Source organism: Heloderma suspectum, chromosome 5 (genome assembly GCF_057233095.1).
Source record: "Heloderma suspectum isolate Gila_16-S chromosome 5, 16-S_ref, whole genome shotgun sequence".
Classification (NCBI taxonomy): domain Eukaryota; kingdom Metazoa; phylum Chordata; class Lepidosauria; order Squamata; family Helodermatidae; genus Heloderma; species Heloderma suspectum.
The window spans coordinates 61,572,247-61,716,425 of record NC_139462.1 but is presented as its reverse complement, the minus strand read 5'-3'; the positions used below and the strand labels follow the sequence as shown (position 1 = coordinate 61,716,425).

General features: G+C 42.0%; 1 protein-coding gene across 2 annotated transcripts; it reads right to left on the bottom strand.

Annotated features, from left to right (window-relative positions):
• Positions 1 to 24,465: 24,465 nt before the first annotated feature.
• Positions 24,466 to 135,151, bottom strand: HHIP (hedgehog interacting protein). Of its 2 annotated transcripts, XM_084856173.1 has the most exons (14): positions 134,308 to 135,151; positions 117,810 to 118,002; positions 105,270 to 105,426; positions 104,072 to 104,273; positions 53,150 to 53,301; positions 51,353 to 51,526; positions 50,494 to 50,637; positions 49,256 to 49,377; positions 45,208 to 45,331; positions 43,855 to 43,985; positions 41,696 to 41,777; positions 27,433 to 27,581; positions 25,995 to 26,119; positions 24,466 to 25,010 (listed from the first exon to the last, which is right to left on the bottom strand). In XM_084856173.1, exons 1-14 carry the CDS (start codon positions 134,578 to 134,580, stop codon positions 24,996 to 24,998), a joined length of 2,043 nt encoding a protein of 680 aa, XP_084712299.1. In that variant the 5' UTR covers positions 134,581 to 135,151; the 3' UTR covers positions 24,466 to 24,995. The 2 variants fall into 2 exon arrangements, with proteins under 2 accessions (XP_084712299.1, XP_084712298.1); XM_084856172.1 differs by lacking the exon at positions 24,466 to 25,010 and having other exon boundaries at positions 25,122 to 26,119.
• Between the last annotated feature and the right edge of the window lie 9,028 nt (positions 135,152 to 144,179).

The window sequence follows — 144,179 nt, the reverse complement described above, 5'->3', positions numbered from 1 at the left end:
AGAAGCGTGGAGGGAACGACCCCCTCTGTGCTTCTCCAGCCCTGCATTGGATAGGTGGTCACTTCTGAGTTCATAGGTGGCCGCCTATCCCCATGGAAATCCCTGAAGATAAGCCTTGGATCAGAGTGTTAGAATCCTAATGTTAGAATTACTATTTTGCATTTTTCTATTTTTCTTAATTTTTATGGGCAGCTTGTTTTTTATTATTATTATTCGACCGTTAGTGTTCCACTTGTTTGGCTTGCTTATGTATTGCTGTTTATCTCTGGGCCAATTCATAGCTATTTGGAGCTTTGGAGGTAGATGAATTAAAAGAGGTTACAACTTGACACTAGGATGCTATGGCCTGGAGAACTGTTGCAGACAGTAGGACTAAGGACTTGGGAAATGTCCCCTATACAAGCAGATTCCTGGCGATTATGTTTAAAAACACATTTCTATTTGTTATAGTGAGTTATCATATCAATCATATCATATCATATCATATCAGAAGCTCTCTGTCATCATGGTGAGCCCCTCCAAGACATGAACTGATTATGTTTTATCAGACTGGGATGTAGCTGCCACTGACCTAGTTCACACAAATACGACAACCTACACTCAAACCATACTCAAGGTTGAGTATGGGTTCAGTGTGGATTGTCACTGAAGTGTGGGTTGTTGTGTTGTGTGAACCTAGCCGTGCTAACAAACCATGGTTTATTAACCAGCCACCAATGGAGAGAACCCATGGTTCCTTGTTGGGTGGGTTGTTCATGGTTAACAGACCATGGTTTGTTAGCACATCTGAGGTCACACAACACAACAACCCATGTTTCAGCAACAACTCATGCTTCAACAACAACCTACACTCAACCCATACTCTACCTTGTTGTGCTGTGTGAACCCAGCTGTGTTTGTTGTTTATTTGGAATGTTTGCTGTGTTTACTACCTCATTGGTCTTTATTGTATGAATTTTATTGTTGTATGCTGTCTTGGAAGGGTTTCTGTCATGGTGTTGGACTTGATGGTCTTATAGGCCCTTTCCAATCCTACTATTCTATGATTCTGTGAAAGATGGCCTAGAAATAAATAACAAATAAAAACTGCTTGAGCCTCTCATAAGAGCCACTCTCCTTGACCACTCTCTGTATAGCTACAGCCTTTTTGCTTCAGCCTTGAATGTGACTCTAAGCACATGGGGCATGTGTCACCTTCATCCAACTAGGACTGGCATAACACTGCTTGAGTCACACTAAGAAGATTTGCGCTGGCATGCCAAGTCACATTCTCATGCTTACAGTGGTGTAGTAGAGGTTGATTTAATTTCCTTTTCTCTCCCTCTCTCCCTCTCTCCCTCTCTCCCTCCCTCCCTCTTTATATCATCATATTTTAGCTATTATAGATCATATCACTTATTGCTGACTTTCTCATGAAGACTGTGTATGTTTGCATAACAGACAAAAGTGGGTCAGTGATGTAAAATGGGAGGAGGGGAATGGGGACAGTGGGTTGTAACCAATGTTAGTCCTGCTTAGAATAGACCCATTGAAATGAATGGGACAAGTCAGACTAACATTGGAAACAATCGATATCAAGCTTCTTGAGTACTTGTATTATAGATCTATTCTACACTGAAAGAAAAATATGCCACTCGCAAATCTATCCTGGTATTTAAATTAGTTATTGCTAAACCAATTAATGTTTTAAGACAGGGAGGGTGTCAGGGCTCAGTCACAGGCAGCTGTCAGAGATCAGACAGGAGCCAAGAGGTGAGTCATGGAATCAGAGCCAAGGAGCAAACCAGACATTAGAGCCAAGGAACTCACACCAGAGCCAGGAAGACCTTGGTCAGGCAAAGTCACAACCCAAATAGGAAGCACTTTATAGACCCCTGTCTGGGTGTTCCAGTCTCCGACCTGGATGGGCAGGCATGGGGGCAATCCTGAGCTCATTTCACTGCCCAGAAAGATGTTCCTAACTGCAGTTCACCACCTGGGGCAGCTGCATACAGAGCTAGGGGGAGGAGAGAGAGAGAGAAATATGGCCCATCACAGAGTAGTTGCATGAAAACTCCATAAGACAAAGCACGGCTCTCCTGACAATGCCCACTCTTATCCTCAGTCTGGAGGGCTGAAAATAAGATAAAAGGAAAATAGAAGAAATTGAGCTGAGACGGGGAAACTGTGCCCCCCACCCAAATATAGTAGGACTCCAGCTCCTATCAGACCTAGCCAGCAAGGCTAATGGTCAGGGATGCTGGGAGTTGTAACCCTAAAACATTTTCCTGCTCTATACAATGCTGAGACACACAGTTTTCTGTACTGCACTGATAGGCTGGCCTTCATATTCACGAAAAGATGTTGGGGAGGAGTTTGGTCTCCCTTGCAGAAGCCCATGCTTTCCTAAGGAAACCCACCTCACACTCTTCAAGACTATTGATACGTCAAGGCCGGCCATTGCCTTTCAAACCCCTCTGCTGCTAATATGTGTGGTACAGAGCGCAGAGGCTTTGCATCAGGAAATGAAAGGAATAGTGTTCTACAGTAAATAGTGTCACTAATGACCAAATACAGTGGCACTTCATCAATGGGACCACTAGGCGGCATGATTCTGAAGTAATGCTGAAGGTAAATCAAAGTTTTTATTGTTACTTCTGTTATTAAAAATAGCACAACTATGTTTTTGTTTTCTTTGGGGATGGTTCAATATCGCTGTAGCAGCATTATAAAGGAACTGTCAGGTAAAGATGCAGGAGCTGAAGGGGTAGTCGTGGGGAAATCCAAAATGCGGTATTATTCTAACCGAAATCTTTTGAGATGGAACACCTGTTACTCCAAATCATGAGAAGCATCATAGAATTTGGAAGACCATGAAATTGTTACAATGACTCCTGCAAACCTTCATCCTAATCCAGAACAAAGTGCCACATAGGCATTTCTGTGGTTCACTGTATCATAGCATGCTGCATATTTTAATTTTCAGTGACTTGAACATTTCCTGCTCTGTGCAGTGATCCTGCAATGGTCTGAAATATTTCAGATTAAAAACTCTCAAAGGGTGTGGTCAGTTAATTTCAGACTCTTTCATAGGTTAATAGTAACCCATTTTGTAGCTCCCTCCATTGCTTTTCAAATGATAAAGAAATAAGAATGGTTAAAGTTAGCACTGAAAATAATCAGTTAATATTCTTATTTTCATATGTTAGACCAGTGCAATATCACTTCCTCTAATAGTGAACTAAGGTAGTTGAGTGCCAGCAGGACTGCAGGACTGGAGCCAAAACTTGGCCACTGAGAAACAAAAGGGAGGTATCGGTGTGCTTGGATGAACCTCAGGTTATGCAGAAATATAAAACATTTAAAGGTGGGGAGGGAAAATCCACTCAAAAACGCCCTACTGAGGACTGAACATGCTCGATGGTTTCAGAAGGTTGAGTCAAATGGAAAAGAACAACAGAAAAGCCAGGTGCCAGGAGGAGAGTGAATTAGCCTGATTGAGCCCCTTACAACTCAGGGCCTTTCTACATGAGGCATTTATCATATGCTTGTCATTCCCTACTCATGGTTGTTTATGGGTTCTTTAGACAACATCATGACCCTCCAGTTTCACTGGAAGTTATATAGCAGAAAAGCAGGAAAGTAAAAGCTCCCTGTGTATTGCTTGGATCTCAGTTCTGTGATGAAACCAAAAGTCGATACAACAGATTAACAGCCTTGTGTAGAAGACTTCTCATAGTATCCTGGAGGAGGGAATCACTGACTGGCTGAGGTGAGGATACGCTGCCCCATTTGGTTTGCAGGTCCCACTTGCAATTCTTTATGCATGGGGCTTTCTGCCTGCATTATTGCTACAGGGGAGGGGTAGAGGAGCATGTGCTACTGCAATGTTTCCCAGACGACACTGATGTTCTGGATCTTTTCCAGTCTGGTTCCTGACCATGCTTTGGGACTGTAATGGCCATTGTTGCCCTGGGCATGACCTACACCAGGAATGAGTTGGTTCTGCTAGACTGCTTAGTGGCATTTGGTGCCATTGACCATGGTAACCTTCTGGAGCACCTGGCAGGAATTGTTCTATGAGATGTGGCATTATGGTGGCACTGATTATTCCTGGAGGATAGATCCCAGAAGATGGTGGACTGCTGCTCTTCCCCATGACCATGAGCTTATTGTGCGGGGGTTTATCTTGTCCCCCATGATGTATAACATCTACATGAAACCAGTGGAAGACGTCATCAGGGCATTTGGAATGCGATGTCCTGCTACCCAACTCTGTCTTTCCATCTGAGTCCAGAGAGGACTCAGTGGATGTCCTGAGCTGTTCTCTGGGATCAGTGAAGGGCTAGATGTGAGCAATCAAGCTGGAACTTCATCCAGACAAAAAAGAGGTTCTGTTGGTTGGACATAATGGCTAATCCAGCTAGAGGTGTCCTAGATGGGGAAGCACTCCTTCTTAAAGATCAGGTTCATCTTTTGGGCGTGCTCCTGGATCTGGTTTTTCTCCCAAATAAACAGGTGGCACTTGTGAACAGGAGCACTCTTGCACAACTTTAATTCTGTTGCCAATGGCAGCTTTTCCCAGTGAAGATGGATCTTGCCACACTTATGCATGTCCCAGCCATTACTTTGAGGATAGACTATTGGACATGCTCTCCATGGAGCTGCCTTTGCTTCAGTTGATGCACAATGCGGCTGACGGAAGATGCTTTTTGTGATTATGTAACATATCTCTGCTTTGTTAGCTCTTGATTTTATTCCCAGCTAGGCCCAATTCAGCATTACTGGTCTTTAGCCTTCAAAGCCCTAAGTGGCTTGGGACTTGGACTGTATCTGGGCCATGTGAAACTGTCCTCATACTTCCGTCTTCAGATGAGCCTCTTCTACACATCCTGCCACTTCTGCATGTCCGGCCACAATCTGAGGTGTGGTCTGTGGGCATGAGGGACAGGACTTTGTGCTGGATTGATAGGATTTTAGGATTCACTGAAATCAACAGGACTTCAGTTAGTGATTACTGCATTATGTCCCATGAATATCAATGGGTCTACTCTATAATGGCAAGCCCCCCATTATGGAATATCTTACCACAGAGGTAGGCAACTTGTGGCCCTCCAGATGTTTTTTCCTACAACTCCCTTGATCCCTCACCATTCGTTATGCTGATAGGAGTTGCAGATGGGAGGCTGATGGGAGTTGCAGGCCAAAATATCTGGAGTGTTGGAAATTGCCCACCCCCTGCCTTACCAGGAGATATTTGGTTATTCCCCCGCCTCTGCCCCCATACAAGTTTAGGCACTAACTAAACCCCTTTTTACTCAGATGCACTTTTTAATGAATGTATTGATGATCTTACATGACCAGGAGCTCACTGTGTGAACTATCATTACTTTTGATTGCTGCCTCTGACTCCTTTTGTTATATTTCTGCTTTTAGAAGGTGTGTGTGTAGAATATCTAGGGGCAAAATGCAACATAAGGCCTACTTAGAATAGATTCATTGAAATCATTGGGACTTATGTTAGTCATAACTGAAGTCCCATTCATTTCAATGGATCTACTCTAAGTAGGACTTGGGTTGGATTTCACCCTATATCTATAGTTTTATAGTTCTGTGGACATTCTTAGTTATCTAGGGGTTCATTAAGAGGTGGGAAAGAGATACAAATATTTTAGTAATAAATAAATAAAATCATGTAGGACGGCAGAGTTGTGACTTTGTTGTTGTAACTACATAACTTGGCTTCTACGGAACTAGGTCTTTAGAGAGCAATGCTATGGTCCCTAGACAGCGTCGGGGTGGGGGGAGGGATGGGATAATTCAGGTTCCTGGATCTGAGGTCAGAGACAGCGCTCCGACCTCGGAACACAGGAGCCCAAGCTCCCGTCCCCCTCGCAGCTGGTGCTGAAAGAACTGCGCCGGCTGCCTCTCCGAGGCTGGAAAAGCGACCTTGGAGAAGAGGAAAAGGGGGTGGTTCTGTGGGCAGGGAGGGGACTGGGGAAGCTATCCTCATCCCACCCCAGCCTGTTTCTCTCCCCCTCCACAGAGCCCTTGCTAGATGGCCAAAAACGCCCATCTAGCAAAAATGCGGAGCAGGAGAAGCGTGGAGGCAAAGATTAAAAAAAGCATGGAGGCAAAGACTGAAAATTCCTCCCACTCTTCATAGATGCCTGTCAGCCTCTAAAATTGGAGACTGTCAGGCGTCCAGATGGGATTGCACCCTTGTTACTGCATTTTTTCTCTCAAAACACCCAGCAAGAGGTAGGGTTAGGCTGAGACAATGAGCTGCCTAAAATCATCCAGTGAGCTTTTGTGGGCCATACATCATGGCTGAGTGGAGTACTGAAAGTCATCTCCCTACATTCAGATTTTAGCCCCTGCGTCATGCTGTCTTTTTAGATATTTGTAATAATGTTTAGAAGCACGAAGATGAAGATGTCTATACAGAAAGTAACTTCCTAAAGAGATTTTCAGCTTTAAGTATAATGCTATTGAGTGCTGTCCAAATGCTCGAGGAACGTATTTGTTTAATGTGCACACCGTGGACTTCAGATAATGGCTTTGAAATGCTAGAATATTTAGCAGTCAGATGCAAAGATCCAACAGATGGAAAAATGCGAACCAATGAAATGTGCTATCAATCTACTTGGGAAGTTAGACATGTCTGTAGATGTAGATGTTGATGAGAGATCTTGGGATTAAGTTACCTTAAAGAAGTGAATGGGTGGTCTTAACAAAAATTAATATTTGAGATAAAAATCAAAGCATAGGGCTACAGAGAGAGGGATATATTGTTAACCTCTCTATTTAGACGGGGATTCAGTTTCAGTAGAAACTAATTTTTCAAAAACATGACAGCTTTTGGCTTTCTTAGGAGGGAAATAGTTTGTGGGCAGAGGTATGACAAACGTCCACAGCTGCTCAGAAACAGTGTTTGGTTCACCTGGGGTTTTGCCTTGGAGTTGATGCAAAACGGTAAAGAACTGAGGTGTGCAGCATCACGGGGTAAATAACTTTCAAAAAATGAAAAGCAACAACTAAAGCATACTTGGCTGTGTTCTGAGGAACCCACTGAAATACTATGAAGACAGCTTGGGCAATTGAGTGTGTGTGTCTCTCTGTGTGTTATTTAAACTTCAGAACACCACTCCTCCTCCCACCTTGCCACCTTTCATTCCGCATTAGCGTAGTGGACAGAGGGTTGGATTTAGAAGCAAGAGACCCAAATCTCTCCTCAGCCACAATGCTCATTGGGTGGCTTTTGGCAAGTTGCTATTTCTCAGCCTAATTTACTCCATGGGAGGGTTGGAAGTATAAGCAAACAAACAGGAGTAATGTTGGCTCTGGGATTTTTTTTTTTGCACAAGGCACCTTCAGCCCCCCCCCCCCCGAGGGGGTTGACATGCTCTTCGTCCCTCCTCATTCACTGGCACTATTTCTTTGGGCCCAGTCTGCACAGTGGCCCAGAGGGAGAGGCAAACCGAGATTGCTCTGGGCTGGCCCCATCCTGCTGAACAAAATGGCAAAGCCCTTGATTTGAAAGCAGATGGATTACACCAAAAGAAGGATATATGTCGTACTGTACTCAGCCCTTTTTTCTCCCAGGATGAGCAAAAAAATCTAAACACATTAGACTCTGAGAAGTACTGGATTGTAACAGATGGAGGGATGCCCAAAAAAGTATTATTGAAACAGAACAATGGTTTAGTATTTTACTGTCTTGTGCAGTATTTCTGGTATATTTTATTGGATTTTATTAGTTTTAGTATTCCATGTAATTGTTACTTTTTTCATATAACATTTTTATAATCATCCTTTTTGTGATGCTTTGCCTAACATTGACGTGGTTCACCCGTCACACAAAGCCACAGTGGGTTGTTATGTTTTCAAAAGTTGTTGATGTTCTATAAATATTTCTACTTCTAAACAATTCTAAGAAACAAGCTCTGATTTGCAATTAGTGAAAGAAGGGAGTTACTGATCCTCAAATTCTAGGTTGGAACCAGATTTAGTCATACTGAAGAGTATAACCATTCAAATCAATGGAACTTAAGTTAGTCATGACTGAGTCTGGATCCAACCATCTGTTGTAAGTCCCTTTGAGGGCCCTTCTGTATGGCAGAGAGTAGATATTTTAAATAATAATTTCCTAAAGGATCCAATAGATCATGCCTGGTGGGCCTCACTTTGGAAGAAGTACTATAAGGAAGGTGTGACCACAGAGAGCCCTTCTTCTAGTCACTAGAAAGCCTCCCCCCTCCCTCCCCCCATGATCTTGAGCAGGATCTCTGGAATGGGGGTGAGGTTAAAGCCTCCTCCCAACATCCCAGTGAGTGGGAGCCTGATCACACTGGAGAAGAGAGTGTGCAGAGATGACACTCATCACATATCTTCCTCAGCACAATGAGCCTTTCTACATGAGGCATTCATTGTGCACTTGTGATTCCTCATTTGCAGGTGCTTTACATGATGTCGTCATCCTCCAGGGCCTCTTCTGTTCTTTGCAACTATTATAGCATTGTTGCTTTTTCTAATAAGGAAAAATACCTAATGAGGTACTTTTGAGAATGACAGCATGAAACCCTGGTGTATTTGTGCAATTCTGCTACACCACAGTGCCACCTAGTGATTATGTAATGGAACACATAGAAAGGCAGAGAAAGAAAACCCCCAGGAAAAAAAGACGTGTAAAGGAGTTGACCTTAATTCCGCAAAGAATCCAGAAGCAGAAGCATTGGTAAAGTGGCAGGTTAAAAGCCTCATGTAGAAAACTTCAATCTGACTCAGCCTGACTGTCCTGGGAAAGAGGGAACACAGGGAGAATCATCTCCATGCACCTTCTTTGCTAGCAGAATCGAGCTGTCAGAAGCCTGATAGTGCTGGAAAAGAGGGCACATGAGGAGAGTCACTCCTGCGTGCCCTCTTTCCCAGCACAATTGTTTGGCAGGCTATCGGGAGCCTGATAGTGTTGGGGAAGAGGGCAGTGGGGAGAGTAATCCCTGCTTACCCTCATCCCAAGCACAATTGTGGCATCTGAATCTTTCTTCAACACTGGCAAGGGGACAGCATCCTCCACCACACCTGAAGGCAGACAACTAGCTTAGGGGACACAGGGCAGGCCACATGGCCTAGAGTTCTGTCCTCCAACACCTTGCTGCCGCCTCCCAGCCTCTGCTGTCTGAGGCAACTGCCTCACTCCGCCGAATGGTAGGGCCAGCCCTGCCCATATGTGAATCCAACTTGCTCTCTGATAGTAAAGGAATTCAAAGCAGAGCCTCTCCTGATGATGACATGGGGGAGTTCTACAAGAGACGGCATTCTCTGAGACACCTCTCTGTACTTATAGCTGATCAGCAGTTCTGAAAATGGACTGAAACTGAACCAGGAACTTCCAATTATTGTTCTAAAATATATAGAAGTCAAAGGTAGCCATGTTGGTCCATTAGAACAAAATCCAAACGCCACAGTTGGGTAATGCCTTTATTAGGGCCAACTAAAATGTCACAAAGTAATAGGCAACCGTTTGGGTTCTTTAGAGCTCTACTTCAGGCTGCATTTTAAGGGTGTCAAAAATAGGGCATGATATTAGACTTCCAGTTGGGACCAATGTCACTCTGGTAGCTTCCCACGGGTTCTCCGTGGGAGCTTTCTCAAAGAGCTTTTTAAAAGGTTGAAAAGCCTTTTCATCTCCCCCCTGGAATTAAAGGGGGGGGCAAGGCAAGCAGTTCTGGATAACATCTTGGAGAAAAGTATCCCTCCTGAGATAGTGGGAGGAGGGGCTGGATTCCAGGATTATCTCCCTTTACCACCGCAAAAAGCTGTACTGAGACTCCTATTTCATAGGAGAAAACAAGGCTGATGTGTTCCATAATAATATATGCTTTAAGAAATGTCAGCAACATCTGAGGGATGATTTAAGAAATGTTAACAATATTTGAGAACATCTGAGGACCTGTAAGATCTGTTTGAGAGAAACATGTCTGCGCCAAGGAGAAAAAAGGAGCTGGCATCAACCCCCCCCCGCACCTCCTGTGTCAAAAGTTTTGAGAACAGACGATTTAGGGGAATTATTTACTCTGATAAAGTCTTTATCTTCGCAATTTACGGAGCAAGTCAAAAGGTTGGATTTAATCCAGAATTCCCTCACAGCCTTGCAAGGAGCTGTAGATTCAATTTAACTGCAAAAAATGGAGATGAAAATTAATGAGCTTGAAGACCAAACGGCAGGAAATGAAACTATGACACAAATTTGTTTTAAAAATACCTCTGATAGAATTTCTCAACTGGAGGCTTTCATGAAAAGATCCAATGTACGTATTATTGGGATTAAAAATTTGTCTAATGATGTAAAATTGCCTATTTTTGTGGATAAACTTTTGCATGAGATACTCCCTATCCCATCTGATTATTTACTTGATATTGAGCAGGCATTTTGTGTGCCAAATGCTAAAGGGACTGATTACATGATCATAGCTCAATTTGCAAAAGTCTCCACAAAGAATTATATCCTGCGTTTGGCAAGAGAGGGTGGAAGCCTTTCCTGGAAACAAGATAAAGTTATGTTATTTCCAGACTACATCAAAGAGGTGGCGAATAAAAGAAGGCAATTTATCAAAGCAAAAAATATGGCAAAACAAATGAACTTACAATATTACTTAAAATGTCCTGCTACACTTGGTATTGTGTCTGAAGGTCAGATGAAGAAGTTTCTAAATCATAAAATGGCAGAGGCATGGCTGAACGTAAAAATACGTGAGAACTCTGTTACAACCCCATGAACTGGAATCTTTAAGCAAGCTTTGTTAACTGTGTTTAGTCTACATGATCCATGCTAGCTCAGAAGACAAATGATTATATATATATTTGTTTACTTTCTTTCTTCTATTTTTTCTTGCTTTTCTTTATATTTTTTATTTCAAAATAGATAATATATCTAGTATAAAATATATTACTCACTATTGAAGGTTTATATTAAGTTTTATTATTATATCATAGAATAGTCATAGAATAGTAGGGTTGGAAGGGGCCTACAAGGCCATCGAGTCCAACCCCCAATATAATACTACATATTATTATTATTATTGTTATTACTAATAATATAGGTTTTTGGGAATGAACTGTAGACCTGTTTCTTTGATATAAGATTGATGATATGATATAGAAATGTAAGGTTGTTTACCAAACTCTAAGATTGTTAAGGTTATAGATATAGTTTTTAAAATAGAATGGCATCGGAGGCCGGGGGGGTATTGAGTTTAAACTCAGTTCTTTAAGGGGGAGGGGGAGGAGGAGGGGAGGGGAAATAATTTTCTTCTTTTTTCTTCACTTCCTTTCCTCCTCCCTTTTCCTTTTTTCTTCTTTTTCTCTTTTTCCTTCTCTCTTTGTCATTGTGGTGTCCTCATCAGAATATTGTATTGTTGGGAAATTGAAGTATTGATCAGGTTGTTGGTAATTTTGGTATTGTTTATTTCATTTATAAAGATAACATATATAAAATATATTTATATATATATATATATATATATATATATATACTGAATAAATATACTGAACTTAAAAAAAGGGCATGATGTTAAAGCCCCAGTGTCCACAGTTTGTAAGTCTTCAGACAGAGTACAGTAGATGTTAAGCTGACTTAATTAGATCAGTGTCTAGTCCCCTTCATACATTACTCATGTTAGGTGTGGTTGGTTGCAGGGAGAAAGCTGTAGGCTTTTCCTCTGCAGACATCCACTCCAACTATGTGTACATTTCCACTACATAACCTCTAGGTAGTACTGTGGTATAGTGGAATAATGCAAATACAAAAGTAAAAAAAGTGTTTCCTTTTGCTTTCACAAATAATACCACATTTTCCCTGCTCTAAAAAAAAATTGCTGAAAGTTCTGTTTAAAAACAGAAGTGCAACTGGAGGGTTACAATGTCATTTAAAGAATCTGTAAATAACTGTGCGTAGGGAATTATGAGTGCACATTAAATCCCTCTTGTAGAAAAGCTCCCTACTCACGGTTGTTTACAGGTTTTTAGACAACACTGTGACCCTCCAGTTTCACTTCTGTGTCTAACAAACACTTTTGGCAAGATTTTTTTAGAGCAAGGAAAATGCAGCATTTAATTGTGAAAGTGAAAGAAACAGCTTTTTTCACTTGTGTATTTGTACTATTCTGCTGCACGACAGTGCTAGAGATTATATAGCAGAAAAGCAGGAAAGGAAACGCTTTTCATGCACTGCTTGAATCTCAATTCTGCAATGAAACCAAAAGTAGATACAATGGATTAACAGTCAACTAACAGCCACATGTAGAAAAGCTCTTTATTACATTTATTATCCCACCTTTTCCTCCAAGGAGCTTAAGGCAACATCTACATTCATTATGGCAAATGTCTGCATGGACTGGAGTCCACTCCATCAGTCCCATAATGTGATCTTTTCTTTGTCAGGCCTGGGCCAAAACTCTTATACCAGTTCTCTTAAGTATTGTGTATCACTGTTTTTTCCCCATTTTTATGGATGAGGAACTGGGGCAGAGGAATTTGTTAAGGAATCACAAAGCAGGTCTAAGGCAACCCCCCTGTCAACTGGACCATACTAGTCTAACTGGAAATGAAAAGAGAAGGAATTGAAAGGGTTGCAAGACCCTTGGCAAAAGGAGAGATTATTCTTCCCTCCAACTAAATTTTTCTGAAGTGACGTACCATCCCCAGTCCCCACCCAGGCAGCATTGGATGAGGTAAGGGAACTCTCCCTGTAGCTGAGCCAGTGGGTGCTGTGTTAAGCGTTCCCTGCTTGGAAGTCTCTCAAAACTGCCTCACACCTGGCTATATTTCAAAGATTAATGAACAGCATCTTGTCAGGTTTAATATATCACTCTGGTTAAGTTTACTTTGACGATGTAATCATAAATTCCCTGACTTGGGGACTATACCTTAAGGATTTGCATGAAAGTTCTAAGAAGAAAGAAAGACCCAGAAAGGACCATAAAACAGAATAAATACGAGTTTGGAGAAAAAGAAATTATTATTATTATTATTATTATTATTATTTAACATGAGGTGGCTTTTTTTTTCAAGGGTTACATGCAGAGTAAACAGAGCTGAAGCCTTAAAAATGTAAAGACACCAGAAAACATAACAAGAATAAGATCCTTTTTAGGTATGTCACAGTACTAAAGGAAATGTATACCCAATTATGCCACCCAAGCAGAGCTGTTAATTAACCTAATGAGAAAATATGTTCCATTTCCACGCTCCAGAAGTAGCTGAGATTTCTAAAAGCAGCATCTATTCACTTTGCCAGAAAACCATCCCCAAAATGGTGTTAAGAAGCAGGTTGGCTAAATAGAGGGGAGAAATATTTTTTCTCTCTTAATGGTATGTGTAAAGCACTACCAGGTAAGAGTGGTCTCCTAGCTGCTATGGATACCTTAATTCAACTCACAGCATAGAACTGGTAAAGACTGAAAAATGTTTTTGGGATTTATCCCTGTGAAAAGTGATGGCATAAGCTCAACATGACTTCTCCCCATTGGACCATGTGCTGTGTAGTTCATAGAGCTCCTAAACAAACAGTTGCATTGATCTCTTCCACATTCCATCCAAACCACATTATTATTGATGTAATTTGATGCCAGCAGCACTAAACTTTCAGATCTTTCTTCCTTAAGACCACGAAGGGCAGCCTTCACATCACTGGATGAAATGACTGTGTGGGACATCTTGTACAGAGATCAGGGCCAGTCGGCCCTGAGACAGTCCCCTCAGGTGACAGTGCAAGGGGAGAGGTGTGGGAGGGTGTTGGCGCACAGAGTTGCCTGTGCACCACACAGCCTGCCCCGCACCCCCTAAGGCAGCCTGCTGCCCTCAAGTGTGGTAGAGGCAGCCAGTGCTGATGTGAGATCCAACTGTTAGCCTGGTTGGTTTTGGTACATGGAATGGGGTGCATCACTTTGTCCTTTGCCTCAGACAGCGAAACACTGGGCTGGCTCTGACAGGGGTGTGATGAGCACAGTGCACTGATGAATCTGAGAGGAAAGTACGTGGCTAGTGGCCCTGTAAAGCTCACATGCAAGCATAACAGTTCAGGAGCTAATAAGAACAAAATCTTAGTTTACAATGCTATGCTGGATCTGGCCTTATGCCATCACAACCTGGCAAGCTTCACCTCATTAAAAGAACGTTCCAGTGCAGCCTTCCCCAACCTGGTGCCCTCCAGACGTGTTGGCTGGGAATGCTGGGAGATGTAATCTAACACATCTGGAGGGCACCAGGTTGAGGAAGGCTGCTCTAGTCAATGCTGAGCTTGACACTATGTGATCTGAGGCACTTTCTGCTGCAGTAGCAGGTGGAAGGGATCTTCTCCACCCAGGACCACCTTGGTGCATGTGCTTCTTCAGGCCACAGGGAATATGGAAGTGAGGCAGGTGAAAGCCACACAGCTAGAGAGCATGCAGCTACTGTACTTCCTGCCCGTCTCCTCCTCTTGTCAATGCTGGGACGGCCCAAGACGTTTTGTTGCCTCAGGCAAAGGACAAAATGGTGCCCGACCCCTTTCCCCAAAGAGAAGCCAATTGGACAGCGCTAAATCTTACTTCAACTCTGCTGACAGGACAGCATCCTCCATGGCACCAGAGGGCAGCAGGCTACCTTAGGGGGCGCAGGGCAAGCTGCGTGGTACACACCATTCTGTCCTCCAGCACCTTGTCACTGCTCTCCATACTCCACCATTTGCTGCCTGAGGTGCCTGCCTCACTCTGCCTAATGGTAGGGCCAGCCCTTGCCTACCCAGAATTGGCACCTACGCCTTTAAACAGTCCACTTTTAAATGGGAGGCTGTGCTTCCCCCTATATCCCTCCACTCCAGCCTCTTTTGCTGCAAATGGAAAGGGCATGGTCTGAAGGCACTTGAGACAGCCACTTTGCTGAACCTAAGCAGGTTTGGGTCTGGTCAGTGCTTGGAGGGGAGACCGCCTGGGAACCACATGTCACCACCTTGAGTTCCATGATAAAAGAAAGGTGGGGTATAAATGCAGCAGCAGCAGTTGTTGTTGTTGTTATTGTTATTATTATTATTAATGGCAATTCAGGGAGAAGGGGTGGGGATGTGTCGTGGCTGCAGCTTGCTTGCAGGGCCAGCCCAAGGTTTGAGGGAGCGTGGGCAAAGTGCCCTCTGGAGAGCCCCCTTGTCTTTCAGCAGGCACTGGCAGGTTTAGCTAACTGTGACTGTGGGCAGCAACACAGGCAGCTGTGTTTAGCCACCAGTTAAATTTCCCACAATTTCCCTGATGTAGCCATTGCTCCAAGGCATTGTGAGAAATTTAAGTAGTTGCTAGAGCCAGCCAGCCAGCCAGCGTTGCTTGAAGTGCTGGACCAGAAACATTTTACAAGGGGGGAGTTGGGGGCCCAGCAGCTGCCCAAGGATGCCAGATACTGATGTGGACCCTGCTTGTGCAGCCTCTCATCATATTTAAACCTGTAGCCACTAGTTTGGGGCAAGCACCTGGAATCTTAAAGTAATTGATGTGAAACCCAAATAGTGTGTAACTATGATGATATCAGGCCTGGCCCAAGACTTTTTGCTGCCTGAAGCAGACAAGAAGGTGTCCCCTGTATTCTGTGAAGCTAACAGGACTGGTAGTTGAATCTCATTCCAACACCGGTGATGGGACTGCATCCTCCACTGCACCAGGGGGCCGCAGATTAGCTTAGAGAGTGCAGGGCAGGCCACTTGGCACCCAGCGCTCTGTCACCCAACACCTCAATACCACACCCTGTTCCCCAGTATCTGCCATCTCAGGCCTCACTCTGCCTAATGGTGGGGCCAGTCTTCAGCCACCACCACCACCACCATTCATCCAGCTCTATCAATATACATGATACTTTACAGTTCCATAAGCAAAAACAGAAATATTAGTTTTCAGTTTAAGGTAGCAAGTTTTAAAGCCAAAGGAACAGGAAGAGTGGGAGCAGCGCGCCGATTCTTGATCCTTTAAGTTGGAGAAGCTAACAGCAGGGTATCTAACTTGGTAGCTGCCATAACAATACAATTGATGGGACGCATGTTAGTGCTAGCCTGAGCTGATGGCCTATGCCCAGATATCGTTACAGTCATCTTGGCCTTCCTCTCTGCAGTCCTAAATGTACTTGTGCTGCTGGAGTCCCCATACTTCCATGACATTTTACTGGCACGAGTACATTTGTGGTCACAGCCGGGAAAAGCAATACAAAGTGCACGGACAGCCTTCTGAACATCAGAGTAATCCACCAGCGTTCGAGGGATGTGTGAAGTCTCACCATGCTGAGCTAGATTTTTGTCACGTACACATTTCAGACTTTATTAAGGATATATGTAACATGCTAAACAAAAGTCTACTTATGCATTTCAATCTTTATTTTTACCCCCCCCCCCCAACTCTGGATCTCCTCCTTAGAAATGGAAACATCCGTGCCTTTGATGGCCATCACCAGACGCAGCTGCAGCCACAATATTATCTTTTCTAGCAGGGGTGCTCCCCACCCATTAGTTTGCAGCATGGCGAGGAGGCAGGTCCCCCATGCAAATGCTCTGATTCCTAGCTGGTCAAGTGTCCCCGCCCTTCCTCCCAGTTGGCTCTAAGAGCCTCAACAGCAGAGGCAAAACATGTCCACCTTTAATACCATTCCACAGAGAAAGAGAAAGAAAGGGAGCCAGATGTTGCTCAGAGCCGCTGATGGAATGGGAGCCTTGTTAGTCCAAATGGGCCCCATCCTGAAATCACATACCAGCACACTTCTCCTTTCAGTGAGACTACTTTCAAGCCAGTGGTTTGCAGGATGGAGGCCAGCTGAGCCTTCCCAGGGCTTGAGGTAAAGCCCCTGTGTAAACGGTCTTCTAAACAAGAATGAAAGGGTCAGGTGCATATTAATTACAAGGCATATAAATATGTCAGCAGCTTTTTGTAACTTCTTAATAAATCACCAAAGCACATTAAGCCAGCTCATGATGGCAGGACCATATGCCCAGTAATTAGAGGCCGTGCCTCACCACGCTCTTTTCTGTGCAACAGATGCTACTGAATGTAAGTCCTTTTGTCCTGCCTTGAAAGCCAATGATATAATAATAACCAGAGGCAAGGTAGAGCCCATTTTAGAGGGTAGAAGAATTTTGTTGTTGCTTGAGGCCTGCCTTTCTTTTTTGATGGAGGCAAAGGTGCAGCTTTCTCCATCACAGTGCTGGGAAAAGTTGCCCCTGTTTACTTTTCTGGTGGCTCTAGGCCAGGGATAGAGAAGCTATTTCAGTTCAAGGGATTAATTGGCTCTGGGAAAGCACAACAGGGGCCATCACACTGCTGGCATGCAGCCCCAACTTGATTTCCTGGACCCCATTCACTCTCACTCAAATCACACACCACCCCTCCCCCACTACAGCCAGGCTTTTAAAAAGCCTCCATTGGTGCCAATGGAGGCTTTTAAAAAGCCTGGTTGCACTGGGGAAGGGGTTGTTTTCTGAGGGAAGGTTATAGCATTGGGGAGGGGAGGGCTAGCCCTGCCGCTGCAGCAGTGACCCCCTGAAAATGCCCATCCCTGAGCTGCAATTAAGGTTTAAAAGCTTTCATCATCATCAGTGGAGACTTTTAAAAAGTCTCGTTGCAGTGTGGGAGGGAAGAAGGGAAATCTCTTATCTCTGACCAGCAGGGAAGCTGCTGGGCTGGATGGGGACCCCCTGTAGGCCATATCCAGCCAGAGGGCTGGAGGTTCTCCCTCCCTGTTTTAGGTTCAGAGCCTTTGTCAGAAAAAAGACAAGTGGCAACAGGGAATGGGCACTGAATATAAGCACCTGCCTTATACCAGGTCAGACTATGTCTCCATCTAAACTAGTATTGAAGGTCACTGGCTGGCCAGCCACCATCTCCTAGCCTGACCCACCTCGCCGGCTTGTTCTGAAGATAAAATGGGGTGCAGGGAGAACCCATGTATGCCACTTTGTGCTCCTTGGAAGATGATGGGTGATAAATGTAATAAAGAAATCTTATCTGCTCTCCCTGGGAGCTGCCCTGCAGGTTGTCAGGCTGAGTCCTTCATATCACCTCCTACCTGGTCCTTTTAATGGAGACTCCAGGGATGGAATCTGTGACCTTCTGTCTGCAGTGCACATGCTCTGCCACTGAGCTGCAGCACAGCACAGCAAACGCTGGTTGCAATGAATTTTCATGGACTCCATGGCACTTAGGACAACTATGTTAAGCAATCCTCCACACACTTACCTAGGACAAACAGTTGAATTCAATGGGATTTACTGCTGAGCAGACATGCCTAGGCTTGTTCTGAAAGCCACATTCTGTCGCTTTTAATAATGGGACTTGTAATCCTAGTTATAGGCCCATGCTGGCAGGGGATGATGGGAGTTGCAATCTAACACATCTGGAGGGCACCTGGGATGGGAAGGCTGTCCTAAAACATTATCAGGATAACCTCAGGCAATGGATGACAGAATCCCTGTATCATTAACAGCTGTGTACAAGAGGAAGTCTCAGCAGGTTCAGCTTTACTCACCTCTGCTGCATAGTGCCATGAAAAGCCTGCACAGCCCCCCAATTCCCACTGTTATGCAATGATTCAAAGTACAGGAAGCCTGTCTTTTGTAGCATCTGGTTACCCTAACAGGTAGTGTTCTGAGCAGGTACCATCAGCCAGGGCTGGCCCTACCATTAGGTTGAGCAAAGTGGTTGCCTTAGGTGGCAGCTGTATTGGAAGATGGAGCTCTGGCCCATGTGGCTCCCCTGCTCCCCCTAAGCTAGCCTGCTGCTTTCAGGTGTGGTGGAGGATGCTGTCCACTGCCAGTTTTGAAGAAAGATTCAACTGCCGGTCCAGCTGGCTTTTTGTATATGGAATGGGAGGAGGTGCCATTTGCCTCAGTGAGCAAAATGTCTCAGGCCAGCCCTGCCATCAGCTACATGGACCACCAGGGACTTGGTGCACCCAGCAGGTCTAGGTTTGGAGGCAAAGTACAAGTTATGGTTAGTGTAATTTTGTTTTTAGGAAAGCCATTAGGAAGCTCAGATTATGATTGGGCCTGCGAGGAGGGAGGGTTCCTCCTTTCCCTTCCCACCATGGTCCTGATAGAAATTCCTCTCCTGCGGCTGTTTGCTACAGGAAACAATGCTAGCAAATAAAAGCAGGTAGAAGAGGGATTTTCCTCAGGATTGTGACTGCAGAGGAAAGGGTTAACCTTCCCTCCTTGGATACCATGATGGCTGTTCTGCTTGGAGTTCCCTGCATCTGCTATGTTTTAATAAAAACAACAAAAAAAAAATAAAAACAGTAACACTCACAGCTATGTTAATGTGATCACGCATTAATGACATGTGTAGTTTGGCCCCGAGTGGTATGGAAGCTGGAAGAGCACATGACACTACAGTTCTATGCGGGTGTTTGCCTGCAATCTGGGCACAGCTGAAGTGAGGGTGGATTGTGTGCGAGGGTGATCAGGGTTCCCAATTACTCTGTTAGCATGTTCAACACTGAGTGGACTATAACTAGGGTGGCCACTTGGGAATCCCCCCCCCCCCCGCAAAGATGCAAAACCCCTCGAGGGATAAAAGAGGGCACATATTTGCATAAAATATTCATATGCTAATTATCTGTATAGATGAAACTGTAGAAATAATTATTATAATTTAAACAGAAATACATCTCACCATAGTCTGGAAGACTGTGCCCAGGTGACCTGTGTGCCTTGCTCAGTCTGCTGTCCAGGTGTGCTTGATGGGCAGCTTCAAGGCCCAGCTCTTCCTTTGGATGGTTCTTTATCTTTATACTGGACTTGTACTGGACAGCCCTTCAAATATAGGATACCTTCAAAACAGAGGACAGCCCTTCAAATAGAGCACCGTCCTCTGTAAAGGAGGACACATGGCCACCCTAAGCTCACAAATGTTAAAGGAGGTCCTGATCCTACACTATCACTCCCCATGCATATTAGTGCAACTATACTCATTGCATGGCATGTCCCAGCTGGGAAGCCTAGGGTCTTTAAGGATGGCCAAAGTTTTGAACTTGCTGCATTGGTTTATACCGGAGCGGGTGGAGGAAAGGAACTTGAATTTATGGGGTTCTGTATAAAAAGCATGGGGCAGAATCCATTTGTATGCCAGTCTCCTCACTCATCCTGAACACCGTTGAAGCCTACTTCATTCTTCTCCTTCAAGTCAGGTCTTCTAGAAACAAACAACTTCTAAATGCATTTATTGGATGGGGAAGGAGATAGCAGACCCTTAGAAGGATTAAAAAGTAGATACTTAGAAGGCTTAAAAGTAGATTTTTTATTGTCGGTATATAAGCAAGTAGACAATGCATGAAAAGTTGCAGGAGAGATACAAATATGTAATATGTTAAGCTACATTAATTAACAATATGTAGATTTTATTGTGTAGCATCAAAAAACAAGATTTTGGACATGGCACTTTCTTCTTGGTTCAAACAAATTTCTCCTATGTTTTAGCTTATAATATTATGGAACCTAAATACAGTAGTAGTGTAATGACAACATGCTAGATATAGAATGAGGATTTCTGTAAACATGTGTGATCTGAAATGAATGCTAGAGCTATATGTATCTAAAAAAGGTAAGCATTTAATGAGAAAAATGTCATTAAACCAATCCTTTACTCCTTGTAAATACAATCCTGCAAGCTACCAGGTTACATGGGAGTTTTGCTGAGTAAGGATTGCACACTTGGTACCAGAATGAGTGTATGTCACTGCTTGTTACTCCATTGAGAAGTGGCAATGAATACCTTCTTCATTTGTTCAGACCACCCCTATCTAAACTAATCCATCATTTATGTCATATAGTAATATGTATCCTCTTTAGAATTCCTTGCATAATCTGTAAAGGGGAGCAGAGAATAACTATTACCCCTTTAAAAACACAATAAAGGAGTAGGTTATTCTCTGCTGCCCTTTACAGATTATGCACGGGGCCTGTTTTAGTGTGATTGAGAGAACACCAACCTTAATGCCTTTTTTCCATTAAAATTCCCCATGCATGTGACTCTATTGGCTATTTTCTTAGCACATGAGAAGGAAGAAGCGGCCATTTTCCAAATGATGAAGAAACAGAAAATACTAGCATTTTCTAGCTCATGATGAGGTGCAGAACAACTGAACTCTGTATACCATTGTAGCAGGGATGGGGCGATGGTCCCTTTCCCTTAGGAGTAATCTGTTGGGGTGCTGCATGGCAGCAGTGGGTGGGGCCAGAGGCAAAAGTGGGTGGGGCCACCCATTTCTCTTTCTTTTTGCCTTCTCCTCCCCCCCCAAAGCAAGGTGCCAGAGGAGGGTCGATTGCTCTTGCCCAAGTTCGGAACTGAGATCCACATGAAATTAGGTTGAGGGCTGCAGGCTGTCTACCTCTGGAATATAGATACCAGTTGTGGGTCGGACAGGAAAGGATTCTGGTCTGCATATGTCTGCATGATCACTTCACTGCGAGGCCTGGTCAGAGGGGTGGAGTATGTCCCAGCATATAATCCAACATAGGAATAGCCTATGGAGCTTTACAATGTGATCCACAATCCCACTATTATGAAATTATCTGACTCCATCCCATCCAGGACCAGCAGAGGTAGCTGAGCCCTGAAACCTTGGCACCCTTAGGATCTGCATTCGGTGTGATCCATCCTGCATGGTCCAGTAAGTCCCAACTACAGATACTGCTGTTGATCAGCTTGAGCAGTCAGAAAGAAATGAAATAAATGGAAGTAGGGATGCAGATGTTGCAAGGACTTCAGTCTTTAATTTTTGAAGTCATTACAGCCTGGGTCTCTCTACTTCCACTGATTCCTCTTACCTTTGATCGCTTCGACTGATCACTGCAACTTCAATGGTATGACCAATCCTTAAGACTGCAGTCTCATCCATACTTACCTAAGAGTAAGCCCCAATGAACGCAGTGGGACTTAATTCTCAGAAAAGATGAGCTTGTAAGTGAGTGATATGGATTCTGTGTTTTGTAATTTGAATATGGGGAAAGCATTAATCTATGAAGATTTAGGGGCAGGATTTGTCATCTGTTCCATGCAGTTCTCTTAACATGGACTGTGTTGAAGCTCAGAGGCCTAATATTGCTGGCCAGTTATAACTAATAGCTTAATGATGGCACCTGAATTCCACAACAACTGCAGTGTTTCCATCAAATATCCAGGCTCTCAGAATCATGTCATTGCAGGCCAGTGGATGCACACAAATACCAGATCGTCACAAAGATCAGTTAATGGTCTCTAGGGTTATTTAATTTATGTAATTTCTTTTGTAAGAGAGGGAAAATGAAAGTGTTTTCCTTATTTGTAATGCTCAAACAAGGTGTATACATTATTACAATTCATCGAACTAAGGTAGATATAAGGAAGACACGAGTATTCAGAGTTTTTTGTACTTGAGAGCAAAGAAACCTGAAGGCTGTCCTTCACATTCCATCCCCAAATATGCATTACTGTAGAATTAAAGACAAAATTTCATAATAACCATAGAATTGCAGCCCAGGAAAGGCAGATGAAAGAAAAACTTGAACCCAAGTACAAAAGCCATACTCTCTTTTTGAGCTTATTAACGGATTGCTCCACCGACCTCCGTTTTTACTGGGGGAAATTGTTCATTGTAAACTTTACTTTTAGGAACTTGTCAGCTGAGCTTAATTAGCAAAGACATTCTCACAGAATTAATTTTAAAAATACTTTGCATGTAATTACTATATACCATTAACACTGCAATCCTACACATGCCTACAGAGTCAGGAATAAGTCTCATTGAATTCAGTGGGGCTTATTCCTAGCTAAGTGGACATAGGATTGAAATCTAAAGCTCTTCTTATATTTAGGCTTAATGGGCAGATAAAAAAAAGAGAGAATTATTCTTCAACCTTTTCAATAATTGGTATGATATTCATAAATATGTAGCAGAGATTTTCAGTGACTTTACTGAGAATAATTCATTTCCATTGAGGAATTCTCATGCTAAACTATGCGCTCATAGGAGCCTGGTGGAGAAGACTGTTTCCACAGGATGGAATACATCTTTAGTAATTCAGAGTTTTCCATATTACCCAATTCAATATTTTAATTGCTTAGGCTGGGCTATATTGACTGCCACTCCAGTTCACTATCACAAAACAGACATTGTCTGTTAGACTAGCAGTGCAACTAAATATTGTTTAAGGCACCAGTTTTTAGCGCAATCAATAACAAAATGATCTGATGATTTCCGTTATTATATATTCCTGTGGTCATGATGAATCAACATGTGTGGTGCTGGATATATTTACTCTCTTCAAGGCTGTAATCTTGTAACAGAACGATGCCTGGGGCTCTCATTACTGCATTAAACCTTGCATTGTTGAAATTGCTTGAAAAATTAAGGTCTGAAATATTTGCCTGAAACAGATGAAGTTATGTTAACTAACTTGGAGATAACTCCCCACCCCCCGCTTCCCAGAACTGCAGGGAAATACTAGCTATTTGAAACATCTAAATGTGAGCTTCTTGTAAATGTTGCTGTAACTTTATTCTTATTCTGGCAGAGCTATGAACAGTGTAATGTGTAATAAAATGCCACTATTTGATAGATTTAGACAGCTGCCTCATTCTCTAGAAGTTCACATTTTGTTAATGTCACCCCCACATTGAATAAGAGAAGATTAGATGGTAAGGTCAATGTACAAAAATGGTTGCCAGGACATTTTTTTTAATTGTAAAACTTTTTGTGATGTGATTCAGTAAAAAGACTATGGGGAGAAAGCAATGGAGACAAAGAGCTGCTATTAACCTACAGATGCAGGCTATTGCAGGGTTCATTGCGAGATTTGTCACACTGCTTAGCCAATGATGTGCCAGTATGACTGGAAGAGACCACCCTTTTCTGGGGTAAGAGGGTAATTTGGTCTCCATGCTCATTTAATCCTGAACTTTCTCTGAATAGAGTGTCAGTTGGATCTACATTGTGCAAAATTATGCATGCACTTTTTAATGCAGACTATTGTTCACTAAGCACTCGACCAAGATTTCTCAACCCATTTCCATTTGTCAGGAGGTCACTTGAAACCCAAGAGTAACCATACGTGGATGGCAAGTGTGGACCCTGTTTCCTTCTGCTGTCTCTTAAACAGAGATGCTTGGACAAGCACAGGCTATCTCTTGCATTTTGCTCACAAATTACAGCTGTACTAGACTTTATGAAATTGCTTGATTTCATTTAGTGATGGAAGAATTCGCTTTATAGGCATTCCCTCGACTTCAGAGACCATGTTCGAGTAGTCTGGGAATGTTTGGTTAAAGTGTCAGGCTACATTGCTTAAAACATTGCACACTGCTGGTATAGGAACAGGTGTTTGATGAACTGTGGAACGAAGGGCACACTTGCTCTTCCCTTCTCTCTGTGTGGGAAGACTTCTCTGTAAAAACAATAGCACAAAGAGAAATTGATATATACTGCAAATATGAACACACAGACCAGGTCACAAGTATTGCAGGAATAAGCATTTTAAATTCTGAGGATGATCCTATAAGTTCAGATATTAATTCATACTTTAACAATTCTGAATACAGCATGTACACCAAATTTATTGATACATTTACAAAAAGGAAACAGTATTCTGTTAACTCTCCAAGAAACATTTACATTTTAAACCATATTTGGCAATAGTCATAATTTTAATGATTTGTACAAGTATCCTGTTACACAGGCAAGACTTTAGCTAAACTGAGCTCCCATCCAGTGATGTTCCATTCAGTGTGTTCTGTAATAGATTCTAATAGCATATAAATGGGCCAGTCCTGATATAGTGGAAAGAACTCTATCAACATTTACAGTGACTGGTTGGTTGGTGCTGCCTCTCCGTTGATTTTGAACAAAGGTCGACACAAGGATACATTTCTACATTAGGTCCACAACACATTAGAGAGTGTGTTTGCTCTTTCACTCCCGTCATTCCAATTAAGTTGGAGAAAAATGTAACTTTAGTATTTTACAGGACATGGCAAAGCTGTTCATCTAGGTGATGTCTATATTATAAAAAAATAAAATAAAATAATATAAATATGTAACACAAACCCAGTGCCCATTGTTAAATAAGATATTCAATAAAAAGCAGACCTTCTAGAATGACTGGTTTTAAAATATGCAGATATAATTTAATTATTAAGAACTTGAAACAGTCAAGAAATTGAGCTGTGACAGCCAGATTTTTGCATCTATTTCAGGTAACGTAGTTAAGTGCATAACATTCTGTTACATTGATAGGTGTAGATTACAATCTTACAATGAATTGCCTATATAAGAATGCATTAAGGAGTTCTGAAATATTGTCTTATGGGGGAAGGTGGATTCACATGGCCATGTTTCTCATATGGTAGCTTCCATTTTGATATGACAATTCAGTGATTTTAAGATTCCAGTGGGTGATAGATCTTACCACAATAGCCTTTTCATCCCATTCAGAGAATAGCTTTTAATGGGAGAAAAAATGACAGTATGCTTATTATACATGAACTGGGTGGCAACTGATCATCTGAATCCACTTGCCATTCCTTGCACCTTAACCATACTTAAAATTAAGTTTGAATAATGTCCGTTTCAAAACTCCTTTCTGATTGCTATAGTTAAATAGTTATAGACATAAAATTGGTGGGACATCAAAGAATTCATAGTGACCATTGAAAAATTCTTTGTAGCAAACAGTGGAATTTCTGTGTAAACTACTTCACATGAGGAAATAAAACTTTAATATTCCACTAGTTATGCAACCAGATGTTTGTGCGTGAATTGTACATTTCTGCTTCTCTGAAAATGTAAAAGACAAATCTACAGACCCAATAGAACCACTGGAATTTCAAAGCAGGATAACAGTCTTTTTTAAAAAAGAGAAGATTCAAAAATAAATGCCCATTGAAAATGTAGTCTCCAAAGAGTCCCAGAAACTATACAATGTAGCTGGTTAGATCCAGCAAATAGGATGTCATGTCTATGATCTGATCAAGAATACCTGCCCTTGTCACTCTTCGGATGCTTCTATCCACTTGTTCACATTGAAGACCAAGATATCCTTTTTTACACAAGCATTTATTTGGTCGTATGCAGACACCCCCATGTCGACAGGCTGGATCACATTTTGCTTTAAAAATAAAAATTCTAATTAAAAGATGTTCCTGAGGATTAAAAGCAGAGTCACTTGTAGAAAATGGAAACTACCTCTCTATCATAACATTTTTTGAAAATTATTTTTAAAGCAGCCATTCGCTTTTTTATATTTTTTTCAGAATGGAAAGTAGCCCTTAAGAAGTTTTGGAATGGATTATTCGGTAGATAAAAATATTACAGAAATATATTGTAGTTTGTCACTCTAAAATAGGGGGGCAGTGTTTTTGGTATTCTCCTTATTAAATGTCATGCTGCATATGCTCTGCAATTGTCTTTTTCCTTGTGGAGAAAGCTTTCTTGAGCTGCAAGGAATTCCAACCATCCTCATCAGTTCTTTCTTAAAACGAGGCTTAAAAAAATCTGGCAATGAAACTTATAAACAAATCTAAAAATTATACAGTTTATTTCGTCCCTAGGGGGACTTTAACCCATTTAGATATGGCATTGTGAGGGCCTACAGATAATTTTGGAATAGGTACTTCTCAGAGAGGCTAACTCCCTAAGATCCAGTCCTGGAGTGAGTTGCCCCTAGTGGGGTTGGGCAGTCCAGATATCTCCTTCAAATACAATGAAGGGTGCTTTTTCTTGGTTTCTGGGTTTCATCATACTACAGTGAGGAAGATATTTTCCAAGGATGCTACAGCTGTATGCTTCAGGGCATTTCTTCCCTCACCCGTTCTCTACATATCACCTGTATCCCTTTCCCAGTTCTTCCCGCCAAAATTTTCTGGTAACCAGCAGTTTTAGTTTTGCAGCCTAACACCTCTTGCATGCACAGAGTTATTGACTGAATGGTTTTGCTTGGAAAAGCATCTAAGTCAGGGGAAGGCAGATGGTAGATCTTCAAATGTTTGGGACTGCAACTCCCAGAAGTCCTTGCCAGTGTGGCCAAATGTCAGGAATGCTGGAGTAGAAGTCCAAAACATTGGGAGATCTACTTTCTGCTCACCCCTGATCTAAATGATAGCAAACGTATGGTGATGGTGGTGGTCCGCCGGTGTGTCTCACTCCCATGGTCCCATACAGACTGCATATAAGCAACATCCAGAATTCTTTCGACATTGTTTATCAAATGAAAACACGGCAAAACTAAAGCAAATTCTGAATTCATAAACCAGGGTTGTCCTAGTCTGTTCCTCTATAGTCTTTCCCCTTTCACCAATTCATTATTTGCTTCTAAAAGCTTCAGTAAATGAGGCATTTAAAATATATAGGAATTTAAAAACAATTGTCAGAAGTTGCTAGAGGCTTGCCATTTTCACAGATTCCTGTGAACTGAGTACTAACCAGTTCTGCAGAACTCGCCTTCCCAGCCTTGATTACAGCAACATTTTCCGGTGGGAGTGCAGTGCCCATTTCGACAATGCCTTGAGCATTCAGATGTCAATATCTGGGCAGGAAGAGCTGTTCTTTTGCATTCTTCTGGGACTAAGGGCCTGTAGAAAAATATACAGCCAACATACATATTTAAAAGTCAGGGTCAAAGAGAAATTGTTTACACATAGGCTGAATTCATTTTTTCCTCCAGAAGAAAGCTGTTTAAAAAAAATGGCCCCTGCAGCAGAAAGAGTTTTCATGAAATGCGAGAAATGGTAGCTTACAGAAATTGTAAGAGTTTTCATGATGTTGAAATCCACTGTTTTAGAACAGTATTTAGAACAATTTCCTGTTCGGGAAACATAGCCATAGCCAGCAACAATGTTTTCAAGGAAGGCCTAAGATCTACTCTTGTCAGTACAACTGTCACACTGTTCAATATTTAGAGAAATCTTATGCCAACTTAAACATTTTCCTCTCATAGTAAGAATGGGCCTTCTGGACTGCAATCCTATGCACACTTAACTAGGAGTAAGTTCCATTGAATTGAATGGGGCTTACTTCTGAATCACTGACTCTCAGCCTAACCTACCTCACAGGGTTGTTGTGAGAATAAAATCGAGAGGAGAAGGACCATATAAGCCACCTTGGTTTCCTTGCAAGAAGAAAGAAGGCAAGATATAAATGCAATGCATGAACGTAAAGGATTGCACTGTTAGCATGCTAAAGAATGAAGCTGTTAACCTTCTTTATATGTCAGCCCAAACACTTCAGCATCAGCCATTATAGCTGATAATAGTCCTACCAATATCTTACAGGAGTGTTCCTAACATTTTTAGCAGAGATGTAAGTTATCAATCCATCTGTCCCAGAAAGCCAATATTGATAAGGATCATTATAAACACATGTATTCAGAATTTATATTAGCAGTCATATATACCAATAATACACATATTCTCTTGGAAGTAGGTATATTTAGGATGTACCACAAAGAACATGATGACGACAGGTTCCTACCCCAAGAATTGTTGGAGGGCAGGGTGGTGTTTTTTGCACCTAGCCCCTTGGAGAGATGAGACTGGGCTGGGGGTATGGGTACAATCTGTTCTCGTGACTATTATTTATTTTATTATTTTTATTTATTTAAGTTCTATACTGCCCAATAGCTGAAGCTCTCTGGGCAGTTCACAAAAATTATGTAATGCATTAAACAGACCTTCTGGTCTTACCATAGTATAACACAATCTATGAATAATGAACTGTCAGGTTCTGAATTATCTGCAATTTTCTATTACTATATTAGTCCATGAGCTCCCGAAATACACTTTTAGATATTTTGGGTCGAGCTAGGCCACTTTGGGCCACTGTCTTCATAATAAGTGAATGTGGAATCATAAGCAAGCTAGGTAAACAAACCACTTTTGTGTGCCCCAGAGGCATGCCCTACCAAATAATTATTTTTCAGCAACTAAGTTTGAAATATAATCTCCAAACATAGGGCACAAACTGATGTGATGGTGAGACCCCTGTATTAGGAGCATAGGAAGCTGCCTTAGACCTTTGGTCCCTCTAACCAAGTACTGCTGTGAGACTGACTGGCAGCAGCTCCCCAGGGTTTCAGGCAGGAGTTTTTCCTGCCCTACCTGGAGATGCCGGGGATCGAACCTGGGACCTTCTGCAGGCAAAGCAGGGGCTCTGCCACTGAGCTACAGCTCCACAGTTTTGGACACTGTGAACGGTATGCACAGCCCTGTGCAGCTGTACATCTGCATGTGGTTTTGGTGTTGAACTCTTCCTCTGCTTGCACTTTTCTCCCTGAAAACCCCCTTCTCCTGTTACTTTTCACTGGGCTGAGTTCCAAGCCCAGAAGTAAGACTCACTGGGGAGAAATGTAGCTAGTGGGGAAGGTGGTGGTGGTGGTGTGGGATGGGAAAAAAGAAACTAGGACCCTCCTCTAGCTTGCCCCTTCTCAATATGAAACTGACTCCCATCCCTCCGCCCACCTCTAGTTAGACCCTTTTTTATTCTCAAAAACATCCCTCTCCTCCCCAGATACTAAGACAGGCACACAAACGTGGCCTCTGTGGCTTTCACCACAAGGAGCTTTTATCCTGCTATTGAGATGGCTCCTTCACGGAAGTTTGCGGGCTGTTTAGATGACTCCGTGAACCTCCAAGGCATCTCTTCCACGAAATGCCCTTTGTTCCATTTTTAAATAGATCACAGATAATGAGCTATCAAATTACGCGGTTGTGTTCCGCTTGAGTTCCCTCCGTGAAAAGAGTAAAAGCGGCAAGAAAGGGGTGAGGTCAATGAAAGATAATGGAAGACTTGGATACGGGGAGAAGGAGGGGGAAAGGAAGCGCGTGAAAAATGGAGTCGTCGTGATCCTGCATTCAAAACGGAAGCAGAAAATCCCGATTTAAATGCAGGATTTTACGCTGGTGTAGAGATGCTCTATATCATCCTGTACTACTTGAAGTGCAAGATATAATTCCCTGCTCACCCATGAGCCAAATAGGATTGCTGTGTAAACCAGTCTCTATTTCTGGGACTACTCGCATGTTATACACTAACACATATAACAATATTCTGGTGCCCTTTAAGAAAAGAAGCAAACAAAAGGCTTCTTGCTTTGGGAGAGAATCTAGTGAAGAGAAGCCATGGGGGAGGGAGTGTTTCAATGTTTCCTTGGTCACCATTTCTCCATGCCAGCTTGCTCCCTAAGTGGCTTTGTAGAATGCAAACTGTGTGTGTGTGTGTGTGTGTGTATGTGAATAGAGCAGGGGGTGGCCAACTTGTGGGCCTCCAGGTGTTGTTGGACTACAGCTCCCATCAGCCCTAGCTAGCATAGCCAGTGGTGAGGCATGAAGGAAGTTGCAATTCAACAACATCTGGAGGGCCACAAGTTGCCCACCCCTGCAATAGAGAAATAGCAGGTAGAGAAATGGTTAAGTACCCCCTCCCTCACTACTACTCTCTAAATTAATCTCTCCAGAAGCTTTGCTTAGAAAAAAAAAGATTCAGAGTGCTGTTACATGTGTTAGCATGTGAAATGGAAATAGTCCCTAAATAATGACCTGGGCCATGTTCCTTTATCTATTTACAGCAAAATATATTAATTCTGCTCTGAAAGTGAGACAAGGGGCTTTGAATTCAACCCCCCCCCCCAATTTTGTTTAGTTCAGTGTAAGACAAGACGGTCTGGCCTTAGGTTTTAAATATTAAATTTTAAGGGTTGTTGTTTTTCTGGATGGAAGCAGTGGCTGTATTTTAGTCAGATATGTTTTAGCTTTATGGACTAGTTCACTGTTTTGCAGATGACTGGTTGTCAGTGCAATAAGATTGAACCAAACTATATTTACTCCTGTATCTCTTTCCTTGTTGTCAATACTGGGGATGGAATCTGGCTCAACTTTTACAAGTGTACAAGGTGCCTGCCCCCCAGTTTAACTAAATTTTACAGGCTGTTATGTAACCCATACTTGGCTTGGAATAGTGTGTGAAAGGTATCTAAATCAATAAACAGGATCTGCTTAGAGACATACTCCTGCATCCTCATTACTACACAGATACATGTAGTAGAGGAGGAGCTTATCTCTGATGTTGTATCCTCAAGGACTAAGAAGGAGTCACATGCTGGTCAAGGAAGTCTCAAGCTGGCATGGAGTTGACTTTCCCTTCCAAAAGCCTCCAAGGAAATTCTTCCCTTTTTCATTAAGTGTATTATGATACCCATCCTGGCAGAAGTGAAGAAATGTAGCTATTGTATTTGGATCACAATGTATGGCTATATCGTGGGAAAAAAACAGTGAGCACTAAGAAACTCCCCGTTGCTAAAATTGGTATCAATGGTGCCCATCTCTGCCATTCAAATAGTAGTGGTGTAAAAAGCTAGCTGCCTATTATATAAAGCTCCCTGCCTATTATATAAAGCTGAAATTGGTTGTGAAATGCATTACTATCTTCTGTGCTGACCACGGAGCGGTCATCATGCACGGCCATCTTGAAGGATATATGATGCATAACATACATCCATGGTAAATAGTATAGGTAATGTAACATATAGTCTCAGTCTCCCCATCACATAAATTAGGTATGGGTTGCTCCAGTCATTGTATTTTGCAACTAGTATTCTAAGAAATGATCCCACAGCAATGTGGGTTGTCCATCCCCAGCTCCAGAATTCTCTTGTTTTCCTTTGTGAATAGAAGCTAACTTGAATATTGTGCCCTTAGTTGTCTGCCTGAATATATGGATGGGAGCTGGATTTAGCCATTATTGGGAATCTTCTTTTGTTTCACCATAATAGCCCAGTTCATCATCCCATGGCCTGCATTCCATACCCTCGGGCTCCCACATCTCTTTCCTTGCTAGCATAGAAGATGCTTTATTTGTGATAAGTGTCCAATGGAGACACCCCATTCTGAGGCTCTTTCCTGCATTTCAGTGGTTTTAGGATGATGGTGTAGTGTCTTGAAAGAGGTGTGCATGCACAATTCTTTTGTTAAGTGTGCTGCCTGCTTAGGAGATACTACCAATAATTGCACTCCACTTTGCAAGTTGTTCACCCTCCTGCTACTGTTAAATTTTGGGCAACAACTTGGGTCACATGGGGTTTCTTTGGTGTGGATCATGCCAGGAAAGGCTGAGAAGCTGGAGTAATATTTAGCCATGCTTTGCTCTCTTTCTTTGCTTTTAGGGTGGAACTACAGGTTATCTTGGCAAACACGTACTCTGCAACAGTAATGCACGAGTTGAGGGCAATTTATTTTGGGAGGGGGAAAGATCAATTGGGGGAGGCAGGTGCATATCTGCCCAGAGAGCTTCAGCTATTGGGTGGTATAGAAATGAAATGAAATGAAATGAATGAATGAATGAATAAATAAATAAATAAATAAATATTTCTGTATCTGCTGATTATCCTCCACAACCTGTATTTCCATTTTTGGAGTGAACTAGGGAAAAGAGGGACAAAACATCTAAGGGCCTAACTACATGTTACTTTAGATGTGTTGCTTAAAACCCCCCCAGATAGTTTTAAAAAAATTAAGACCAAGTGTGGGGCCTTCTGACATAGATTGGAACTACAGAGTACAGAGGCAGGAGATTTAACCTCTCCTTCCCCAACCATGATCCTGACACACACACCTCGGGGGGGGGGGGGCAAATAGCAATAGTAAAACAGCTCTCAGTGGGTGCTCCAAGACAAGATTTTCACTGTGCAATTGTACTGCCTCATTCATGGAATTCTATGGGGGTGGAAGATAACATTGTCTTCCACTTATAATCCCCCTTTATTTTCCCACCACTTTTTCCATCCTTTTTCTTACCAGGAAGTCTATTAAAGAGAAAAAGACAGAATAGCTGCACAGTGGCTTTTGATGGTTAGCGATAGGCGCCCTTCATCTGGAAGCACCCACTGGCCCCAGTGGGACTTTTTAATATTGCTTTCTGTCATGTAGGGGACCACAATATATTTTAGGATCATGTCAGGGGAGGGATGGGTTAAACCTCCCCTCTCTGAATGCTATTGTCCCAATCCAGATCACACACACCCCATCCCGTGCTTGATTTTAATTTTTAAGAAAACCTGATGTCGTTTCAAACAACACTTTTAAAGTGACGTTTTCCTAAAACGAAGGGTAGTGGAGGGAAATCAGCAGGCAGCGGAAGGGTTAAACACCCCCATTCCATTTGCCAATTCTTCTCTGCAAATGGCACCCTGCCCTTGCACTTGGCTGGGGGAGCCCATCAAAAGGGTCTATGATTGTCTGTCTCCTAAAGAATTAATTTTCATGATGATGAAATGTGCTCTTGTATTTTAAAAGAGATGACTATGTTTGTATCTTTTTTGTGTTAGAATTAGGGATGTCTGTTGCTGGGTAATCCAGTTCTCTTTTGGCTTGACGGAGTTTTTCAGCATGTACGACTTGCTTTGTTTCTGTGTGCTGAGCTGCAGGATATTCCCCAAACTCCAGGAACATTTTCCCACAATGGGGAGGGGGATTCTGCAATTTGCACAAATTTCTGAGCAATGTATGCAAATTACAGCCAAACTTGCACAAATAGTAGACACCCCCCCCCCCAACTGCACAAAATACCCAGAAAATCCATGAACTGGCCCAAGTCACTGCATATGGAGTCTGGTGCCGCAGCAGGAATTGAAATGAAGTCCAAGGGGCTGAGCCTAGGAAAACTTGGCAAACTCCACCCCCCAAACAGATTTCTCTGACGTCCCAAGTTAGAATGTTAGTTGAATCCTGTGAAACCAGCAACTACCAAGGTGAAAATGTTTTTTTTAATTGAGTTTTACACACCCACACACTCAAAGGCTCACTTTGAAAAATACACAATCCTAGATGAGAGGGGATCTTATAAAACATCGTCTCATTCCTCTGACAGCAGCGGGAATCCCACTCAAATTTATCTTTATCCAGATGAGGTGTGGCAGTAGAGGGCTGGAAATACAGGGTAAAAAAACCCTTCCCACTCTCAAACCATAGTAATGCAAACATTTTCCAGTTCATTTCTCCTTTGACCAAATCACTGACTGAATATATAATATATCATGATAAGTGACTACTTTTCTTGGAATAAATGCAGCACCCTTTCAGGTATGATTTTTCAATACATTTGCTTTAGCACTGGGAGGCACGCCAAGTGCTCATTGCTTGATTTACTGCAAGGGGAATGATGTGGGGAGGAAGAAAAAGAACCTTCCCTGCTTTCAGATTTTTTAAACTCAGCAGCATATCAAATTTATTCTTATATGGTATACTTGTTCATGACCTCTAGTCTTTAAGAAATTCTGTCATATTTGAAAACTAGTCCCCAGTGGAGCCTGTATCAGTGTTAATAGCTGTGAGGTCAATGCAACTGCTAAACAGTTTGTATTACTGTCAGGGTGGTCATGAAAACAGCACCTGCTCCGTGAGGCCTTGGCAGCTGGGTCAACAGGCACTGTGGGAATTTATCAATTTAGGGGGCCACTTGCATAGCACTTTGACGGATGAATCGGGAAAGAACTGGCTTACGGGGCTAAAGCTGCTCAATTATGTATTACATTCTTTACGACAGCGGAGAAGTCGGCCTCTTGCACGCACTAGAAAACAGAGAGCAAAATATAAACGGAATGGGTATTTTTGCCTTATAAAGTGAAGTACACAGAGAGATCCTTAATTGCCAATGTTAGAAAGAGAGCAGGAAAGGAGGGGAATGGAATGGAAATGTACTGTGTATGGATTAAGAGATGATTTAAAAAAAAATAAAATCCCCTCCTCCATAATTGTTATAAGCTCTTTGGGCTTATGAATTCAAAGAGTTTTAATGTGGAAAAGCTCACTGCATATGGACAGGCAAATGAGCTCATCAGTTATCATTTTAAAAGCTAAACGATATATGTTGAAGCATTCATTCTGGGCTTCTACAACTGCAAATGACTTGGAGGATTAGGTACATTTTGAATTCAAGAGGATCACATGGTCCACTTGGGTGGGTTCCCCAGTCAACTGCTGTTTGCTGGCAGCTTTTTATTACATAGCTCCCCAGTATTATTTAAAGGGAACCAGGCATCTGAAAATAATTGTGGAGAAGAGGTTTTATACTGCATATTTCATTGAATCATAGGGGACAGAAATCATCTTGGGGAACCACTACCCTCCAGCAGCTTTTACTGAGGGAGATAAAAGGGGAAAGTGGGGCTTTTCCACCAGCCCTGCTGAAAGACTTAATTTTCCCCCTCTTCCCTCCCCATTCCTTTTTCCTTTTGTGTCATGTCTTTTTAGATTGTAAGTCTGTGGGCAGGGACCGTCATGTTTTACTGATTATATGTAAGCCCCTCTGGGAGCCTTTTTGGCTGAGGAGTGAGAGGAAAAGACTATAAATACCCTAAAGCAGGATCCCCCATACACCAAGCAATGTTGACTGCACTTTTGACATTATTCCCCATTAATTCATGGCTTGTAAGGTATCTTGCACAAGAAAAGAGGAGTGAAAGATGTTCTTTATGCCGTAAGTGCCTGTACAATACTATGTAAAACCATTCAGAATGCTTAAGAAAAGCAAGCCAAATGACATTAATGATACTTATTTGTATGGGACAGGGTAAACTACTCTGCAGTTCTTATCTTATTCCTCAAAACATTTTGTCAGGTTTGGCTGGAAGATGGTTATTTGCCCAAGGCTAGACACGGGAGATATCTGTATACTAGCAGCACTAGTCACATTTCTTTTTATTTTGCTAATCACTGTCCCTCTGCTAGTGCTTATATTTTTCACCTATGTGCATGCTCCTGACTCTTGGTTTTGTATACTTGGAGGTTTTTGTGGTCTTCTTTTTGCTAGTTTTAATAACCCCCTGTACTTACAATTGCATGTGTACTAATGCAACATACAAATATAAATTCCATTCAAAAGGGAAGAAGAAACCTTGAAATATCTTTAAGGCATTGTGAAATAGACAAGGTTGTACTCTCCCTGGAAGATTTTAGCAGATGAAACTGAGAAAGAAAGTTGCAAATGTTGCTTTAAAATCATTATGAAACAGAAAAGTTGCTCTCACAGCAAAATAAGAAGGGAATGGACAGATAAAAGCAAATTAAACTAATTGAAAAAGAGGCAAAATAATGATGGAGTGGGGTTATAGTTTCATGGCACCGCTTTTTAAATCTTTCAAAGCCTCTCTGTATCCTTGAACAAATTTTTATTTATTATTACATTTATATCCAGCCTTTTTTCCTCTTGCAAGGAACTCAAGGTAGCTTACATGGTCCTTCTCTTCTCCATTTTATCCTCACATCAGTCCTACAAGGTAGGTTAGGCTGAGGGTCAGTGACTGGCCCAAAGTCACCCAGCGAGCTTCATGGCTGAGTGGGGACTAGAACCCCGATCTCCAGAGTTCCAGTCCAACACTCTAACCACTATACCACACTGGTTCTCTTTATTTGGATGGAATTTGTAACTTTGAAGGCTGCAATCCTATACACACTTTCCTGGGAGTAAGCCCCATTGAACTCAGTGGAAATCAGTGCAGCCGATTTCAGCAGACACTCCTGGTGGCCACTATTTTGTTTTCCCGAAATGTCCCAGGATAAAAACACCCACAGTGGCCATGAGTGGATGCCACAATATTTTTTTTGGGCAGCCACCATTCACACACCTCCGGAATGTCCTGGAACAATGCAACACCTGGGTCATTCTGAAAAAATAACATGGTAGTTGCTGGGAGGAAGCCACTAAGTTAAAAGAAACATCTAAAAAGTAAGAACAATAACAAAATTACAATGACTGTGAGTAACAAAACAAACATGGATGTAAAAAAAAAAAAAAGAATAATGAAATGAATGTGACGTTAATGAATGAACAATGAAATGAAAGAATGTTTGTTTTTTAAATCCTTGCACACCCCCAGTAGCTCCAATACTTTATAGGAGAGTACATATTCAACCCACTGCTTCATCTACATCCCTCCCATTTTTGATACCTACTGCTTCTATTTAATTCTAGAAGAATCAATGTCTGTTCTTTATTATCAACTTAGCAGGAAATGAGGGCCAAACTAGACCCGACAGAGATCTGTGAATAGATCTCTTGCATTAAAAAAGAGAGAATAGCAGCTATAGGGGGCCTGATTCACACTGGAATTGTGGTACCCAAGGAGGATTTTTTTTTAACCCTTTCCCTTTGTGCTATTATTCCAATTAAAATCACTCCCCTGAATGTCCAGGTTGGGGAGAGCAATTTAGAGTGGGAAAATGGCATGCGGAGAAAGGTTTAAATCTTCTTATCCAGTCCCGTATACTGTGGTTGGTTTTACCTTTGAAAAAAGTGCCAGAGATCCATCCAGTCACAGGTCTACTAACATCATGTGTAGTTTTGCCTTGAGATATCTCTAAACCTGCCCTTCACTTGCAGTACAGTCCTATACATGTCTGCTCAAAGGTAATTCCCACTGAATTCAGTGTGGCTCACTCAAAGATAAGGAGCCTTAGCCCCTTTCAGAACTTTCAGGGGGTAACTGAACATGATGGCATCATGAACCATGTATCAGTATGTGGGCTGTGCAAAATTTCTGTCAAGCAGAGGGTGGGTAAGCGATTTAAAGCACCGGAGCTGCTGGTGGGAGATGCAGCATCTTTCCCCTGCCTGTGCTTATTCCACCAAAACAGCTTTCTTCAGACTCCTTTCTCTCAGGGTAGGAAAGTTGGAATTCCTTTAGGAGGAAAATGAGCAGGGAAAGGGATCAGCATCCCTTCCCACCCACCCCCATCTATGCTTCAATGTCTCCTTCTACATCTGTTTTATTCAGGAGCAACTATTAACGTTTCTAATAGAACACATAATTAATTGATGGAATTCACTGCCACAGGATGTACTGCCAATAGCTTAATTGAATTTGTTAATACGGTTATGCTTTATATGTACTTTATTTTTGTAAATCACCATGGAAGCTATGCTGAAGGGTGGTATAATTAAGGCTTAATTCCCTTTAAAAGAGGACTAGCCATGTTCATGGGAATGGATCTATCAACAGAGGCGATATGTAATCTCTGGATTTAGAAGCCCCCTTCAGAAGCAATGGCCACCTGTTTAATCAACATGTGAGCGATGACTAGCCCCACCCTCAACATCACACACATCATTTTGTCCTGCCTCTGGTGTCCATGTATATGTTTGTAGCAGGGAAGACTGTACATATGACGGCTTTGTTGCTGCAGATCGGGGGGTGCAGAGCTTCTGGCCTGCAGATCTAATTTGGCCTGCGGGGCACCCCAATCCAGCTTGTGCCACCTCTTGGGGTTCCTTCGCAGGGCAGAGGCTTAGGTCCCAAGCCCTGCCCCCTGGAGGAAATCCCTTGGAGGGCATTCCCACTGCTACCTCTGATTTGATTGACTCACAAGTAATGAAGAACACAAGCAATGATAGAATCCTGTGCAGAATGGCAGGGCATTGGTATATCTCCACACATGTAAAGAGTTGAAAGAACAGTACTAAAGTGATGCTGTGCAGACAGCTACGTGGCCCTGGTTGTGTCGCTTTCTTTTTTGATGCATGCTTTTAATTGAGCCTAATCACTTGAAAACTGGATGAAGGGTGCAATCCTATGCATAGTTAGAGAGGAAAAAGTCCTACAATTCCCAGCATTCTCCAGCCAGCCAGCCATGCTTGAGTGGTGAGACTTTTTTTCTGTTTAAACATGCACAGGATTGTGCCCTAAATGTGTTAAGAATGCGTTCAGTGTAATCTTGTACATATGTCAAAACATCAGAAATAGGAACTTTATGAAATCCTGCAGTATTGTTTAATCACTATCTTACAAAATCTTTCCTGCCTTTCTATTTTTATCAGTCTAATTTCAAATTTATTCCACAGTACACGCTCTCATTAGCACAGTGTATTCACCCCCTCCCCATCTTATTCCAGCTAGATATATTGCCCTCTGCCACACATTAAATAGCTAACTAGGAACTCTGCATTGGGAGGTCTGGCCTTTCAGGTATGTCATTTGGAGACCACCCTAATCGCCGAGGCAACAGGAGCACAAAGCCAAGGTCAAACAAAGCAACCCCCTTGTAATTAGATACTAATAGTGGATTAAAGGTGTAAAATTCACCTAAATCCACACACCAACAGACTAAACAATCCAAAGAAGTTAGCAATATTTGTTTTGTAAAAGTGCTTTCCCCTAGAAATCATAAATAAAACAAATATAATACACATGATTGACTGCAATAACATCTGCTTCCTAATTAATAACATTGCATTTCAATGGCAGATCCATGACAAAACATTCAAGCTTTCCTGGAACATATAACATTCCTCATAATTTATTGAAAGGTTCTTCAAAATTCTGAAATATGTATGCCCCTCCTCTGTCAAAAATAAATCCTCTGATATCAGCATCCCTATACCTCTGTCAGTTCTTGAACATCTGAATAGTTTATATTTCCAAGTATTCATCGCCTATCCGAACTGCTCGATTGCTACAATATCCTCTCCCCTTCCAATAAAAAAGGCTGCCTGATGAATGACAGCCGGAAAAGGTATTCAGCATTTGAACCAGTGGAAGCTGGTGGCTTCGATTTTGGTGGGGCAAAAGTCAGAACAAGCCAGAATGCTAAACGAGCTATGCAAGGTGCTGAACCCACTTTGGGGCCAGGATTCAGCACCTTGGATAGTTCCTTTAGAGGTCTGGCTGGTTCTGAGTAAAACCTGGATTTTGACTCCCACCAAAATTGGAGCCACCAGCCTCCACTGATCAGAACTAAAGCCTGTGGATATGATTGTGGTGGGAGAAGAAGCCAGCACTGGAAATAATTAAGGCCTTGATAAAGAATTCTAGAAAATTTTGACCTCACATGATCATTTTGGTTTTAGCCATTACAGTGCTATGATCCTCTGGAGTTGAGGCACAGTGTGGACCATTCGTGCTTTCATGGTTTTTCAGTAGGCATGACAGCCTTGTTCAGGTGCTATGCCTGAATAGGGTATGTAAACACATGTAAGGAGCACGAGGCTGCACACATTGGTCTCGCCCCCAAGGTCGCCAGCCCTGCCCTCCCTGTTACTGACTTTGCCAGTTTGAGCAGCAATGGGCTTCTTCACACGGAGCTTTAATCCTGCTACTGAGATGCCAGTAGTTTGCAAGCCCTTTAGATGACGTTGTGAACCTCCAGGGCGCCTCCTGCACTAAATAACCTTTATTTTTAAATAGATCGGAGATAATGAGGTATCAAATTACCCTGCTTGAGTTACTTCCATGAAAAAGGAAAAGCTGCAAGAAGGGGAGCGAGATCAGTGAAACCCCTGGAAGACTTAGATGAGGGGGAGAAGGAGGGGGAAAAGGAAGCATGTGTAAAGGGAATCCGTTGTGATCCTGCATTTAAAATGATAGTAGAAAGTATAAATGTGGGATTTTAGGCTGGTGTAGGGATGCTCAATGACTGAAGTGAGGATTGACTTGTGTTCACTTGAACATGAATAGAACTCTCCACGCAGTTGGAGACTGCTTTATTAGGGTCCCTAGTAGTACGGTGGGTTCTACTTGCATTCAAGCGAATATGAACAGAAGCCCCTTCCAGACCTCCCTGCTCAGTGTGGGTAGATTGGGGACTAAGGGGAGGAGCTGCATGTGCAGGGATGCTGGGGGTGGTGCCAAAGCATACAGCCCCTGCCCTTTACATGTGTTTACATACCCTGTTCAGGTGTAACACCTTAAGAGTCCTGTGATTTCCTCTCATTTTACTTTCAAGATTGGATTCTCAGCTTTCCTCTATCATTATAGTCTGTACTTCCAAAAAGGAAAAAGGAAAAAATGACCCAGATTGTACCTTTAGAAGGCAGTAGTCTAGGCTGCCTCCATGTTGGTTTCCAATCAGGAAGGAGTCCCACCGATAGCCAATTCAATGGCTGTACGATCCTTGGAGGAGGGTGGGAAATCCTGTGAGCTACTCAAGGTTTTTGGGCATGGATAATATTATCATCATTGGATATCTCTACCACTGATATATTCCTTGGCAGTGTCCAGTCCCAATCCTTCTACATTTATATACTAACTGAGGTTGCAATCCTATAGACACTTATTTGGGAGTAAGACTCATTGAACTCAGTGGGGCTTACTTCTGAGTTGACATTTATAGGATTATACTGTAAGACACTATCTAACAAAGCCCATAAGCCAATGCACCAAGAAGTAAGGGCCAGAACAGAGATTACTTTAAATCTGTATCTAGCATCTACATCTTTTTTCAAGGTTACTCTAATGTAGACACAGGTAGCCCAATCCAGATCTTAAATGCTGGGACCCTAGCCACCTGCACCTACTCTAGAGTAAAAATGAAAACAAAAGGCATAGCTGTTAGATACAGATTTAAAGTAATGTAATACGCTGAGGCATAAAGTGGAACTTTTAAAACATCCTACAAATCTGCACATCTTTTTTACATTTACTTATAAATTTAAAAGATCCATACTCATGCTCCATACTCAAGTTATTATAGATACAAATCCAGAATTTGATTCTCTGATGGTCAAAAGAAACCAGATTTACATCCTAGCACACTGGTCCTAAACACATTTACTTAGAAAAACGTCCCACTGATTCCAATAAAACATGTTTTCAAATAAGGGACCATGGATCAGAGCCTAGATTACCCTCTCTTCTGATGTATCTGGGATCAAAAATGCTACCCCCATTAAAGGCTGTGCTTTATTTCTGGAAAGCATTTCTTACCTTTTGGGGTCAACAATTTTATAGAGTTTTCCATTATGAGACTGCGTCATGCTTTTACTGCTTGCTAAGATGTAAACCTCACCTGTTAAGGAAACACATGCAATAATATTGGGATTCTCAGTCTAAAATACTGAAAGGTTTCTGTCTCATTAGTGAAATGTATCATTTTTGTGGCCCTTTTCTTGCAAGGATATTGCAAGGATTATCTAATTCATCCTTACAACCACACTGGTTAGTATTCCCATTTTAAAAATAGCAAACGGAAGCTGAGAAAGAACAACAGCCAACGAAGTCCAGAACATTCATGGCTGAGCAGGGATTTGAACCAGGAGTCTCTGGTCAAAATCTTAAGATCACTTCTGAAGATACGTTTTGTTCTGGAGTCTTTTGGCAAAACTACATGTTAACATATGTAGCATCCAGCTGATCCTTACTCTTTACATTGTGGGCCAATGGAGTTTCTTTTTTCTAGCCCCCACATGTGTGCGTGGGGGAAATTTAAAGAAAAAAGCAGCTGGGTCGAAAGGTTTACATTTCCCCAATCCCTGCATAGTGGTCCCAATCCAGATTGGGGTCCCGCACACTTACACAGAAGTAAATAAAAGACTGAGGATCAGCTACACACAACGTATTTAATATAGCATGTAGTTTAGCCTTTAGACTCATCAGTTGTACACGTATGTGAATCTGTTTCCCCTAAAATATCTAGCACAGAATAGGTGTGCATTATACAGTACGATTGCCTATCTCTTTACCTTTCTACCACAGCGTATTAGAAAGTGTGAACAGGGACTAAATGTATGCAGGGTGATACTTGTGGATAGTTTTCAGAGAAGAACAATAGTTCTGCAGATATGCTACAACTGATATACCCAGTACACTGCTGCATTCCTGAGATAGCCTGGCCATGGCTATCCATGCTATGTCTGGTAGTTTCCCATTTAGTAGGCACATTTTATATGTGAGGTTGTTTTTGAAGACTGCTTGGAAACTACAGCTGGTACAAAATACAGCTGCTTGGATACTAAGTGGGACTGATCTTTGGGAACATACCTTGCCTGTGCTCATGTAGCTCCACTAGCTATTGCTCTATTGTTGAGGACAATTCAAAGTGTTGGTGTTTACCTTTAAAGCTCTACACAGATTAGGACCTGGATACCTGAAGGAAACTAGCCCTATTCAGGCATTCGGAACCTGACTAGGGCAAATGTATAAGGAGTGCTCCACCCACGCCCCTCTCCCTTGTCATGTTCTGGTTCATGTGGAGAGCCTCCATAGATACAGGAGGCTCACCAAACTGTCACCATCCATGAGTTGGGGGTGACAAATGTGACAATGGAGAGGGGTGGGCTGGAGTGCTCCTTCTCCTCATGTGTTTGCCCTATTCAGGTTCAGAGTCCCTGAATAGGTCTAGTTTCCTTCAGTTATCCAGGTCCTAATCTGTGTAGGGCTACTCTTATTCCACATTTTGAAGGCCCTTCTTGAGTGCCCCTGCCATCTAAACAGAGGCAGGTAGAGTGCTCCCAGATGAGGCTTTAATTGTGCAATCAACCTGCCTCATTCACAGAATTTTATGGGGTCTAGACATAATCATCTTCCACTTGTGACCTTCCTGTGTTTTTCCACTCCTTCTTCCATATTTTTCTTTATCACAGAAAATCTGTTAAGGTACAAAAGATGGAATAGCTGAATAGCTGCACAATGCCTTCTGAGTGGTACTGCTAGGAGTCCTCTGACTGCCAGTACTCAGAGTAGTAAGGGAAGGGGCCTTCTTGGTTGTACTTCCTGTTTGTGGAATTCTCTCTATATTAAGTCTTTCCTGGTGCTTACCGTAATGTTTTTTCTGGTTCCAGGCAATAATTTTGTTCATTTCCCCAGATTTTTAATGTCTGATGAGATTTTAATGTTTGGCTGTTTTATTCCTGCTATTTTCCTCTGCTATTGTAAGGTTAGTTTTCATTTTATTGTATATTTATTAATTTTTCTGTTTTTCTGTTGTGAACCACCCTGATAATAATTTATTGAAGAGCAGTATACACATCGATCAAATAAATAAATAAATAAATAATCAATCAATCAATCAATCAATCCCAAGGCACACATTGGCCATGTTCCAATTAACAATATAGTTATATATTAAGAAGATGTTTTTGCCTTACCTAATTCATCTTCACCAAATCCCAAGATATGTCCTGAAAAGAAACCTCTACATGAACCACTGTTGCCCAGACATAACGGTTTCTCTTGCCACTGTTTGGTCATGGGGCTCTGTTGCAGTGTTAAAAAATTTCTGAAAACAAGTATTAAAAAGATAAAGAGTTAACAGTGCTTTTTATAACTTGGAAGGAATCAAAATGGGAACTAAAATGAGAATAACTAAATGAGTCCTTTAGGCTGCAATCCTATACCAAGTTACCTGAAAGTAAGCCTACTGAACTGAATAGGACTTACTTCTAAGTAAACATGTATAGGATTGCAGTGTTAAAGTCTGAGCTACAACACCCACAATGGAGATTATACTTTGTGTTGAGCACTGAAAAGCACTGACCTTGAAGTTCCTGTCTTCTATTAGGATAAATGGATATATGAAAGATTGTTTTCCTATTAACAGAATTACTCACAGGTTTATGATAAATATAGGTGTTAACACAGGACTCACAGCTCAATCTTAGGCATGCTTACTTGGAAGCAAGTCCCATTATGTCCAATAGGGCTTACTCCAAGGTAAGCATGCATAGGACTGCAGTATGCATAAAACATTTTCAGTTTCTGTATAAGAGGATAATCCAAGAACACACATTATAATGTTTCACAATGGGACCTTCAATGGCATTTAGAAATACACATGGCACTTTTAATATTTCCATTTTAGAAAAGAGGATTTAGAAGGGTTTTGTTTTTAAAACATTTTCAGAACAGTTTTGTTTCTTTGGCATTTCTATTATGTTTTGCTTCTATTAAATCCATACCTGTTTCCTCTAATCTTTCATCCCTTGCTAGGCATCCACAGTTCCACTCACCAGCGGGGCTGCACTGGAGTGAACAAGTGTGCTGCCTCTTGCATGCTCACTGCTTCTGCTTTGCATCCACTTTCATAAATGAGCTAGTAACACCCCCTTCCTGGGTTGTTTGATACAACGTGCAGACCTGGAACTCGGGGTTGTTGAGGGACAAACAACCCAGAGTTTTAACCCAACAGCAAACCATAGGTTAAAATTTCAGGTTGTTTGTCCTTCAACAACCCAAAATTCCAGGTTTGCACGTCACAATGAACAACCCAGGAAGGGGGTGTTCCTGGGTTGTTTATGAAAGTGGATGCACAGTGGAAGTAGTGGGCTATGAGTTGTTTAACCCATAGTTAGTTGTTACATGCGAACCAGGTCTGTGTCTCCATGATCAACCCACCAATATGGCCCAGAAGCATATAATGTTCAACATGTACAAGATGTATAAAATTTACCACTGAATATAACATATAATCTGTATTTTTGTGTGAATTTTAAGAAATTTACCCGTTGCGGTCTGCAAATACATAGCTTCCATAAAGTCTTTGGGACTGGCAGCCTCTGTATACAAATCCACCAACCAACGGTCCGCTACTGAATGGCTTGAATTCTAAAAGTGAAGGCTCACTTTCTAAAAAGGAACTACCATAGGATTAGATTAAATGCAATTTCATTTGTTAAAGACATGTCTTATTCAGTGAAAAGAATAGCAATTAGGATATTTCTATTTCAGCAGTGCCAGTGCTGAGACTTGGAATGTTCAAGGTCGAACTTGGGCTAAAATGAAATTACAGCTTCTTTATTCAATGTTCCTCCAACATTAGATCTTGTGCAGCAGGATTCTATGCATGTTTATTTAGAAGGAAGTCCTTCAGTGTTTAAGAGGGCTTACTCCTAGATAAATGTGTAAAGGGCGTCAAACTCATCCTCAAAGAGATAAAAGATATTCTGAATGACCATTATTTAATTATCTTTATTGCCATGTAAAAAAAAACCTCTTAGCTTTCTTCACCACTAAAAGAAACAGCCATAATTTTATCCTACATACAATGCCAACTGCATGGAGTTCTTCTAACTGCTACTTGTGTTATTTTTAAAAATGTGGGTGTACTCTTGTGAGTTGTCATACCCATGTTTCAAGAATGAGAATTGGATGTGAAAACCAGAATGCACACACATATCCCCAGAGAAGAATCATGTATGGTAAGAATCTGAAAGCAGCTTTGGAGTACACAGGTCTTTGGGAGACAATTCATTTGTTCTGGTTTTCATGCTCCATGGAAAGATGAGACTTGCAAGAATATGCTTGTGTTTTCAAAAAGTAATATAAGCAAGTCTAGGCAAAGTGGCCAGGAGTGCTGTTGCTGTTATCTATAGATGCAGCTGAAGAAATAAGGTACAGGAAGAACTACTTGATTTGAAATATTTGGAAGACAAATATTCATTTATCTGCCATGTTGATATACTTTGTCTTATGAGAATCTAAAGCCATTACTAGCAATCTTGGTTGCTTTGTAGGCTTACCCAATCCTGACCTAAATGGGGTTCTGGTATTCCTAAAGTATGTGGCAAGGAATACTTTGGATGAATTACTCAATGAAGTCATATGTCATACATGAAATCAAAACATATTTCAAGACCAATTACAATAAATCAAAGTTCAAATGTACTTCGAAGAAAGCTCCCATTCTTCTACAGAGGAATTTCAAAGGGATATTTAGCTATAGCATGAAATACCTAAATTGGAACTAATAATGAAGTTTGATCTGATTTGTTTGGGCATGAATAAGGACAATGGTTTCCTGTCCCACGGTTGTTAATAGACTGAGCAATGATTGGATGATTGTGTTTCCACTAATAATCATTGTTGTGAGTGGCCACTGTGCTTTTACATGCATTATACATACATTTAAGCTTTAACCAAATTTTCATAGTCTTTAGTTTTTGCATTTTATTGCCATTTGACTCCACTATTTATTATTACTTCTCTCTCCACTTCATGGATTTGATGAGGTAGATCCTAGTCTACAAATGTTTATGCCATAATACATTTGTTCCATCTTTAAGATGCCACAAGAGTCTTCCTTGTTTTCCAGAAAGCATCATTTTAAATTAATGCCACAGACAGGAGAGGTTTTTATTTGGTAGACCCTGGCAAGCTAGAGATTACTGAGCTTAGTTTATTTTAGGAAAATGAATTTTTCATGTTAAGCCATTAGGATGAGGAAGGCAATATTATGTAATTTGATTTTTAAAAAGTAAGCAACTGACTACAGTTCTTTAGTCTAATTGGATTTTTTCTTGGATGGTGATAATTTTACATCACACTTTTGCTTTGTTTGATCAACATTAGATTCTGTCAGAATTCCACTGGAACTGTGGCTTAATAAATCCCTTTTCAAACCACATCAATCTCTGGTATGGCACTTATAAAATACACCCACAGATATGTTCAATATTTGTGAAATATTGCACAGAGTTAGACATGCTCAAGTTCCATTGATTTCAAGAGACCTAAACACACATCATTGTATACTGAATTGTGGTCAATGCTGTAACATTTTAAAAGCTTATATCTGTAAGAATAGGACTAGAATCCTTAATAATACGAAGAGTTTCTTATAGGCAGCAATGGTGTGGAACCCTGTACAGAAATGTATCAGAACTAGAGATGTGAAGGCCCAGAAAAAAGCCAGAAAAATGTGGGAAAAAAGCCCTTTTTTCAGGGGGGTTTCCAAGGTCGATTTTTGGTTTTTCCCCTGAAAAATTGGAAAAATTGAACAGTTTTAGATTATGAAATATTTTCTTTTTGAATCTAAGACAAAGTGTTTATATATTGTTACCCAGCCTTTACTCCCCCCAAAATGATTTATAAGAACTATGTAATAAGAACACTTATAGAAAGACTAGAGTTGTAAAATGTCTGGAAATAATGAAATGGGGGAAAATTTATTTTTATCCTCTCTGTAAGATTTCCAGCACAGTTATTTCCTCCGAGTTCAGAGGCGGATGCCTATCCCCATAGGATTGCACCCTTAGGAACAGAAAGCCTGCTTTATGTTCCTAAAGCAGCCTTCCCCAACGTGGAACCTGCCAGATGTTTCAGACCACAATGCCCAGCATTCCTGAACATTGGCTATGCTGCTTGAGGCTGATGGGAGCTGAAGCCCAAAATATCTGGAAGGCATCAGGTTGAGGAAGGCTGTCTTAAAACAACAAAGTAATTTTAGGTCTGTAAAGTGTGCTAAAAAATAGGTATTGCTAAATAAGTATTCCCCCAAATTTCTGTTTTTTCCTGACCCCCCCCCCCCCAGAAAAAAATTGTTTTTTCCCATGGCCTCAAAATTTCTGGACATTTTACATCTCTAATCAGAACCTATGTGCCCAAGTAGATGCATATGGGCCTGGCCATAAATGTATGGTGACTAAAACATTACTCAGCTCTGCCATGGATGTGAAGTTGCTTTGAGCAGTGTTACTGATGAGCTGAACAACTTCAGTATAAGGGGGTGAGATGCCAGTTACTATCATCTGTCTCTTGCTGGGCTAAGTTTAGCTTTTGATAATTCTGAGAATTGGGCTACTCACATAATGTAACAAATTGGAGCACAATACAGGCTATGATGTTTTGTTAATTAATTGGTTAGATAAATTGATAGGCAGAGGAGGGTGAGCACTACTACGGAGGTCGGCTAGGGAGAAACATGGCAGAGGAACTACCTCATCCAAGTCCTGCCAGGCTCATGCTGGCCAGGGCAGAAGGTGCCCCGTTTTTTCCTTTTTACTTTGTCAACTCCAGGCCTGGCATTGTTCCATGCCCCCCCTCCCACAACATTTTGGGGGTTTGCCAAAGGAACAATGGGACACTGAATCCTGCAGCTCCAAGACCCCTCTTGATCCACCCCTGGCACAGCCCCTTTTCCTTTCTAACTCTGTTGAAACCCCAGTGGCGGAAGAGTGATGAAAGTGGAGTATTCCGCTGCTGGAAAGATGAGGAGTCCACCAGCAGAGAAGAATGTCTGCAATGGTCTCCCAGGGACCACAGGATTCCATCCTAAATATTTTTTGATCTGTTCATTATTCGGGTAGCATATTTTTAAACACTGTGAATTATTTTTAATATGCCTGTTTTAAGGTATTGCCTCCTTTGAGGCATGTATGCATCATGTAAAAACAGTATGTCTTTTTCCTCCACAAATACTTATTTTGTCTGCAAATGTATATAGTATAATTAATTGATTTATTAAAACTGATTGAATTAACTTAAGGCACAATCCTATGCCTGTTTATACAGAAAAAAAATCCTACAACTCCCAGCATTCCCCAGCCAGCAATGCTGGGAGTTGTAGGACTTTTTTTCTGTCTAAACACGCATAGGATTACACCAAAAGTTGTCTTAAATCAAGTGACTGTACTATAAAATATATATTTTTAAAAATCTGCTGTTTGCTCTCTTTCACATGTAGCACACCATATGTCTATAATGCCATACTCAATATTCTACACTTTCTTTGAAGGTATCTACCCTACACATTATATGTGATATAGAACTTACCATAATCTTTCCCCTTTATTATCTGAAGGATTCTTGCTGAGGACCTGTTCTTCCCATTGGAGTCTGAACAAAGGATTGTTAAATTAATATTTACATCTGTTGGGTGGCGATCCACAGCACACCTGTGCAACAAAAGTAGGTTAAAAAAGAGATGAGATGAAACAGCAAATATTCAATATGCATGACTTCCATTTCTATACCAGAATAATCATGTTCACGTGATCATGTGGGTTGCAGCGTCTATGGGTGGTCATTTTGAATATTCAGGCCTCAACCACACCTTTGTTGTGTCATCTGAACCTGGTAAGGATGGGTTCTTGGCGTGGATAACAAACTGCCCACAATCCTTAAACAGCCGATGGGTTCTGGGTGATTTGTTAACCATGCCAACAACCCACTCTCATCAGGTTCAGACGTCACAACAAGTTACGGTCATGGCTTGAATATTCAAAAGCCACGGTGGGCTGTGGTGATTATGCAAGCCCAGTCAACCCTAAACCACTGATGTTCAAGTGCATGACAATGCTTGTTCTTGTATGTTTTTTTTTTAATACATTAATGCCCAATTTGTTGTAAACGGAAGCAAGCTGTTTTCTGTTCTCATGGTACTAGGATATTCCTTGTCAATGCAAAACAGAGTATGTGGGACAATGCTGCTGAAAATGGAATCTCCATGTAAAATTAGCCTCCTGCTGAAGTAACATTTAGGAGTAGTTGCCATCAGCAGGGCCAGCAAGGCAGTTTTCTAGGTGAAACTACCATAAGCCACCAGGTGATGGCCACCAAAGGATCAGGGAAATTCCCATCCATACCTTTAAGCACTGGGAAGTGGGAGTCGAGGCAGGGGATACTGGAACCGTGCAACTGCACAGTTGCTGACTGGATAGTCACCCCTGCTGGTGTCAGTAGCTTGGGCGATGGTGCCAGGATGCTTGCATGGTTCTGGCTCTACCGGGTCCCTTTATCCCTATACCACTTCAACACAGCATAGTCTGGGATAGACTGAGAACAAATGTATAAACCTTCCCCCATTTGCGCAAACATGTTCCAAATATATATCAATAAATTGTCCATGAAGAACAGAGATGGGTTATACTCCTGTTCTCCTCTTCCTCCTCCTCCCCCCGCTTCCTTATATGCATGGATGAAGGGCTTTTCTGAATATTGTATGTCTTAAAAGTGTGTTAATCTCCTTGTTAGTTTCTGCTCATAATGAAAAAGAAATGTAAGCTACTTACCTGCCTGGATTGTGGAGTCCATGAGCAAAGATCTCAGGAGGCTGATTGGTGCTGTTAAAGTGTGGGTTGCTTCGTGGTATGGAATAAGGCACGTGGCAGAAATCAGTGTCTACATCCAGGCGCAACACAGAACCTGTAAAATCACTGAGAAAGTTGGAGGATAACACAATTGATTTTTTAAAAATGATTGTTACTTGTTCTTTTATATAGTACTGCAATAAATGCAGAAAATTACCCAGCAGAGGGGAAATTTCTGTTGGAAATACAGCACTTTCTTCTGTGTGTGTGTGTGTGCAGATAGGTAGGTAGGTAGGTAGTGCTGGATAGGACTTTAAGGCTAAGGCTGCAATCATATACCATATACACACTTACCTGGGAGTATGTTCCACTGAGCTTCATGGGACTTACTTCCCTGTAGATGTGTACAGGATTGCACTGTCAGTGTGATTTTGAGGTTTAAGTGTGATTTTGAAAAGTTTAAGAGACAGGAATGACACACCAACGTGAGCCTACAATTTTCACTGGATACTTGTTATGTTTTGGAGATAGGCATCTGGCTAAAGGGACATGCCTTGTGGTAAACAGTAATAGGTAGTAAGCAGGATAATAATTGTGCAAATAAAATGCATTTATCAATAATTCTTTCTAATTCTGTGATTGTGGACAGTATCTTGCTGTTCTGTATCATTCAATGAAATGCTCAGGAGTGAATGGAAGGTGTAGTAAGTGAAATTTGCTCATGTGTTCAATGATGGAAAATTAGATCATTGGACAATTACACAGTATAATTATTTTAGATGCGGTGGAGGAGAAAAAATAAATAAAAAAGAAAGATCTTATCCTGTGGTAATTATTGTACCTTAAACCATCCATCTCCTCCATATCATCTATAGTGATCATCCCATCGCCGAGGAATATGTACAAAAATCCATCAGGACCAAATAGGAGCTGCCCCCCAAGGTGTTTCCTATGCAGCTCTGCAACTTCTAAAAAACCTCTTGCAGTTCTCAAGTCAACTTGGTGTGGATTTTTCCTGTAACACAGAAAAAAATGCGGAATTAACCCCCCAAAACAGATTTTCATTCAAATTATGTATAAAATATTTTAACTCTTTTCCAGAAACATTCTTGCGTTGCACCAGAGTAGCAGGGACAGGAGCTTTGCGAAAGGCTGTTGCCATAAATCAAGCTTCGTCGAAGGCTCTCTCAAACATGGTAGTATAGGCCATGCTAGCTGCCACTCAGGGCCTAAACAGAACTTACTCTAAATCTTTGTCTAGCAGCTATATCTTTTTCTTCTTTGTTTTCACTCTAGTAATTTGGATCAGGACCCTAGCATGGGGAGGGGGAGTTGGGGGGCCTTTAAGATCTGGATACCCCCTGTACCTACTCTAGAGTAAAAATGGACAAAAGGTGTAGCTGCTATTTAAAGTAATGTCTGTTTCGGCCCTCATCTGGGCTGGGGTCGGGGAGCAGTGAGCCCACAGTGCACTGTGACTGGCCACTGCTGTGTGCGTTTTAGTTTTGTTTCTTTGCCTTCCTTGTGGCAAGCGTTTGTCTTCTGAATGTGTATCTGTTTTTGTCGTTGCCAATATTAGGAGGAAGCCAATGCGGTGTAGCAGTTAGAGTACTGGACTAAGACTAGGCAGGCCCAAATTCAAATGCCCAGCCATGTAGCTCAGGGAGTGACTTTGAGCCAGTCACCTGAGCCTAACTTACATCACAAGGTTGTTGTGAGAATAAAATGGGAGGAGGGGAGAGACGGGTAGGGGGAGAACTATGTATATCACCTGAGTTCCTTGGAGGAAGGCTGGGATATATGGGAAATAAATAAATATGAAAACTTAATAGGTAGAGAGGGCATACATTGAAAGGGGGCACTAGGGAATGATTAGAGAGAGGTACCACAGAACCACTCTCTAGAGGGATCTCATTAAAGAGCACACCATAATAGGATAGAGCATCCTGAGGGATACCAGTCACATATACTATAGCTGCAAACTTAGTGTGAAGTCAGCATCCCACATTTCTCCCTGTCCAGCAAAAGCTAGTGGGTATGGTCAGCACAAGTGATATAAGACTTCAGAAACCACTATAAAGACTGAGGCTGTTTCTGTTGCCCAAATGTCACTGATTAGCTAGAGAAGAGAGTACTCAACTCACACACATACATACCCCACAGGGGCCCAAGTTAGTCAGACTTCACTGCAGATTCCCCAGTGATTACACAACCTTTTAATTCCAAAAATAGTGGTGTGCCACATCTTTCCAACGAGCCACGAATTTGTGTCACAGACTCAAACTGTGTATTATTCAACCGTGTGTGTGTGTGTGTGTGCGCACGCGCGCGCGCGCGCACGCACACACACACACACACTTGAGATATACACGAGAATAAAGATAATTAACTAAGGGAGCAAGATAGTGTTCTCGCTGCTAATCTCAGCATATATTGACTGAAATTTATCACTCATGCTTTCTGACCATATCCAGATGTGCCCCCGTAAATCAGAGGAACCCTGTTTAAATGCAAGGCATGCAAAACCAGGAAAACAAGGTTTGGGGACTTTGAAAGATACTGAACAAATTAGAGTAATATTTTAAAGTGCATTGTACATTGGAACTTCCTGCAGAAATTGTACATGATACGATCATACCTGGACACGGTGTACTCTACGACCCTAAGAATATGGTCATGAGGCCCAATCGCCCATCGCTCTTGGTTGGTGGTATAGGACACATACAGCTTTCCATTTTTTTTGTAATTGGGATGGAATGCAAGGCTTAAGAGCCCTCTTTCATCTCCACCCTGCAGTCAAATGAAAAACACAAAGAATTGTGAAGTTAATTATGTTCTTCATTGTGCTTAAGAGGGAACCCCCCCTCCCCAAGTTTCTTTCTTTCTTGAGAGTAATCTTTGCTCGGCTCCATTCTTCCTTCCTTTCTTCCTTTTCTGACTACAGCACAAAAAAGGATTATAAAACATTTCATCTGGATGGGGAGGAGGGGTTGCTCCTTGAGAGTTGGAACAGGGCAATGGTTTTGTGGAGATATCGGTACGCAAGTTCACTTACTCCTCTTTTATGGACTGAATTCTGAGTGTAATCTTTGGGAAGCCACGAAGACAAGTTTAAGTGCTGCAGAGAATGCTTTGCTGGATTACTAGGTTGCTTGTTGTATGCAGAAGGCAAATAAAAAAGATCTATAATCAGCAGTCACTTCAAATCCAAGTATCCAAGCCCTAAAACACAGTGCCAACTCCCACTGTCTTGGCAATATGTTTAGAAAACAGTTAAATTGCTTGTGTAATATGTAAACCTTTGTTTTACCCTGGAGGCATGTACATCACTTGTCACAACGATGGTGGTCTGTACATCATTGCTAGCATACTGTAGGTAATAAGCAGCCTCTAGTCTCGCTGCATAACAGCATCATTTTGAATGGGGGCCTATACTGCAAAGGTTTTTATTATTTCAAAAAACAAAAATAGAAAATGCCCAAACATCTTTCTTTCATTATTTATGTATGCCACACAGATTAGTACAGTTATATGTTTAGCATCAATTTCATGTACTGTGACAATACAAATGCCAGCAACAGAATGCAGAAAAGAACCCCTGCCCCCGCCACCAGTGTAAAAAAAAAAGAAAAAGAAAGGGGGAGATTTCAGAGCCCTGAAGTATAAAAAAGAAAAAGAGCACCCTCCAAACAGACCAACACAAATGTATTTGTTGTACAAAATCTCCCGTTAGATATATATGGATACAAACAAGATTTTCAACTAGGGAAAATAAAAAGTTAATAGAAAACAAAAGAAGGTGGGTTGGACCTAGACTTAAGAGAGCGATCCTATGGCCCTAGATAGTGTTTGAGGAGCCACAGATTACTGGGGATTTCCCCCTCCAAGGCACAGACAGAGCTCTCAGCCCTCCTAGGTGCTGTGATAAGCTCTGCAGCGGTTCCCTCTCTCGAGGCTGTTGTCACAACCTCAGAAGAGTACTGGGAGGGAGGGAAGGGGTTGTGCTGGTGGGTTGAGTGGGGAGAAGATGTGGATCTGCCAGATCCACAAAACTCTCAGTTCGGAGCCCTCTGTCTAGCGGGCATCTTATGCTGTTGGATTGTACCCTTAGTCATACTTAGGGTAGAACCATTGAAATAAATGGGACTAATGTTAGTTATGACTAACTTAAGTCTAAGTATGACTAAGTCTGGATCCAACTTCATGATTAGAAAATGATAAGGTTGTGTACTCAGAGATTGTGTTTGTAATTGCACACTCTGGAAGGGTTCGCACATAATGCTAAACCATGGTTTAGTGCTACTTACATGAGCAGAAAGGAGCACAAGCAAAGCCCCAGGCTCATGTGCTCTCCCTCGCCTCTGCTCCCATGTGGCCAAGAGGAGGAATAATAAATTAGCATTCAGTTTCACTTAGTCCAATGCCTGGCTCGTCTTTACATGTGAATCAGGAACCATGTTAAAAATAAACTCTAGTCAAGTGCTAAACAAGCCAACCTCAAGCCATAAGTTATGAAGCTGGCTTGTCTGGCAAACTAGAGCTTATTTTTAAACCACAATTCCTGATTTGCATGTAAAGATAAGCCACAAATTGGGCAAAGTGAAATTGAATGCTGGTTTATTCCTCCTCCTGGCCACCAAGGAGAGGAGATGGGGGGAGTGCTTGAGCCCGGCACTTTGTGCAAGCTCCTTTCTATTCATGCGCTATTGTTTAGTGTTATGTGTGAACGCAGCCATTATATATGAATACATTTACACTATTCTGTTTTGAGCTGCCCTTTTCTTTCTTTCTTTTTGCAAACAGCAACAGAATGTAGGCTGTCTCTTTTTGGCACACAGAAGTATACTGTCCGCATAACTTAAAATGCATTTTTCCGTGTTAAAAGCAAAAGGGAAAAATGAAAGACTGTATATCGAGTAATTCTGCAATCATTTTGAGAAGAAAAACTACAGCATGGAAACACAATATTTTCACTGATGGTATATTGCATCAACTTTTTATTCTGGCTCCAATCTATCACAGAATCAAAGGATTAAACGTTCCAAACCCTGTGCCAGATTGTGGCCTCTTGTGATGTTTGATTGAAAATAGTTTGATGCTTCCAGAACTGGTTGATCACACTCCGGCAAAAGACAGTTTTGGTGACTATGTTTTTTTTCCAGACTCCTCAAGAAGCAGGTGAAATGCTGTTATTACTAAATTAGCCTCATTAATACATCACAACGTTTATTATAAAAGAGGGAAACCTTTTTTGACGATATATACAGTTCAGTGCTAAAGTAGCATCTAGAGCTAAGTTAAACTCCTTCAACTCTCATTGATTTCAAATATAAGGACCAGGATCAAGAGAGTCCCTGAGGAACATGCAAGCCCTTCCATCAGTACAGGTTCCAAGTTGTTGAGAGCCCTTGGGCACAACACCCTCAGTGGGCCCCCTCATTCAGGGAGTCTATCTCCTCACCATCATTGCCACCAGCTGCTCTTGCTCCTCATCCTCTTTCACATCATCATTACCACTTGCTTGCTTGACAGGCAGAGAGCCAGTGAGCAAGCAGGCAGAGCCTTCTACTGCTTCTCACCACCACCACCATTGCCTGGGACAGAGTGAGAGGAAGGTGAGCAAGCAGGTTGCAATGGTGAAGATGAGTAACTCCAGGGGGCTCTTGTCAGTGGGTTCCTGTTGGGGTGTGGGCCCTCGACAGATGCCCAACCATGCCTACCATTGACCTTCCATGAATGTAGTAGTGGTTTTCTCTGTCCCACACCCCGTTTTCCCTTCCTTATGCTGTACTAGAAGCTACCATCAGAGACCATTCTCAAGCTTCCACTAAATGTTGGGTGCAGCTTGTCTAGCAACATGGACGGCTGCTTTCAGACTCCCATAGCATTCCTTGTATGGCCTTGTATTGGATCCCCACCACATTTCATTACATTGCACTTCCAATGGCCACATTACTTCTCCAATTAGCAGCATCCGGGATGAAAGGTTTGGTAAACCATCCATCCTCTTTCTCAGTTCATAAACAAAATCCATCACACAGCTATTTCCAAATTGTTATGAGATGCTGTTTTCAGTTTCCCTAAAGAAAGCATAGAAGAACACCAATTATCAGAACTGTGATTATCCTGAACTTAAAATCTGAGTTCACTGTCATGTATTCCATTCGAACTCATATTTGTATGTTATGTTTATACATGACATGCATTTCTTTCATTCTTTGTGTTTTCTTGTGATCTTCAGCTCTGCTAATTTCAAGGAAAGTCACCATGAAAACTACTGAAGGCAAGAGCTGCTATAGTCCAAAGGTCTAATTTGCAATAAAGTGCATTAATGTCCACTTTTAGCAACATGAATTATTAAACTTTTAGCAATATGGGATAGTAACGTATTGAATACTGATCAGTTAACAAACCCTTTGATTTTAGCTTTTTATAACATCTCTGTTTAAAACAATGGACAAATATGTCTATTACCAATTTTAATATGTGTAGCTTAACTTTCCTCTAGTGAAACTAATCCACCTGTAAAAATGCAATCTGTATTTTTTTTATAGTCAATTCACAGCTCAAGCTGCTGTGTTGAGAAAGTGAGCTGAGTGGATCCATGCAGTTGCTTCACCATGATCCCAACTCAAAATTCAACCTATGTTTACTATTCTCCTAATGAACACTGAGTCTATTCATGTGACATTTTGAGCCCACAGCAACAGTACGTCTTCACCAACAAACGTTAGGAAAACTGGCTGTTGACACTCTATTGCAAAGTCAACTTTTTCATAACTAACGAAGGTGGAAGTCACTATGGAATGATGAAAAATGGAAGCTGCTGCACACTTTTAAGTGTCATGTGAAGAGGTCATGTCCTTTGGCTATTTGTGGCCTGATAAACATGCATTGAGTTGCAAGTTGGACCCTTAAAAGGCTGGGATGGAGGGAAGCCATCATTCATGCACAAAGTCCTTCTGCACAGATGGCAGCAGTCTATCATGCCTTGTGGGATGCCACAAAGGGTTCCCTGAACTTTGGGGATTGCTTTTCAGGGGCACATGGGGCTGCTGTTAGAAAGTGGGGATGGAGGGAAGGAGCTCTGATGTGTGTTAGGAACACGACATACAGAACTTTGTATCCTGGCTATTGTGAAGCCATCATATACAATCATTTTGACCACATGCTGAATTCTGCATGGATCCACTCAGGGTTGGATCCAGATTTAGACTGTTCCAAAGGCACTGGCTGAAGTGGAATTCCCCACCTCCTCCTTCTCACGGCAGCTGCTCCAGCTCCATGAAAATGATACACAGAGAGTCAGGAGACCCTGTTTGAATGGGTGAGCTGCGGCATGGATGGGAGAGGGGATCCCCAAAAATTGGGTGGAGGGACCTTCTGTGAGTGGAGACCTTCCTCTCAAAGAAGGCAGATCCTGAATCCAACACATTCTCAACAAACCAGTCTGTGGATCTTAATTTAAGTTTTGTCTAGTCCATTTTAGACAATGGGTTTCCCACAAAATTACTGTAGAGTAAGTGGGCTTTGGACTACAGCCTTTGAATCTTCAATACTTGCTATGCAAGGTCTTTGTATGGTCTGACATTAACCACACTATACTGTTTCCAACAGCAGAAATATGCCACCTTGTTCTTCAAACTTTGCCACGATTCAATTCAAAAATAAAATAAAAAGTCAACTAGTATATTTCAACAAGTCATCACAGATTCCATCACAGCTTAAAAAATAAACTTAAGTTCTAAAAAAAAAACCTTACCACACTGCAAAGATATGCGAAAACTGTTAAAAACAATAAACTGTCATGTATGTAAATGTACAGGCTGCAAGACTTTGAAATCCACTGTGTATTAAAACTTTTTTTAGGGAGAAAGTAAAAAACTGTGTGTGTGTGTGTGTGTGTGTGCGCGCGCGTGCGTGCACATGCGCGCAGGAGAACATGGCAAGTTTGACAGTGCTTATGTAAAATAGATCAGCGTACAACCAACTGTGGAATCGGTTATATGAAAACAAATTCATTCTGCTTCACCATGACCAGTTCATATGGAAAACTGTAAGCATAAGAACAGGAACTATGATACTTGGTACATTATATTACAAAGAAGAACACTGAACTATTTGTGGATATGCTGACATTGAAGAACACTCGCAGATCACAATCTGAAAATGGGATTAGTGGTTTAAGCCCTTTGCATTGTTATTATGGTTCAGAAACATCTCTCTCCAGTACATTTACCTGCAACATTTTGCTCTGGCAGCAACAGCTTGGCATGTCCTTAAAACAATTGCTTGGAAACAGTTATATTTGCTTGAGACATAGGAATTAAATGGTGATGCTCTTTTTGCCACTTATTAGTAGGGATGGATGAATATGTCTATTTTGCTTTCTCTCGCATTCAAGATTTTAAAATTTCAATTTCTTTCTCTCCTGAATATGAACTTTGTGAATGTTGATAAATTCTTATCAAAATGGACTGAATCGAAAATGTCACTCATCGAATTTGTCATGGTCAAATTCAGCAGGTACATCTATTCCCAGCCTTGAGAGGACCATGATGTACCTGCCTGCTATATAGCTTTTAAAGATGAGGAGCCTATTAAAAAAACAGATGGCTAGTCCAACTCAGCACTAACACAGTTGAATACCTAAGGATCCAAACCCAGACTTTAAAGAGTTAAGCACTCAAAGCCCTGGGGCAAATGTGTCCATTTTGGTTTCTAACGGAGTCAAAATTTTAAAAATATCAAGTTCTTTGTATTCTGAATATGGAGAACTTTGTGGATTTTGGTAAATTCTTATCAAAACTGAACTGATATGAAATTCTCAGCCATCCCTATGTATTAAGACCCACCTAGGTGGCAGTGTTTAACCCTCATTGCTGCATTTCGAGAAGATTGCAAACCACTTGGAGTACATTCAGACATCAGCAACGACAATTTCCTACCCAGTTCTCTCCCTGCTTTAGTCGCTGTTGTGTCACAAGTAGATGTGCTTTAAACTGCTAGTAATGTAGTCTCCTGTCTACACTGAACTCTGTCCCACTTGCCTTTATTTCCTTAGTACAGCTTTTCATCTGTCCCCCATTGTAAGAGCATGAAGGAAGAGACGGTGATGGGTGCTGCCAGAGCCCAAAGCTCGTGCCTCCTAACAGCCCTGTGTGTGGCCCTGCTACACTGCATGGGGCACAATGCTGGCACAATAGTATTAATGACTGCCCTGCTAGTACTGGGAGCAGGGCAGCTCCCAGGATACCAGCAAAGGGATGTAACATATCTTGATCCAATAGCATTTCATGAAAATTAGACACCATATCAAACAGGGTTACACTCCATTTTCTGAACTCTTGATATACTAGTGTAAAGCCCAGTGTCACCATGGGTGCTAGTAGTATGAGGTCACCATGGGTGCTAGTAGTACTGTTCCTTGACTCCCACTACGTCAGTCCTCCAGAAACTGTATGGAGGTCATCTTCCTTCAACACAACCAAGGACTTTTGGCCCTCGCTTCCTCACACCCGTTGCCGCTGACATTCACTTCTTCCCCTCAGGCCTCAAGCCCACCTCCCTCCCTCTTCCCTCCAATTTAAAACCTGGCTTTTCCTAGGGCCACTTCATTTCCTCCTCCTCTTCCTCCGATGCCTCCACCACCATCCCTGTCATCAATAAGGCTGCTTTGAGAGTAGGCTCAACTCGCAGAACCCAAGGCCCTCCCTCCATCCCTGCTTTTGCATTTTTTTCTCTGCATGCCTATGCAGCACAGAGCAAAGTGGGAACTGTAGTCCCCTGACCACCTCAGGCTCCTGGCCAGGGCATAGAAACATACTGTTTGGCCATTAAAGCTCAAGCTTTGAACCTTTTTGAACTTTCAACATATTCTGCATATCTACACTGCTCAAGCTTCAGGTTTTTAAAAAATGAGCAAAAGCATCCTGGTAGATCCCTAGTAGAGGGCCTTTTCAGTAGCACTGCCTCATTTATAGGATACTGTCCCTAGAGAGGTTACCTGGTGCCTTCTCTGCTAAATTTGAGGGATGAGGCTAAAAATATCCATATCCACAGGCTAAAAAACAATTAACAATCACTTTGCCTGACATGAACTTTGCTTTTTGCCTTTTAAACCATTGTTTTATTACTTTTTGCTGCTTTTTGTTGCCTTTCATTCTGTACTGCCTCTAAACATTAGATTGTTTATTTTATATTTTTAACCTTTTTTTTGTACACCATGTTGGACCAATGTAATTGTCATTGAAAAGCTGGATATAAAACTCTGAAATAAATAAATTCCCCCGTCTCATCAACCATCTCCTTCATTCACATGACAAAAAAGTTTGGTTGAGTTGTATAACTTGCTCTGAACAAACCCCTATGGGAAACATGTCATTCCCTAGTTCAGAGGTGGGGAACCTGTGGCCTCCCTGATGTAGGGATTTATAGGTCATGACTAGCACTTTGAATTGTGCCCAGAAACAGACTGGGAGCCAGTGGAGTTGCTTTAGCAGGGGAGTTGTATGCTCCCTATAGTCTTTCTGGGTCTTGGACTGATATTGTGGCTTTTCAGACACTGGTGATCTCATGCATGACTCCAATTTGCTGTATCAGTCCTCAGGTAATTCATTCCTTCTTGGCCAATGCAATTCATATGATACTATATGAACTGCATTGGCTAAACACAACTCATCCTCTGACTAATGTCATATGGGTCAGCCTATTTGGTGAGCCTCATTCTCTGCCCTCTCCACTTCTCATGGTCACTTATATACTTTCTGCTATTATGAATACCGGGTTGTATCTTCTGCTGCTAACAGGACCATCCCATTGTTCTCTCTTTAATAGATAAGGACATAAGAAGGGCTGTACTGGATCAGAATGAAAGCCTATCTAGTCCAGCATTCTGTTCTCACAGTGGCCAACCAGATGCCCAAATGGGAAGCCCACAAGCAGGAGATGAACACAATAGCATCCTCCCATTCATGTTTCCTAGCCACTGGTATTGACAGAATTTTCTGAGGGAGTCTTGGATGAACCAGAAAAATAGACTGCAATGGATTGCCATTTCTCCCCCATACGCTAAACTGAAGAGGGTGGCATTTATTCTTCTTCTCCTTTCTCCAGTTATAACCATGATGGAAATAATATATATGTCTGTTGAAATCACTGTTAATGGACTGTCACACCAATCTCAACTTTCTTCATATGGATTGATAACTATCTGTCAAGGTTCTGGGTGAAGAAATTATTGATAAACTGGGTAAAATGTATGTTTCTGATCAGTTCTTATTGTCAGATAGTTCATTCCAGTTTCTGACAAATTATTAAATGATAGACTGAAGCCCCTAAGATACACAGGCTCTGCTGACAACCCCTCCCCCCTTCCTGAAAGACTTAAGGTCAATGGTTTTCCAGTTATTCAAGATAATTAGAAATGCTGCACATGAGACAGAAAGTTTATAAGCTCTTTAACTGTGAGTATTTGACCTTTTGAAGGGAAACTGCCTTTGATGCTACTGTCCTTATTGACTAAACTTCAGCTTTCCTTCTTTAGGGAAAATTATTAAGAATCATTCAGAAAGGAGCAAGTTTGCTGTTCTAAGGACATTTCAGTGTTAACAGATTATTGCAGTAGTCCAAGGCCAAATGAAAACCTGCATACACTAAATTATCCAAGCCAAATGCAGCAATCTGAAGACAATGAGACACAAAAAAACTTGATACTCAATGTAAAACCTCACATCGAGTCCTATGGGTGATATCCTCAACACATTTCCTTGGAAGTGCATACAATTTAAATCAAAGGGGTCTTTGTCCAAGCAATGAGTTTGTCAGCAGCCTCTTGAAAATGCTACTAGTCTAAAATGTTGAGAAAGTATAGAGATAACATCAAGAATGTACCATGGGTTATTATTGTTTGGTCAGTGGCCTTCACAGGAATCTCAGAAGGATTGCTCTACCAATGATATACATATGGACTTTGATAGGTTTCGGAGAATCCCACTTTACTTCAGATATATCTTTTGCTGTACATTAAAAATATGACAGCCAGAAACACAGTGACCTGGGTAGAACATCCAGGCTACACACTGGAGGATCCCTTAAAGTCTTTTCTCTGCAGTGCATTGTCCTGGTTTTCTCTCAGGCTGGGAACAACCAGATTGTGCAACCAGAACATAGCATGCACATTATGCACATTTTTCTGATGTGCATAATGTATAACACTATTTGGGATTTTTTAATTGCAGAATTCCAGTCTTCCCCATCTCCAGCTATTCATTTTCAGTAAACTACATTGGAAATAGCATGTGCCAAGGTAATTATCGTGTACAATAATAAAATTACAGTTCTCAGTAATTTTAATATTTATTTTATTCAGTTAACTGATACAGGTATATCTGTTGGAACAGTTTGGTATTTGAAGGCTAAAAAAAGGCTGCAATCCTGAACACACTTACCTGGGAGTAAGTCCCATTGAACACAGTGGGACTTAGTTTTGAGAAGACATGGATATAGTTGTGCCGTTAAGCTGTAATCTTAAACACACCTATGGAAAAAGCTTTATTCAGTAGAGTGGGGCTTACTTCTAAGTATACTTAGAATTATGCTGTAAGAAAATTTAATGCTAGATAGGCAGACTAAGGAACTGGCCCAGAATATCTTATAGGAGTGAACACTGGTCACATGTCCATCTTCAGCTAATCAGAAGTTAAAGAAGTAAAGGTGCTTTACTTCTACTAAAGAAGTAGCTATATTGTGTCAGCTGTTTATTTTCTTTGTATTTAAATCCTATTATGCACATTTCCCAAACTGCTGTGCTCTGAAGACTGTATAGCTCTTCCTTCTTGAGCCCAAGTTTACTAAAGCAAAAGCTTAAATTTAAGCATGCAATTTCTTGCACATGGTTCTCTCCTACCCCTCCCTTTTATCCTGACAGCCATGCTATGAAGAGGTTAGGCCAAGAGAAAGTGACTGGCCCAGTGAGCTTCATGGCTGACTGGGGCTTTGAACCTGGCTCTTTCTAGCCCTAGTCCAACAGTGTAAGAACTACAGGGCATTGATGCTATACCACACTACATTGGTTTGCAACACCTGCAAAATGTCCTGCATTGGACATGTAAGATCATTTTTCCTTACAGTGTGCTAGAAACAATGGTTTTTACAGCCCATCCTAAATACTTGTGATGACACCACAAGCCCTAATGTTGGGCATCTCTATTTATTTCTGTGATCCAAAGGCAGGAAGCCACACTAGACTGATTGCTGTCCTGTTATTACACACCCTCATCTTTTGATGCCAGTAACAAAAATAAAATAGAAATATGATACTGAAATGGTTGGGGGGATTCCACCAACCAAAATATTGGTAACGATGAAAATGCTTGGCTAGAGTAAGGAATACATGATTTCTGACTTCTTGTTTCCATAAAGATTCTTTTATGGTCTGTAGCTAATATGGTGGTCATGCAGCTAAAGGCATTATCTTCACATCATTAGAATGAAACATAATACTGGAAATCCCTGACTTCATTGCTTGAGGTTTCATTGCTATCTGGGATTATATATTTCCCATTGTAAATCTAAATAAGAACTTGTGCTGACCTTTATTAGAGCAAACATTAAACAATTTAGTAAGATTACTACTATGAAAGGGAACTTTGAAAAATGTGTTTCAGACCACCAAGAAACAATCATAAATTTAAGGAAATATGAGGTTTCAACCATGTGACTTCCCCTGCCGAGTTATGCAATAGATTGTTGTGACTTAAAGGTCATTCATTTTTTTAAAATGGCACATTTTAAAGAGATTTATAGAGTTTCTATTTACACAATATTCCTATCAACAATTTTAAAAGGTATGTGTTACTAAAATAACATATAACACTGAATTCCTTTGACCCCCCCTTTGATAAAATGTGGAATACTAGGCCCATAGTAAATTATGTAATCCAGAGCTGTTATAAAGTCATATCTTTTAATGGACAAGAAAATAGTTATTAATGATCCAATTTTAGTTACTTACTGCTGGGAAAGTGCAGCATGTTTATACATTAAATTTTAAACTGGGAGTTTATTTCTATATTTCTTTTACAGCCTCTACCCTATCAGTAAAGCTGAGGGTGGGAAAACCCATTTAGAATAACTGTTAAAATACCTTGCACCAATTCAGAAAAACCGGTCTGTAGGGATTTGCTTCTGCACATGCAGTACTGAACAAATGACTGTCATGGGCAGCTCTGGCAGGACCAACCAGGCCCAGGTCCAGGTTTTCGGGGGCCTTGGGCCAGTCTCCCCCCACCAGTGCTGCAGCATCCCCCCCATTGCTAGTGCCTGAGCCCCACCTCTTACTTGTTGGTATGCAAGCTGCTTGCCTGCCCAGTCACCATGGCTGTGCCAAGCAGCGTTCCCCTTTAGAGCCACTGCTTTCCCGCATATAGGGTGTATGATACCTTTTAGCCGAGCAAGTTAGGGTCATTCCAGTGATTCATCACATCAGTGAGGCAAAACATGTAGAACAGCCTCCCCTACTTTAGTGCCCTCCAGATGTGTTGGACTATAACCCCCCAGCCAGCATCTGGAGAGCATAAGATTGGGGAAGACTACTGTAGGAGACCAAGGAGCTTATTGGGACCACAGTATAATCATGTATGTCTAGTCACATGGCATTATTTAAATTATGAAACATGGAGCCTCATGTCGTTTAATGCTAATAGTAATTAGCATTGCACTGCAATGTCAGGGTTTGATCCTGGATCTTCTAGTTGTATGCCCCCCTCATGTAGCACTGCACATTAAAAAATAATAATCTGAGAAGTTCTATGTAACAGGTGAAGAAATTTTAACAGTATAAAACAGGAGTTAGAATGTTTGTTGACCTGGAAAAGCACTGCTGCTGAAATTCTACTGAAAATAAAACATTACATAGTTTAACATATGACATTGTATTTGAACCCCACTTTTTGCTGCTGTCCAGCTTGCAACTAGGCCTATAGTGTAGCTTGAATGGGGCAACAGTCACCCCATCCTAGTTATGCGATAGTCCCATCCCCAATCACCAAACAGAGCTTACATGTGCACAGCTTTGTCAGAGCTGTTGGGGACCTTGCATTTCTGGGACAGTGACTGCATGTACAGAGCCTATGTGTGAATACAGCGGGCACACCTGTAGTTTCTGTGCACAGGTTTGGGTGAATGTGTGAAGGGAGGGTGAGTGCAGTCCTGTTTCTCCTCCATATATTAATTTTTACACAGGTGAACATTCATCACTGGTTTTTGAAAGAGAAGATAGGACAGGTGGAAATTTGTTCAGACACACATTCTGCCTTGAGACAGAATGCAGACAAACCCTTCACAAATATCTGTTCTTTGAAAATATTAACACAGTGTAACCTGGATGCTTAGAAAGCTCAAACCATATTTTACACACACACATGCATGCAAACATCCCGATTTGAGAAAGGGGCTCCGTTAACTTAAAATCATGACTAAATATGGACTAAATAAAATCATGACTAAATATGGATAAACAAATGTCTTGGAGATTTAGGGAAATTCATAAAGAAAAGCAACAGGCATTTTATTAAGGTATGTAGAGATATATAGCAATATTTACCTTTTTAACATGTGGAATATGAGTAAGGACAAAATGGTGAGAGATTTATGAAGTGGTTAATGCAAATTTTCAAGTAACATTTCTTGGAGAACAACTTCTGCCTGGGATGGTTAGGAGTTAGAACACAGTTTCCTACATTTAACAACCATATAGCAGCTCAACAGATATCAGTTACAGCTCAACTGCTGTGTCTCGGTGTATAATGGAGAAGCTGGCCTAGATTAACTACTGTGCTCAGTGAGCTACACCAAGCTAGCTGACCTTTTTCCCAAAAGGACAAGAATTCCCTGGTGAGTACAGAATTTCTTCACTCCTGCTATGGCATAATTTTCTTGGAGTTTCCCACCATGTTCCTTGTCCAAAGCTCCTTTGCTATTTCTTACAGCTGAGACCAGTGTGGTTATTCCCTCATTGCAAGGCAGGGGAACTGTGGCCATGATCCCAGGTTTATGAACAGACAGAACAACATGAAAAACAGACTATTGTCTGCACTTGAGAACATTTCAGTGGCGAGACATGTTGTAGACAAGAATGATGGAGAACCACAATGAAATATAGCCACATGCACACGTTTCCTTCTCATATGAATGCTAGCAGAGGAGAGAAAGACTGGTTTCACACAACATGCTAACCCACAATCAGTGGCTGAGTTTGTTGAACATGGGTTAGCATGTCGCTGAACCCACATTTTCTGCAGGGTGGCTTGTTAACCACCCAGTGCGGCTTGTTAACCACCCTGAACAACACAACAACAAACCACGGGTTCTCAAGGTGGCTTGTTCAAGGAAAATAAGACAACATGCTAACAAACAGCCCACAGTGCAACAAGCAATGCACACTCAACCATCGAGTGTGGGTTAGCATCTTGTGTGAACAGCCCCTTGTGTTTTTAGTGGAGGAGGTATGTATGGTATTTTCAGCATAGTACTCTCTTCCCTTTGATTTAGCCCCGTATGAAGGCAAGGCTCTCACGTTTCCTTGGCCCCCTCCTTCCTCATGCACACACACAAGAAGAGAGGCTTCAGTCTCACGCCTTTAATTCACTATCAACAGGTTCATTACCGATGCAAATCTTCGAAGACTCTCAGGCTACAAAGGAATACAGCTGCTTCATTTACAAATGACAACAGGGGATCCAAATAGGAGCTACGATGTTGCCAGCAGTTTGAAACAAGAACTTCAGGTTCAACCGGTTCAACAATGAACCGTGCTCCAGGACCAGCACGGTCATTTTAAAAGGTTTTTTCTTTCTTTAAAACAGCGTTGCTTTAAACAAATAGTTTATCGCTCAGGCACACCTAAGACAGCCTGCTTTTGGGAAGCCCCTAGGAAGAGGAAGTGTTTTGGCTGAAAGTAAACGGAGATGGAGGATTTCAATTTTTTAAAAAATACATAAATATTTACAAAAAATAGCGATTCTTACAGAAGTTGTGCAGGCTCACGGAGACGGCTGGGCACCGGAATTACGGTTGTCAGTACGGATTTATCTTCGTAAATTTCAGAGCGGAAAAAAAAGAGAGGAGAATTCCGGGAGCTTGTGAACGGTGGAACGGAGCACTGGCCGCAAACTGTGGAAGTCAAGCGGCACAGAAGATACACAATTCGTACATCCTTATGCCTATCCATATCTGAACTCGCTCCGGAAGATGCCTCCCCCCGTTCTGGCTGTTCCCCTTCTGAATCTGAACTGCTAACTATCTCCATACACTCAGAATCAATCCTGACAAAGGCAAAGGATTTGCAAAATGTTTAGTCTGCTACTGCTAAAACTATAAATGGATGTTTTGGGGATAATACTAACTCAGCTAGTTATGGGCTATGTGTACTTAGGAATGCTGGAATGCCAAGCAGTTAGCATTTTGATCAAAGCCACATAATTCCTATGAGAGACTGACTTCTGGTATAGGTAGTAGGTCAAGCAAGTGAATCCTAAATAAAGGGGAAGGACTCTCACTCAGTGGTACAGCACATGCCTAGCATGCAAAAGTTCCAGGTTTGATTCCTCCAGGTAGGGGCTGGGACAGAGTCCTGCTGGAAACCCTGGAAAGTCACTGATATAGGTAACAAAATGGTTCCTTAGTGAAGCACATTTTCTTTGAATAAGAATATTCAACAGTATTGAATAATACCACAATAATAAAGAAATTTAGCCCAAAACCATTTGTGAGTTTATATAGGCAATGCAAGCAACATTGAGGGACAAACTATATAAGACACTGGAAGGCATGAGACTAGAATCCTGATGGCTAGAATCTAATGGTGGCGCAGTGCTAGCACTACTGATATTGCACTAGCCTTGGTTTATGCTAGTGCAACATCATTAGCACTAGCACTGTGCCACCATTGGATACTCCCTAACCTGTTGTTTCCCCTGATGCCTTCTGAAATGCAGCCATGGAAGGCTGCACATTGGATGGGAGCAGCAGCAGGGGAAAGCTTGAGCCCAGGGCCTCTTCCCAGATCAACCTGCTCTTCTGCTGAAGCCCTTCTCTGGATGTCTCCTTTATTGGCGGTGCGCTATTCAGTTACAAGGGAGAAGGCTTTCTCGTCAGGAATGGTCCCTTGGCTATGGAATGCTCTCCCTACAGAGGCTTGCCTGGCACCTATATTGCAATTCTTTTGCCACCAGGAGAAAACTTCCTTTTTTACTCAGGTATTTTAAATTGTAAATGTTTTTAGAGTGACTTGAAGTATTGGTTGTTTTATTATTTTATTTGTATTGTGTTAAATTGGTTGTACACCACACTGGAATCTAGATAGGATGATGGCTCTGTACTACCTCCAGCAGCAGAGGCAGTATGCCTATGTACACCGGTTGCTGGGGAACATGGGCGGGAGGGTGCTGTTACACTTGTTTCCTGCTTGTGGGTTCCTGGTCGACAGCTGATTGGCCACTGTGTGAACAGAATGCTGGACAAGATAGTCCCTTGGTCTGATCCAGCATGGCTCTTCTTATGTTCTTAAATAGATAAACATTATAAATAAATACCCCCCCTCAGGTGCTACCCCAGCCTCATGAGTGATAAAGCAGCTGGGAGGTATTCTGATCAGAAAAAGTGGTCTAGGGAAAAGTTTGAGTACCACTCCTCACCTGCCATAGCTCCAATGTGCAGCCTCCCAAGCTGCATTTCAGTTGAAACAAAAACTGACCAGAGACTGTTCATTTGTCTCCAACATCTCATCTTGTTAGTCCATTTGTTTAGATCTCCAATTTTTCATGACAAATAATGTAACTATATGTCAAAATTGGGTTATGTTAAAGCCAGTGACAAGAATACATTTGCTGGTGGTATCAGCGGTGGGGTGTTTTTTTCTGTATAAATAATTTTCACAACAAATGTTAAAAATGGATAACAGGCTCAGAATTTTCAGGGCTGTTTCCCTTTATAACAGTCTAGAGTTTCAGAGAGAGAAAGGGAGAGAGCACTAATAAAAGTCAGCCATCATTATGATGTCATTCTTCTAATTTCCCCTGAAATAAACTAGCAAGTACAAATAATATTTGTAATGTGTGACATCATCAATGTATCTTTCCATTCCTCAAACTTTGTGTTATATTTAGCAATGTTTCCTGTTTGTTGTAAAGAACACCTTCTGAGTGGAATGGATTCCATTAACAAAAATCTGTCTTATGTTAAGCCATCCTTGTTAAAACATACATACACTCACCAGGCCAGGAACGATACAGATCCAATGCAGCAATTTATGAAAACTTAATCATGTGTTACAAATTAAAGACTTCATCCTGCTTTAAAGTAAACCATAGCTACAGAAAGAAAGCAGGGCCCAGATAATATGAATAAAGCTCATTTCCTAGGAAATGCCTCAACTTGATTAGCAAAACTTAATTTCCCATATACAACACTTGTACAAATTATGGGCCTAACTGCTAAATATAAATATAATCAAGATTATTAGAGGCATGCTATATAATAACAAAAAGATATTTTTTTTAAAAATCTGACAGAGAAGCCATGATTGTTTGAGAATAGCGATGGGCAGATGAATTCAAGTCCATGTCAATTTCGCATGTGATCATTCATAATTCTGTTCCAACCCATTTCTTATCAATCTACAATTTTTTAAAACACACACACAAATCACATTTGTACTCATTTTACCCTAAAATACCCTAAAATAATTTTATTGTAAAACTTGTTTTTGTATGCCTTTTAGCCCAAAATAACATTTCTGGTCACATTTTAACCAAAATATGCATTTTATATGCATTTTGATATGTTTTTGAGCCAAGAACTGTATCACAGAATTTGGAGAAGTGTGAAAACTGAAGAAAAACTGAGGTCCAACCTGAGTAGTAGTGTGGGAGGTGTTTGCCTAAAAAGGAGGACTGATTGAAATCCTCAAGGATACCTATTTGAGAAGTGGTGTTGGGAAAAGTGAAAGGGCTGAGGAATGTTGAATCAGGACTGAAAACTTCAGATCTCTGCCGCTGTGCAACATCTTATGGTGTACATTCATAAATATCTATTTCTGGAAATTCATGGTCTTTTCTCGATATTAATTCAAATAACCTTGTATGGTCAGTTCTGCTCAGCTACTTCACTTCTGACCAGTTGTCATTCAGAACTTTTGGCCCTCATGTAGATAGCCAGTGTAGTGGTTAGAGTATTCAACTTACATTGGGAGGCTCTCAGTCAATGTCATGCTCAGCCACAAAGCTTACTGTGAGACCTGCGCCACTCACCATCTCTCAGCTACTTCACAGCACTATTTTGTGGATAAAAGGGAAGGGGATCATATATTAAACCTGGAGATCTCTAGGGAATGGGTGGGATCATTAACAACAAGTTTGTATGCCCATGAGGCAAATATCATGTTACAAGGTACCCAGTGTGAATACATATCCCTTGGACTATTAAAATAACTTAATTTTAATAAAGGGAAAGGAGAAGGATACTTTACTCAATCTGAAACAGCAACAGCTGCTTCTAAAAAATAATAGCAGGCAATATATATAAATGACTAACTTATTGTAACCTGGGGAGTATGTCTGAAACTGCCTAAGCATACATTTAAAAGCAATAAAATAACTTCCTCTACACATTTATAACCATAGAAATTCTCGTTTGCATTTCTTATGTTCTTGAAGCTGATAGAACAGTGAAGGGGCAGGGATCACATAAGTAGATACAAATAAGTAGATATTGGGCTGGATTCATAGAACCATGAGTGGAAAGAAAATATCACTAGTGCTGTTCCACAAATATATGCAAAAGAGTTTGCATTGTGCTATAGTAGCCATAAACCACATACTTATGCTTCCACTTGTGCAAGAGATTGTGGAAGAACATCCTTTGGATTTAGTTTCATTTGTTTCACACAATGCTCTCATGCACAGTCTAAAACGACACTTCTGTGAGTAGAACACACATGCAGAAGGGCGCCTTCAAATCCAACCCATTAGGTATTTCAGAAAACTTCGCATATGCCATATGACTGGTCTCCTGAAAAATCAGTTTTTACTTCAGTTCTTTATCATATATACTAATAGCAATCTCAATTCTCAAAGTGCCATTCTGCATAAAACAAAATGGCACCACCTACACACAAAAGGGGGGCATCAGCAGGCTTAGGGGAACCCAAAGGTTTGCAGAAGTACCAAAACAGTTAGAAAAAAACTTTCACGGTAGAATCTCCCTCCGCCCAACCCCCTCCCCCCATGAAGGCTGAGCTTGCTCAGTGAACACAGAATGTTGATTGATTGTTGGCACAAGGCCCCAATTGGATACTACCCTTTGTTGCAGGTTTCACTTGTCTACATGGTGTCATTAACGTCATTAAAAATATGTACATATGTAGAAGCCATGGATGTATGAATAAAATCTGATAATATCACAGCCAGGAAGTCTTCAATCAGCCCCACCAAATCTCTTGTTATATTTTCTACTGCTACTGTAGCTTTTCTTATTTTCCAAACTGAAATGAATGAGTACCAATGACAAAAAGAGTCACGATTAGGCAGAGGACACAACTGAAGAGATATCTTAGGCTTATGCCTAGAGGCTCCTAAACCATCTACAACACGGATGGGCAACCTTTTTGGGCCTGTGGGCATGTCTGGCAATTTGAGAAACTGTCCTGGGCACCACCCCAAAATGGGCATCCTGTAGATGAAAGCATTGCCCTGCAGCCATACATCTTCTTCATTTCCTAAGAATGTCTCTGAGCCCTATGTGCAGCCCAGAGGCATCCATGGGAAAAGAAGATGGGAGCAGCTAGAGGCCCTCACTTTGCTTTGAAGTGATCCCAGCCTCCAGTAAGAAATTTTATTTTTTGTAAAAAATAAAACATTAAAAAAATGAAAAGGGCAGGACACCTTGGCTGGCTGGCATCCAGAAAGGTGTCCGAGGACACACTGATGCCTATGGGAAACACGTTGCCTACTCCTGATCTACATCATTATTCAGCAAAACTCTTTGGACCAAATTAGACATGTCAGCAGCAGCCATGTGGGGGTGGGGCTCTAATTGTTACTAAGAAAAGTGTGCACAGATGGGGAGAGCTGAGCCTCTCCTCCTCCTCTTTCCCTCTCTCTCCATGCTCCACTGATGCAGGCAGTTTTCTCTCAGCCTGTTTCCAACACTTTCCAATACTGGAAAGTTAGCTGAGCTGGGGAGAAAATTGCGTGAAGCAATGGAGTATGGCAAGGTAAGGTGGGGGAGTGAGAGAGGTGCTTCCAGACGAGGCTATTAGTTTAAAGTATCACCTGGGATGATATAATGTACTCTTTATTTTATTTTAAATGGCTAATTAAGCTGGATAGATTATGTGGGGGAAAAAGTGATGATCTGATAGTATGGATGCTCACAGATTAGGCTTTCATTTTACATGTGCTTTGCTCCATTCACAGAATTTTACATGGGTGTGTATATGTCCTGATATCATCTTCAACCCTCAAGGGCTGGCTCAAGACATTTTGCTGCCTGTAGCAAAGAACAAGATGGCACCCCTCCCATTCCATGTACAAAAGCTGACTGGGCTGGCAGTTGAAACTTGCTTCAACACTGGCTATGGGACAATGTCTTTCACTGCACCAGAAGGCAACAGGCTAACTTATGGGTTGCAGAGCAAGGCAAGTGGCATGCAGCTCTCTTCTCCAACTTTTTGCTGCTACCTCCCACTGCTGCCTGAGGTGACTGCCTCGCTCTGCCTAATGGCAGGGCCAGCCCTGTCTACTCATAACTCTACTGTGTATTCCTGTTGTCATCTTTCACTTGTAATTCTCCCATGTTTTCCCACTGCTTCTTCTGTCTTTTTACAGTGCAAAATTTGTTAAGAAAAAAAGATGTAATTGCTGCACAATGCTTTTTGGCTGTTACCACTAGGAGTCCTCCATCTGGAAGAAACAAAGCTAGCAGTTCTGAGGCTATTGCAAAATCCCCTTGCACGACTCTAAAGAGCTCTTTCAATTCTGCCCATAATGCTTAGTAAGTCAGCCTACGACTTGCGCTGCCAGCACCCAAAATGCTGTGGGTGGTGTAAAACATGTGTTACCTCAGCAGTGCAAAATTTTCAGACTGGGCATAGACAACTTATTTTCCACCACTGATCTTATATTACTTACATTTATAAGAAATAAATACATCTTATTTATCCCTGCCTTGCTCCCTTTGAAATGGTCTTACACCATATGGCAAAATTCTTCCTTTATGGTGTCAAGCTTTACACTGTTGTGGAATTTTTAATGATGATTTAAACACAAACCTATACATGCTTACTCAGAAGTCAGTCCCATTGATTCAGTAGGGGCTACTATCAGGTAAGTGGGTATAAAATTGCAGCCATATTCTGATACTGCTTCTGTCTGGCTATTGTTTAGCATGTTGTTCTTTTTAAATTAATGTTTATGTTTTATTTTTCTGCTTCTCAGCTTTTAACTCTGTTTTTAGTTCCGTGTGTATGTATGTGTGTATGCCGTTTACTGTTAGCTGTCTTGGACCTCTGAAGGAAAGGTGGAATATGAATGTATTAAATAAATAAAGTGCAGCACAATCCTAAGTGTGTTTACTCAGAAGGCCATTGTGTTCGATAGGGCTTATGCCCAAGTAAGTCTATGCAGGATTGCAGGCCTTTAAAAAAAAACACACCTTCATAAAACCATTTCTGGTCAGGCAGTCTCAGTTTACTTGATTAGCAGCTCTGTCAATTGGTTTGCTTCATCAGTTCATTATAATTATAAATATTTCTCATAGTTATTTTTATTTCTGGGTTTCAAGTGCTCTAACTCAATGAATAATCTCTAATACCTTTCAGAGCCTGTGTAAAACGCTGGCCACTCTCCAGTAATAACATATGTGTTCCCAGTGATAAATTACACAATTTTGTTATTAATTCAGCTACTTTGAAGTCCAGTCTTTTCTTAAAATGCTTGCTAATGTTGTTTGGTTTTGGTGTTTTCCATCACTATCTTTTCTCTTTCTGTTAATACTGGGTTGGATCCAGACTTAGGCATGTGCAGCTGGGCTGGCGGAAGTGGACTTCCCCATCCCCTCCTCCACATGGCACTTCCTCCAGCCCCCTGAAAATGCTACACAGAGGGTTTCTGGATGCTGCTGCGTATGGTAGGCTGTGGTGTGGGGAAAATGGAGGGACTCCCAATTATTTATTTATGTAAAAATATTTACTACTGCCTGTCATGCAAAACATATCCAGATGATGTAGAAGATTAGGCAAAGCAATCTCTGTGAGAAGAGCACCACTCATGGAAGGTGCCTCTGACCAATTTTCGAAAATCCCCCTTCCACCCACACTACATCCCCCACCCCCATTCTGTAGGTTCCCCTAACCTTCCTTTTAGCATTGGGGAGGGGTGCAGGGCTGCCATGATGGGAAGTTTGCTTCTACCACTCCAGTTGTACATCAGTATCTGGAACCAATCCACTATTATTTTTGCCCAGCAGTTTCTCAACTCCATTACATGCATAATAAAATTCCATCTCAGCCTACTCCAAACTGTTCACTTTGGAGAATCTTTAAGGCTGAGGCAGTGGCTAAGAACCTGATTTCCTATCTTTTAAACATTATTTTATTTACTTATCCAATTTGTATCCTGTCCTTGCATCAAGAAGCTCAAGGCTTCCAAGTTTTATCCTTCCAAGTTTGAGATAATAACCTGCTCAAATCTACTGAGCTGCATGACTGAGGAGTGCAAAGCCAAAAGGTGTGTATGTGTTCATGAACATTTTCATCACCAAAAATGTGCTCTCCTTTTCCAGGAAGACTTTTTGCTGATTTTTACACTGAGGGAGAGAAAAGCACACCACACCCCAAATACATTCAGGTAACCCATGCTCCTTTCCAGGATCCAGGGAGTAGCAGCAGCACTGTATTGTACGCTTCTTCGCAGCCTTGAATGGCTGCAGGTACTGTACCATTTAAACCTCCTAGCAAGAGTAGCAGTATCACACAGCTAATTAGATTTGGCTATGTGGCAACATCACTAAGGGCAGATAAAGCTAGTTCAGAATGAGGACAATGCCTATTCATTGCTCACGCTCTGAATCAGTGACACTGTTTTATAGCTAGATGTGATTGGCTGCATGATGAGGTCATTGTTACAAGGATTAAGAATTATTTTTTCAACCCCAAAATAGTGCTGAAGCTGCAGTCAAATAGCGCTGAGGCTGCAAACAGCACTGAACCAGGTATGCTTTCTAGACTCCTCCTACAGAACTCCCCTTTTCTCCCCAAAAATGACCCCTGGAGAACACTGGCTCCACCCTATGGCTGAGTGTGGATATGAACCTGGGTTTCCCACATTCAAAGTTAGAACTCTAGTCATCAAATCACATTAATTCTCACCACCTTACACAGCTAACCACAACCCCGATTTTGGATTTGAACCTCAGCTTCTCACATTCTGACACAATAGTCCAGCCACTCTGCTACATAATCTTTCTGTTTGTTCTGACTTTGTCACTACTTTAGTCAAAGATAATAGTTCCAATAGAGCCCATTCCCAACAGGCTTTCTTAATATAGTGTAAAAACATTCCTTAGTATTTCATTATATATTATATCCTCAACATTGCAAGCTAATTTAATAATGGTAGGATATGGCTATAATGTCCTGCTGTAGACTTACAGCCTAATTATGAGGTTAGAATTGTATACGAGATACAATGTTTTGCGGTTGAACATCCTCCTCCACCTTGCTGTAATGCCTTTCTTTCATATTCCAATATTTCCATACTTAATGGGTATGTTTAAGCAGCCTCTGTGCTGATCATATAGATTTTAATTTCCTAACTTTCCCCTTTAGGCTATTTCTGGTTTCCGTGTTATTAAAAAATGAAGTTTGCTGTGAAATTATTGCCTTATGGTATGATTCCCCATGGGAGGATGCCAAGTTTAATTACATTATGGTCATTGCTACCTAGTGGCTGAACCACACTTATTTCCTCAATCAAACTTGTATGTTTAACTCATGACTTTTTTTGTCAAAAGCAATTTCTTTCCTTGAGTCTTCCAGAACTAGCTCTATGAATGAGCAGTAAGTTATGTCCCTGGAAGAAAAAATATAATTTAGGCTGCAATCCTATATAGTTATCTAGGGCTAATTGCCATTGAACTTAGCAGGGCTTACTTCTGAGTAGACATGAATAGGATTGCACTGTTAGTGGATAAGAGTATTAGGAGGGAAAAAACCAACATGCTGTTATGGAGCAACCAGTAACTTAGGGCTGATTCACACAAGCAAATATTAATCAATGCCTCACAGCAAGTAAAACTAGCCATGCCATGTACTGAAGTGGTCTGGTGGCTCTTGCATGTGGCCAGATCCATTTTCAGCCCATGATGTGGTGGGAAATTCCTATTTGCCTTGTTATGGGCTGGAAAACTGAAATAGTCAATTGAAGGTGCAGTTAGATACACTGTTTTGCCTCACAGACAGCTATAAGGCTCTTTCAATTGACTCAAGGAAAACTTGGGATCCATTTGTTGTTATTAAGGCCTGAATCATACATTGCCAAACTTGACAAACATACAAGCGATGCACATAGTCTCTGTTCATAGGTCACAACAACCCAGGGTTTCTTTAAACCCTGGGTTGTTGTGAACATGGCAGTGTGTTGGTGCATGCTGCCTGATGATCACCCCCACTGCAAGTGAGAGTAAACAACTAAGAGATGGAGTGTCCCTGGTAGGGCCAGTATCAAGGGTAGGCATGGTTCAGCACCTGTTGAGGGCCCACAATCCAGCAGGGCTCTACTGACAGGAACCTCCCTGGAGTTGCTCCTCCTGTTCACCACTGCAAGCGGCTTGTTCAGCTGACTCTTGCTTTGGCCCAGGCAACAGTGGTGGTGGGAAGGAGGAACAATAGATGCCACTCCTACTTGCTCATTAGCTCTCTGACTGTCCAGCAAGCAAGTGGCAGCAATGATGAGAAAGAGGAGGAGCAACAGCAGCTGGTAACAATGGCAATGAGATGGTGGATTCACTGAGGGAGGGGCCCCATGGCCCTCAAAAACCTGGAACTGGCACTCTTCCCTGTATTGGTTGGTGTGATGTGCAAACCCAGAGTTCCAACTCTTTAAATAAACCCTGGATTGTTGTTCCATGCAAACTAGGCAGACACATAGTGACACACATTCAAGCTCAGTCCCATTGTTCATACTATCAATTTATCTTGAATTACTGCTCCCTGGTTCCATCATCATTAAGGATACAGCATTAGTAATGTGGATTAGAATTTACACATCATCACTCATAAGCATGGGCTAAATTAATGGGGAAAAGATCCAAATCTATTTGCCACTCTACAAACCATCTTGATTGTGAATACTGCAAAGTGGTTAAAGGATGCTACGGCATTATTAATCTATTTTAAGGGATTTTCAGTATATACGCTATGCCAGATAAGCAGAACTAGGGGAAATGTGAGAGCAGCTGCTAAGCAATTCCTGTCCCCTTATGGCTTAGACAGGTAAGAATAGCAGGAAGGAGCAGCAAGGAGAAAAGGAAGGGAAAAAGAAATGTCCCTGGAATATTTGCTGCCTATTTTATCCTAGAGAAGAAGAGACCTCAAAACAGACCTCCTAGGGCCCCATGTCAGATTTGTATCCAACTGGCCATCCTTGTATTCACATACAGCCTGTGCATCTAATGCTGTTTTTAATTTATGAAAAATGTACATAGACGTACAAGTTAGGAAACATAAAGTACCTAATCCTATTCTCACTTATCTGAGAGTAAGTCCCATTGAATTCAATGGGCTTACCCATATAGGATTGCGCAGTTAGGCTGCAGTCCTATGCACTTAACTGGGAATAAGCTCTGCAGTGGGACTTGCTTACTCCTGCAGTGGGACCGCACAGTCTCAGAAAGGGTTACAGAATCAATAAGTGTCATTTACAGTTCTTTAGCACCTATACGTAGTTTTATATTACTAGGCTTATAGTACTTTAATTAGTACCTCTGCATTCATTTTTTGTGCTTAGAATATCTAGAAAATTGACATTTGCCTGACCACAGAAAACAGAAATGGAAACTTCTTTCATATATAATTATTGTATAGTGTATAGTAACCAGCATTTCAGAAAAAAAGACCACCAGTAGAGCAAGAAATAGAGGAGCTTGTTAATTTGTGGCAAGCAATTTGAAAAACACACACCAAGGCATACAGTATGAACTTGATTTTAAAGGAACATGTACAATGTGCTTCCTTTTCTTTGTCACTGTCTTTATGGTTCTACTTTTATGAAGTAACAACATCAGTTCAGCTTCTCACTGTTCTCAGGGAAAGACAATGACCGTTTTACATGTTTAAACATGGAACTGCCCCAACCAAATACAAAAATGGGGCCTAGAGATTTGACTTTAATAGCAAAAGGGGCACACAGGTGAAGAGTGCAGAACCCTTCCCCATGCCTGTGGCTCACTTCCCCACAGCTTCTCTCCCTAAATGCTTTACTCCTAAGCTGAGCTCCAACACTGGGCATGACTTCAGCTGGCTAAAATGCACATGAGGAAAAGGGCTGCAGTGGTGAGTGGCAGGCATGAAGAAGGAAATACCTACTCAATGAACTTAGTAGAGTATAAGCTCAGCAAAACACAATGGGTTGGATCCAGATTTATTCATACTTCGAGTTGTTGTTGTTGTTCAGTCGTTCAGTCGTGTCCGACTCTTCGTGACCCCATGGACCATAGCATGCCAGGCCTTCCTGTCCTGCGCTCTCTCCCGGAGTGTGGTCAAGTCCATATTCATTGCATCGGTGATGCTATCTAGCCATCTCATCCTCTGCCGTCCCCTTCTCCTTTTGCCTTCAATCTTTCCCAGCATCAGGGTCTTTTCCAGGGAGTTTTCTCTTTGCATTAGGTGGCCAAAATATTTGAGCTTCAGCTTCAGTATCTGTCCTTCCAATGAGCAGTCAGGGTTGATTTCCTTTAGATTGATTGATTTGACCTCCTTGCAATCAGTCTAACTTAAGTTCCATTGATTGCAATGAGCCTACTCTTAAGTATGAATAAATCTGGATCCAATGCAAGGTGTCCAGCTTTAGTACATTCTTAAAGCAATATAGAGTCACTCTATACTGCTTCAAGAATGTACCAAAGCTGGACACATTGCACTGGATGTGGATCTGCACTAGTTTCAAACTTTTGCTCAGGCTGCTTCCTGGAAATGTACATTCTTTAAGGGAAGTAGCATGGAGCCTGTTTTCAGAGTTGGTTGTGTTATTTAAAAACTATTTTATTTGATGGGAACCAGATCTTAACTTTATGCACAACAGAGCATAATAGATCTTAGTTGCTAATCATATTATTCCTTCTCTTTTCCATGAACAGACACACTGTATACATCCTTGACCAGGTTTTTTTCGAAAGAAGAAAATTAAACGGATGTATCAAATTAAATGGATGGAACTTTATAGGTTTCTTCATAGTTAATGAATAAGTGATAAATGCAATAAACGATAAATATAATTCAAATTGTTAAATAAATGAAGTTAATTTTAGTTTCGATAACCAGACTAGTCATTCCATTCAAATGTTATTACTGATTGCTTAGACTCTACAGTGAAAATTCATTTAGCTGAATGTCTTTGTATATACCCAACTAAAGGCACAATCCTATCCAAATAGGTGGGCACCTCTGAACTCGGAGGCAACTGCCTATCCAAAGCAGGGCAGGAGAAGCACGGAGGGGATTGTTCCCTCCGATTGCGGCTGTCTAGCTGAGGGAGGGCAGAGCGGGGGAGGAGGCTGCTGTATGACACATTGGATGTATCGTACAGACATTTCCGCCCTCTCCGCCCCAGACACGCTCCTTTTCAGCTGCTCCACGCTCCTCTTGCAAGCGCAGAGGACAGGGCTGTTCTGCACTGCCTCCGACAGCATGAAAATGGGAGGGGGTCAGTTCTCTGGGAACCGACCTTGGAGCGCGGGCTCCAAGGTTGGTTCCCCCAAAACAAGGTATCCCGTGGCTGTCTAGCCGCTGTCTAGCGGCCATAGGATTGCTCCCTTACTCACATAAAAAGGTTTCAGTTAAAAGGATTGCTATTTACATAGGGTTATGTTTACAGGAATTAACAGCTGGAAGGACATGCACTGAATCTAGATTAGAAGGAGGCCTTTCGTAATAGGTTTCTGAAGATATGTACAATATGGCCAAAACTATAACATAAACTTAACTTCCACCCTAGCATATTACCCAGCTTTACCTTAAAACTATTTCCCAAGATATAAGAAGATATGTTTGCATGGGCTATTATTTGTAGTTTTTGAAAATGGAATTTCATGGGTATATGGTCCCCTAATTTTATCACACTGGGCTGTAGCTCCTTCCAACCAGTCTGTTCTTTTGCTGTCTCTTTTAGTGCCATTAGTTGAAGATCTCACACTGGGCTTATGATTTATTTATTTATTTATTAAATTTATTAATCGCCCATCTGACTGGTCACCCAGCCACTCTGGGCGATGTACAACCCACCATAAAACAATTATTGATACTCTTGTAAGTACGTCAGTTGCCTCACTTAGGCCTTCACTGCCCTTTGTGACATCAGAAAGCCTGTTCCAGATCCTAGATGTCATAACCTCTGACTGCCATTGATTCAGCTGTTCTGAAGTCATAGCCTGACCTCTGCTGAGGTCACATAGGACTCTAAGTCTTGAGCCAGGCAGCTGACTGTTAGAAGCAATGGGAAAACCTTGGCTTCTGAATTCTTAGGTCCATGTACAACTTTGAGCTAAATTATTTAGGGGATGTGGGAACACTGGTGCAGTTAGGTAAATTTAGACTCTGGCCTTACTGGTTTTATTTCAGGGGGCAGGGGGCTGTAGCGGGCCTTATGTATTACTTCAGTTGTGAAGCACACAGCTAACATTTCTCCCCATACACACCATTCCATGCTTTATAACTGCTTCTACATTCCTTGTATGTTAGAATGTTTGCCAACCCTGATTTTTTTTTTTTTAAGTACTCTGAGCATGAACATTTTTCCATTTAAGGTTCACTTAAATCACAGCACTATCACAACTACAGGAATAAAATTGAGTGTGTTTCTGCTACACTGATGCCTTCATCACCTGCCGCTCTCTGGGTGGTCATTTGGCCTTGGACTCGTCCAGCCCCAGCTGCACCACCAAGTGGGAATGTTATGGGCTTATGTTATGGGCTTTCAAATCATTCTGTGGCTTCAGATCAGTTTAGCACTCTTTACCTAGACACAGAGAACATTGCCTTGTTGTTTATAAGGTAGGGTGCAATGTATTTATTATTATTTATTTATTTCATTTCTATACCGCCCAATAGCTGAAACTCTCTGGGCGGTTCACAAAAATTAAAACCGCAAAGTACACCATAAAACAATATAAAATATGTAAGCTTAAAACTACAATATAAAAGTACAACCAGAATAAAACCTAGCAGCAATGCAAAGTTTAAAATACAGATTTAAAACAGAAGAGCTAAAAGACTAGAGTGCTAAAATGCTGGGAAAATAAAAAGGTCTTCACCTGGCGCTGAAAGAAGCACAATGTAGGGGCCAGGCAAACCTCTCTAGGGAGCTCATTCCACATCCCAAGGGCCACAGCAGAAAAGGCCCTCTTCCTAAGAGCCACCTGCTTCACTTCCTTTGTCAGGGGCCCCCGGAGAAGGACCCCTGAAGATGATCTTTAGATCCAGGCAGGTACATATGGGAGGAGCCAATCCTTCAGATAAACAGGCCCCAAGCCATTTATTAAGCTTCCAATGCTTAATTTATCTATTTGCTCCAGATCTCTTGCATGCTTCTACATAAATATTGGAATTGGTATACTTTTCTGGGACTTCTTTAACACTTGTACACAGTTCTGCATTCTTTACTCCAGCCTTCCCCAATCTGGGTCCCTCTAGATGGTTTGATCTACAACTCCTATCAGCCTCAGACAATGGGCAGGGATGATGGGAGTTGTAGTCAAAAACATCTGAAGGCACCCAAATAGGGGGAGGCTGCTTTACCCAAACAGAAAGTATGGATGACCTTGTCAACACAAATCCTGGAAAATCAGAATAATTTACATAGGACTTACCATGAAAGGAAGCAGTTACATGAGTGGGCAGCTTTCTAATAGACAGAATGTTAATGCTGCAAACACAAGTCTTTCTACCCCTTTTCCAGACATCTGAAATGGTCCTTGAATATGTTTGTCCACTGGGAATAATTTTGTGTTGTTTCATAGTAACTTTGTTAACAATCTTTTATGTTTTTGTATAATCTCTTGGGTGGCTTGTATTTGAAGTTTAAGACTTGTTTACACACACATTTTAGAAAAGGGCTTAAGTTTATGGGAAAGCAGCTGCTAAAAACTGCAGCAATGCTAATTGCCTCTCTGAATGCATATTGAAGATCCAATTTAGGAGCAAACTTGAGCTATAGAAGCTAACCAAATTGGATTATTCTTAATTTGAATAATCTAAAAAAAATTTTTCATTACCTCTCTCTTAAAAGTGTCCAAGGTTTAGTATATGCACTTGTGAATCTAAACACTATCTGAAACTGGCCAGAGAACTTCAGGATATTATGGCTGTATCTTCAAAAATCCTTCAGATGCACAAATTGATCAAAATTATATCACACATTTCACATCCAACCTGTAAAAGGGGAAACATGTCTTTGCCTTTATTCATAGTTTTCTAAATTTTGTACCAAAAGGAAGGAACATAGCAAGCTGCATTACACCTTGTCAAATCGTTGGTCCATCTAGCTCAGCACTGTCTACACCAGCCTTCCCCGACCTTGTGCCCTCCAAGTGTGCTGGACTACAACTTCCAGAATTCCCTAGCCAGCATAGCTGGCTGGGGAATTCTGGGGGTTGTAGTCCAACACGTCTGGAGGGCACAAGGTTGAGGAAGGCTGTTCTCCACTGACTGGCAGCGGCTCTCCAGGGTTTCAGAGAGGGGGCTGTCCCAGCTCTACCTGGAAATGCCAGGGATCTAATCTGGGACCTTCTGCATGCAAAACATGTGCTCTGAGCAGGCAAGCAAAATATTTCAGAAAAACAAGGGGTGCCCTTCAACCACTAGGTTATTGTTTTTTCTCATATCACGAAGCCTTTAATAAACTTTAAGAGCATCTGTCTCTGTACACATCACAACCCCTAGTACAGTTTGCATCTGTGAAGGTTTGAGGCCTACAGAGGCCAAGGGAAAAAAGCGTCAGCCTTAGAGGCCTGGAGTTTTCTGTTGGAAGGGTGTAACCCTGAGAGGAGTGGTTTCAGTTCTCCAGCTAAGTGTCAGTTTCATTTCTCCACTTCAGTTTCATTTCTTCAGGTTTGAAGCAGTACTTTGGGCTTTGAGGGAGGAGGACATATAAAGAGAGTGAGAGAGCCAGTAAGAGAGCAGAGATAGCCAGAACCTGAGTGAGAGCAATCTGAAGAGTAAGCAGGAAGAAGCAGCCTAGAAAAGTCTAAGGACAGCCAGGGTAAAGGAACTTGCATTTTGCAACTTTTATTTTCTTTTAAGGCCTTTTGTATCACTCATCTCTATTGTGTAAATACCCTTAGTTGTATTTTGTTTGCTTTAAATCTACTAGTAAGCTGTTGTGGTTAAACCCTGTGCCTAGAGTGTCAGTCACCCCAAGTCTACAGCCTAAACCCCACGTTACTGGGAAGGGGAAGTTTAAAAGAAGGAAGGTGGGACTCTTAAGGAGGCAAGAGATCCTTCTTCAGTTGCTCAGGGGGATCCAGGTCATAATAGGGAACCCTGGCAGCGTCTTTAGGGAGAAACACTCTGGTTCTGTAGATTGGCTTCAGGTGCAGTGATGTATGGAGTTGCACTGCAGAATACCTGGGAAGCAGCAGGACAGAGCTGGCTGGCCTGGTTCTCTCCCCGTTTCTAAAAACAATGCAAACAGTTTTGCATTGATTTATATTCCTCCTATGGACCAAAAGGCCCAGAGAATGCTGCACAAGTGGAAGCAGGAGATCCTGTGTTCCCCCTTCTACCATTCAAAGGAATGCAATGGAATTTGTACAGCACAGCTGCAACCTTGAAGTGCTTTAGGAAAATCAGTGGCACATGGCACCACAGTGAGCTCTTGTTCCCATTTCTATTTGCATTTATTCGTACACTTATATCCCTCTTTTCTGCCATCATGGAAGTCAAGGCAGCATACGTGGGATACCCAGGTGTTTCCTATCCAGACACTGTCCAGTCCCAGGCCTACTTAGCTTCAGCAAGGTGGGTGTGCCTTCAGATCAGGCTTTGGAGCTGATTCTATAACTCACTTAGCCTGCGTACAGCTACCGGAGTGCAGTGGCACATAGGTTCGAGCTGCGAAGCTATGCCTGTACTTCAAGTTAGCTAAGACCAGTGAATAGGACCAAGAGGCCCGGGTGGGGACTGTATGAAATTTGTCTGGATGTGGGCTCCTCTGCACAGTGAATCATTTATCTAAAGATGCTCACTGCTCAAAGCCTCTAATTGTACCACGGCAAGACAAAATCTTGTAAGGGGAATGCCTGTACATGAAGAGCTTGCCATATGGAGCAACCTCCATGTAGTCAGCTTGTTCAGATTTCATAAATATGATGAACTGCCTCCATCCTGGAAAGGTGGTAACACGTACATCTATCTGGTTGACGGTACATTCTAGTGCTCACATATCAGAAGCACATCCTTGCCCTTTCTGGTAGTTCGTCTATGCCAGAAATGGGCATCGTGGGCCCTCTAGATTTTTGGCCTACAACTCCCATCCTCCCTCACCATTGGCTATGTTGTCTAGGGTTGATGGGAATTGTAGGCCAAAATATCTGGAGGGCCACACATTTCCCATTCCTGCTCCATACAATTATAATCACATGCAGGGGGAGAGCAGGGCCATGGCTGCTGGGCCCTCCCCCTGCCCCTGCTCTCCATGCTTTGGGGGGGAATCTATCAGTAAAGGGGACCCTGCTATTCACCGATAGTCTCTCCCTATGACTGAGAAACCTGTATGATTAGGATTTCCAATTATGGGGAAAGCCTACTGTGACAAAATCACAATGCTTGCTATTTATATTAATGTTTATATTAATGTTTATATGTGTTTGCTGTGTTAAATAGAACCCAGGTTAACCGTTCGGTAGTGAGTGAGTGAAAAGTGGGAGGGGCTTGTGTGTGCGCGCGTAAGGAGACGGAGTTTATAAAAGGTAGGAGCAGACAGTTAGTTGGGGAGATAGGGCCTTAGGGTTTGATTAAGCTTCATCTAGATAGCGGGGATGTGAGAACAGGAATTAGATGCAGTAGAGTAGGCAGGGTAAGACCGAGAACTGAGTGATTAAGATATAACATCTCTTCTATTAAATAAACTTTGTTTGTTTTTAAATTATACAATCCCATATCTTGTTCATCTTTCTGTGCTACCAATAGTGGTCATATTTCCTGGGTACTTCTGGTTGGGTAAAGGGAACCAATTAGGCATACTGGGTGTTTCTTTTACCTGGTGAATTTAGGGGCTGAAGTTTGTGGGACAGTGAGGACAGCTCTCCCAAAGTGGAGGCACATGAACCTGAGGGAGAGTTATGTCACACCCACCCTTTACAGATAGTGTGTGGATGGTGGGGGGAGGGATGTGGGGGACACAACAGCAGGGTTCCTCTACTCCCGCCCCCCATTATTAAAATCATTTGGATGGAATACCTGAAAATACTTCCTTTGTAATACATTTGGGGTTGCAATGGGGCTGACTGGACCGTCCCAAGTGTGGCCATGTTGTGGTTTTCATCCTTTTCCTAGGACCTCCTTCTGCCTTTTCCAGTTTTGTCAGGATAACTGTGTGTTGTATTCTATTTTGATACCATTGTTGACTTCCGTAACCTTTTAATCTTTTGCAGAAGGTAAGTAAAATGGGAGAGTCTAGCTGTATCATGGTTTTGTCAGGACATAGGAATTGCATTTTAGGGTGAAAGTTATTTGCTTTAGATGGCTGAAGCACAAAGCACATCATCACCATTGTGGCTATTGTGGGGCATACCTGAAAAAGTGCCAGCTGAAAGCACACCAAAGTGCACAACATGTACATGAAGAAGAAACATTTCCCAATGATTATATCAAGTTCAAAGGCCCATACAAGGAAAAGCAAACACATCTGGGCTTAGCACTATGATGGCTAGCACATTATAAATACCTAAGAAAGTAAATTTAGGGACCTGATCTTCCTAGATTAGATAAACCTCTGCGCTGTCATAACAGACCTCCCTGGTGCTAAAACGACAAAATGTCTGCAGTAATTTGATCACTGAAAGTTGGTGCTTTGTCTGAAGATAAAAGTCTGCCCCTTTTATGAATTTATCTACTTTATATTATTACATAGTCTTGACAAGCCAGGCAAGTGACTCCCTATAAACATAAGACGCAGGACCACCATCAGCCCTCCTGAGAAGCCAGCTTCATCAAGCTTTGCCTTTTCCCAATTGTCATCCAACAGCCTTTCCATCAGGCTCTAGAAGAGGGAAAGAGAGGAAGCAGAGCCTCTCCATCGGAGAGAACACCAATGTTTGGTTCCTCCTCTTTTTGATTTCCATTTCACCTCATCATGATAACATCAACAATGTCTAGCTGCATTACCGCCATTGCAGCATTATAGCTGCATTACAGCTGGTCATGATAAGAACCAAGTAATACTAAGAATTGCTGCTGGAGTTTTGTTTTCCTTTTCACTCCCCACCCCTTTTTCCTTTTGTGTCATACCTTTTTAGACTGTAAGCCTGAGGGCATGGGCTGTCTTGGTTTTATTGATCTGTAAGCCACTTTGGGAGTCTTTCTGGCTGAACTACAGATGAGTCCCACTGGATTACCACTGGATAACCAAAGGTTATCTAGTCCAGCATCATGTTTCCTTCAGTGTCCAGCCAGATGCCTCTTGGGAAGCTCACATACCATTGCCTTTCTTCCCACATTTTACTTTCAGAAGCTCTGTCTTTAATTCAGGAAGATCCCTACGTCTTGTTTCTTATTCAGACCTTCAGCACAATAAAGGCACTATCAAGAACTTATATCCAGTTCTCCTATTTCAGTCATTCTTTCTACTGAACACAGTAAAAGAACCACAGAAAGTACATATAGTTAAGATTTATCATCTCATGGGCAGAATTTTATTTTTGCACCAGGAGATGGGGATTATTGGACTAATACTTTTAGAGAGGAGGAGTAGGCTTATTGTGCATGAACAGGATAAAGTAGAACGCCCCTGCCCCTAGTGGAACATCACTGATACTTCAGATGATAACATGTAAGCAAATATATTATTATGAAAAAGAAGACGGCATCCAATACTATTGCTGTCTTCCTGCTCCTTTCATTGCGCCAGTGGGATCCACTGCTTGCGCAACAGGGAGTTAATGCTTCCTAAAGTGACCCCAGAAACCAGTGGAAATGCTTGTTTCTGGATTGGGTCAGGTCAGTGGAACTTCCTTCTGCAATTTCCACTGACTTGCTAATTACACTCAGCTCTGGTTGTTTTAAGAGCTGCTAACTCCCCTTTGCGCTAGTGGTGAGTCCCACTAGTGCATGGGCAGAATAGGATACTGCCCAGTATGCATACACACTGGTCATACACAGTAATTGCAACTTACCCAGGCTGAAACTAGTCATGACTCTGAATATCAGTTTGCCACCTAAAATGGCAGCTCCATGTTGCTTTTCCCCTCCTCTTCCTGTAACATGCTGTTATGGAAACATGTGACATCATCATATCATGTATTTCCTTTTCTTCAACCCACATTATTGGATGGGTGGGGGAGGGGGGGAGGGAGGCAAGGAAAAACATGACATGATGCTTGCTGGAAGAGGAGAGGGAACCGGCAATGTCAATTTAGGCAGTGACCCTACATTCATCGCCATGTCTAGTTCACCCCTCAGATTATGGAAATGGAGACCATAGGCTCAAACAGAATTTGAACTGTGGCACAGCAGAGACTTATTTTCTGGTTGTCATTTGTGTAGTCCATGTTCCATTCCTGAATTCGATGAAAGATGCCATGTGAAGGGAGGCAGTGACATGGTGATTTCCCATGCTAGAGTGCTACACTTTCAAGGAGACACAACTCTGGCATGCAAACGATCCACATTGTGGTCCTTCCTATGTGCTCTTTCTCCTCTCTGGCATTATCAGAGGTGGCACCACACTGCTCTTTAACATTAAAGCAGCCCAGGAGAAGAGTCCAATGAAAAGACATATAGCAATACAGACAGGAAACATCAATGTATCATTATGCCCCATCACCAACTTCCTGATTGGCTGGCTTGCTGGGAGTATGCCAAGTGCTGTCCCTCACTGGTCCACCCCTCCTGAACATGCTGTTCTTAGACTGTTTGGAAACTATTTAAAAGTTGGGAGTATTTTGTATATTCTTACTGATGCCATTTACCACATAACTGTTGATTAGCTAGTATCATAGAAAACTGTAATTCAGCTTCTAAATTTTATTCCAATCCAAGGGAGACGGATGAAATTATATATCTATATCTAACTTTAAAAACAAATGGGCAATAAGATATCATGGATCACATACCCCATTCTCCAAATTAAATATAATAGTGAACATTGGTTTAATGGAAATTTATGAAATAATTCCTTTAAAAAATAAATAGGAAAAAGATGAGAATGCCTGCTGGTAAATGTATACATATGCTGTTAACTAAGTGGCTTCAGCTTTCTCTTGGCATAATATGTATGTATGCATGTATATACAGTCAGGGCCAGAATTATTGGAACAAGGATAACTGTTTGGCAGTTGACCTTTGTACACCACCACATTGAAGTTGAAAGGAAACACACCCAGATGGGAGCGAAGTCAGGACTTTCAGCTGTAATTCAAGGGGTTTGGCAAAAGTGGGGCACTAACCATTCAGGAAGGACAGCCAGTGCCATACACACATACCCGTCGTTGGTGGCTCATAAGTAATGGAACAAACCAACATCATTTCAAACTTAAGGATCGCCTTTAATACCTGGATGAAAATCCTTTGCAGTCAATGACTGCCTGAAGTCTGGAACCCATGGACATGACCAAATGCTGAGTTTCCTCCCTCGAGATCCTTTGCCAGGCCTTCACTGCAGCTGCCTTCAGCTGCTGCTTGTTTGTGGGTCTTTCTGCCTTCAGTCTTGTCTTTGGTAAGTGAGAAGCATGCTCTATTGGGTTGAGATCATGTGACTGACTTGGCCATTGAAGAACATCCCACTTCTTTGCCTTCAGAAACTCTGGGGTAGCTTTTGCTGTATGTTTTGGGTCATTATCCATCTGCAATATGAAGCGGCGTCCTGTCAGTTTGGCAGCATTTGGCTGAATCTGAGCAGAAAGTATAGCCCTATACACTTCAGAATTCACCCTGCTGCTTTGATCAGCAGTCAGGTCATCAATAAACACCAGTGACCCGGCTCCATTGGCAGCCATACATGCCCATGCCATAACACTGCCTCCACCATGTTTGACAGATGATGTGGTATGCTTTGGATCATGAGCTGTTCCTTTCCTTCTCCATACTTTCCCCATCATTCTGGTACAAGCTAATCTTGGTCTCATCAGTCCACAGAATCTTATTCCAGAACTGGGCAGGCTTTTTTAGGTGTTTGTTGGCAAAGGCTAATCTGGCCTGTCTGTTCTTGAGCATTACCAGTGGTTTGCACCTTGTTGTGAAGCCTCTGTATTTACATTCATAAAGCCGTCTCTTGTCTGTAGATGTTGACAATGACATGCCTACCTCCTCAAGAGTGTTCTTGACCTGGCTAGATGTTGTGAAAGGGTTCCTCTTCACCATGAACAGAATTCTGCGGTCATCCACTTTAGTTTTCTTCCGTGGTCTTCCAGGCCTTTTGCTGTTGCTGAGCTTGCCAGTTAATTCCTTCTTTTTCAGGATGTTCCAAACTGTTGTATTGGCCACTCCCACTGTTTTTGCCATCTCTCTGATGGGTTTATTTTGTTTCCTCAGCCTAATGATGGCCTCTTTCACTCGCATGGACACCTCTTTGGACCTCATGTTGGGCGTTCCAGTGAACAGCTACCACATGCAAATGTAACACTCAGAACCACCTCCAGGCCTTTTATCTGCTTGATTGGTCATGGGGTACCCAGGAAACAGGCCCCACCTGGCCATGCAGCTGCTTGTCAGCCATTCATTCCATTACTTATGAGCCACCAACAATGGGTGTGTGTGTATGCCACTGGCTGTACTTCCTGAATAGTTAGTGCCCCACTTTTGTCAAACTCCTTGAATTACAGCTGAAAGTCCTGACTTCGCTCCCATCTGGGTGTGTTTCCTTTCAACTTCAATGTGGTGGTGTACAGAGGCCAACTGCCAAAACAATTATCCTTGTTCCAATATTTCTGTCCCTGGCTGTATGTATTTAAATTATAGGAAGGAAACAGTTTAAGAAGATTCTATACAAACCATGATCAGGACCAGATTTCTCATTTATATCCTCTCATTTCAAATGAGAGAAAGGCTGGGTTTACACAACACACTAACCCACAACTAAGTGTTTGAGTGTGGATTGTTGTTGAACTGTGGGTTTTTGCATCGTGGGTTATTGTGTAGTCTGAACGCAGTAGTGTTTTCTGCAGCATAGCCTGTTAACTATGCAGTGTGGCTTATTTTTCTTGAAAAAGCCACCTTGAGAACCCATGGTTTGTTGTTGGGTTGTTCAGGGTGGTTAGCAAGCTGCAACAACCCCGCTCAACCACTGAGTGTATGTTTGCCTGCTGTGTGGAACCCAGCCATTGTGTGGCCATGATGAGCGGGAAGGTGAAAAACGTGCTAGCGGGTTTGGCTTTTCAAAAGTCATGTTTGCATTCTGCTAGATCTCTGTTTGTGAATTACGAGGAAAGTCGTAAATTTAACACAGATGACTATGCACCAAATTAGAACTTATCACAGTGTACTGTAACCACTAGGTAAGTGGGTCATCTGTCTGACCCACTTCACCTGTATCCACAGCAACCCTGTTTTAACCCTGCTGGCAAGCTCTTGTATGTTCAGCCCAACCTTATACCTGTTTACTCAGAAGTAAGTCCCACTGGTTTCAATGGCTCTTACACCCTAGTAAGTGTGATTTAGGAGTATAGTGAGTGTCATTCCAAACATCACCATAAAAAAACCCACTGTCAAATGAGACATAACTATACAGTTTTTCTTTTTACAGCGTGTTTCCAAACTCTTGAGCTGGGGAATGCAAAGAAAGCCTATCTTCATTGTGGCCATAAAGAAAACTGGGGAGCATAATGGAGGTTCCTTAAAAGAATATTTAAGAAAACTTTTAGATCAAATTAATTTATCTAATATTTTGGGACATCCATTGAGTTGGTTGGATGGGGCCCACACACTTTCACCAAAATGCTGATAAACACACTGAGGAAATGATATGGTTAGATCTCTATGCCTCATGACCCCAATATGTGCTTAGGATTGTTTGAGCTGACTTTTGATGCAGGATCCCAGGATGTGGCTGTTAGATTACACACACACACACACGCACGCACGCGCTTCCTTTCTTTAATTACACTTTTTAAATGACATCTCATTTAGCTGGTTTTGAAAATTTCTAAATAAAAAAATTCCACAGCTTACAACAAATGACAAGTCAGAAGAGGATTTTTTAAACACTTTCTAAATTGTTGAATGCTCAGAAATGAGCTGTACACATAGCAAAATTGAAACACGGATTATCTAGCACTGTGTGTGGGATATAGCTCTAATTCATACAGTGCACGGAAAAGGAGCTGGCAGTCTTCATCATACTACACACATCTCCATAATAACAGGGTATAAGGCATACAATTTCAAGGAACACCCACAATGCAAACTATACTTTCCAAACAGAGACTTGTTTTGGAGCAAGTTCAGTTAATTGGCACCATGGGATTCCTCTTGAGGAAACACAGAACATTAAACTTACACATGTTCATGTAAAATGATAAAGTATCATCTTCATTCCTCATCTAGGTTCCTCTAAACTAGGATACTGGGCCCAAAATCAACAGATACTATAATGTCTGTAGCGTAAACAGACTGCCCACATATTATTGCAGTGTTCTGCAACCACTAGCATATATTAGAGTTTTCCTGTTTAAATCTATGGGTTTCTATAGCACTTGGGTGTATTCTATTGATAGTTAACAGTACCACATTTTCCAGCTTATTCCAATTTAACTGGGATCAGATATGGAAACCACATCCTTACTGACTCTTTAAAAGAGTGATAGTGAATCAGGTAGCATGGTTAGAGCACTATATTTTGTCTCATTGATTTTTAAAATTATATTAGCTGTACTTAGAAAACAGCCATAGCTGCATTAAATCATTACAACAGTGTTAATAATCCACCTCTTTTACACAAATGACCACTGTGAACAGAAAGTGAACAGTATCAAATCCAAAGCCAGAATGCCTGTTTGTTTATGATTTAGCGCACAATCCCATGCATGTTCAGACATCACCCATAGATTAAAAAAGTACTTGAGTAAGAAAAAGATTATTAAAAGAAGCCAAAGAAAGTGCTTATAACGTTTTGATGCTCTATATGTTATATGGCCCTTGGGCTACCCAAACAGAGTTATGGTCAGAATTTACTCACCCAATCATCACGTGAGGCTCTCCTCCAGGTGTCCCTGCCAAATATGGCAAGGCAGGTGGCTACAAGAGAGAGGGCCTTTTCAATGGTGGCCCCAAGTTTGTGGAATGCCCTCCCCAGAGAAGCTCACCTGGCGCCTATGTTATGGTCTTTTCAGTGCCAAGTGAACATCTTTTTTTAAATTCTCCCAGTTAATTGGCACCCAGTTAATTGGCACAATTCTCCCAGGCATTTTGAGGACTGTTTTAGTGCTCTTAGATCACTGCACTTTTATTGTTGTTGTTGTTCAGTTGTGTCCGACTCTTCGTGATCCCATGGACCATAGCACGCCAGGCCTTCCTGTCCTGCGCTCTCTCCCGGAGTGTGGTCAAGTCCATATTCATTGCATCGGTGATGCTATCTAGCCATCTCATCCTCTGCCGTCCCCTTCTCCTTTTGCCTTCAATCTTTCCCAGCATCAGGGTCTTTTCCAGAGAGTTTTCTCTTTGCATTAGGTGGCCAAAATATTTGAGCTTCAGCTTCAGTATCTGTCCTTCCAAGGAGCACTCAGGGTTGATTTCCTTTAGGATTGACTAATTTGACCTCCTTGCAGTCCAGGGGACTCGTAAGAGTCTTCTCCAGCACCACAGTTCGAAAGCATTGATTCTTCGGCGCTCAGCCTTCCTTATAGTCCAGGTCTCATAGCCATACATTGCTACTGGGAAAACCATAGCTTTGATTAGATGGACCTCTGTCGGCAAGGTGATGTCTCTGCTTCTTACTATGCTGTCTAGGTTTGCCATAGCTTTCCTCCCAAGGAATTTCATGGCTACAGTCACCGTCTGCGGTGATCTTGGAGCCCAAGAAAATAAAATCTGTCACTGCTTCCATTTCTTCCCCTTCTGTATGCCAGGAAGTGATGGGGCCAGATGCCATGATTTTAGTTTTTTTAATGTTGTGTTTCAAACCAGCTTTTGCACTCTCCACTTTCACCCTCAACAAGAGGCTCTTTAGATCCTCTTCGCTTTCTGCCATTAGGGTGGTATCGTCTGCGTATCTGAGGTTGTTGATAATTCTCCCAGCAATCTTAATTCTGACCTGTCATTCATCCAACCCGGCGTTTCTCATTATGTACTCTGCATATAAGTTAAATAAGCAGGGTGACAATATACAGCCTTGTCGTACTCCTTTCCCAATTTTGAACCAATTGGTTGTTCCATGTCTGGTTCTTACTGTTGCTTCTTGACCCTCCTACAGGTTTCTCAGGAGACAGGTAAGGTGATCTGGTACTCCCATCTCTTTCTGAATTTGCCACAGTTTGTTGTGATCCACACAATCAAAGACTTTAGCGTAGTCAATGAAGCAGAAATAGACATTTTTCTGGAATTCTCTTGCTTTCTCCATGATCCAGCGAATGTTGACGATTTGATCTCTAGTTCCTCTGCCTCTTCGAAACCCAGCTTGTACTTCCGGTAGTTCTCGGTTCACATACTGCTGAAGCCTAGCTTGTAGGATTTTGAGCATAACCTTCCTGGCATGTGAAATGAGCGCAATTGTACGGTAGTTTGAACACTCTTTGGCATTGCCCTTCTTTGGAATTGGAATGTAAACTGACCTTTTCCAGTCTTGTGGCCATTTTTGAGTGTTCCAAATGTGTTGCCATATTGAGTGCAGCACTTTAACAGCATCATGTTTTAGGATCTTAAATAGCTCAGCTGGAATACTGTCATCTCCGCTAGCTTTGTTGTTAGTAATGCTTCCTAAGGTCCACTTGACTTCACTCTCTAGGATGTCCGGCCCTAGTTCAGTGACTGCACTATCATGGCTATCAGGGACATTCAGATCTTTCCTGTATAGTTCTTCTGTGTATTCTTTCCACCTCTTCTTAATCTCATCTGCTTCTGTTAGGTCCCTGCCTTCTTTGTCCTTTATCATGCCCGTCTTGGCACAAAACGTTCCCTTGATATCTCCGATTTTCTTGAAGAGATCTCTAGATCTCTTCCCATTCTATTGTTTTCTTTGATTTCTTTGCATTGTTCATTTAAGAAGGCCTCTTGTCTCTCCTTTCTATTCTCTGGAAATCTGCATTCAGTTAGGTATATCTTCCCCTTTCTCCCTTGCTTTTCGCTTCCCTTCTTTCCTCAGCTACTTGTAAAGCCTCATCAGACAGCCACTTTGCTTTCTTGCATTTCTTTTTCTTTGGGATGGATTTCGTTGCTGCCTCCTGAACAGTGTTACGGACCTCTGTCCATAGTTCCTCAGGCACTCTGTCTATCAGGTCTAATCCCTGAAATCTATTCATCACCTCCACTGTATATTCATAAGGGATATGATTTAGGTCATACCTGAACGGTTTAGTGGTTTTCCCTACGTTCTTCAATTTAAGCCGAAATTTTGCAATAAGAAGCTCATGATCTGAGCCATAGTCAGCTCCAGGTCTTGTTTTGACTGACTGTATAGAGCTTCTCCATCTTTGGCTGCAAAGGACATAATCAATCCGATTTCGATATTGACCATCTGGTGATGTCCATGTGTAGAGTCGCCTCTTGTGCTGTTGGAAAAGAGTGTTTGCTATGATCAGTGTGTTCTCTTGGCAAAACTCTATTAGCCTTTGTCCTGCTTCATTTTGTACTCCAAGGCCATGCTTGCCTGTTATCCCAGTGATTTCTTGACTTCCTACTTTAGCATTCCAATCCCCTATGATGAAGAGGACATCTTTTTTTGGTGTTAGTTCTAGAAGGTGTTGTAGGTCTTCATAGAACCGATCAACCTCAGCTTCTTCGGCCTCAGTGGTTGGAACATAGACTTGAATTACTGTGATGTTGAATGGCTTGCCTTGGATTCGTACTGAGATCATTCTATCTTTTTTGAGATTGTACCCCAGTACTGCTTTTCCCACCCTTTTCTTGACTATGAGTGCTACTCCATTTCTTCTAAGGGATTCTTGCCCACAGTAGTAGATATAATGGTCACCTGAATTAAATTCGCCCATGCTTGGTCCATTTTAGTTTGTTGATTCCCAAGATGTCGACGTTCAGTCTTGCCATCTCATGTTTGACCACCTCCAGCTTACCTTGATTCATTGATCTGACATTCCAGGTTCCTAAACAATATTGTTCTTTACAGCATCGGACTTTCTTTTCACCACCAGACACATCCACAGCTGAATGTCCTTTCAGCTTTGGCCCAGCCGCTTCACTCTTTCTGGCGCTACCTGGAAATTCCCTCTGCTCTTCCCCAGTAGTATATTGGACACCTTCTGACCTGAGGGGCTCATCTTTCGGCGTCATATCTTTTAGCCTTGTGATACGTTCCATGGGGTTTTCTTGGCAAGAATACTGGAGTGGGTTGCCATTTCCTTCTCCAGCGGACCACATTTTGTCAGAACTCTCCACCATGACCTGTCCGTCTTGGGTGGCCCTGCACGGCATAGCTTATGGCTTCACTGAGTTACGCAAGCCCCTTCGCCACAACAAGGCAGTGATCCATGAAGGGGGCACTTTTATTACTGCTCTTTTTATATTGGTTTTTATTCTGTGCTGTCTTTATTCATTGGGTTATTCTTTGTACTTTAGGTTTTTAATATGTTATATGCTCCCAGAAAACTTGGGTTCTTTGGTGGTTTAAAAGTATAAGAAAGAAAGAAAGAAAGAAAGAAAGAAAGAAAGAAAGAAAGAAAGAAAGAGGCTTTGTCCTAAAAAGCCACCACCTAACTCAGTTAGGGCACAATCCTATCAACATAGTTGGCAGCCTACGCACTCGGAGGCTACTGACTATCCTGTACAGGGCAGATGGAGCACGAAGGGGATCCTCTCCTCTGTGCTCCAGCCTCCCTGCGTGGCTAGATGTTTTCGGGGAGGGGGAGGGAAGGGGCCCAGAGACCTAATAGGAAGCTGTCTAAAGTGCCTTCTGCGGTCTCCTCCCTCCTCACCCCCTGGACCACCCCCCTTTTGCCTTCTCTGTGCTCTTTTTATGAGCATGGAGACAGCAGCAGTGTGGAAAGAACCGTGCCAGCTACAAGGGGGTGGGGAGTGTGGTTTCTGGAAACCAAGGTCAGATGACCTCTGTTTCCAGAAACCAAAAAATCCTGTGGCCGTCTAGACAGCGGCTAGACGGTCACAGAATTGCTTTTGTATTCATCACTCCATTGATTTCAGAGTTAAACAAGCTTAAGCTTAAGCTTGTTTTACTCTGTGCTGGATTGTGGCCATGGGGCTATTTATTTTATTTATTTATTTATTTATTTCATTTCTATACCGCCCAATAGCCGAAGCTCTCTGGGCGGTTCACAAAAATTAAAACCAAACAACACACAATAAAACAATTTAAAATATATAGAACATTAAAACCACAATATAACAATACAACCACAATAAAACCTAGCAGCAGTACAGGAGTTTAAAATACAGATTTAAAACAGCAAAGATAAAAATTTAGAAAGCTAAAATGCCTGGGAAAATAAAAAGGTCTTCACCTGGCGCCGAAAGGAGTACAATGTAGGCGCCAGGCGAACCTCACTAGGGAGCTCATTCCAGAGCTGGGGTGCCACAACAGAAAAAGCCCTCCTCCTAGTAGCCACCCGCCTCACTTCCTTTGGCAGGGGCTCACGGAGAAGGGCCGCTGATGATGATCTTAAGGTCCGGGCAGGCACATATGGGAGGAGGCGATCCTTCAGGTAACCTGGCCCCAAGCCGTTAAGGGCTTTGAATGTTAACACCAGCACTTTGAATCGGGCCCGGAAATGGACTGGCAGCCAGTGCAGCTGGAAAAGTACTGGCGTAATATGAGCTCGCAGGCCAGTCCCTGTTAACAATCTTGCTGCCCTATTTTGGACCAGCTGAAGTTTCCGGACCGTTTTCAAAGGCAGCCCCACGTATAACGCATTGCAGTAATCCAGACGAGAAGTTACCAGAGCATGGATAACTGTAGCTAGGCTATCTCTGTCCAGATAAGGGCGTAGTTGGTATACCAGCCTAAGCTGATAAAAAGTGCTCCGTGCCACTGAGTTCACCTGTGCCTCAAGTGACAGTTCTGGATCCAAGAGCACCCCCAAACTACGAACCTGATCCTTTAGGGGGAGTGCAACCCCCTCCAGAACAGGTTGAATATCACCTAGCTGGGCAGACGAACCACCCACTAACAGTACCTCCATCTTGTCTGGATTGAGTTTCAGTTTATTAGCCCTCAGCCAGTCCATTACCGTGCGCAGGCACTGGTTCAGAACAGCCACTGCCTCACCTGGTTTTGATGAGAAAGAGAGGTAGAGCTGGGTGTCATCCGCATATTGATGGCACCTCAGACCACACCTCCGGATAACCTCCCCCAGCGGTTTCATGTAGATGTTAAACAGCATGGGGGATAAAATAGAGCCCTGTGGAACCCCATGGCACAGTTGCCATGGCACAGAGCAATTATTCCCTATACCACCTTCTGGAATCGGCCATCCAAGTAGGAGTGGAACCACTGTAGTGCAGTGCCTCCAACTCCCAACCCAGACAACCTATCCAGAAGGATACCATGGTCGATGGTATCGAAAGCCGCTGAGAGGTCCAGGAGAATCAACAGGGTCGCACTCCCCCTGTCCCTCTCCCGGCAGAGGTCATCCCACAGGGTAACCAAGGCAGTTTCTGTTCCAAAACCAGGCCTGAAGCCCGATTGAAATGGATCTAGATAATCCGTTTCATTCAAGAGTGCCTGGAGCTGTCCCACAACCACCCGCTCAAGCACCTTGCCCAGGAAGGGGATGTTGGCCACTGGCCTATAATTGTTAACATCCTCTGGGTCCAGGTTAGGCTTTTTCAGGAGTGGTCTAATTACTGCCTCTTTTAAAGCAGCAGGCACCACTCCCTCTCTCAAGGAGGCTACTAACAATTTTGTTCATGGGACTTTTCTCACCAAGTCACTTGTGATGAGAAAAGGGTCGATACCTAGATCTTCTTGCATAGTGGCCAGAGGTATGATTAAAAAGATCGAAGAGCAGTTTAGCACATCCATTCCTGACTTGAGTATAAATCTGTTTACCCTATGAAGTAAAGGGGGTACATGAGAAATCCTGTGAATGAAAACCATAGCATCTAGAAGCCACCCATGGCAAAAAGAACAAGAAAATATGTAGCTGCTTCTACAAAGGCAAAAGTTCTTAGCTGCCTGCACATATGGAGCATCTCTACACCAGCCTAAAATCCTGCATTTAAAATGGGGCTTTTCCCCATCCTTTCTCCCCTTATCTGAGTCTTCCATGTGTTTCATTATACAGCCACTAGATGGTGCTGTGGTCTAGCTCCTCTTGTTGAAGCTTTTCCTTTTTCACAAAGGGAACCAATGCAGAACTCAAGCGTGGTAATTTGATAGCTCATTATCTCCGATCTTTTAAAAAATGGAATAAAGGTCATTTAGTGCAGGAGACGCCCTGGCGGTTAACAATGTCATCTAAACAGCCTGCAAACTTCCATGAGTAACCAATCTCAATAGCGGGATAAAAGCTCTGTGTGAAGAAGCCCTTAGTATACAAGAATAATACAGCACAGGCAGCCACAGAGTATGGTACTGAAAGAAGACTGACCTTGCAGGAAGAGGAGATCTTGCACTCCTCAACCCAGAAAGTTAGTCTGTAGTGACCACCATTTCAGTATATTTAAAAGTGGAGCCACTGGAAAAAAACACACAGCGTGAGCTATCTCTTTCCATGCTCAGAGAACAAGGGGTCCACACATGTGGCCTTTGGAAGGAGTGGGGCCACACTGGGTCTACATACTGGGGCATGGATTACCTTCCTATTGGAAGTAATGACTAGGCATGTTGCATTCCATTGCTGAGTTTCAGCAGTGGAGGAAAGGTATCCATTATGCCCATTATATCCATTATGGAAGGAGATGGACTGTGCATTATGGAAGGAGATGGACCATTTCAGATCTGATATTCAATTCTCTTGGGACCATTTTACATGGTAGGTGTATTTCTTCCATATTTACTGCATGCCCATGTGACAAACACAGTAACATCTGAAGGGGGATGCACAGCTGCAAACATGCAGTGGCATGTGCTGAGACACTATATGGCCAACCATTGGTCCCTAGCACATGTCCACTGCATATGTCTGTGTATAGACCAGCGTGTTGATATTGGTCCCTCATATAAATGTTACCATGTTCAACACCAGACATGAAGGGAAAAATTGCTGCGTAAGTGTAAAGTGTCAGCTAGTTACCCTTTTCTTCAAGGACTGCACAAAGCATCAGAAATTGTTTGAAGTCAACTGAACTGGAGAACCGCATATACGCAAATGTGAGTGCTTGCAAGAACAGGGTAAAGAGTGGACTGCAAAACTAAGAATACATAGTTGAAATACCTTTGCTTACATATGTAATTCACTGAAATTGTAACAAACTGTGAATGATTGAAATGATCACAAAAGGAATTATATAAGAATACTGTACTTCCAGAAAAACAGTGGAAACACTGAAGTATGTATAGCTGGCCTCACAGCAGGATTTGACTACAGAAAGAAACAAAGAAGCAGATGTGGTTCAAGATTTAGGGAAACTTTCTATTAAAATTTAAGCCATTGTGACAAGCAAAAACAATTCATAGCCTGGAGGGGAGCAGAAGGTGGCTGAGGTCAAGGAGTCTAGCTCATATATTCTTAACAGCCTATCTTCAGTATCATTCATTTCCCTGACATATGTTTTCTCTTTCATGGGGGTTTCTTTCATTCTCCTCAGAGGCTTTGTGCTTTTATCATGTTGTTTTCATTAGATTTATTATTAAAACACTACTATCATTTCTTAAATGGTTGATCTCAATACAATATAACTCTGATACAATAGCTTTGTAAGTTTCCAAGGCACACGTTTTGTTCTGCACTGCTCAAAGTGCCTACGGAGAAGCAGGATAGCTTGTCTTTTAGCACATTCCTTTTGCAGATCTTGTAACTCCATACCCTTGTATAATTAAGTTACCAAAACAGTATGAAATGATATACTGATTTCAATCCTGAAAGCATAAAAATGATTATTTTAAAGTACAAAATTGCCCTCTTAAACTGTGTAAAGAATTGAATTGTGTTCAATTCTTATCCACTGAAACCAGTAAATCTTTTTCATTTGCTTCAACTTCAGAAGTTCTGTACCCGTAGTAATGTAAACTAGGGTTGCTATACCACCAATAGTGTAAAATGTATAGTGACAGTTTAAGACATGCAACAGATCAATGTATCATGTGATTTCCACCTAGATACATGCCACACTCAGAATTTATCTTGTGGACATTTTTGTATTGTAAGGAACAGCCTCCTAAAGGGCAATTAACAGTGCGATTGTATACATGTCTTCTCAGAAACAAGTCACATTTAATTCAATTATGCTTACTCCCAGTTAAGTGTGTATAGGATTGTAGCCTAAAATACATTGAGGACACTCACATATCAGCACACTCACTAGAGTTATTTGGAAAATTTTCCTTGAAATAATTCTTCCCACTAATTCCTAAACTCTACTTTGAAATCTCATGAGTTTAAAAAGCATTTGAGGACTGATGTGAGAGCTTCTCAAATGGGAAGGCAGACAAAAGTATAATGCATATGGTGGACCAGCAGTAATTTCCTCCTTAAGTATCTTTCAAGCTACTTTGGAAACAGTTGGGGGATTTGGCAATGGAAACTACTTTAAGGGGAATCTAGGTGGGTGCACACAAAGGGCATGCACATGTTCCTGGACTGCAGACAACAGCCCAATTCTATGCTCATTTGCTTAGTAGGTCAGAATCAGTTCAATAGGACTTACTTGTAAGTAAGCGTGCATAGAATTGTAGTCGAAGTGTTTCCCATTAAAATTTAATCTGGAATCGTGTGAAATTAAAATGTAATTTTAGCTATTTCTAAGATAATATCTTAAAGTTTTTTCCAAGTCAAAACTCTTCTGAAGATGGGGGACTTGGACTCTGCCAACATCCAGAGTAGATGTGGGGCAAGATACTGCAGGCAACAGGGGCAGACTGGCAACATGAATGACAGGGCAGGGCCTAGGAAATAGTTGTTCTTTGCCATGGATTCTCCCACCACCCACCCCACCCATACAACCTCCATAGGATTGCTCTGTAAATAAATAAAATGGGACAGATTAATAGCAGCTATGGATGATTCCCTCACTGTCCACAATTAAAAAGGAAGACAAACAAATAAAGACATTTCAGTAGGGGAGAGGCCTCCTCATTAGGATATGTATAGTTCGATTCCTTGTTAGTGGATTTGAATTATACATAGTCAGGTGATCCCTGGTTTTACTGCTGATCGTTTAAAATTGTTATAGTTCTGTAAGTTGGTTTTAATATGTTATTATATTGTAGTTTTAGGGTTTTAATATTGTAAACCACCAGAGAGTTTTGGCTATTGAGTGGTACAGAAATGTAATAAATGAAATGAAATTAGGATAAGAACTGATTTTAATAAAGCTGCATATAAATATGGTTTGACTGTAATTACTAAACTATAATGTACTTTTCTATACCAAATCTAATCACAAAACGTAAATGTCATGTTGTATTTAAACCTATTGAGATTTCAGACTATTAGCCTCCTTATTAATTGCCTCAGGCAAAATGTATTTAGAAAATTAAGTTTGATGTGAGTACAGTCCTAGAGTTAAAAATGTAGCATATACATAATTGCCTTGTGTTGTTCTTTAACACTGTGCTTACCTTTTCATTAAATTTTCTCACTCTGCAAAGTACTCCACTGGAAGTTAACATACTGAGGAATAATGTTTTCATGTTACTGCTCAGTTTCTAGTTTAGCACCATTTAATTCAACACAAGTCCTTCCACTTATTTTAATGAAAGTTTCTACTGTTCACAGATGAGTGCCCTAATCTTTTTGCATACAAAATGACACACACCCCTTCCCCCTGCCTAGCATGTCATGCGACATGCATTCTGGATTAGGAAAGGTTCATACAATGTGTAGTTTACAAGGAAGAACAGAGCAGGTTTTCATCTTATCATGCAACAAAAGGCCACGGAAGAGCTGTCCTCTTAAGTAGCTGATGCAGTGAGAGCTCCCCCTTCTGTATTCAACAACCAGAACTACTGGGAACATTAGGTGCCAAGGAATAAATATCGAAAGGGACAAAACTGCTTCCACAGAAATCATCTATAAAAATCTATCATCTTTAGTAGAATAAAAAGTGAGCTGGATCCAAATTATATAATGTTGGTGATATTTAAATTATAGGCACCAATGCAGAGAAAGTTAGAAACAAAGGAAGCTGCCTTATACTGAGCCAGACCATCAGTCCTTCTAGCCCAATATTGTCGACACTGACTGGCAGCAACTCTCCAGGGTTTCAGGCAGGAGATTTTCTAGCCCTATCTGGAGACATCGGGGATTGAACCCGGGACCTTCTACATGCAAAGCATGTGCTCTACCATTGAGCTTCAGTCTATGAAACTGCCTTATACTGAATCATACTGCTGGTCTATCCAGTCTAGTGCTATCTACTCTGGCTGGCAGCTCTCGGAACTCTCAGGGACAGATATTTCCATGGCCTTGCTACCTAAGACCGTTTGCTAACTGGAGATGCTGGAGATTGAACCTAGAACGTTATGCATGCAAACCATGTGCCTCTGCTGCTGAGCTGTGGCTGTTGAGCTGACTGAGCCAGCTGGCCAATTTAAGTTCAAATGGTTTCAACTGATCTTAAACGTGACTAACGTTCATAGGGCTGTAACCATGAAGAGGAAGAGGAGAGACCATTCATCTCTTTCTTTAGTTGGCCGGGCTCCTCCTTCTTAAAACATTTGCATTTTCTTCCTATTTTCTTCCTTAAACATTAAAATAAAAATAAAACAAAACTTGAAGCTGTAGAACATGTAATGGAGGATTAGATTAAAAGAAAAGTGGGTGGACAATGGTAAATAAAAGGAATTCTAACCTTTATTCCGCTTTGAACAAGTTTGTGTATGTCCAGAAATGGCTCCTTGATTATATCTCCTTCCGGTGTGAAAATTTTTACATATCCCTCCTTCTCAAGGATGAACAGGCGCTGTGATTCATCTCCACAGTGTACGGCTCCAACAGGTTGCCTCAAACCACTTACAACTTCATAAATGCAAAAGCAGTTGTGTTTATGTTTCCTAAACAAGATAAGCAAAAAATAAAATCAGTTTTGTTTGTGGTAGCAACAGATCAGCAAGAAATCAAAATGTGTCCTATAACAGGTGATATCTTGCTCCTACCAGTCATATGGATAGCTGTACTCAGTAGAGCAAAGAAAGACAATGACTGGCATCAACTTTTTCAGCAGCTTTAGAGCTGATAGGAAAATTGACAGGAATATTCTAACACTACAGGCCCATTCATACATCATGGTGATTTAACCCATGAATTAACCCATGATTTGCTGGGTTGTGTGTCACACGCAAGCCACTATCTCTTTGCATAATCAACATCTGATTGGCTCCAGGTTGTTCTGTGATGTATGAACCTGGACACTTCCGGTTGTAAGAGAGTTAAACAACCCAAAGTTAACTATGTGCTAAAAAAAACAAGAACAAAACCGGAAATACATTTATGGAAAATGGGATTGGGCCATCATTGGGTATTATGTAGCTTCAAATTCATGGTGACCCCAATCTCTCACTGCTGAAAACACTGGTTAAATTTCCCATTATCCTGGGATAACCACTAAATATTGACCATGTAAAAAGCATTTATTTTATCTGTTCTTTGCTGCTCTAAACTTAAATGGTCTTCACCCATTTTTGTCATAAATGATAACGTAGAAGAAGAGGGGAGGGGGAAAATGAACAACCAGGAAAACAAGAACGATTTGCTGATAACAAATCGGGGGCGGGGGGGAAATCAAATTACCGACAATTAAATTTGGATACCTTTTGAGATAAGACATCTGCAATGTATTTGATCCAGCATTAAATCAATGAATCATTAGTAAAGTACGTATTACACAAGAATTCAATACATTGAGAAAGGATGGTCTGTTAGCAAAAGCAACAGAAAGCAACATCTGGATGACACAGCTGGGGAGCATAAGCGTAGACTGACTCAACTCACTGTCAAAACTACAAAGATTTGTTGGATTTTTTAGATTAAACAGATTTATCTTTATGAACCTGCTGATATCTTCTCCTTTGCCATATTCTTCCATCTGGTCCAAATAGTTAGAAGCTGGTCCTCGAATTTGTTTTCTCGGAAAATCTGGAAAGCACAAGCCACCATCTTTTCTTGCATAGTACAAACAAAAGTCATCAGCTGTCGTTTGGAGGAAACCTTTAAAAGGATAGGAAGAAATGTTTATCATATTAATTTTAGTTAGTTTACGGTGCAATCCTATGAGTGTTTAGACAGAAAAAAGTCCTACAACCTGCATTCCTCAGCCAGCCCTTAAGTTATATGTTGCTTTTCTACAGTGGACTGTGCCTGATGCGGCTCACACGATATCATCTAATCTCAAGATCTTATATCTGATTATACAAATAGTAACTTTTAAAAATACTTCTCTATCTTGCAGAAGAAAACTGCTTTTAATATGGACAAATAAGACAAAAGAAGTAGTCTAGTGGTTTATTGCTATTAGATCTTTCAGCAGTACAATTAATTAAGTCAAAGTAATGCTTGAGAATTAACAGAGAAATTTGTCCATATTAAAAGCAGCTTTCTTCTGCAAGATAGAGATGTTTTAAAGTTCCCATGAATGTCACTGATATCAGAATCTAAGATGGAAACTTTAAGATATTATTGTACGCAGACATTTTACTTACCATTGCTGTATTAAAGAATACACCGTGCAACATTTATTTTCATTTCTATTTTCATCCTGCTACCTATCTTACAAGTAAATGTTGGGGAATTTCCAACAATGTATAGAGCCAAACAGTTGCAGAGTTTATGGTAAATATAACACTTCATGAAATATGGATGCCACAAACAATCCACAAACCCACATAGATTATACCAACGTAGTCTATAGAGCCATTCAGAATAGCCATGAATTAGTTCCTCTGAACTCACTGGGACCCTAGCTATGATGCTATGAAAGAACATTCTCTTGGGAACACTTCTCTTTGGCTCCATTGGCTCTGTCCTGAAATCCCAGGTTATTCCATTATTAGATAGTACAGCACTTGACTACAAGTATCTTATCTGAATGTATTTGTGCCAACTCTTTACAAGTTATTAGACGTTATTCCCCCACCCCAATTGGTGACTGCATATTTGCAGTGAAGTACAATTTCATGAGTAAACAGAGCAAGAGGAAACCTGATTAGCAATCACGTCAAAAACTCAAAAATAGGATCAACAATAAATGACAATACAGTGCTAATTTATTTACACACATCTTTTGCAGAAACAATTAAAATGGCAATACACCCAACAGCAAAAATATGCAAGACACAGTGTGGTCATGTAGTACAACTGAACCTATGAAATGGAGCCATTTCTCTTTCAGTTTGCAAGTTTATATGGATATGTTTACTTTATGCAAGTCAAAATGAGGGGAATGAGACTGTCTTTTTTCATTACACACACACTTGTTTCCCAATACAATCATTCAAGACCATTACATTACTTCAACTTAACACATATATAGTATACCTATCTTTATTTATTTATTTATTTATTTATTTCATTTCTATACCGCCCAATAGCCGAAGCTCTCTGGGTGGTTCACAAAATTAAATTAAATTACCTTGCCAGAACCTATTCCAATAATTGATGAAATGGTATCCAACTCTTTTGGAAAGTCTGGATGGAGTTCATTCTTCCCTCCCATAGCAACTCATAACTTGTTATTTTAATTCATCATCATGGCAGTCCAAATCTTTTTTTTTATTATTATACCAGAGATGGTATGCATTTTGAACACCAAGCTTTTGCTAAGGGAATCTGTGCAGCCATTACCATATAACTCACCATTATAACTGAGGCTGTCTTAACAGTGGAGGATCCATACAAGAGATCATTGAAACAAGCTAGCTGCTTTCTGTGCTAGAAAGGATTTTCAAGTGTGCTTCAAATATATAATTAGATTGGACTGAATGTATACAAGCCACTGATGAAGACCGATGGACAAAACACTGCAGCAGATTTTGGGACTGATCTTGTGATTTGATAATGTTATAATAGCAGGTTTAAGAAGATGTGTGTGCATGTGTGTTTTAATAACTGGCATGTTGCAGTTTTAATTGTTTCTACAGAATATGCGTGAGTTTCTATATATGTGTGTTATATAGATATAAAACATGTTTATGCTTCTATATGTAACAAGCACTGCAGCATAGTCTATTGCTGATCGCATTTCTGAGGGTCTGGACACATACATTGCAAGTTAAAATAATGTCTTTTGTTGGTTAGCAGTCATATAAGTCTTTTGATTGTAGAAAAAGTTCAGTTTAAATTTCAAGCAGACATGGAGTGGCCCATGTCACCTCTTGCACTCGGAGTACTGAGCCTGATGAACAGTTAAGTGGAATTCAATATTTCACAACATCTTTACAAATCCATTCACTATTAGATATCTTACCACTTCTATGTTTCACAAGTGAACACTCAGAGGGCACTACAACTTCAGGTATGAATTACATAACATATTTATTCATTTAGCAGGAAGTACTGCTAGTGGCTAATTCCAATACATAATGAATTAGTAGTAGAAATTTGTGAAATAAAATGTTTACATGGAACAACTGGTGTCATACTCATGTAACAGTATTACGTATGCACAGATACAGTGTTGTTCATCCCTAACCCATTCCCAGGCAGGGTGACACCTCCGGTTTGAGAATCACCAATTTAAAGTCAGAGATTGCAGAAGCATTTCTCTTCCAACAAGACTCCTGCCTCTGTCAAGAAACATATGAGATGCAGATAGTGTGCATCTCCTCTAAACTGTCTATACATAACTAGAACTAGGGTTAAAGTCTAAAGGCACATGGCACAGCAACTTTGCTGAAGTTAAGCAGAGGTCTGGGTCTTTTCAGTGCCTGAATGGGAGACCATTCTTGAAAACAGTTCCCTCCACTGAGCTAAATTCTCTTCTTTGATACAATAGCTCTTTATTGGGACCATCTATGCTTTCTCCTTTGCCAGTCTCCATGAATCTAATCCTGAGGTATTTCCATCTTACTCCATCCTACACAGCTCAACTATTTGCCCAACACATATTTCCACTGTCCTAAAGGGAAATTCCTGCCTCTCAACATCATTAACTTCCTTTTCATTATGAATTTGTACCTCTGAACCATAACTAAATGACAAGCAAATGTCCATGCTTTTAGGGGCCCCATTTCAGCAGTTATCAGTATGGAATCACAGGCAGGAATGGGTGGTGACCAAAATGAAAGCCCAGTCTTTTCAAGCTTCTGACTTCTCCATTCCTAGATATCTGCTTTTTCTACCCTTCCTGCCTATCTTACTTTTCTCTAAGACAAAGATGGTGAACTGTTCTTCTGTTGAGGCCCATTTTCTCTCAGGGGTAATCTGTCGAGGGTCAGATGGGGTCAGAGCTAAAAGTGGGCAGGTCCACCCCTTCTCTCTCTCTCTCTCTCTGCCACCACCTTTCCTCTCTTTCTGCCACCCCTTTCTTCTCTCTCTCTCTCTCTCTCTTCCCTGCTCTTCCTTCCCACCAATGGGTTGCCAGGGAAGGCACAGGTCACTCTTGCCAGAAGTCTGAACTGATTGCTTCCAGAGGGATGTTGAAATTAGACTGAGGCCTGCATGAAATTAGGCTGAAGGCCACATGTGGCCCTAGGGCTGCAGGTTACCCATCCCTAGGATCACAGCAGATTACCCTAACGAAGCCAGAGAGCCTTCTAACTGCCTTGTCCCCTGCCCCATTACATTAAGGTAGTTCAGCCAACCATTTCCAGAGACTTCATCAAGACACCATTACCAGGCAACACAAAAAATCTCCTAGGGCGTTATAGATAAGGATGCTTAGGCTTCATCCACTGATAGAGATATCTACATGGTTCTACAACAGTTAGAAACATGAAATGTGACACATGTGTAGTCCAAGGCTCCATAGTAGAAATATCAGAGTACTGGACATTTTTATGCTTCTCACCCAAAAGTCATGATGCCAACTCTATCTCAGAAGCAAGCACTCCAACAGACAGCAAACCAAGCTGATAAAACACAAGGGTCTGGGCAAACTTTGACCAGTTTTGGAATGAAGGAGGTAGATTTCCAAGGGGAGCCAGGAATGTATCTACACTTGCAGAAAGAAATATGTATTCTCTGGTACTAAGGTAAGCTTATAATTCAACTGAGATGAATTCCATCTAACCTTACTGGATCGTTACACATTTTCCTGCTGTCATTGGGTTGCTGCATATTCCCAGATGTACTTGTCAGCAAGTTTTATTCTTATCCATATCAGAATATATTTTCTAGCTCACCAAAAAAAAAAAAAAAAAATTATCACAAACTTGCATTGGTCATGACTTCAGAACATTAAGGGAAATGGATTTGAGCAAAACAAAACAACTCCCGCGCCCCCAATGGTATAGAAGCATAAAAAAAGCTGACTACCCATTGTAAGTTGTCTTGATTTATTTGTGCTTTAAACATACCTATACTTAAAAACATGAACCAAGTTAAAGTCACAAAAAGAAATATACAAAATAATAACTAAACCAAAATCACACAGCCACACCTCTTTGCACCAACTCTTTGGAAAAATCAGTGGAATTTCTGCTTATTAATACTCATTTTCTGGGATTCTTCAATATATTCTCTTTCTAGGTTTCACTGATGAAGTTAAACCAGGGAGACCCAGATGTAAATCCCCTCTCAGCTGCAACCCTCATTGGGTGAACAGCTAGTATTGCTCAGCCTAACATCACAGGATTGTTCTAAGACTAAAGGGAAAGACTATGTATCCTGAGCTCTTTGGAGGAAGGGTGGAATTAAAAACACACACATAAATGTTTAGCCCATGTTAGTAAATCCTCTCATTCTCTAGTATTCCCAATGTTTCTGGAAATTTTAAGATCTTCCTGTGTATCTATTTATGTGGACCCTTCATCTCCTGGTCTCCTTTTCTGTATCTTCTCCATTCAATTCCTTATTCCTTTTCCTTATCTTGAAAACCACTGAAATTTAAATCAGAAGATGAACTTCAAGAGCTTATTAGTTCTCTTGGCTTGATGTACATTTCTATGACAGATATTTATTATGGCTGTATGCTGGGATCAATTGTGGGGCGCCATCTTTTATCCCCTCTGTCTTCTTCCTCTCTGATTCAGTGTTCTTGGTAAGTCTATTTTTGATTAATGTTTCTAAGATATAACAGTTGCTGAAGCAAGATTTGCTTTTGTTTTCCACTCTCAAAAAGGCAATAAATACGTCAGTTGAATAAAGCCAACTCCTGAAATATCTTTCTCAGCAATCAAGAATATAAATCTTCATACTCCACATGAAAATAGTGTTCAACTTTTAGAAAACAACAACAAAGAGCCTTGCAGTACCTTAATGACTAGCAAATTAATTATGGCATAACCCAGCCCCCCAGATATGTTGGACTGAAATGTCATAATTCCCACACTGGCTATACTACATGTGGATGATAGGAATTGTAGTCCTACACATCTGGAGGATACTGCACTGGGGAACGCTGTCATAAGGTTTCGTGAACTCAAGACTCTAGTCCATGAAAGGTTATGCCATAACATTTTTTTAGACTTTAAAAAGTCATGCACACACACAAGAAGAGAGGCTTCAGTCTCATGCCTTTAATTCACTATCAACAGGTTCATTACAGATGCAAATCCTCGGAGACTCTCAGGCTACAAAGGAATGACAACAGGGGATCCAAATGGGAGCTACGATGTTGACAGCAGTTTGAAAAATGAACTTGCTGGCTAGAATAACTTCGGGAGGGATGCCCCTCCCTTCCAGTGATGCTCCCCTACGTCGACCCTCACGCATCGCCAGCTGGGTCAACCGTCTGAGCTCCGCCTCTAACTTTTCCCTCTTAGCTCTGCACCGCAGTCTAGCATCCCTCAGGTCACACACCGCACTCCCCTCCTCCCCCTGGGTTCTCAAGGAGTAGGGGGGGGGGCTTCAGGCCCAGCCATCTGGGTGCTAGCATCGTGAGAAGCACACCTATCCACATCTGAAGTCGCTCGGGAAGATGCCTCCCCCTGGTTCTGGCTGTTCCCCTTGTGAATCTGAACTGTTAACTATCTCCATATGCTCAGAATCAATCCTGACATCAGGTGCCATAAGACACTTAGTTGTTTTGGCTGCAGTAGACTAACATGGTTACCCTCTAGAAATGGTTACAACTCTAAGGGTACAATCCTATGGAGATAGTGGCCAGCCTCCGAACTTGGAGGGTGACGACTATCCAATGCAGGGTGGCCGGAACACAGAGCCGATCCTCGCCTCCATACTCCGGCTGCCCTGCATTTCTGGCTAGACAGGCAATTTCACCTGTCTGGCTGGGAAGCTTCAGAGCAGGAGCGGGGGGGAGGGTAAGCTGCACAGCACAATGCAGCTTGCATGATCTCCTCCCCACCCCCCCACGACTGCTCCCTTTTCCCCATCTCCATGTTCCATTTCCGAGCACGGAGACATGCCGGCGTGGAGAGAACCGTGGTGGCTATGAGGGGGCAGTGGGCGCGATTTCTAAGAGCCATGGTCACAGCCCTGCCTCCGACCTCAGTTCTCAGGAACCAAAAAATCCTATGGCCCCCCAGACAGTGTCTAGTGGCCATAGCATTGCTCCCTCTGAGACAGTAAAAACTGAATAAATGACAACTCTATGTGTTTTCTGAGATTTGGTTCCTACTTCTGGGGCAAATATTTTTATACTTGTATTTTAAAATTCTTGTATACTTTATTTTAAAACTTATATTTTGTTTGCTGCCTGGGATGGACCTGGTCCAGAAAGGTGGCTTACAAATAAATAAATAAAAATAGCCAGTGGCTGAATTCTAGAGGGCATCGTAACAGTAAAAAGAAAAAAGCACCCCCTAGCTTCCCCTACTTTTTTCTTTTTAAAGTCACAATGCCCTCTAGAATTCAGCCACTGGCTGTTTGTTTCAGAAGTAGGAATCAAATCTCACCATAGCACTTTCAGGCATCATTAATACAGATGTCACTGGTCACTCTGCCAAACAAATCAGTTAACTCAGTTGGACATGGGTGTGTATTTTTTTGTCAGTGTGGCCCTCTTTCAGAATGAGTCTTTAGAATGATTATTAACATCTGATTGATGAAGGAAAAAATCCTATTCTAGCCGATGCTATAACATGTAAGCTGCTTCCTCCAAAACCCAGTGCTCTGTCCAGCGCTTAAAGTTATGTTTTCATCTGGTTATCTTTCAAGGCAACCTGGGTGGTCACAAAAAGCACTTGACATCTTGATGCACTTCAGCAGTTTTACATATACACAAACTCTGTAGGAAAATAAATTTGTCATTCGTCACCACATATGTTGATCTGGGGAGTGAGGCTCTTTCGACTCCAGCTCCTGTGCAGCTCAGATCTCTCTCTCCCTGCTTCCTTTAGCATCTTATCCTTTTCACAGCATGAAAGAACATTTTCCTCAAGAACAACAACAACAAAGATAGCATTAAAGTTTAGTGGAATATGCTTCGTGCATGTGCTAATTAAATTTTTTTATTTATATAGATTTTTTAAAAATTATAAATAACCCTTCCTGGCGGCCTCCAGCATGAGTCAAACATTTAATCTAATCTGTTATCGCTGCTCAACAGGCAGTCTTGGCAACTGTGATCTATTCTGCTTTGCTTTGGGGAATGCAATAAAGAGCAACGAACAGCTGGTTTAAGAAAGCCTTAGAAACGTCTCTGTAGTTTACAAAGACAATAATAATATTTTCATATTTGAATGAGTTTAGATACATGTTAAACCACACCAAAGGGAAAAAGCAACTCTTTCCAAAATGTTTTCTCAAGTCAATCAGAGAACACTGCAAAAATGTTCTGCATCCTGGGAGTTCAAAGAAATCAAGAGCACACTGTACATAAGCATTCCCCTCTGCCCAAAAAAAGTTCTTCCAAATTTATTTCACATTAATCTACTCCTTGTTTTGCAGCTCTGATTATTTATACAGCTTTTTAAGAAGCTGCACACATTTCATAAATGATTCTTATGCAACTTAACGTGTGATAGTAGTTATACATACTCATCTCAGATCAACAAAGTAGTTAGTCTTCACATTATATTTACTGCATTCAGATGTAACACCAAACCATGGTTTTGGATTGGGTGCATGGGCAGAGCTGAGGAGAGCCAGGCCTCAAGCTCACACTCTCTCTTCGCCCTCATGTGCTGGAGATTTCTAAGCTGACTTCCTGTTGGTTGGCAAACCATAGTTTTCCATTGCATCCAGGTACAGCGAACTTTGGTTTTATCCTGGTTTGGAATCCTGGTTTAAGAGCAAACTATAGTTTGAGCAAACCATATGTGCCGCATTTGGATGCAACAGCAAGCTTTGGTTTGCAGACAAATAGGAAGTCAATTTCAACATCCACAGCAAGTGAGCGAACAGTGAACTCATGATTCTTCACTCATGGTAGTTTGTGGGTGTGTTACATGACATCCTCCTCCTCCAATGCCGCTCCTTTACAACCATTTTCGTATTTAAAAACAAATGGAGAAAATTTGGTATATCCAGCAAAGGCAGCATGAAACCCTTCTGCTATATCACAGCACCACCTAGAGGTTATGTAATGGAGCACATAGAAAGGCAGAAAAGGAAAACCTCCAGGAAAAAAAACATCTGTAGAGGATCGAATCTTCATCCCACAAAGAATCCAAAAGCAGGAACTTCAGTAAAGTGGGAGGTTAAAAGCTTCATGGAGAAAAGGGCTAAGCCTGAGGATCAGCTCTTCTCAGCTTTGCTAATGCACATAATTCCAAATCATTTGGGTGTAGAATCTGAAGGTGGCCTTTATTTCAAAGGTCTTATCTGCTCAGCATTCTTCTGCATCAAGACTATTTGAAATTATAATGTAAGGATGGAAAGAGGAAAGGTAAAAGAAAATATATTTCAAAAGGAGGTTTGATATCAGAAAGCTGAACATTTTGTGGACAGATAAAGATAAGATAGATAATTTCAAGAAGAACAAGTGGCCATGGTCAGGCCAAAGTTTAGCACTTTTAAATCCCATTAATTTAAATGTAAGAGAGTTAAGCATTCCTGAGCTATCACACTGATATCCATTGTTAAGGGGTAGCAGCATATAAGCAAAGTCAAAAATAATAATAGAATAATTGATAAAAATCAGCCTAAAGTCAAAGCAGTTGGAAGATAAAATATCCCCTGCAAAGCAATTTGATGGGAAAGGTGATAAGATTATAGACACAATCCAGAAAAAGCTGGGTGTTCCTTAATCACACATGCCTGGTTTGCATGACACAACAACTCATGCTGGGTTGTCAAGACATCTGAATCTGTTGCGATTTCTGCAGGGTGACTTATTTTTCACGAACAAGCCACCCTGAGAACCCATGGCAGGGAGACTTCATCATGGATTATCGGGAATGGCTAGACAGCCACCTGGCAAGAGCAGTAAAACCACCCACTGCTCCTCGAGATCTTGCAAGTGCCGCTGCCATGCTCCCTCGTCTCTTCTCAGTGCCTTCTGCCCCGTGCTCCTAAAAACTGAGAAGAAAGGGCACAGGAGAGTGTCCTGAATGCGTTTGCATTTTATTTTTTTCAGTCTTGCACAAGTGTGCACATTTGAAAGTCTGCAGCTATGAAATTTATGTAATTTCCCCCACCACCTCACTGCTTTGCCTTGAAATTTGCATATTTTTACCTATCTTACTGCTCTGCCTTGAAATGTGCATATCTGTACCAATCCCCACCACTGTTCTGTAACCCATATGCATATCTGACAGCTAACAAATGGAGACCAGTGGAGAGAAGCAACAAGCACAAAGGAGGGGGGAGCCAAAAGCAGCTGGCAGCTGCAGGAGAAGGAGCTTTTGGGGCGGATGTAATTATTTTGGTAGTATGTGAAGCAGCCTTTAAAAAAAAGGGTGTTTGCTAGCAAGGGGAATTGGAGAATGAAATTGACCAGGACATTGACAAAAGGGGGATATCGGTATGTTGGGTTAAATAGTGGATGTGCACTCTTGCGCTCTTGTACACTTATGGAATACTGCGGAATTTTTTTTTAAGTTTGTGAATGTGTATCCATGTTCATAAGGGAAATCTATTCCGTTTGGAGATCTGATGTGTGTGTGTGGAGTTTCCCTGGGTAGCCACCAATCCTAGCAGGTTAAATGCAGAAAAGGCAATGTTGTAGGAAAGGAGTTCTGAGGAAAGGAGGAGTTCTACTGCAAAGGTGCCTGGGATACATGTCAGAAGCCAGCAGGAGGACAGGGGGAAAACAAGCCATGGGAAGTCGCAGAGCGCCTAATTGTCTGTCGGGCTAGTGAGCGAACAACCAAGCCATGGTGGCTTATTCTCAGCGTGGCTTAGCATGATGTGCAAACTCACCTAATGATGTCAAAGGCTGTAAACACAATCCAAGTTTGCTGGATTGTACCCTATGTATGGTCAATACAGATCTCATTGTATAAATTATCTTGTCACCTAATGCACTAACACGGCAATTCTATACATATCTACTCAAAAGTAAGTCTCACTGAATTCAGTGAAGCTTACTTCCAGATAAATGGATGCAGGATTGCACTATAAGAATCCTCTTTATTATGTTGTGGTCTCTTGTCTTTATTAAAAGCCACTATATTTTTCCCAGTGTATTCTACAGCACCATAGAACTGGTTCCAGAGCCTAGAATTCAGCTGAAAATTTGCTTTAGTCCTCTGGATACGTTTAACTTACATTACTACAAAATCAGTTCTTAAAAAGACAAACATTTTGGAAATGTTCTTTATTTGGGGTGTTCCCCAAACAACAGTTTTATGTTCCTAGGCTTTTTGAGAAGGGAGGGGGTGGAGCTCCTCCTTGATTTTGTTCACCATTCCACCTTGGGCCGCCTATATTGCCTTTTAGCACAGCACTTCAAAGGGGCCAGGACATCACCTTCCATTATTGCTACCTGGTGCTCTTCTGTTTTCTTTGCTTGCCTTTCCTTTGATCATCTGTTTGGATTTAGGGTTTCCCTCACTCCTCTCCCCTCTTTTACTTTTCCCTGTGACTAGTGTTCTTTTTCCTGTGCTATTTCAGTTCTTAACTTTCTTCTTTTAAAGCATACCTTAAGATCTAACCTTTTCTCTTGTTTTTCTTTCTTCACATTTTTCTGTTTCATTTTATACATTAAAAAGGGTGATAATAGAAAACTTCCATCAATTTGCTGTGCTTTATAAATGGCATATTTTGCGGTTCTTATCTCCCTTTCTATCCTCCATCTCCCCCTCCCGCATGTCTTGTCAAGACTGTATGGGTGGCTTCCAACTAGTGTCCGTCCACCAATGGAAGGCATCTCTCAGTGGAACAAGGAGGAGAATTTTTTTTTGGAAATTCCCCTCCCGTGTAGCCTCCATACCCTCCCAAAATCAGCTCTAGTTCCCCAACCCCAATCACCAAAAATTGCCCCCTTCCTGTTCCATTGACAGATGCTTTCCACCTTCCATCAGTGGTGGGACACTAGTTGGATACCATCCCAAGTCTTTGGGCAGATATGTGTATTTTTCGATTGAAACAAAGTAGTTATACAAAATTAGAAATAATGTTTAAAGCCTACTTTGGATCCAAACTGTAGATCTGGATCCAAAGAATCATGAGAAGAAGGAAAATAGCCACTATAATAGGTAGATTCTATGGAAGTTCCTCTCATTTATCTATGCAAGAGGCTGCACAAGCAGAACATCATGTTCAGATTTAGTTTCATTTTGCTCACACATGACTGTACAGTACAAGGTGTAAAACTGCCCTTCTATGAGCAGAGGACTCCTTCCATGAATGAAAGAGCACCTTTGGATCCAATCCATTAATGACAGCAATAAATAGTAGAAATGTGATGAAGTAGCACCCTCAAAAATGTCTCTGAAGAAGAGGTTGAAGAAGTTCCAAATTCAGGAAGTGCACTCCAGATCTGTCAGTGCCTGAATTTGTCCACACACCACCCAAGGCCATTAGCTCTCTGAGGGGTCCCTAGCAGAGATGTCAGGTGGGCACATTCTGAGGCCATTCATTTGCAGCCCAGTGTGAAGCTTCAAGCCAGAGTGCCATCCCTTCAAATTCCCTTTAACTTTGCATGATGAGCAAACAGTCAGTTTTCAGAGCCTGTATGGGAATCATATGCTCTTGACTTTGCGTTCCCTGGGAACACCCACTGGGAACTCTACCAGGTCCAGTAGAGCCCATGCTCAACTCTGCTTCTCCAGAGTTTGTACTCCAGACCTATTACCTAGAACCTATCACCTGAGACTAATCAGCTCCAGCTGAAGGACAGTTTGCACCAATTCTGGCTTAATGCCCAAAGGTAGCACAGCCTGGCCAGAGCTGTATACTAAGCCAGGTTAACAGAATTAATTTTATAAAAAAAACACTTACCTATAATGATTCCAATTATCTAGATTTCATCTTAAAACCCATGGGTAGTTTTTTCCCCCTTCTAGGATAGACATGTGTTGTTTTCCACAATGCGTAAACAATTAATGGTACACATCATTTCAATTTATTACTATTTTGTAATATTTTACCTGGTATGTGACCTCTGCAAGTGTAATAGAATTCTTTACAATAATCCTTGCACAAGAAAGGAAGGACTAGTTCTCTTTGGAATGCTTCTTTCTCAGTTGAGTGGAACAGATTCTGAGCATTCGGCGAACAATGTGCACATTTGATTTCCTGCAGCAGCTTCGTACATTCTGTGTTGTTGGTAACAGAAAAGATCTGCAAGCCACAAAGCAGAGACATATAAGCTTTCCTGCCTTCTGCAAAATGTTCTGTAAACTTATGCAAAGATTTATGACAATTTAACCAGAACAGTTAAATATAAATATATGTAAAAGCAACAACGTCACAGTTCTGGTAATAATATGACAACAATCAATCACAGTTTAATACAAGGAATCACATATGCAATGACTACCCAGATCTAGCTTGATTAAATTTTCCTATGAAAATTAAAACATATTCTGTCCAAATGACTCCTCTTTCTTATTTGTTGTTCAGCCTTTTAAAATCTGATCCAAAGGTGTTGCAACTTGTGCATGGTTTCAAAAATGGTCTAGCCATTCTAACATTACCCTTCTCTAGCAAGACCCTCCATTGCACAAGGTGTGCAGATCAGGGTTCCCCCCACCCCCCATGAGATAGTGAAACGTTTACATAATTACCAGACAGCTAAGGTATGTGAAGACCAAGCTGTGGAAGGCAGCTAATGACATGATTCATACATAATGCGTTCACATATGTAAATAAACACATAATGGTTTATTTACCCATGGTTAACCCATGGTTTGTTACCCTACTCAGGGTTTGTCTGGCGGATGATTGAACAAACTGGTTTGCTCTCTCAGTACCTGGGTAGTTTGTTCCCCTACTTTTTCACCTGCTCCCTCCCTGTATCCCAAATGCCTTTGTGGTGCTGTAGGACTGGCATGTAGAATGGTTGATTTTTTTTTACTACTCTTGCCCACTGCCTCTGTAGCCTGGCAAAACAACCCGTGGTTCTGGGTTCACACATAATGACAATCCATGGTTCACATGTAATGACAACCCAAGATCTCTAACAGCACCCAACAAGACCCCCTTGCACCTCTCCCCTCATGTGCCTTCCTCAGCCCCTAACCGTGATTACCCCTCACTGCCTACCTCATCTCTGCATCACTGAAGCCCCAAGGAGGAAGCAGGAAGTCAGCAGATTGGATTTCTTCCAATCTGCTGACTCCCTGCTTCATCCTTAGGACTTCAGCAGTGTAGAGGTGAGGTAGGCAATGAGGGGAATTGTGGTTAAGGGCTGGGGAAGATGAAGGGGGAAGGGGAGATAGAGAGATTCCAGGTGGGGGAGGGATGAAAATGGAGAGATTCTAGGGAGGGGAGAAGAGAGATAATCCAGGCAAGGGTGGGAAGGAGAGAATCCCCTTCAAATTACAAATGTGCCCATGGGACCGGAAAAAAATTACAAACGTGCTTGCAGGACCGAAAAGGTTGCCTATCCCTGGTTTAAACAATTCAGAGTTCACAACCCAACTGGGTTGTTCATGGTTAACGAATGAAGGTTTGTTAGCATGGTGGGGTTTACACATCACAACCACCTGGAGTTCAACAAACCTTGGGTTAAATAAACTATGGGTCAGTGTTATGTGCAAACCAGGTCATTATCTCTGTTTCATTTTAGCATCAGTATAAAGGGCTTGGTAGAACAGCAGAGAGGAGAGGCTGGGTTTACTAAAGTAATAGGTAGCAATAAGCCTCTGTCTCCTTTCTGCCAGTTCTTGCACTGTTCTTATAACACAAAATAGGCAGTGGATGTCTCATGTCCTACTGGCACTTCTGCACTCCCCGCCCCTGGGAATGCCCCCTTTTGCCCTGCTCCACGCTGCTCTTCCAAGCGCAGAGCCCAAGGACAATCCGTGCTGCGTATGAGGTGGCAGGGGAGGCGGTTTTACAGGAATTGACCTTGGAGCGTGGGCTCTGAGGTTGGCTCCTGGAAACCAAACAATCCTATGGCAGTCTAGCTGCTGTCTAGTGGCCATAGGATGGCACCCAAAGTTTGTATAAAGTTCACAGTGCTATATTAACACAATGGATAGAAAGAATCATAAAAACAGACAGTGAAATTTATGCTTATAGAAAACTTATTTTTATACATGTAAGACTAAATAGATGGTATTACTTGGTGTACATTCTGCTTGAGCACCACCTCACTTTTCTTCAGCACTGTGGGTTTTTCTGGATTTATAAGCTAGTGATTTAATTTTTCTAAAGTATTTATTAAAACATTGCCTTTGTGGTTCATTTCTTCAGTCAAGAAAATTCAAAAACCCTGTGCACAGTGCCAGTGCACAGTGAACTAGCCTTTGGTTGAACAGGATTCTTGCTTACTTTCCTTAGGCCTGGAAGAGGCGCAGGGCAGGGCTGGTTAGAGTACATACATGGCACGGCCTTATGTGGCCAGCGACCTGCCATAGTGTGTCACTGAAAAGGGGGTTGGATGCAGTCTCACACAGAATGCAATGTGTGAACACAAATGCACTTTGTTCACATGAACATGACTGCACATGACAAAATACACACATGCACACTGTTGACAGTGATGCACATAACTCAGTCTAAACAACTGTGCAGCCATCATTCACCAGCTTTTATAGCACTAGAATTGACAGCTGGCCCAGGCCACTGAAAATCAGTCAGATTAGTCAAAAACCAATACATTGGCAACTCAGGATGGTGGGTGCTTAATTACCACTGACTGCAAATAGTCTTACAAAGTCAGCCCTAAAGTACAATACAAACCACATTTATAAAACCACTTGAATATTTTTACTTTTAACATTTGGAATACAATCTGACTGAATGCTCAATGTATAACATTGTGAGCAATTATTAACACTTTTATGACTAAGCAGAAGTTGAACAGCAATAGGTAATCTCAGGCTTAATCATTAACCCTCCTCTTTTACCAGTTGCCCCCCACCAATGCACCCATAGTTCTGCATTAATTTGGCCACATCCTGCTTTTGTTTTGTTCCAACCCCATCAACATAGGGATGTTAAACAGAATTGAAATTTCCAAGCAAGACTCATGGATGGTGCTGGAGGTGGTTGCTGGCTACTACAACAGAGTTCTGGGCAGACACAGTAGCTGCTGGCTGAAGCTGCTTGGCTTAGTGATGTCACCGAAACTCATATTTCCTGTCTTGGAAATATGAAACTTGCAGGCTCATAATGCTCACCTTAGATACAGGACAAGTGTTATGACCCCATAGTTTTTCTCCAGCTTGAATTTTACTGAACTGGAACTGGTGAAGAACTTCACTGAACTGGTGAAGAATTCAACTCTTTCACTCCCCTATCTGCTCCACTCCCAACAGCTCTTCCACCCATGCATGATCCTCCATGTTATCTCCCCTCTTTCCTCCCTATCCCCAACTTATATGGCTCATAGTTCTGAGGGTACTGGGAGTTCTCCCCCTCTGCTGCAGCTCACCAAGCATAGCTCAACTTGGGAAATGTCATTTTTCCAGTGTCTAATGACATCCACAGCAACACTCCAGGCACTGAAGAGTGCACAGGGGAGACATCCCACTGCTGCTACCAGACCCAAGTCAGGTAAGCAGGTGAAAGGGAGGTTGAACAGGTGGCAGTTTGGAGGCTCGCAGGAAGGTGGGAGGGTGGACAGGAGGGGAAAAGGAGGCTTGTGGGAAAGGGGAGGGACTTGCAAGCTCAGCAGGAACCCACTGTTTTCACATCGTTAAAGGTGTGTGTATATATATGTGTGTGTGTGTGTGTGTATGTATGTATGTGTGTGTGTGTGTGTATATATGGAATATTTTGATTGCTGCTTGTTTACGTGTTTTAATGTTTTGATTTATGTTATAAAAAGAAAGAATGTTTTTAATTGTTAAATTATTGACCTCACTGTAAGCTGCCTTGGGATCCTTAGAGATAAGGCAGGGTGTAAATGTTTTAAAAATAAATAAATAAATAAATAAATAAGGATCATAATTTATGTCAGGATAAACTGAGCTATTTTCTGAGTTTGGGACAAAACTGGGTTTGGAAAACCGAACTGCAAGCTCAACCAGAGTGTGTGTGTGTGTGTGGTTAGATCTTGCTCCTTTCAGAAATTGGCAAGTGAATTCCTAATGAATTCTCACCTGCTCCCGCCTCCTTATTGTGTGAAAGGGTACATGTCTGAGTGAATGTGCCAGAGAGACAGAAAGCATCTATGTGCACATTTCTGATGTGCCTGCAAGGAAACTGAGAACTGGCAATGTGTTCCCAGAAAGCCTAACATCCCCACTTTGAGAGGGAACACATTCCGTTAAAGCAAGGCAGAATGTCTCCTGCAGTTTAAAGAATTACAGGGTGGAAGAATTACCCTTCGATAATGTAAGTAATCAAGTATGCATTCTCCAGGAGAAATTTCTCCTCCTGTACCACTGTAAATTTCTCTTTTAAATGTGAAATTAGGAAGTGGGGAAGAACTAACCTTGGGGGCATCTCTGAGGCCAATTCCCTCTCCAACTCCATCCAGCCTCTGTGATGGAAGACTGGGAGCAAGTTCCCCCTCCTTCCAGACCAATGCTATTGCAAACAACATCTTTGGGGCCAAAGGAGGGGAGTGAGAGCCAGCCTTATACAGCTCTCAGTTCTGCCTTGAAGGCTGCCACTGTAGAACTGGACAGCTGCTACAATGCTTCCTCTGTTGAAGATTTCTGGCTTGAGCAGAAGGGCAGCACCGATGGGCAGCTGTCCTTGGTGCCACTTCCATGAAGTGAAGACCGGGGAGACTGCTGGAGCCCCTCTGCTTGAGCTTCACACTTCCCAGCTGGAGTAGAGGAACGACACTGTTTGTCCATGAGCCAGTTCCATGAATCCAAACCTGGGGATATCCGTCGCATTCAAGTGCTTCCCTGATGAGCAAAGAGGCTGCAGCAGCTGTCCTGACAGCTGGGTCCATGCATGAGTGAAGTGCCCTGATTTAGCTAAGGAGAGCACGAGTAAGACCATCTGAATGAATGAAAATCTTTCAGTGGCTGCCCAAGCTTTCATAGTTTTCCTCTTTTTGTGAGTCAAGAACTTCATGGTTTTTGCTCTTTCAGATTTTCAAAGCTTAGTAGGTGGCTTCCTCAGATCTATATCAGAAGAATACTCTCCAAGTGTATCAAAATACCACTTCTCATTCACTGGGATTTTGCTCAGTGGATTCCTTATGCCTCAGAAACCCATTTACTATTTGTTATAATGTACCTACATGCATACAAGGGATGACCAATTGGAAGCCCATAATCTGGATTTGACATACAAATTTTAATCTAGCCCACAAGTATGATAAAATCAGCGCGATTTTAAAAATGCCAACAGTTGCACTTCTAATGATAGTTGTTATCAAAATTTAAGTGTGTGTGTGTGTGTGGGGGGCGCGCATGTGTGTATGAGAGAAAGAGAGATTCCTTGATAGGACCAGTGTCAATGGTAGGCATGACTGGGCACCTGCCAAGAGACCACACCCCAGCAGGGGCCTACTCTCAAGAGCCCCCTGGACTTGCTCCTCCTCCTCACCATTGCAACCTGCTTGTTCACCCTCCTCTTGCTCCGTTCTGGACAACAGTGGTGGTGAGAAGGGGAGCAGTAGATGCCCCTGCCTACTTGCTCACTGGCTCTCTTCCTGTCAAACAAGCAAGTGGTAGCAATGATGAGAAAGAGGCTGAGGAGCAAGAGCGGCTGGTGACCATGGTGGTGAGAAGGTGGACTGCTGACAGTGTCTTACCCAAGAACCCTAAAACACCTGGAGCTGGCACACTGACTTGAATGCTCCAACGCTCTTTGGATTTTGTGTGTGTTTCAGAACTGTGGAACCTACACTACTAGATAGGACCAACTTTACTAAAGAACCTGATCACTCATGGGAGACTTCCTGCCCTTCAGACCATTAACTGGAGAATATAGCTCCCCAATAATACAGAAGTTAGCAAGTAAAATATTTCATATTGAAACATCCTGCAGTGAACAAGCAATTGTATTTATAGAAAGATCATAAGACAATATTTCATTCCCTGCATGTTCTCATTATTTTTACTCATTACCTGAAAGTCAAATAAACTATACACAATTTAATATTTATTTTATTTACCACCTCCTCTCTAATATTATACTTATCTCCTGGTGTGGATACTATGTTTCCTAGAATAGGGGAAAACATCCACAGCTCATTTACATGTGTTAAGTCATTTAAAGGTATGCACATTTAGCATTTATACTGAAGCTATACAAGTAGACACAAGGCTCTAGGGAGTATGATGAACTTATACTAGGAAAAGTGAGCAGTCTTGGGAAACAGCACATCCTTGTCTTATTATGTTGTGAACTTTGTAACCTTGGGAACTGTACAGAACCTTCCACAGGCACTGATTTATGCATGCTTATGTATGGCTTATTATACTCCCCCCCCCCCCCCGAAACACACACATAACACAAAACATGGATAATGTCCCAGCCATAGCCTACATTCTGGAAGATTTTACAACGTAGAATCAATTTGATACTCGACACTTATTAACATTATTCAGACCATGGAGTATGTGGGATATGCAATGTTCCAGTATCTGTAACGTCACATTGAATAGTTCTTTTGGAAAGGGCACAGTAGTTTTTTGCTACATTACTCCATTCATTCTGCCTGAATTTGGGATACTTTTGATGCCAGATCCAGCATTGTTAATTCAATTTAGATTCAGCCCATAATTAGTGGGTTGGACTCGATGGTCTTATAGGCTCCTTCCAACCCTACTATTCTATGATTCTAGTGCATACTGTCTCATGGCTCTTCTGAGACACCAGAATTCTGTAACATAATTTTGGATTCATCACTGTTTATTGGCTTTGTGGCAATCACATGGTGTCAAATTAGATCAGAAAATGTGTTTCACTGTGCTAAGTAATCAGTCAATGGTTTTATTGCATTAGTGCCAGTGAAACAGACCAAACAGACCAAAGTGATTGGGATTGTCTTGGTGTAAGAATACCCAATTTAATCACAGGGTATTTAAAGGCATTTGCTAAGCATTATTCTTTTAAGATACTCCATACCCATTAAGTACTGCCCCTTCAAGAAACTGTAGTGTACTCTCCTTGAGCAATATCTTGCATTCCCAAAGGCTAACCTAAGGACAACAGACTTGAATAGCTTCACGTTCAAACTGATAGTTTAAGTAAGCAGAATCGCATTTAGCAGATTAATCCCTTCTGTGGAAATAGGCTCAGCGCTAGGTTTTTGTGATTTCTAAGTCAAGGTGGGCCCTCATCCTTATGGTCCTAATATGTCTTCAAAGGCTGTGTCCAGATGGCAGCACTCTGCACTCTCAATTTGGCACAACAGCAAACAACTGCAAGTCCCAAGATAAGCAAGTATGACTTACTTGGCAATTCTCAAGCTTGCCATAAGGAACTAGTCATGTAAACTGGACAACCTATGCATGTTGTAAGAGGATCAGAATAAATGATCCATCAAATCCAGCATTCTGTTTCCAACACCTAGCCAGATACCTCTGAGAAAATCACAAGCAGGGTATGATGAGAATAGCCCTATATGGTTGCTCTGGTACTGCTGCTGAACATGGAAGTTCTATTTAGCTGTCATGGCTAATACATATTGATAGACCTAACCACCATAGATCGGTCTAATAAATTTTAAAGTGCTCTAAGACATTGTCCATTACATTTTAGTGATATTAATTTCATCACTTATCTGTGCTGAATCTACTCTTAACCAACTGTGTGACCAAGTTCTAGCATCATGAGAGCAGGAAAAAAATGTCTCTTAGTAAACTCTCTCAACACCATTCATAATTTTATAAACCTGTCTTATTCAGTTCTCTTTTTTCTAAACTCAAAATCCGAAATGCTTTAGTCTTTCCTTGTAATGAAGGTGCTCCAACTCCTTGAACATTTCAGTTGCCCTTCACTGGACTTCTTCCAGTTCTACAGTATCCTTTTAGAGATGGGAAGTCCAGAACTGTAAACACTGTTCCAATAGGAACTACACCATAGATCATCAACCTTCCCCAACCTGATGCCCTCCAGGTGTTGGACTACAGCTCCCATCACCCCAGCCACTGGCTGTGCTGCCTGGGAGTGATGGGAGTTGTGGTCCAACACAGTTGGAGGGCGCCAGGATGGGGAAGGTTGCCATAGATTTGTATAACAATACATTTGCCACTTTATTTTCAATTCCTTTTCAATTAATTCCTAACACTTTGTATTTTTCACTGCTACAACATACTGTTTTGATGTTTTCAGTGAACTATCCACCATAAGGAGCTCAAGATCTCTTTTCTGGGTAGTTACAACTAGTTCAAATCCATGAATTAGTATCTGGTATGGGGTGGGTGTTTTTTTTTTGCTGCTCTAGTGTGCATTACATTGCACTTATTTGCACTGAATTCAATCAATTATTTTCTACTTCATTCATCAACTTTGGAGAGATCCTTTTGTAGCACTTCATAGTCTGCTTGAAGTTCTATCATTCTAAATACTCTTGTGTAATCTGCAAACTTGGCTACATCACCACTCACCCCCGAGCACTTATGAATGAATTAAACAACACTGCCCCCAGTAAGATCCTTAGGAGATCCTATTGCTTATTTCCATCTAGTATAAAAACTGTCTACTTCTACACTCTATTTCATGCTTTTTTAACCAGTTGCCATTGGTGAGGGCCCTGGAAAAATGCTTTTAGGAAGTCTGGGTATATGGTGTCTACTGGATTGTTTCCACCTACATGTTTGTTGACATTTTCAAAGAGATATGGATAGCAATGGAGACTCTGTTCTTAAGTGCAACCCATATTGGTACAGGCTGAACACAACTCACCCAGGTGGGACATAGGAAGTTGCCTTACATCAGATCACACTAGAAGTCCACCTAGCCCATTATTGTCTACTTTGATTGGGAGAGATTCCACAGGGTCTTAAGCAGAGATCTTTCACCTGTTACCAGGTTCTTTTCATTGCAGATACCAGGGTTGGAACCTCAGACTTTCTGCATGTAACGCAGGTGCTCTACTGAGTCCTCCCCAAATTACAGATATGCTATCTGAGATCTTTTTAATTGGAGATGCCAGGGATTGAACTTTGACCTGGGGCCTTCTGTGTGCAAAGCATTCTTTCAAGCATTCTTATGTCCCTACCCAATCTCTGCAATCATCAAAGGGAACACTTGTGAGGGTGCCACATGCTTCTGAGGTTGGTCTGAGAAGGACTTGCAGTAGAACATTCAGTGTTGCAGCACCTACCCTCTGGAACACTTTCTCAATGGGCCCTCAGAGTTTATTTTATTTATTTTTATTATATTTTTATACTGCCCAATATTCAAGGCTCTTTATGCAGTTCACATTTAAACTGTGTAAGTCACCCAGTGCTATTTTCTGGGACCAACCCACAGGTATGAGTTGAACCACTGTAGAACAGTACCTCCAACTCCCAATTCACAGAGGCGACCCAGGAGGATACCATGGTCAACAGTATCAAGAGGTCAAGAAGAAGTAACAGGGTCATGCTCCCCCTGTCTCTCTCCCGAAGAAGGTCATCCATCAGGGCAACCAAGGCCGATTCCGTCCCAAAATTGGGCCGGAATGGATCCAGATAATCAACTTCATCCAAGAGTGCCCACAGTTGAGACACCACCAGTCTCTCGAACACCTTATTCAAGAACAGGGTGTTTGTGACCAGACAATAGTTAGCATAGATCTCTAGATCAAGGGAGGGTTTTTTCAGGAGTGGTTGTACCACTACCTCCTTCAAGGCAGTAGGAACCACTCCATCATGCAATGATGCATTCTCCACTCCCCTGAACCATTCAGTCAGAGTTCTGACATTTAGATGTCTTCTCAAGACCCATCTCTTCACACAGGCTTACCCTGAAGTGTGACCCAGCCAGCTATGGTCTGTAGCACACAGTAGAGTGCATGGATTTACTGCTGATTAACTTTTGTGTGTGTTGTTTTACTGTTATATTTTATTGTTTTGATATTACACTTTATGTACATTGCTTTAATGTTCATTGCCTTTGTAAAAAAATGGTATATAAATTTGAGTAATAAATAATAAATAAATAATTCCAACCCTGTTCAGTTCTTGGTTTCACTAACTAGCAAATCTGTCATAGACATAAGAATATGGATTAATTGGAGTAAAAGTACCAAAAATGTAAAATTTACCTTTAAGAATGAGCATGCCCTGTGTAAAAGATTTGTTATACTCAAATTCCTTTGCTGTTCCAAAAGCTATGTAAAACCATGAAATTACAGTGCCTTAAGCTTATGCAGCATCTTTCCTAATTATCATGCCTATTGCTGACTAATTTATAACATCTATTAACTCATCCTTTAATCTCTACCCAAGGGAAGGTGAAGCTAAGAGAAGACAGGTAAGAAATGCACAGGAACCTGTGGTTTTCAAAATTTAGTACTATTAAGTTGATGGTAAAAGGTGAACTAACATACAGGTATGCAATTTTGTTCAACTTTACAAAGGAATCTGGTAAATACAACCTGCACCATTTCAGATGAGTACAAGCAGGCAAGTGGTAATGGATTTCGGAGACAAATTGTAGCATTCAGTTCAGATGTTACCATTAAGCAACATTTGATATACCAGTAACTATTTCTCAAAACAGAATGCTTGTAAGATTGTTCAGCTGCTAGCTTGAACAAATGCTTCTTTGGTAATATAGTGCTAGATTATGTCATTAAGGAGTCTAGTTTCAATTTTAGGGCAATATGTAAATGGATCATTGTACCAAGGCAGCTGTTAAAGGGACCCTAAGATGAGTTATTTGTTTAGTTGGATGTGTCCAACAATAGCTTTTGTTCAAGAAACAGCTAGAGCAAACAAATGATTGTAAAAGGGCACACCTGAAAACAATTACTTTTCACCCATTCTTCTGACAGCCTTGGCTACGAAACCTTCTAAGGTAGAGAAGATTGCTGTGCTTGACAGCCTGAAAGCCAACTTCTAAAGACCACAGGCAAAACTTTGGTGTGGCATTATTTGCTTATGGGTTTATTGAATCAAATGATGAACAGAGCATAACCTGGAAGGGATTAGGAGGAACTGAGGCAAATAGTGGTGACAAAAGATGAAGTTCTCAACCTAACTGATAAGTTGAAAGCAAATAATCACGAGGCCCAGATGGTATCCATCCTAGAATTCTCAAAGAACTCAAATATTAAATTGCTGATCTTCTAACCAAAATATGCAACATGTCCCTAACATCAGCCTCTATACCAGAGTATTGGAAGATGGCCAACGTAACCCCAATTGTCAAAAAGGGATCCGGGGGGATCTGGGAAATTACAGGCCAGTTAGCTTAACATCTGTTCCAGGTAAATTGGTTGAAGGCTTTATTAATGATAAAATTAGTAAGCATATAGAAGGACAAGCCCTGTTGGAAAAAAATCAACACGGCTTCCGCAAAGGTAAATCCTGTCACATCAACCTTTTAGAGTTCTTTGAGAGTGTCAATAAACATGTAGACAGGGGTGATCCAGTAGACATGGTTTACTTGGATTTCCCAAAGGCTTTTGACAAAGTCCCTCACCAAAGACTCCTGAGTAACCTTAGCAGTCATGGAATAAGAGGTCAGGTCCTCTTATGGATCAGTAACTGGTTAAAGAACAGAAAGCAGAGAGTAGGAATAAATGGTAAATTTTCCCAATGGAGGGAAGCAAATAGTGGGGTCCCACAGGGATCTGTATGGGGACCAATGCTTTTCAACCCGTTCATAAATGATCTGGAATTAGGGGTGAGCAGTGAAGTGGCCAGGTTTGCCAACGACACCAAATTATTTAGGGTGGTTAAAACAAAAAGGGATTGTGTGGAGCTCCAAAAGGATCTGTCTAAACTGGGGAAATGGGCATCTAAATGGCAAATGCAGTTCAATATAAGCAAGTGTAAACTGATCCATGCTGGGGCAAAAAATCCCAACTTCAAGTATAACCTGATGGGATCTGGGCTAGCGGTGACCAACCAAGAATGAGACCTTGGGGTTGTGGTGGTTAGCTCAATGAAAATGTCAACCCAGTGTGCAGCTCCTGTAAAAAAAAAGGCAAACTCCACATTAAGCATAATTAGAAAAGGAACTGAGAATAAAACTGCCAATATCATATACTGCCTTTATACAAGTCTGCGATGCGACCACACTTAGAATACTGTATCCAGTTCTGATCACCATACCTAAAAAAACGATATTGTGGAGCTGGAAAAATTGCAGAAAAGGGCAACTAAAATTATCAAGGGGTTGGAGCATCTCCCCTATGAGGGAAGGTTACAACAGCTGGGATTGTTTAGCTTGGAAAAAAGGAGGGCAAAGTGAGACATGATAGAGGTGTGCAAAATGATGCATGGTGTGGAGAATGTGGATAGGGAGACATTTTTCTCCCTCTCTCATAATAGGAGAACCCAAAGGGGTCATCCCATGAAGCAGATTGGTGGGAGATTCAGGACAGATAAAAGGAAGGACTTCTTCACACAGCGCATGGTTAAACTATGGAATTCACTACCACAGGATGTAGTGATGGCCACCAATTTGGATGGCTTTAAAAGGGGGTTGGACAAATTCCTGGAGAAGGCTATTAATGGCTACTAGTCCTGATGGCTATGTGCAACCTCCAGGACCAAAGGCAGTGAGCCTTTGTACAGTAGTTGCTGGAGAACACGGGCAGGAGGGTGCTCTTGTGCTTGTGTCCTGCTTGTGGGTTGCTGGTCGACAGCTGGTTGTCCACTGAGTGAATGGAATGCTGGACTAGATGGACCCTTGGTCTGAACAGGCATGGCTCTTTTTATGTTCTCAAGGATAAAAGGTCAATGACATCATGCCAACAGCAACAACAGAAATTAAGGGAGACTGTGTAATTTCATGTCTGTGCATTGAAACAGTGTTGTCAGTTCCTGCTCTGCACTACTTAAGAGGCTGGCAGCATTTCCATTGTAAATACAGATCAATAATTTGATTATAAAATTGCCAGAGGGCTATTTTTTTAGGGTACTTGTAATTAGAAATGTCTGCTGAGCACACTTAGTTACTTCTAAAAACTGCTGAAATATCTATTCCTTGGAATACTCGCCCTTGTCTGTGGATGAATGCATCATAAGTGCAGTGTCACTTCAAAGACATCTGAATGTACTTCCTGGAGCCTTTCCAGAGTATCCTGTTCAGAGCCTGCCATCTCTAAATCTACCCATGAAAAGCCATCTATTATGTGACCTGTGCATTAGAAGTGGCAAGTTTCTGAAAACTGTCCCATGTAGAAAATTCAGCCTCCAATCCTATGCCCGCTTACCTGGGAATAGGTTTCACTGTATTCAATAGGACTTATAGGCATGTGTAAGATTGTACTGTGAGGCTGGAATCCTATGCACCTGAGTGTAAATTAGTGGGACTTACTTCTGAGTATGAATGAATAGAATTGCACTGTTACCACCACTGAAATGGAAAGAATGTGCTTTTGTTTGTTAGTTGTAGAACATCGCAAAGTTTATTACCAAGTTTTAAATGATATTACATCTATTGATATAGATGGTACGGCCCAGGAAAGGAGGTGTTATGATGTATACTAAGCTCTTTTAGTTAAGTGTGTTTTTAAAATGTCATCAGCCACAAAATGGAAAAAATGTTGAGATACAACATAAGACACAGAGATCAAGTTTTATAACTGCCTAGAAATGCAATGATTGTCTAAAACCTGTTACCACCTTGACTTCATTACATACAGCGAGCTTTATTTATTACAAGGGCTTCCAGTGAGTTCATGTAGCAGATGCTGCTGCTGCTGCGGCTGCTGCAGTGGCTAGAGATATTACTAACCGGGTAAATTAAGGACATTTTTCTCCCCAGCTTTACTCTGGCATTTGTGGGTTTCAGTTAGAGCCTTTAGGAGGTTATCTGAATGTAGTTAGTGTGTAGTTTAATGTGATTACCACACAGGAGCTTTGCTGACACTACCTCTGGCCAAACATGCGGAGAAAATATCCATCCAAACTCCTGCTGCATCTGGTAAGAATAGAGTTGCCTTCACTGAAATCCCTGCAGCTAAGACAGCTCTCACTCATCTAGGAGCTGAGGCGACAGGACAAATGCTCTCTCAAAAGGCATGAGCATTTGGACAGAGCTGGGGACTGAAGGAGAATGATGTTCTCCAGTTTCACCCATTAGCGAACCAACCAACAAACACAATGGTGTTGTTGTTATTCTTTTGCCATAAGCAACAGGACTCTGTGTGTGGGCAGCAGTTTAGTGGGGAGGAGGATAAGTCGACCCCTTTTTGTCCTATTGATTCCCCCCTCCCTATTTGCATGACTTGAGCAAATTAAATGATGCAATATGGCTTTTTGTTACAAAACAAAGTGAGAGATACCACCCAGACACATATGTTGATTCGTAGAAGCTGTTTACATGAGAATGGGGTGAAATCTACCGTGAACTGAGCATAAAAATTCGATTCAGGCTGGGTATTTTTTTTATTATGCTTGGGCCAGAAAGACTGAAACACAAGTTTTCCAAGACGCTCTCAGACCTTGACAACTGCAGTGTTGTAACGGAGGAATTCTTAATTAAACCTAAAAGCTGGCGGGGGGGGGGGGTAGGGAAGAGAGAAGGAGCAGTGAGAAAGACACCTGATTGTTTATTTCACGTGCAGTGATTCTCAATGACATTTATTCATCACGTTTCTCTCCCTAGTTCCAGAATTACACATTGCCCTCCTGAACAGAACAATACCCGGAAAAACTTATAACATCCACAGGTTGGAATGAAGCAAATTGCAGCCCTGTTAACAGACACCCTCCTTATCCTAGGTTGGCTAGAATATCAGTTCTCCTTGCAGTTCTACCAAGTGTAAAGGAGAAGAGTTCTCCTTCCACAAGTCAGTCCAACATTGAAATTGTCATCCTACAGAATGGAAATATTATGCAATATATATGATATGTGTGAGCGGGGACAGCGCACTATACTTTCTATTTATCCCGTTTGGGAGAAACCAGTATCACTCCATATACTTTTATCCTACTACCCCAGTTTGTGGTGGAACAACATTTGTGGAATACTCTCTCCCTCCCTCCCCTCTCCTTTTTCTCCAGAGGGAACAGACTTAATAGGTGGAAGAGCTCGTAAAAAGTTTGCAACCTCCTGGCATCATCTGCTCTCCCAGTCACCATCTGCTACCCTAAGTTTCCTGACCAAACATGTGGAGGGAATCGTGCACACTTTTCTACCCTCAGAAAAAATAAATGGGAAACCACCACCACCTTAATTTACAGTTCCTCTGGTGCCAGGGCATGCCAACTGATTCCAAGAAAATCCTCCAGATTTTATTGGCAGTATCCATACGCCTGCCCTCCCCTGATTCAGCCTAGGGCGAGATTCTACCTGCATCTAACTAGGAGCTTCTTTCTGCTTTCTTCCAGATGGGGCCATCTAATGACTGGGGCTTCCTTCCCCATCTTTCCCCATCCTTTTTATGTCACTTTCACTTTCCCAATTTTGTCCTCTTTTTTTTTTTTTAATAGGCTGTAAACCTGCAGGCAGGGCTTGTTCCTTGTACACTAATTATTGCCTAGTTGTCACTCTAGAGTTTGAAGCAGGTTTCCCTTATCTCGCGCCCTCCAGATGTGTTTGCCTACAACTTCCATCACCACATCCCAGCATGCTGTCTGGAGATGGCGGGAGTTGTAGTCCAACACATCTGGAGAGTGCCAGGTTTGGGAGGGCTACTTTAAAGCACTTGAACATCATCATAATCATAATGTCAACTAGTTTTCCCCAAACTGTGGTGCTTCAGAGGACTAAGGGGAACGTGGCAGCTCAAGGTAGGAACCCACCTGCCCACACACACCTATATGCATGCAGTATGTTCTTAACATTGGCACATCATCCTATGAGAGACTGGAAAGCAATTGAGATATAATAGTGCCATAGGCTCCTGTATCCAAGAGGAACAACAGTGCAGTGCTACGCAGACTAACTCAGAAGTACGTCCAACTAGGTTCAGTTGGGCTAATTCCCTAGAAAGTGTGTTGGCGACTGCAGTTTAAGGCATGCTGCTGGTGAGGGATGAAGTCCCTTCCAAGGCTTTACAGGCTCCTTCACTAAACAGAAATTGATCCAGTTGAAGACCTCTCTCTCCACCCCCACCTGCATCACTTCATGCATCTGATGAGGTGGGCTGCTGACTGTGACCCCACCAATGCTCATGACACCGTCAACGTGCCGCTCTCGCCTTCTTCTCTCTCCCAGTTTTCCCGTTTGTCCCACTTGATGCACCTTTCCAAGTTCACTGATGAGAAATGACGACCAGGGCACTCTTGTGACGGGAACACGTTCAGGTTCTCCCGGAGTGTCTCTGCTAGCCTCCCAAATCCTGTTGGCTCTGGAGCCAAATCCAAGTTCCCCGGCTCAGGTGAGCCCTTGAGCTTGCAACGTACACACGCAGCACTCTCACCCCACCCCGCCGCCTGCCCCATCGCAGCCTACCTTGTTGTTCTCCATCTGCAGCAAGCCCTGGCTCTCGGCCCCGGGGCAGCAGGACAGGCGAGGGTAGAAGCCCCGGCACACCAGCTCCACTCCGTTTGGCGGCTCCAGGAGCATCAGCCTCCTGTCCCGCTTCTTGAGGCGCCTGGGGGGGCTGCCGTTCAAGCAGCGTCTCCGCCTGGCCCCGCTCTCGCCAAACTTGGCCTCCGCTTCGAAGAAGCAGAGGACCACGGCCACCAAGAGCAGCTTCAGCGGGAGCATCTTCAGCCCGACCATGCCCGCCTGCCTGCCTCCCTCGAAAGGCTTCAAGCGCTGGCTGGCGTGGCCCAAATCCCGAGGCAATCCAAGCGCGCGCGAAAGCTTTCCTGCGGACAACCCGAAGGCGGAGGAAATAAGAGGAATAAAAAGAGGAGACGCGGGGCCGGCGAGGGACCTCCGAGGGGACCCGCGGGTGACGCTGAGGGGTGTCTGGCGAACAAAAAGCGCACGCGGGCCAAAGCAGCGCCAGCGGGACGGTGCGGAGCGGTCGCGCAAGAGCGGCGCGCGGCTTCAACAGGCAGCGCCGCCGGGGCGGCCGGGCGCGAGGAAGGCGCGCTGCAGTTGCCGGCCCGAAGGGTTCCCCTGCTGGCGCGCCGAGAAGAGGTCGAGGCGGCGGCGGAGGCGGCGGCAGGGCACCTCTCGCCGTCCCGCAGAAAGGGGGCTGCAGTTCAGGGAGGACAGCCCGGCTGGGGTGGCGGTGGCGATGCCTCCTCTTCTGCTGCTGCCTCACCAGGGCTCTCATGTTTCGCTCCCTCTTTTCTTCTTCTTTTTAAGCAGCGCGCGGGGAGGTGCTGCCACCGCGCGCCCCTTCACGTCACCGAAAGAGGGGCTCGCGGGGAGAAGAGAGAGCACGCGAGAGAGCGTGCGTATCCGCGCGCGCGCGCAAGAGAGAGAGAGCGAGCGCGCGAGCGAGCGAGGAAGCGAAGGCGCGAGAACGCTGAGGGGCGCGTGCGCGCCGGGCGCGAAGAGCTTGAGGGAGTCGAGCTCGAGAGGGGCGCGGGGCAGGGCAGAGGTGTGGGCAGGGCGGCTACGCAGCCACTGTGGGCTTCGAGCAGCAGCAGCAGAAGCTGTGGCGAGGGACAAACCGAATGTGGGTAGGGGAGCTAGGGAAGGAATTTGAGGGAACTGCCAGCCCAGTGCCCGGGGCTAGAACTCAAGGACAGAAGCAACGCGACTTGTGACCCACCCTTTTTCTGCCAGAGTTTCTGTGCTTTAAAAAAAAGTATTTATATTAGACGGCTACCACCCTTATTTAAAGGCAAAACTGAAGTACTTTGGCCACATCATGAGAAGACAGGATACCCTGGAGAAGATGCTGATGCTAGGGAAAGTGGAAGGCAAAAGGAAGAGGGGCCGACCAAGGGCAAGGTGGATGGATGATATTCTGGAGGTGACGGGCTCAACCTTGGGGGTGGCGACGGCCGACAGGAAGCTCTGGCGTGGGCTGGTCCGTGAAGTCACGAAGAGTCGGAAGCAACTGAACGAATAAACAACAACCACCACCCTTATTAAGCCTTTCCAGGAGGTATACATAAAAAAATACGTAAAGCAGAATTAAAATTGAAAACCGGGATTCTAAACAGGAATTACAAGTCTAAAAGCCTTGGAGAATAAAAAAACCCTCTTCACCTGGCACCAGAAATATAACAATTGGGAGTGCCAGGTGCTCGGCTCTTGGACGGAAATCCAACAAACGGAGCTACCACCAAGAAGGCCCTGTCTCTGGTCTCTGCCCACCTTGCCTGAGATGGTGGGGGCACCCTGAGGAGAGCCTTTGAAGATGACGAAGGATCTTCTCAGTGGTGGCACCTTAGCTATGGAATAGCTTTCCCAGAGAGGTTTGCTTGGTTCCTTCTCTATGGTATCTTTGGCATCAGGTGAAGACCTTTTTATTCACCCAGGCCTTTTAAATATATTTTGAGCATCCTGTTATTTTTTTCAAAGAACACTTTCAGTGTCAGAATTATGGTTCACTCATTGGTTTTATTCTTCTGCAGCAAGATAGGGCTGCATTTTACTGTTTTCCCCCTTTTCATGGCTGCACTTTAATCTTTTCATTGTATCATAATGTTGAATGCTATTCTTTGCTTTGTAAGCTGCCCAGAAAACATCTGTTTATGTCTGGCCATGTAAACATGGTAAATAAATAAAACGCAATATGGGAGCAGACATTCCTTTAATAACTGTACAGCATGTAGAAATTCAACCATTTCCTGTTGTTGCATCTTTTTGCTGGGAAGACCTTTTGCTCTTGCATTTCTATCTATCATGCAACTATTAAAGCACTGGAGTCATGTCAGGAAACAAAAAAAGATACCAGTCCAAAGAAATGTGGTTTGTTTACAGTGCCCATAGGCAATGGTTAATATTTCATTCTAAAACTAATGCCAAGGCACTCAAAGCTGCATGAAGAAGCTGGTGTGGTGTAGTGGATATGGTGTTGGAGTAGGACTGAGTAGATGGAGCATGACCTTCAGTCAGTCTTTCTCTCACAACCCAATTTATCTCACAGGACTGTGAAGGTTGGAGAAAGAACTGGATGTAATAAACAAAATGTAATAAAAAATCATAGTTTTGACACAGCTATGTAGAGGTGGCATGTGGCTGTCACAGTTAGGAAAACCCACTTTGCATGTGTGCAGAATATTGTTTTTATTTATCAGTTCCTTAGGACTCTGGTCTGAAAACAGCTCAGGGACTGAGTTCACACAACAGAGTAGTCCTGCCTAGGGATGTCAGAGAATTCCACCATGGAGCTTGGTGAGGCCGAATGCCAGTGCATTCAGCCCCCTGAAATCCGTGGCGGAACGAAGCCCCCCGCCCCACCATCCCGCGAAAGGCGTGCGAAACGGAGCACCTACCTGCTGCCGTTCGCGCTGCTTTGCGAATGGCGGCCGCATCTGCGGCCGCCATTCGCTTCTTCATTATAGCCGTGATAGGCTACGTAAATACTTACGTAGCCTATCACGGCTAACGCAGGGATGCCATTTGCATCCCTGCGGAGGCTGTGATAGGCTACGTAAGTATTTACGTAGCCTATCATGGCAAAAAAAAAGGAACGTAAATGGCGGCAGCTATGGCGGCCACCATTTGCATCCCCTTTTTTTTGCCATGATAGGCTACGTAAATATTTATGTAGCCTATTATGGCAAAAGACGGGCGCAAATAGTGGCCGCCACGCCATTTGCGCCCCTGTCTTTTGCTGTAATAGGCTACATAAATATTTACATAGCCTATCACGGCAAAATACAGGGACGCAAATGGCAGCGGCTATGGCAGCCGCCATTTGCGTCCCTGTGCAGGCTGCCCAGCGGCCAGATGTCTGGCTGTGGGTGGCCCTGGCCGGCGACTCCGCAGAGTCGCCGCGGAGCAGAGCCAGCCAGGGAGAATTTCAGGGGGAGGGACGGAGCGCCTCCCCCACACCGCAAATGTCACCCTTCAAAAAGGTAAGTGGCTTTCATACATCCCTAGTCCTGCCTCCATGCTAGGAATCCAAAGCTTTCAAGTCTTCTGTCTTCTGGCCTTGATAGATGCTTGATAGCCAATGTGTAGCTAACTAGTTCAGTGGGAGCAGTAGAATACATCAGGGGATGGGTGAAGAATGGGTATATCATGGAGTGACAGGGCTTCATAAGGCCTGAGCCTTTTATCTAGCTATAATCTAGTATGGCCTTTAGCTATTGCTGTTCTTAAATCAATATAAATCCAATCACTAAAGATCCAAAAATAATTCCCCTAATCCCAGTTTAGTGCTGTAGGAAACAGGGAAAGTATTTCCCATGTTTGTGATAGAAGAGTGCAAATTACTGGTTCTACCAGTGGAACTGAAGGGCTGCCTACTCCTATTTGACCCTATCCACTAGCTGAGATCAAAACTGGAGGCCCTTCTCTGGGTGTCCTTACCTGCAGAGTTTAGAGGTTGGCTGGGTGGCTACTGGAGAGAGAGAGTCTGCTCTGAGGTTGTGTCCAAAGATGGAATTCCCTCCCAGTGCCTTTATTCTCATCCTGTAGGCATTAGGATGGCCATGTGTCCTCTTTCACAGAGGACAGTTCTCTAATTGAAGGGCTGTCCTGTCCAAATTCAGATTAGAGATAAAGAACAATAAGAACTGTTGCCTATCAACAATTAACACCTGGACAGTAGACTGAACAGGCAGGTACACACAGGTAGAGAAATCCATAATGGAACCAAATGAGTCCGGATTTTCATGAATCCAACCCCCAGACTCTGCAGCGGAATGGCTTCTCCCTTGTTGGGCAGATTCCAGAGACTTACGGACTGTTTTTCTAGCTTCCCCAAGTTTTGTGCAAATTTTGTCATAGAAAAATATGCAAAATAAAAAACCCGGTCAAAAAGGCACATTTCCCTCATGAAAATGCGCATTTAGGAGGATTTGTGCAATTTTACACTTGCGAATTTGTGCAAATATGAATTTGTGCAAATTCACAAACAAGTCTGATTCCGTTGATGGGCAGACAACAGAACGAGAGGTACCTGATGATCTGAGAAACACAGAATGGATTTGACACAATCCATATATCCCTAAACACAGGTTACCTGTCACAGGCTTCCACACTATGGTGAGATGTACTGTATTTCTGTTTAAATTATAATAATTCTAAATTTGTATCTGTACATATAAATTAGCATATGGAAATTGTATCCAAATCAGTGTTCCTTTTTTGTCCTCTCTTTTGGTGTTGCATTTCCTCTTTTTTTGGCAATTCATAAGTGGCTATTCTAGGTAAAGACTGTAGTGTTCATTTAGGCTTTAGCTGGGTAATTTGATTTTCTGTGTGATTTCTCCATCAACTCTCAGGCTCCCTGCCCTCAGGATTACAAGTTAAATGAAATTACATAAAAGGAAAAGGGATTGGAAGGGAGGAGGAAAAAAAGCAAACAAGCACTAGTTCTTAGTTATAATGTTCTTAGAATGACCATCTAGGATAGAAAGTTGATGGAAGGAGGAGCCTGATGGAGCTGCACACGTGTGTCTGTTTTGGATATGATGTTCACTGTCTTGGATAACAACAATGGTACATGTTGTATTATTTTAAATAAACTATGAAAATAAATATGTGCCTGGAGGAGAAGGTCTGTACATTTTTTGCACCCTACATCTTTTTACTGGGGCTGGCCACTTGGAATTTGTGATAGGACTAGTAGGCAAGTATGTGCAGAATGTACTCCTAGGCCTCTTTGAAAATGTGTGCATGAATGGTTAGTTTGAATTCTCCAGATCATTTTTTGTACCTAAAGTTTTTGTGCACAGTTGAGGGGGAGCAGAAGGATGTCTGTATACTCCTGGGCAGACAGCTCCTAAGCTACCAATCAAAAGATGTGCAGCTATTCTGTCTTTTCTTCTTTAATGGATCTTTTGTGGAAAGAAAAATATCAAAGAAGCAGTGCTAAAACATGGGAAGTTTTATGAGTGGAAGACTACATCATCTGGATGTGGAAATCCTGTGAAACAGGCAGGACAATTGCATGATAAAAGCCCCAACTGGAAGCACCTTCTTTTTCATAAGTATCATGTCAAATAGACTGCAAAGGAGATTATTCTGTCCCACTTCTTGAGTTTTCCTGAGATTAACTGAATGCTGCTGTGATGCATATAACTTAAATGTGTGAAAGAATTAGAGCTGACTAGGCGGGTTCTATAAATCCTCCATTCACAAAATGTGCTATTAGTTGTGCCGTGAAGACTGTGAGGCTGACAAACAGAGCTTTTTAAATATGCAAATCAAATGTATTGTTTTTCTTTTGGCAAAGGCTAGAAATTGCACCACATGGACCTGTGAAATTTGGTGATTTCAAAACTTGCTCTGAATGTTGTTTCAGGCTGACAACTTGTGCTTTACAACATGTTGGGATAAGGAAGGCAGTGTCGAAGTACATGAAACTCTAATCAGCTGCACACTTCTCAGTTTAAGTAAGTGAGGAAGAAGCAGGAAAATATAAGCCACTCTGAAACTGAAATGTGGCCTGTATTACTTGTGCAGGACTGGCCCAGTAGCTGGTTGCCTAATGGACAGATAAAAATTATTTCCTCTCCCTTTAGTGTCATGTTAAATTATGTCATTATTAGAGTTTATGAGCAGCTGTGCCTACAAGCCTCTTGTTGCATTCGTTTCAATAAACATAATTCTTACATAGGATGTATGCTAGGATGACATGTGGACTGTTTAATTTCAACTAAAAGGAAAGATCAATCATACAGTAAAGTTTTCCTTTGTGTGTTCTGGGGCCTGACTATGCAAAAATTACCCTTTTTGCACAAAATGTCCTTTCTCCATAGTTCCCATCAGGGATGTTGCTAGGTTCTTAAAAGATTTGGGGCACAGGCCCATAACACAAATTTGCATCCATCCATCTTTATAATATATTCAAGTCTAAAAGCACCTCTAATATATGTATGTATGTATGTATGTGTATATATATATGTGTGTGTGTGTTTGTGTGTGTGTTATGTGCATGTGGTGTGCTTGCATGTGTGTATAGATTACATACATACATACATACGAAGTGTGCACTGACCCTCCACCCCACTTCAACTCAAACCCCGATTCAGCATTTTGGAAAACATCCCGCTTCTGCTCAGGCCAATCTGTAGTTGGACCATTTCAGCTCAGCACCAAACCTGAGTCAAGGTTTGGAAAAATGAGCCTTATGCTTCTTATGCTTTCCACTACCATTGGAAATTTTAAAAGAATTGTAACTTTTTTCTCTTGGTCAGAACTGGATGATAATTTCAGGCATTGTAGCTCCCTAGAAGGGGATTACACCTGCCCGATGTCAGAAAAGTAGGTGCAGAGTTTATATTTTGATTTTCTTTTAAAGGGAACTGCCAATAAAATTTTTATTACTTGGAAGAATTGGATACACATTTCAGGATTCATTGCCCCATCAGAGGAGATCATGTCTCCAAATTTCAGAATGATGGCCACGAGGATTTTTGTGCAAGGGTGGCCTTGACATTTTGAGCTCTCCAAAAGAAGACATACTAATTTCCTTATTTTCCTTGTGGACCATTGTTCTGAAAATTATAGACAGCCTAGAGTTGTCCCTAAGTAAGAAATCAGCAAAGTTTCAGAGGGATAAGTGCAGCAGTTCATGTGGAAGGGGAATTCTCCAGTTTGGGGGAGGGAGTGATTTGCTTTCCCTTCAGCTCTTCCCCAATAGTTTTTTTGGGGTAAATTTGTATGAAAATGCATAGGTCATTAGAGGTGTCTCCCAGGCAAGAAACCTGCAAAGTTTCTGAAGGATATACATACATGCAAATTTAGAATGACTAGAATCTATTTACATTTCACCAATATTAGCAGCAGGGGAACATGGGTGGGAAGGTTCTATTGCACTCATGTTCTACTTGTGGGTTTCCCTTGGGCATCTGACTAGCCACTGTGTGAACAGAATGCTGGACTAGATGGACCTTGGTCTGATGCAGCATGGCTCGTCTTATGTTCTTAAATAGAGAGTGCCTCTGAGCATATGCAGAATGCTTTTCTTTCACCACTAAACACTTACATTCTTCCCCTATCAATTCTGTTCCCCTGCATGCAACCATCCCTCCTCATCCTACCATCCTCCAGCAACTCTTCATAAGAACAGATGTTTTGTGAAACTCTTCTCTACCTCCTTCTTGTTATGCACAAGCTCTCATTGTATCTTCCTCCCCATAACTTCATTTGTGCCAAGACTTCACCAGGATTCAGCCAATGAGTATGTTTTCAAAACTAGGGCTACGTTATGGAGAAACTCTGAGCATGTACTAAGTGCCTTTCCCTCACCACTGAAGCTAGAGTTCATGCAACCCCCCCCCCCTCAACCCATAAATGACAAAACATGCATACGGCTGAGCTGCAAGGGTAGTCAATTCATTAGGTAGAATTGGGTAGGCATTGTATTAAGCCTGCAATACCATGCTCACAACTCAGGACTTATTTCTGAGTAAACATCCAGGACATCAAAGTGCAAACCTCCCTGCAAAAGTAACTTGTGCTGGAATCCTATGCACGCTTTTCTGAAGGTAAGCCTCATTAAACATAATGGGTCTTCTGAGTAGGCATACATACGATTGTATAAACGAACAGTATTTATCTCCCCTCCACTTAAAAAACAAACCTAAAATTCCTATTTTTATTAAATCTTTCTGTTCATAGGAACATAGGAAGCTGCCTTATACTGAGTCAGACCTTGGGTCCATATAGCCTGATATTGTTGACACTGACTGGCAGCAGCGGCTCTCCAGGGTTTCAGGCAGGATTCTTTCCTAGCCATAACTGGAGATGCTGCGGATTGAACCCGGGACCTTCTGCATGCCAAGCATGCATTCTGCCACTGAGCTACAGCCCTTCCTATGGCTGGATAATGGCAACTGACAAACAGAACAGCCCCAGATTTGTTTCTCTGCAACCATGTGAACCCACTCTTCTCAAAGACTTGAGTGAGGAGAAGGAGAAAACCCAACCCTCTTGTCTGTTTGTGTAAAGTCAAATACAGTTCAGAACTTCTCTTGCCCATTGAAGAGAATTATCTTCAAGAATTCCTCAAGATATGCTCTGGGTGGAATAAAGAAGAGAAAGAACGAACAGGATAGGGGAGGGAAGAAGAAAAGAAGACTGGTGACTGGAAATGGGGGAGGGGGTAGACAGAATTCCCTAAGCCAAGTGGCTCCTTTCAGATTGGTCGTACTTCAGAGGAATTGAGGAGGCTGTGGAAGGTTTGTAAGGGTTGCACGTACTTAAATGAACTTTGTGAGGTGAGGTGGCTGAGGGCTTTTTCTAGCTTTTTGTAAACTGTAGAACCTGTTTAAAAGCCTTAGCAGTTCCTCGATCATGTTGCCACATAGTCCTAACCCTCCTTTTGAAATAATTTGAGTCCTACAGCTATTTAGGAGAAATTACAGTGTAGGGGGAGAAAGACGTTTGTGGAGGATCCTTTGCTGTACTGAAGCTACTAAACTTCTGCAGAAGCCAAAGGTTCTAGTTTGGGGCAGTAAAATCAGGTGCTGTGTGAAATACCAGTATTTCACATGGAGCTCTTTCTTCCCTTCCTTCTCCCTCTTCAAAATTTAATTGGACCTAACTGCCTGAAAATAGGCAGGTTCAGTCAGCTCCGTGGGATCAGATCCCCAAATCCATGTGTTTATGTTGAAGAACAAAAAAAATTATAGCTCTTTGCTTTGACACATTTTCTAGAAAAAAATAAAATTTTACCTGTGGCTAGAACAAAAGCCACCAGGCCTAAATGTTTGAAATTTGGCACATTCAGTCATCTATATAAGGGCTGCCAGGTCCCCAAACTCTATGTGCTTATGTGGAAGCACACCAAAAAAATAGCTCTTTGCTTTGACAGATTTTCTTGAAAATAGCAAATTTTACCTGTGACTAGCACAAAAGCCACTGGACCCAACTGCCTGAATTTGAGCAGGTTCAATCAGCTCCATGGGAGCTACCAGGTCTCCAAATGTCATGCATTTATCGTATAAAAGAAAAAAAGTTATGGCCATTTCTGTTTTCCAATGCAAGTCAATGGGAAAATGTAAAAAAAAAAAAAAAAGGCAATTAGGACAGCTCAAAAGATCCGGGGCACAGCTCAAAAGATCTGGGTCCTGTGCCTAGGTAGGCCCTTCCCTAATGAAGCCCCAGCTCCCATCATCAAGGTTCTATTACTGTGTGACCTAAGTGTGCATGACATGGGTCCTGAGAGTTTTAGCTGCATCCTGTGTGGTTATAGGGTCTCCTTGTCATGAGAGTTATGGTTATGGTCTCCTTGTCAAGCGTTTTTATACTGATGTTGGTGTGCTGCTGTGATCTGATACAGACTTAGGGTG

Coding starts and splice junctions, on each gene's coding strand:
- HHIP (XM_084856172.1), bottom strand. CDS start 134,580: ATGGTCGGGCTGAAGATGCTCCCGCTGAAGCTGCTCTTGGTGGCCGTG. Junction 51,527..53,149: donor GTAGAGTACACCGTGTCCAG/GTATGATCGTAT, acceptor TCTGTGTTACAG/GAAAAATCCACACCAAGTTG. Junction 49,378..50,493: donor GGACTCCACAATCCAGGCAG/GTAAGTAGCTTA, acceptor TTTGTTGCACAG/GTGTGCTGTGGATCGCCACC.